Below are 119,142 nucleotides of genomic sequence, written 5' to 3' on the forward strand. Positions count from 1 at the left end.
CCCCAAGTATATGGAAACAAGTGAGAGAATACAAAACAGATTTAATGTTTGTGAAGACCTATTTTAATTTGCTTGTCCAATAGCTCAAGCTATTGGACCCTCATTCTAAAGATTAAATTAGAAATCTGGATTCTAATCATGCCGAAGAGGGTATTGGGTAGACTAATTAGTCCAAATGGGAAGTAGTTGGTTAATAGGAATACAACAAGATTGCAACACACTGGCATCCATGGAACTTTAATGAATACCTTCAACTGTCTCTTGCTCTATGATATTCCCGGAAGAATCCTTGTTCTAACTAAAGCTACTATGAATTCAACAATATATGGAAGCTTTAGACTTTCTCCATGATGAGCAGTCTATCTTTGTGTTTCATGTATTTAAAATTCATGCTGATTCACTGCCATACTGATTAAACGCCCATCACTGCCTCACACAGGAATGACTTGCTACAGGTAGCTACAAGTGAATGGAAGCCTGTACAGTGCTAAAATCATATTATGCTGATTGCATGCTAATGCAGTTCCTTGACATTTCATTTTTGTATAGCTTTTTGTTTTTTTCCTTCACAGCTAATGTGTCTAACTGTAGCTAATAATTAGCATTATTCAATTTGAGTAATGCTAACTCTATGCTATTTGTTTTCATTTAGTACAATCAGTATTCTGAATGGAGCAGTCCTTTAAGAAATTTGTCATCTACTTAGCATTCGCATAATTCAATCATATTTTGACCACAAATGCTAGATGGCAACATCCATCACTTCTTCATACAGATAGGCCAAATGAAAGAGCGTGCGAGGAGAGAGAGAGAGAGAGAGAGAGAGAGAGAGAGAGAGAGAGAGAGAGAGAGAGAGAGAGTGTGAGAGAGAGGAAAATCAATTCTGATGTTTCAGTGATTACATTCATCTTTTGAGTGAAAGGCAAAATTATATATATATATATAAGCTTAACACAGAGACCCTATTTAAAGGTCACATGTGGTTCCTTGTCATTCTCCACACATTGGGGATTATTTCCTTTAGAGTATGTTCCTCTCAAGAGTTCTCCTGTACTTGGGGGTTCATTTACAGTCTTTGAGACTTAGCTCTAATGTTTGTTCCAAGACACTGAACATTTTCTTCTCTTCAGTCTTGGTCCCCCTTAAGCTTGGTTTGCACAGCATTACTGGCATATAATATTATTAATATATTACAAGGCACAATGTAGGAAATTATCTTGATTCTGTGGCATGTCATATCATGTATTCTTTTGTGTTTTTTTTTAAAAAGCACAAATAAAAAGACAAAGGACTGTTTGGTATCATATTTGGTATTTCAAGGCCAACAATGATTGGCTGTAATGAAAAGAGAAAAAATCAAGTATATATATATATATATATTCCGATCAGCCATAACATGAACACTACATCCTTGTTTCTTCACGTCACCACCATGTAACCAGTCACCAGTGTCACTGCAGCACTGAGAAGAATCCATCACATGGATCAGACCTGCTCTCTGTTGTCATGTGGATGTCCTGACCATTGAAGTACAGCGTAAAAAGGGGCAAACAAAGTGGACAGAGCAATGGACTACAGTCTGTAATTGAAGAAATACAAACCGGATTCCAAAAAAGTTGGGACACTAAACAAATTGTGAATAAAAACTGAATGCAATGATGTGGAGATGGCAAATGTCAATATTTTATTCGTAATAGAACATAGATGACAGATCAAAAGTTTAATCTGAGTAAATGTAATATTTTAAAGGAAAAATATGTTGATTCAAAATCTCACAGTGTCAACAAATCCCAAAAAAGTTGGGACAAGTAGCAATAAGTGGCTGGAAAAAGGAAATTGAGCATATAATGAACAGCTGGAAGACCAATTAACACTAATTAGGTCAATTGACAACATGATTGGGTACAAAATGAGCTTCTCAGAGTGTCAGTGTCTCTCTGAAGCCAAGATGGTAAGAGGATCACCAATTCCACCATTGTTGTGCAGAAAGATAGTGCAGCAATACCAGAATGGTGTTACCCAGCGTAAAATAGCAAAGACTTATAAGTTATCATCATCAACCGTGCATAACGTCATCAAAAGATTCAGAGAATCTGGAACAATCAATGTGTGTAAGGGTCAAGGCCATAAAACTCTACTGGATGCTCATGATCTCCGGGCCCTTAAACGTCACTGCACCTCAAACAGGAACGCCACTGTCAAGGAAATAACAGAATGGGCTCAGGAATACTTCCAGAAAGCATCGTCAGTGAACACAATCCATCGTGCCATCCGCCGTTGCCAGCTGAAACAGTGCAAAGAGGAAGCCATTTCTAAGCAAGCTCCACAAGCTCAGATGTTTGCACTGGGCCAGGGGTCTTTTAAAATGGAGTGTGGCAAAATGGAAGACTGTTCTGTGGTCAGATGAGTCATGATTTAAAAATGTTACATTTACTCAGATTAAACTTTTGATTTGTCATCTATGTTCTATTACGAATAAAATATTGACATTTGTCATCTCCACATCATTGCATTCAGTTTTTATTCACAATTTGTTTAGTGTCCCAACCTTTTTGGAATCCGGTTTGTACATAGTGCTCCTGTCGTGTCAGTGGAGCTGAAAGAATGAACAGCTGATACAGTTCCCTGTGGTCTTGAATAGATGATGTGCTTGGTCAAAATAAAACAAATATCAAACACCATAACTGCGTTATCACTGTCTGTTCCTTTAAATGAGAATAAGTCACTGCTCAGTTCAGCATGAGAGCTGAGGAGTGAGGAGTAAGGAGCTGAAGCTCTGGTTTTTAGCCATTTTCACTTGGTTCTCTTTCTTCTCCGTTCATGTTTTCTCCATACATAGCCACCATTTGCTCCATTTAATCTTGTCTTTATGCTCATACATGAATGCAGGTGCAGTGCTGTGATTGTGCTCATTACTCCTAATTCCTAGGTCTTATCTGGAACCAGGTAACATGGAACGGGTCTACTTCCGCTCCATGCAGGCTCTCCACTGGTGTCCCTCAAGGTTCTGTGCTAGGTCCTCTTCTCTTTTTATTGTATACCCATTCTCTTGGTGATATAATTACTTCTCATGGTTTCTCTTACTACTGTTATGCTAATGACACTCAACTAATGCTTTCCTTCACACCTTCTGACACTCAGGTTCACATCTTATCATGTCTGACTGACATCTCTTCTAGGATGACAGCTCACCACCTGAAACTCCATCCTAGAAAGACTGAGCTGCTTTTCATCCCTGGAATGGCTGTCTCTCACCAAGGTCTTGCTATCTCATTTGATAACTTCTCAACTGTTCCATCTGGAGATACAAGGAGCCTTGGTGTGATTCTGGATGACCAGCTATTGTTCGCAACCCATATCGTGACTCTTTCATGCAGATTCCTACTGTACAACATCCGGTGGATCTGATCCTTTTTTTCTCAGGAGGCTGCCCAGGTGCTTGTTCACTCTAGTCATTTCAATGGTTGACTACTGCAACTCACTCCTGGCTGGTCTTCCTCTGCGGGTCATCAGGCCCCTCCAGCTGATCCAGAATGCAGCTGCACAGCTTGTCTTCAGTCTTTCAAAGTTCACCCACATCACTCCACTGCTGTGCTCTCTTCACTGGCTTCCAGTAGTTGCCCGCATTGGGTTTAAAACTTGCCTACAAAGCCAAAAACAGACCAGCCCCTTCCTACCTTATAGCAATGGTCAAGAGTCCATAGAGGCATAGAGTCGGATTGTACCTCAAGCTTCAAGTACAGCTCCACTTGACCTGCCATCCCCAAAGTCACATGGAGGACTAGCGTCAACTCTTCTCAGTCTTGGCACCCAGATGGTGGAACGAACCTCCACTCGCTGTCCAAACAGCAGAGTCTCTTGCGGTCTTCAAACACAGACTGAAGACCCATCTCTTTGTCACCCACGAACATGTTTTTGCACTTATCTGCACTTAACTCCTTTCTATGAGCACTGACTAGTTTGAGCACTGACTAGATTGTATTGTGTATTGCACTTAGTACATTTTGTTCTTTCTAGGTATCAGCACTGGCCTTGTTCTGACAAGCATCTAAGCTCAGAGGGAATTTGGACCCTAACCTATTTGCACTACATAGCATATACATTCTGTCTGAACATTAAGCACTTTTGTAAGTCTTTGTAAGCACTTTTGCTGTAAATGTAAATGAGTGGAGAAAATCAGACATGGAGCCAGGACAACTTTAATGTGTCTGAACCCTACATAAGATCCAGCACAAAATCAGAACATTTTATTCTATGTTTTCAGACAAGAATTAGGGGGTGATCTATATCCCCAAATTAATGTTATTTTTTTAAGTAACACATCCACTTTCTTTAAGTAGTTTTCCTTCTTCGTTCAACTCAATGATTCTTCTCTTTTTTTTAGGAATTGTTTCTGAAACACACCCCCACCCTTTGTTGATACACATTCAAGGGCTGAACCTTCATCTCTGGGCAAGCTGGTTTGGCAATATGTCTGTTGTCGGAAGCAGTATACAAATAAAACTGTAGAAATTGAAAATGAAATTGTGCAAGTGCAGACAATACCCATCACACATAAAAAAAAAAACCAACAGCCATCACACATACAAAAAAACCAACAACACATCACACACAAAAAAATGTCTTGAATACAAACAGAATCCTCTTTGTTATTCCAAACTATTATTATGCATTTCAGAAAGGCAAACTAGAGTATGCAACGGTATTCTGCCGAAATCTATCCAGGCAAATTGCACTGTGTTGTCTGGTATTACTTATGCCCTCCACTTGATAGCAGCTGCAATATCCAGTGGCAACAAAGCTTCCGTCTTAAAAATCGATATGTGGGACCCCACAACCAACCATCAACAGCAAGAAATCAGAAATTTCATTTCACACACCGGCCTGCAGCTTGGTCCCAATGCATTCTACTGGGAGGGAGGGAGTGAGGGATGAAGGAAGAAAGAAAAGAGGGAAGACAATACAATCAGAAGCACTAAAGGCTTTCAGGCAATAACTGAGATGAGCCTCACACTTTCCACCACCTGTGAAAAATCAATGCAAGGGAATGGATACCTTGCTATGTAAACATCAAAAAGGTGTTTCCAAAAAATAATAATAATAATAAAATGAAAAACCAGCACTACTGAGTATTCAGTTTTTTTATATTGATTCCTTAACACTTCAATACCATCCAGCATCATATCTGCCATTGACTAATTGGCCACTTATCAGAAACACTTCCCTCACAGTATGCCACATTTCTGACCACAGAGCTACTGCTGTCTGGATATACTTTTTAGAATTGTGGGATGTTTCCAGTGTAGTGGCCAGTAATACAAAGCATATGGTTGGCAGGGGGGTGTTCTAATAAAGTGGCATGCGTGTGGAAGTCGCAGGCAGATTTTTCTAATGAATTGGCCAAGAAGAAAATGGAATAAAATGCATAAAGGCAAAACAACCTGTGAAAGCTGTGGCTATTGGCATTTGGAACAAAAATCCTCTGCTCTTGTTCATTACTAATGGCCAGTAAGGAGTGTCCTTGTAATATGAGGACCTCAGATTAACCTCTTGCATGTTTATCATCAAATAGGTGACCTTTTGTGAAATAGCAGACGTCGCTGTATGTCTTTGCTCCCTTAATTTTTTCATCCATTTGTTTGACATTTTGAAAATAGCGTGTTATTAATTCAAGGTTGAAGAGTGTTACTTTAATGGTCTCATGCTGTAATTATTTCTTGTGTGATGATTTTTTTTCCATTTTCTATCCTCACGTAATTATTTTTGTATGTTTGAATAAGCTTAAAACACATATAGACACCTGCTTGGCCAAAATGTCACATACATATGTGTTTCAAGGCAGCCACAAGAGCATTAGTGAGGTCATATACTGATGTTAAATGATTAGTTATGGATCATAACTCATCCCAAAGTTATTGGATTGTGATCAGGGTGATTGAACGCCATCCAGAACCTCTGGGATCTGTTGGAGGAAGCACAGTTGTATTGATCTACAGCTCAGTGCTGGGGTTATTATATCCATCTAGCCGACACTTGACGTTGATCATGATCTTATTCAGCATTCCTTTTTGTTTCAAGCTTCTCTACAGCTTCTGAACATTTGTGTTGATAATGGGTGGAGCTTAATGGAAAAATAACAGTTTTTTTTTATTCATTTTTCTATGATATGACATCTTTCACACACATTCATATCAAGGAGAACAGTTAATCTCGTGAGTGGTTACATCTGACAAAAGCAATCACAGCAGATATACATGCGCATACTACTGTTCACTATGATGGGCCTTGAATAGAAAAATGAATTATTCATGAATGGTGTGGCATTAAATTATATTGTATTATATTTACTCACCTAGCCCTCACAGTCACACAGGCCATTGATTATCTTTCAGGAGGAGCTGCTGCTGGACTTACAATCACATTGTTCCAGAGTCTTTTTCTTTACTATTTCTTTAGAAGTGCAGCTATCGCCCTGAAACCTATTCTTTTTTGGATTACCTACTTTGTGTGTCAATTTGTGTCACCCTTCATACACATATGTTCATAAAGAATAAAATGTTACCATGAAGGTAGCCATCAGCACCAGTGCGTTCAATAAAAAGTAAACATTTGTGATGGAAAGTAAAATGTGGAAATCTCTCTATCCACCCATGATTTCTCACTTGTTTTCCTTCAGTAAGAAATAGCTGTTTTGTGTGAATTACTATATTTAACCCTCTATTGCATGATATATGAAATAATGGAGTAAAAAAATATTTGCAAACATTTTTTTACATTCCATAGAGCATAATGAACAATTATAATAATAAAGTAAAAAAAAAAAAATGGTAATAGGGGGTTGATTGTTACTTTGGCGCAACAACATGCAATAATGATAATAAATTGGAAACGTGCATTTTACTACATTTGCAATTTTATTTTAGAAAAATTGGTGACTCAAAAGTGTCCGTAGGTGTGAGTGTGAGTGTGTTGCCCTGTGAAGGACTCGTGTATTCCCGCCTTGCACCCAGTGATTCCGGGTAGGCTCTGGATCCACCGCGACCCTGAACTGGATAAGGGTTACAGACCACTACAGTTGACTGGATTCAGGCAACATCATAGTACAGAGACAGCTCTAGTCAAGATAACAAATGATCTTCTTCTTGCCTCTGATCAAGGCCACGTATCCCTGTTGGTGCTTCTTGACCTAAGCGCAGCCTTCGATACAATAGACCACAATATTCTCATAGAAAGGTTAGAAAACATGGTTGGAATCACAGGGACAGCCCTATTATGGTTCAAATCTTACTTAACGGAACGTTATCAATTCGTAAAAGTAAACAATCTAAATTCAAATTATTCTAAAGTAAGATTTGGAATTCCACAAGGCTCTATTTTAGGACCATTATTATTTACATTATACATGTTACCGCTAGGCACAGTTATAAGAAACCATGACATTAACTTTCACTGTTACGCAGACGACACACAATTGTATATTTCAGCCAAGCCCGATGACAAACACAGATTAAAGAAAATAGAGGACTGTGTAAAAGACGTGAAAGGCTGGATGTTGCGTAACTTCCTCCTTCTAAACAGCAACAAAACAGAGGTCCTGCTTTTGGGTCCAAAAGTGACAAGAAATAAATTATCAGATTTAATTTTAAATCTAGCTAACTTTCCAGTTAAACCTGGTTCAGCAGCAAAAAATCTTGGTGTCATAATTGACCCGGATTTATCATTTGATCAACACATAGGTAGTATCACTAGGACAGCTTTTTTGCATCTTCGCAATATTGCTAAGATAAAAATGCCTTATCCCTCCAGGACGCAGAAACATTAGTACATGCCTTTATTACTTCAAGGCTTGACTACTGTAACGCACTACTGTCAGGATGCACCAGCAGCAATTTAAGAAAACTTCAACTAGTTCAAAATGCTGCAGCTAGGGTCCTCACTAAAACTAGAAAATTTGAACATATCAGCCCAGTTTTATCATCACTTCATTGGCTGCCTGTTAAATTCCGCATTGACTACAAAATTTTGTTATTAACATATAAAGCTCTACATGGGCTTGCTCCTGAATATCTTCAAGATACAATTTCCTATTATGAGCCTCCACGTTCACTCAGATCACAGAATACTGGATTTTTAAATGTTCCCAGAATTCAGAAGGCCTCAGCTGGGGGAAGAGCCTTTTCTTATAAAGCCCCCCAACTCTGGAATGATCTTCCAAAAAATGTTCGGGACTCAGACACAGTCGCAATCTTCAAATGTAGGCTAAAAACTCATTTGTTTAGTTTATCATTTGGTAGCTAATGCTCCCCCATAGATAAAGGCGGCAGATCCGGGGGGTCCATGGACACAGGGAATTATAGTAAACTGAGACGCTGGTGCTGTCGTCCCGCCGCTTCTCGCGATCACTCAGGTTTGTTGACGGTGGAGCGGAGGGATGCCAGTGTTTCAGGATGCTCCCGTGTCTGTGTGTCCTCCTGGTTCTCTCCTTTTAGTTAATGCTGTCATAGTCAGATCTGCCGGAGTCATTAGCCACACTCTGGAAATTTTCATATTTTCTACTTTACAAACACAAAACAGTTCAAAACTAATTCCATCCCTTTACATCTTTCCGAGTAAACGACTGCCCACCTGTCTGTCTGGACACTGATGGATGACTGTCGAGATCCTCCTCCACGCTTCAGACCAGCTGCCCACGCTCCAGCAACCACCAAGTGCCTTGAAGCTGTCCCTACACTGAAGTTCTCATGGACTACTAACTATCATCACCAGTAGATTGACCAGAGGAGGATGGGTCACCCCTTGTGAGCCTTGGTTCCTCCCAAGGTTTCTTCCTCAGCTGGGGGAGTTTTTCCTTGCCACTGTCGCCCCTGGCTTGCTCACTTGAGGGTTTTACATTTGTCTTTACATTTCATGTCAAATCTTGTCTTACTGGAATTCTGTGAAGCTGCTTTGTGACAACATCAGTTGTGAAAAGCGCTATATAAATAAATTTGATTTGATTTGATTTGACTGGACGCGTCCAGCGGTGGCAATCTTTTGAGAGCTTCTGAACACAACCCAACCCATCATGCACTGCACTCACAATTGAAATGAAAAGAATCCATTGAGGCAAAGTAAGGGCAGTTGGACTTTGATTAAATTATTTTCACACATTTTGTTACCTTCCATAGAGCACAATGAACAATTATAATAGTAATGTAATAAAGAATAATGATAATAGGGGTGTCACACCCTGGCCCTGTCTTGTCTGTTGTTTCCAACATGTGCTCACGTAGCACATGGCTCTTTGCTGTTGCTGTCTCCGCCCTAGTCCCTCCTTAGTTCCTCCTCCTCATCAGTGTCTCATTTGTAAACCTGCCTCGGTCTCAGGTGTCCTTGTGTGTATTTAAATTCCTTTGTCTCACTTCCTGTTGTTGGACATTTGATTTGTCTCGTCTGTTCTTCGCTCCACTTTCACAGGACTGTTGGTTTTGTCTGTTCCTCATTCTCATCCCTTTCAAATCAGTTTGTCTCTTTTGTCTGTTTTCCCTTCAAGCTGGTACCTCTCTCGTCTGTTTCCCTTTCTGTGCCCTGTTTGCCCTGTTTAGCTCTCTAGTCTGCCTGTCCCGTTCGCCCTCTTTAGCTCTTTGTCTGTTTAGCTTCCTCTGTCTAGGTCTTCCTTTATCCAAGTCTGTCTATCTGTTTTGTTACCTTTTGTTTCAATAAAAGTATACTGTGTCATAGCGTGTGCATCCGCCTTCGTCAGTCCACCCGGTCCTGACAAGGGGGTCGATTTAAGTATGCTACTTTGGCACAACAACATGCAATAATTGTAATGAATTGAACATTTATTTGCTATTTATTTTATAGCAAATCACATTTTATGAAAGAATTGATTATACATTATACATTTTTATTATACATTATACATTTAAAAGGCCATTTTTACTGAGAAAATAATACAGTTAGTATCAGCTGTTAGTAGAGGTTTGTTACCTACAAGCAACAATGTGCAATCAAAGAATATCAATTGTATTCATTCATTGTCAGTCCAGTCTTTATGTATCTCTAAAAACATGTATCTCTATTTTTGTCAGATTTTAGTTTACTACATAATTTAAACACAGAAGTTGTCCCTCTCACTATGTGAAAATTTCATGATGAAGGGACCAATAGAAATGCTCCAAATTTACTTGGAATAAAATCTTTTTAAATTGACACATTCTTTACATTGAAATTTTTTTTCGTTCTCCTGTAAAGTTGCTATTTTGGAGACACGTGTTATTGATTGGACAGCAACGATATATAAGGACAATTTATGCCTCATCATTGATGACTGGTTGATGACTGGTATTCAATATTCGGTCCGAATATCAAGTCATACATTTCACACATTTTTAATTAGTAATATTTTAATACCTAGACTTTCAGTCAAATCATGTGACAGGGTCACCTTGTGCAGCATTAAGAGTGTTGTCTGAGTAGGGCATCAAGCCCCTGCTGATTTTCAAAATTTCCATTAATATTTCTTATAAGGAAAACCTGCTTAGACCTGGAATCTCTATAAGGGCATGCCACAAATTTTAATGATTTTAAAGATCTGTTTTTGGGCAAAATACAAAAAGATGCATAATCACAGATGTGCCCTCATCAGAATGTGGCCTAAATATGTTAGGCTTTCTAACATATTTCTTGGAGGTTTTATTATATGGCATCTCAGTGTACCTGTCATATGACAGACTGAACTGGTTAGAAATGATAAAATGATGATTGAGGTGTGCGAACCCACACACACACACACACACGAGAGAGAGAGAGAGAGAGAGAGAGAGAGAGAGTCCACATAAGAAAAAGTCTTGGAAATCCAATCAGTTTTTCCATCTACTGGATTTGATTAAAGTGGTCTTTAATAACAGAAAAGAAAATAGATCTTATACATATATAGAAAAAATATATACACTGTAACTTCCCATTTAATTTCTGAGTGGGACTATGTGCCGCATCTGGTCAGTGCTTCTGAAAAGATTTTTACAGGAGATGGAGAGGCTGGATGTCTACAAATACCAATTTACATTTTAATGCAAAAACATCTAGCCAAAACATCAGGCACCTGTTCACTTGCTTTGGTCCCAGCTGCAGCTGGCCAGTGGAATGAGAAGTAATTGAAAATTATTGCCATAAAAGGAGAAGACTGGGGTTGTAATCATTAATCTGATCCTTTTTAGTGCTGGCTGTATAGTGAAAGCAGTGTCACAAAAAGACCTGTGACCATTTTAGTCAAGTCTACAAACTATAAAATCTTTAGGGACAATTACAGATGAAAGACAGACTGAGAGTGCAATGGATTTTTATTCAAATTCATGAAGCTCACCATTGAGTAACATGAGTGTGTATGATTGAGTGTTGTACTAGAAGATCACATTAGCTAGCAGGCTAACAGTTTCACACACCGATATTGCATTTCCTTAATGTGGTCATTTTCTCTCTGTGCCTTAGTAAGAACCTTAGTGTTGCTGTGTTATCACTTATTTTTTATTTATTTTCCCTTCATTTGTTGTGTTCTCCCTTATTGTCGGTTGGTGCAGTGGGTGTAGCATAGTGGGTAACAACTTGGGTCCACCACCTATAAAAGTCCTTGGGTATCATAATGTATCACCCAACCCCAACTGTTATATGATTAGAATTATAATTTGCCATAAATAGGAATGTCATTAGTGGTTTGTTGCTTTTGACATTTATTTCTTAATAATCTCACTTATCGTCATATACCTTAGGAGTAAGACTTTCAAGTTATAATTAACCATAGTGTGTTTGTAATGCCCCCATACTTAGGACAGACTGTACTAACCAGCACTATTCACATCAGGACATATTTGCTGAGAACCTTGTTCTCTCCTACAATACTTTTTATTTTAAAAGAGGTTTTCTCTAAATGCAGTAAATCAGCAAATAAGCAAATTAGTGTCTGAGGATTTCCCCTTTGTTTTGCACTGGAGCGACATGGTAGATAAGAGTGGAAGCGATCCCCGAGAATTAGCATCATGCTAATTGCAAAGTGTAGAGGCACATTCGCTGTGTAGGCTGGCTCTTCAATGTCTAAAGCTCTGATTACTCTTTGACCCAGTCAGTAATAGGTTTTGTTCCAAGGCTTTAATTGTACATAATACCAAACCAATCCTAATTTGACCACTGATGCAACAAAGTGCAATTGTTTTTAAATAGTTCACTTATTGCTTTTAGGCCTCATCTGCAGTCTTCCTTCAGCTGGAGGCTAAAGACATGAATCTGACCTACTTTCTAGTGATATTTGACAGTCACGTTCAGACAGGGACTTCTGGTCTTTGTTTAGTTTAAGCACATTTAACTTGTTAAAGAAATAGTGCAGTGAATTTGGCCCCCAATGTAGACTGTCTAATAGAACTGCCAAGTATGAATATGGGTACCCCTTTAAAATAACTACATATATAAAGTTTATAAATGGTATAAAATTCTGTTTATTACATGGTTATTAATTAGGCTCTAAGCACCTTAACAGTCATTAATAATTATTTGTAACACTGAGATACCATTTGAAATAGAAATGAGATTCCGTCATTCACATTCACTATGGTTAGGAGTGCAGGACACCCACAAAAGTGGAAAAAAATAAATAAATTAATAAAATAAGTAAATAAAAAAAAACACAAAAATATGTAGGCCCCCATATAATAACTTTTAATACTTTTTTACCATATTTAACACGGTGAAATAGCTGACATTTTACTGTACTTTAAAGATGCAAAGAAATGTAAGATTCACACAGACATTCATTCATTCGTTTTCTGTAACCGCTTATTCAGTTCAAGATCACGGTGGGTCTGGAGCCTACCCGGAATCACAGGGTGCAAGGCGGGAACACACACTGGAGAGGGCACCAGTCCTTCACAGGGTGAGACACACACTCACACCTATGGAGTCACCAATCCACCTACCAATGTGTGTTTTTGTACCATGGGAGGAAACCGGAGCACCCGGAGGTAACTTATGCGGACATGGGGAGATCACACCAATCTCCTCAAAGACAGTCACCGGGAGCGGGACTTGAACACAAAACCTCCAGGTCTTCTTAAAACATATAAGACATTCTTCAGAAACACTCATTAACAGACAGTTGCTTTTATACCAAGCATTAAAGCTTGTTGGCTCATTGCATGAAATTAATCTAACAACAGGTACTGGCCCTTTAACGTGGAAAGTCGTGTACTGGCCCTTTAAGAGTTTTCCCCGGATAGCCGCATGTAGTTGTTATTGTTAGCAGGTAAAGTTTCAATTCATTCGTGCTGCCGACGCCTTTCTACAAAGATTACTGACAGATATAAAGACATAAACCCTTCAAGAATGTGTCCTGGATGCTTCCGAAGTCTTATTTTATTTTGTGTTTAAAGGATAAGCTAAGGATAACCTCGATTCTATGGTTTTTACTGGATGGGAAACAGCAGTAAAAACATGCCTTCGTACGAGGAATGGAAGAAGACTTTACCCTTTTATTACTTCGTTAAATTCACCCTCAACGTTTATTCCATGTTGTTTTCGGTGAGTAAACAGAAGCAGAAATGTTTGTTATCTGTTTTTTAAATAAAACAAATTAGCCTCGGATTCCACCCGCTCCCAAACAGAGCAGGCGACTGGGAGCCTAGAGACAGTAAATAAAGATATATTCTAAAAGACGTAAGGCTTTATTTTTATACTAAGCCTGTCGTATTGTCTGTTACACATCCTATCTTGAAGATTTTGGTCTAAACTATGAATTATGGGCGTTAAAAATGGATCTGAGACCATTTTATAGAGACAAAGCACTTTTGTTATTGCCGCTCCTCTCAGACTCAGAATGGGGCCAATGTCAATTACCCGGATGTATCTCAAGACTCTGGAATTGAAAAGACTCGGAATTCCCATTAATAATAGTCTTGTTATTTATTCAAATGTATAGGTTACAGCCCAAAGTGATTTAGTGTGAATTTTACATACACAGAGGAAAAATGAACTGAAAGAATGAAAAACTTACCCACATTTAAATTAAAATCACAAAAGCACAAAACGATGTTGCATTTATGGGGTCATTTTTGACTTTTTATTTAGTACTGAGTGAAGTAATAAAATTATGACAATTAAAATAACCCTAAATATAATAAAGAGGAATAATACAAAATAAATAATGCTGCTTTCAAGACAACATAAACTGCATTTGAACAGTTGATTTAACCAAAAAAATGATGATGTCATGCCATATAGAGTGTGTAAGTATAATTAATAATAATACCAGTTATAATATTGATGTATAAGTAATAGTAAATAGAACCACCATAATTAGAAATCCATTTAAAGTGATATTATGAAGGGAATATACACATATTAAATTCTCGTTTCTTGTTCTCATAACAAAGCATTTTGTAAAAATATGATAAATATTGCTGTTCTGATGTATATATTCTTGTCTTGTTAAATCAAATCACATTATTCAGAATAAGTTGTCAGGGTCCTTTACTGCCAGAATGGAATGTAAACATTTTTAATTGCTTATAAGTTACTCGAAAATAGCTTGTGAATCTTTAAACTAATGGGTTTGGTTCATGATATACAGTTTTTGTGAAACTACTTTGTTATATTATTAAAATATGAATGAATATATTAAAAATACGGTAATTACCATTGCTATGTTGTAAAAATGCTAATTTACATTTTACAGCAGGTCTACAGTTGTTCCTGTGTATAGGTTTCTGGTTTAAAGGCATTAAAACCTCCACATGATTTATGGTGTAGATCCAGGGACATTTTCAAAGTTTACAAACTTCAGGAATATTCATTGAGGTTAGATTATTATTTTTTATTATTGTGGGCTAGCTGGATTATTTGTTTAATAAAGACAGCAGAGTTTTTCTTTTATCCACATAGACAAGTATAGGCCAATATGATGGGATGCTCTAAAGCGGCCACTTGAGTGGTCACCATACTCAGTGGTGCAGTTAAAACTTCATTCATTACTTTTGGAGATGGGTTAGTGTGGTGCTTGTGATCCAGAACTAATCATCTTCCATCAGCACTTGCCCCTTAGTATTTACATTGTTGAATGCCATTAGATATTAGACAGCAATATCCCAAAAACCATTGGAAAGCCTTTCCAACAAGAGATTAGAAGCAAATGTCCAAATATTTTTGGTGATATTTTCAAACCATTTCATTAAATAACATAATTTGACCAGAGAGGGTGGCCCTGTGGCGCAGCAGGTAGTGTTGCAGTCATAAAACTCCAGGGACCTGGAGGTTGTGGGTTCAAGTACCGCCCCAGTGACTGTCTGTGAGGAGCTTGGTGTATTCTCCCTGTGTCGGCATGGGTTTCCTCCCACGATCCAAAAACACACATTGGAAGGTGGATTGGTGGCTGAAAATGTCCGTGGGTGTGAATGTGTGAGTGTGTGTTGCCCTGTGAAGGACTGGTGCCCCCTTCAGAGTGTGCTCCCGTCCTGTGCCCAGTGATTCCAGATGGACTCCGGACCCACTGCAACCCTGAACAGAATAAGTGGTTACAGACAAGGAATGAATTAATAATTTAATTTGGCCAGGTCTATTCAGACTTTTCCTTGTGACTGCATGTGTTGATTTATTTTCATGTGCAATGTGTTCCTCTTCCACAGACTGGCTGACCACAAATGTTATTACCCTGCAATAAAAAACACTGGGATTTTGAGTTTCTCTGTTCCATAATGTGGCATGATTACAGACCTTGCAGTAAAGGTACTGACCGGCGGGCAGAACTTTCCAAAGCTGATGATGCCAGCAGAAAAGCCTCCTGTGCTTGTTGGTGTTGTCTGATCCATTTAAATCCCCCTGTCCCCTTTTAACCCCGTTAACCTTACTTTAAGTTTCATTTTCTACTACTGACTTTTACTGAGTCTGCTTTGAGGCAGTCTGTATTTAAAAACATGAGCATGAATGTAAAAAAATTATAGGATCTCCCAAATTGCACAGTGTTCTAAGTTTTGTTTGTATCATGGGGCGAAGTGTGGTTTGGACCAAAGTGATGCCTGAGTCAACCAAGGTTGGGCGTGTAAGAGAGCATAATTTGCCTCATTTTCTCTGGATTGAAAGAAAAGCCCCCTCTACCTATCGTAAGCATAGCTGTCTATTAGTTGGCATAACTGATTTAGGCAGTTAGTGGCCTAGTATAAGCATGTTGAGGTGTCCATAAGTGTAGTGTTAGTAGAAGATCGTTTCACATATAAAAAGGCATCATGTACTCCTCACTCTCCCAGGCTGGTGTTATGTGTGATTGGGGAAGTCCTAGCTAATATGGCCTACTGGCAAGGAATAAACTGAGGGGTTAAACAAAACTAAATTAAAAGCAAAATTAAGATGATTGATAGAGGAAATTTAATGTATGAAGAAGTTGATTAGCAGCAGACAATTGCTTTGCATTACTCAGCCATGGAGGGCTGAGTGGTAAATTAAGGAATAAGTGGCTTAAATGAGCTCGATTTGTGGCACCGTGTTACTCTGTTCCAGCCGCTAATAGAAGCCAACCTTGCTGCCTCAACCTCATTTGTTATTAATGCAAGTGCCCATTTGTTCCTTTTAACCATTCACTCTGTGTTTTCCCAAAAGATTCGAGATAACAGGGCAGCTCTTAGGTTTTTTTTAAATGTGGATCTTAGAGTACCCCTTTCATTGAAACCATAAAATGATCTATGTTGAATAAAAAAAATAAAATAATAATAATATATATATATATATATATATTTCATATAATTTATGCCCAGGAAACTGTCATAAGAACAGACCTCTGTTTAATATGCATTAAGAATTCAAAGGTCTTTGAATATATATGATTAGGTTGTTTGTAAACAGTTTATTAAGCCTGCTCCTTTAAATGGGATTACAGACCTCTTTACAAACGAACATGAAGTAATACAAAGTAGCCAAAGCAGAAATTATCATCTGCTTGCATTTTAAAAACCAATCATACAGTTCCACTCCAGTTATGTTCTGTCTGCAATAGTTCAAAGAAGCTGTGGCTAAGTTCACATGTCTCAGGGTTAGCATGTGCTAATCTTCACCTTTCCTAGCTTGGCAGCATCATGTGATTGTGGGAGAAGTTGGGTTAAAAAAAAGGAATTCAATGCCATGGATGACTGTCAGGTCCATAGTGTGCAAATGTTTATTGATATATTTCATGTGACATGTCTTTTTTCAGTTTTGCTTTTGTTTTGGAATATTCACTGTCTTTCTGGTTTTTGTCCCTGTTTTGTTCCTTTAGTTCCTGGGCCTTTGTGTGCTCTGTATAGGACTGTACGCCGAGATTGAAAGGCAGAAAAACCGAACGTTAGAGGGTGTGTTTCTGGCCCCTGCCGTAGTGCTAATTCTGCTGGGCTTAGTAATGTTCACTGTGTCCGTGGTGGGGATGGTGGGCTCCCTCAGAGACAACAAGACCCTCCTGCACATGGTGAGAGAAAAGGACCATCACTTCAAAATTCACAGCTTTGTTTCTGTGACATGTACCAAACAGATTACATTCAGGAAAGTACGCATCCATCACATATGTACCAGAAACAAGTAAACTAATTACTGTCTGACCCTGGTCATACGGCTTCAAAAATCCAACCCCTTTACCTCAGATGCATTCAGTTAATAATGATGATAATGATGGACGCTCCCTATTTTCTGGGACCACATTAGTTTTAGGTTGGATAGTTTTAATTGATAGCATAAAATACCTTCACTGATCAGCCATGCGATTATTACCACCTGTTTGTCCCTACACTCACTGTCCATTCTCTCTGCTCCACTGGCCATAAATTAACGCTTTGTAATTCTATAATTACAGACTGTAGTCTAGATGTTGCTCTGAATATATTATTTGCCACTTTCACCCTGTTCTCCAAAGTGCTTTGCTCTACAAGTTTTTTTTTATTGTTTTGTTTTGTTTTTTGTTTGTTTGTTGTTGTTTTTTTTTTTAAATTAGCAGCAGTTAAAATATAAGCAGTGAAGCTTCAAGTGTCTCAGAGTGAGTTTGTGTTAAAATTCACCATTGGTAGCATTGTTTGAAGTCTATACTAACAGGTGCAATTAGCAATGATCATGCTGGGTAAATAAATCAAATATAATTAATCAGAATGTTCTACACTAATATTGAGGTCATTCTGAATATGTTTCTTGTGGCCTGTACTAACTGAACGTTGTGGTTTTTTTTTACAGTTTCTGTGTGTGCTGTGTGTTCTGCTTGCACTCCAGGCTTTGGGACTAATTATCGCTCTCCTCTTTGAGAAGACGGTAAGAGGTTTCACGTTCATACAGGGCTGTTCCAAATAACTTTACAAGCTTTGTGTAGTCTTGCGTGGTTCTGCATGAGTATTAAAATATTTGTTTTAGCAGTGTCAGAAGTTAATTTATTAAAAATGCTGTAATGCAAAAATATAAAGGGTTTGTTTCTTTTTGTTTTGTTTTTTTTCCTCCCTTGTTATTGTTTTTTTATTTAATAAATTTGTCTTTGTCTATTAAGACATATTTGCAATTTGTCCCTGTGGGCCATCCATAGCTTTAGGCCAGTGGTATTTATTAGGTGAACTCCAGTCTGGGTCCAGATTATGAAATATTAATTAACTTATTCATATTTCGTTTGACCTCTCTGGACCTTAAGTTCTGTTGAAGCATGGAATATTGATCTCTAAGGGTCATATTTGTGGACTCCGGTTAGACTCTAGGCTAATGGTACACATATACTTGCATTTCTTTCTTGTCATAGTAATTCTACCACATTGCATGACTCTCTGGTTCTGTGTTTTCATGGAAAAGACGTAAATATGGCGTGTACCCACAATCAGAACCAAACAAGGTGTGGTTGTCTCTCACTTTGTAATGCACTTTGTAGGACCTTTATATAACAGGTGTAGAAGTCTCATGACAAGTGCAGTGCAGTATAGGGGGAGCAGGGAGAGGTTGGGGATGAATAAAATGATTTGTCTGATTAAATATGTAACTCTGAAAATAATCAGGAGTCTGCAAGTTTGTCCTTTATAATTCAGGTGGGCGTTAACAAAAGATGAAGCTTCTGAATAGTAAATTATTAAATGAGTGCCAACTTAGCAAACAAACTTGCAAATATTTGGATGAACCAGGCCAGTCCTATATTTATAGCTTACAAATTTGTTTGTGTGATCTTCCATCATTATCTGCTTTGCTTTCCAGACATCTGAGTTGTTCCAGAAAAACATCCGTGAAGGAATCAAGCACTATTACGATGATTTGGACTTCAAGAACATTCTGGACTACGTGCAGCAGAAGGTTTGAAGCTTCACTGCTTGAGTTAAATCTTGTTATTTCCACATTCCTTAACAGCTATGTGTAATATGTGCCTCTGAAAGTACCGAACTAAAAGGTACTTATTACGCCTGACTGGTTGTGCGCCAGGAAATTCTTGAAGTCAAAAGTCCCGCTACCATGAATTTAGTTTATCTTATTATATATCAAGTGAAGACCTGAGACTGACAGGTGAGATCATAATCCATGGAGTAGTACACATGCAGTGGGGGGTAGATAAGGAAGAAAAACCCTAGAGTGACAGCTTTGACTGCTTCCTCTTGTCAGGTGCTTTGTCTTGGCACCGAGCAGAAACCTCTGATTCTCAAGCTTCTAAGACAGGGTCTTTTAATCAAGTCATGAATTCCTAGTGTGTGTGTGTGTGTGTGTGCGTGTGTGTGTGTGTGTGTGTGTGTGTGTGTGTGCGTGTGTGTGCGTGTGTGTGTGTGCGTGCGTGTGTGCGTGTGTCTCGCTCGCTCTCTGTCTCTCTCTCTCAGACAAGGGACTGATTTTATCTAGAGTCCCCTGGGTAAAAGGGTTATTCAGCTGCTTCCATCTCTGTTTCTCATTTCTCTCTCTCTCTCTCTCTCTCTCTCTCTCTCTCTCTCTCTCTATTAAAATAAATAAATAAATTATATATATATATATATATATATATATATATATATATATATTTTTTTTTTTTTTCTCTTTCTCAGTTCTCCTGCTGCGGAGGTGATGATTATAAAGACTGGGAGGTGAATCAGTATCACTTTTGTAATGGCACTGGGCCGCTGGCCTGTGGAGTTCCCTACACCTGCTGCATCCTCAGCAAAGAGGTGAGTCACACACAGATATACACACACGGGATGTCTACCAGAATTGTCTGCACATTGCCACAAAAGCTGCAAAATCAGCACAGTTAGGATTTTTATTAATTTATTTATTTTTATGCAGTGCCAGAAAATCCCAACACAACACCATCTACTGAGGTTGCAGCTGTTTAGCCCACCCATTACGAGTCATAAGAGGTGTTTCGGCCTACATGATTTTAATGTCTATGCCCATACACATGTCATAACTGGGACTGTAGAATACAGTGTTTTTGCTCTCTGACTATGCAGCTGTCAAAGGTTAGATTGTAGCCCTCATGTTCAAATACTGCTTTTTAATTGACAGTTAAATCACTTCAACACATTGGGCAGACTGCACATTCTTCAGTCTTGACAGAGAATTGTATAAATGAGAAGGAAAGTGACAAAAGCAACATTAAAGTGGCTTTGTGTTATAAAACGTAAAATACATTTACTATCAATTCTTTTTCATTATAAATGATATTTAATTATATGCCCTAGTTAAACTCAAAAAACAAACATCATACTCTCTCTCTTCCTCTGTGTGTTGTATGGAAGTGATTGTCACTGATGGCACATCATTAGTTTATTAACTGAACAGATTAAATTAGCTGCACTTTCCTCATAACAAAGTCTCTCTCACTCTCTTTAACCTCACTCTCCTTCATTTTCTTTCCTCTCTTTCTCTTTCTTTCTCTTACTTTCTCTTTATATCCTATTTTCTAATACACCTCTCTTTCTTCACCATTTCTTTCTTCCTCTCTTAGGCCTTGTTTGAATGGGTTGTGTTTTACTTATAGAAATGTAGTAATACAATTATGACTGCAGTATCTTAGTGAGTTTTTTTTTTTATTTCTTCCAAATAGACCATTTCAGTCATTTTTTCCAGAGTGTGGATTCCTACTTCAGGAAAGATCCCAGAGCATGTTATATTCTGTGAAAAGAGCAGTAAAAAAGAACTGCAGTTTATATAACTACAGGCGAAATAACATGTGGGTGAATATTCCACACTATCCCATCGTGAAGGCGCAGGTTGTCTCAAGAATGGAGACATGCAGGAGGAATCATATGAGCTGGTACAAGTACATGGCTAACCTTTTGAAAGATTGGCGTGTAAATCAGAATGGTTATGTCACCATTTGTTCAAACTCTTTTAGACAGTGAAATTTTCCCCAGAATGATATGAGACACAAGGTTTCAGCTGGAGTCCAGTTTTGCATTTTTTCCACTGGCTGCTGCCATGTTTTCTTCTTGGAAGGAGCGGAAATTACATATTACTTGTGTGTTTTAGTGCAATGGCAATTCCTAAATCTAGTTGCCACTCTCATGTCTGTTATTTACACTAAGATTTTATCCAATGTGAATCCATCATAAACATTTATATCTAATCCTGTCCAAATAGGGCTATACTCTTCTCTCTTCTCCACCTCTTTTATTTTTCTCTTGTTTTTCTTTCCTTCACTGCCCTTTTCTCTTTCTTTCTTCTTTCTCTTTTCTGTCTCCCTCCTCTGCCTCTCACATTTATTTCTTAATTTCTCTTTCCCCTGATCTCTCTCCATTTTTTTTATTTTCATTTCTCTCTCCGTTTTCATTTTCTCTCACCCTCTAAGAATCTCACTCAGGTTAATTGGAGGTTGACTGAGTGCTAGAACAGAATGAAACAATTAGAGAGCAAAAAAATGGATGACACATTTCATAAATGGAATCTCTCTCTCTCTCTCTCTCTCTCTCTCTCTCTCTCTCTCTCCTCTTTCTCATTCCCTTTAAACTCAATGTCCTTGTAGCCTATATGTGAGAAGTGTTCTGGTAATGGAGGCTTTTAATGCCAGGTGATATGGTCTGAGAATTATGCATAGTTTATAATTGGAATTGCTTTATATCCAGTGTATGGGCAGAAGTGTTCGGCCTGCTTAGCCAACATTTCTTCTGAAGAGTGTTAACAGGAATCTGTTCCCAATTTGCAGTAATTACAGCATGTACCTTTCAGGGTAGGCAGTATCCTCTTTTATTGCATTGTCACTGAATGACTGAGAGATGTTTGTTGTATCAGTGCTTACTGCTCAAAGAAACAGTTTGTAAAAATTTGTTTTAGATGCTTACAACTTTTGCACAGTAGTCTATATTGTCTATAAATTACACATGTCCAAAAACAAATGATAGCATTTTGGCAATAATAATCTATGGAACAGCCACACAAGCCGCACATCAAATGTTGGCTGGAAGTGTAAAAGGCAAAGCATTTAGCATTAATTTGAGTAGTAGTTCACTAAGGTGAAAGATATCTCACTCAGTGACAGGGGGATTTCCTTAAAGGTCATTAAAGTTGTTTCCTAATGCTGAATAAATAATACCTTATTGTTTTCAACAAATAAAGTTTGAATTTGAATTTTCCCTGGGGATCAATAAAGTATCTATCTACCTATCTATCTATCTATCTATCTATCTATCTATCTAAATTATTTTTGCACAGGTATTTTTGCAGAATAATATATATCTGTAATTTTAATCAAGGATTGTGATATTTGTGTTTTCCTTCTAGGTTGGAGAAGTCGTGAACACTCTCTGCGGCTACAAAACTCTCACCAAGCAGGTCAGTCACCATTGCCATTATTAATGCTGCATATTCACTGTGTTCAAATGTTTTTGTTTTGTATTTTTTAAATTTGGTCATTCAATGCTTCGTAGCCTAAAATAAAGGGTATTCATTGGTATTTTATTCCTCTTTACTGCAGTAACAATTTCAGCTCTTCTAGAAAATCTCCAGACTAGATGTTAGAACTCATGTTGTGGTAACATTCAGCCATGAGAATATTAGTTCTGGATCACAAATGCCACTCCAGCCAGTCCCCATCAGGCCAGTTCCGGAGTCCAATAAAGTTTGGTGGGCTTTATACCCCTCTGGCCCATGCTTGGCATTCAACATGGGGATATTAGGCTCATCTGCTTTATTGTGGAGATTATACAAACTGTGTGTGGACAGTCGGCACACCTTAAATTAGGCAAATTCAGTAGTCTATAATTTAGATGACTTGCTTTTAGAATAGAAAGCTTATAGTTGAGTGCCTGATTTGAGGTTAAAAGGAAAAAAAACTTCACTACACTGCTAATTATGAAATACATCTGTTTTTATTCAAGTATGGTAGATGTTCAAGTATGGTAGATCAGCTTGTTTTGACTGATTTTATAATGGTGAGAAGGTTGATGAGTCTTTTGTTTTCTGTTTACCTGCTGCATCTGTTCTTCATTGCCTTTTTTATTTTTGGCCTTAAATTTGGAGTAGGATTGTTTTCGGAGTGTTTGTTGTGTTTTTGTGACGTTTGTTGTGTTTTTGTGAAACGATCTGGCAGTTTAGAAATAGAAGGTGTGTCTTTATATTCAGGGCCATTTTTTGTGGAAACTGGATTTTGAATGATTATTTATTCAGTGAGAGGAAAGGTGAGAGAAATTGTGACATTATTACCCCTGCCACCTCAATTGTGCCATTATGTGGGCCCTATCTGGGCCACTGTGATTGCTGTGTCCTTTTGCTGAATCTCTGCTCTCTACCTGCAGCCCATCTGTTTCTGCCCTTTAAAGGGACCATATTGTGCAACTTTTTTTTTTTGATGTGTGTGAATGTGTGCACTGTCCATATTAGGGTTCCAACTAATTATGATATTCACCTATCGATATAGGTTAATAAATGTTAACCTTATAAAATAAAAAAGCATCATATCATTAAACTAATTTTAAAATAATATTTTATCTCCATAGCGTGAAGATCTGAATGACATCATCCATGTGCGAGGCTGCATTCATGCAGTGAATCTGTGGATGGGCGACAACATAGGTGCCACCATTGGAATCTGTTGTGCTGTAGGGCTACCTCAGGTACACCATGCCCTCATTTTTCTTTTTCTACTCTTCTTGCTGTTTCTTTCATCCACTTTTCTAGCATTTCTCACAGGACGAACACAACACTGTCACACAGATTACAGCCTGATAATTTGTTAGTAATTGTAAATTGTATAGATTTAAATTATGGAACAAAGATGTTAATTATTTAATATAATTATTTATTTATGAATGTGTTTTCAGTCCTGTACATTCATTCATTCATTCATTATCTGTAACCACTTATCCAGTACAGGGTCGCGGTGGGTCCAGAACTTACATGGAATCACTGGGCACAAGGCGGGAACACACCCTGGAGGGGGCCAAGTCCTGTACAAAAACCGTTTTTTTTTTTGCATCAGACCAGAATTATAGAAGTGGATAACACTCTTAAATAGATGCACTTTCATTCCCATTGGGAAACTTTGTTTTAGAGAGTGCCTTCACATCGGCCTTTGGATTTGGACACTTTAGAAGGAGTGACATTTATTAGAAATGGTCACTCTCTCCTCTAAAGCAGGAGGGATGAGTCTAGATCTCCAGCGCATTATTACTCTGGCCAATATTGCCACCGCACTAAAAACCTCTTCCAGGAAATGCATTTGTGCTGACCTTTACCGACACACCACGCTCTTTCTCTGTGCAAATTTTTTTTCCTACTGTTTTTTTTTACTGTGGCTCACACATTTGCTTCCGTACACACACAATTTTTCATTTTGATTAGACTACCCTTCATTAGTACTTTCTTGGCTTGAAAAATGAGCTCCAGAAATTGAGCATCTGTAAGCGTCCAGGTGCATGGTCCCTGAGAAAGAATGCAGTTTTCCGTTCTGTTCATTTATCCTTCTGTCTCTTTGTCTTTGTCTTAGAGGTTGCATTTATTAGATGAAGGATATATCCACTACTTGGTACCATAAGCAGCCATGCAAAAGTTGGTGACAGGTTGCCTGAATTTAATAATAAATTACAGTAACAAAACTATAATTATAAAAATTATTGTAAACAAGCCAGAAGGGGGTCCAGAATGTAGTTTAAAAAAAAACTTTGAATGAGGTTAACCTAGTTAAACTCATTAAAATAGAAATATAATATAGAGAATTTTGAGATCAAATCAAATGTATTTATATAGCACTTTTATCACAAAGCAGCTTTAAAGAATTGGTATTACAATACCAGATTACAAAGATCAGAAAGGTTTTCCAGAAGCAAATTGAGAAGGCACTGCAGATTATCTGAGGATATATTTTAAAATGCTAAATATTTAGAAAGTTTATTGCACAAAATCCATGCTAATAAGTATGTTTCTGAGTAGTACTGCTCTTTGTTGGCCTTTGATACAACATAGATACACTGTCTTCTCTTTCAGTACGATGCCTCACTCATTCAGCACAGTTCTTACTAATACTGTTCTCTCACAAATCATAATTGCCATTTACTTCACTATGGAGTGTCATAGCGTTAGTTGCAGATTGATGATAGCCATCATACCATAGTCCCACTGCTCCAGAGTCCATGGCTCAGAAGCTTTATACTCCATATATAGCATTGGGCATGTGCATAGACTCATGTTCAGTGATTTTCTGAGGAGCTAATATGTGTTTTTTGTGTGCAATATTAGTGCATTTCTTACTTGACTGACAGTGTTTAGGCTAAGGGGAACTGTGCAGTACTGCCTCTTTTTGACCGTGTCATTCTTGTCCTTCAGCTGCTGGGTATCTTGCTTAGCTGCATGTTCTGGAACTTGCTGGTGGAGATGAGCGAGTCATACGATATGGTGGACTTCAAGATCCTGAAGAAGTCTGGCTTGGTTTACAGTGATCTGGACCTGGCTGGCGCTGGCTGGTGCATGTGTTTGCCCCGAGAAGGAGGATACCTGCCCATTCCTGTAACAGAACCAGAGCAGGAACCAGAACTGGAGCAGGAACCAGACTCTGAGCCTTTAGACATGGATGAGGCTCAGTCCAAACCATCCCTCACTGAGTTTGAACCTCCAGACCAAGAACCCAAGGTGGGGATGGACGTAGTGGACAATCGACTGTAGGTCCAAAGTGCACCCAGTGTTTTTATTCTTTTTATTTATAGTTTTTAGGTTTGTAAAGGAGCAACCTTCCACTAATTGCACTGTTTTTAATCTTGCACTATGTCTTGGGTTCATAAACTTTCACAATATGTTATCAGTCAGACAGTCCGTGTTTTGTTACTAAGGACAATGTGTGCAAAGGTTTCAGTCTCGCTGGCCAGATTACATAAATTACACCTGATGTTCTCAAAGTGAATTGTCCTTCTACAGGAAAAACTTATTAATGTATGAAGTATACTGCATACCATCTGCACATTTTAATTCACAATTACTAATTTGTCTAGTTTAGCTTTAAAATGGAAAGATATTGAATAGGTGTGTGGGTGTGTGCATATTTGCACTGCAATAATCTGAAAAGTTCCAAAGCACAACCGATATTTTCAAATATTCTCCCACCCATTTCCAGCAGTTTTCACAAGTCCGCATAATCCCCAAAAATTATAAAGTGCAGCTTTAACATGTTGGAAAACACTTTTTTTAATGGTTTATTAAAATGTGCAGAAATGTGTTTTCTGTAGACAATATATTCAATATTATTTTCGTGTGGAAAATCACCAAAACGTGTAATTAGACCAATGGTGTCAAAACCTTTGCACACAACTGTAGATGCATTTTAAAGCTCCAGTTATGAACCTTTTTGCTTTTTTAGACACCATTAGATTTAGACAAAAGTAGATTTTTATGTTTTTTTTTTCATGACGTCATTTTAAAATTATTATTCTGAACTCATTTTGAAGGATTGACGTCAGTAATTGGCAAGGCTGTTTTTTGTTTTGTTCTATAACTTTACAGTTTAATATTCAGTGTTTTTACAAACAAAAAAAAGAGATGTTGGGATTTGTTGGGTTTGGCTATTTATGTTGTCTTATAAACTGTGATTTATTTGATGGAAAGGGAATACTTTGATGATTGGCAACCAATCTTTTTGTTATTTTTTCTTGTAGACATTTTTAAATAGGTGATGCAGAGCAAATGTTCAGGGAAATTTTGTTTATCTGTAGTTTAGTGTCATGCTATTTACATTAATAAAGGTGTATATAGATATGCATAGATATTAAGGATGCATGGAAATATTGGGAGTTGCATAAAATATGTAAAAACAGAAAAACCCCAAAACTCCATTGTTCACAACAATGAACAGTTTGTTGTCATAAGTCATACAGACAGATATAGTTCATTTAAAAGGTCATTGATATTTTTATGTAGATTATATCTGTTCAGTAATTTTCTAATTATATTTGACATATATCAGTTTCTACAGTACCTCATTCATGAAATTAATTATCAGTGAATCAGAATTTTAGGTCTAATGCAAGGTGGTGCAGATTATTTTAACTGTTTAAAATATATATAATTACTTTTATTTACACATTTAATACATTGTTTTGGCAAGGCTTCTTTCTTTTCTTATTGTTGAAAAATTCAACAATTGCATCACTTCTGTCTATTTCCCTGCAAATATTTTGCAGCACAACAAGCAACAAAGAACTTTTAGGCAAGGTATTTTTGTTGGTTGGGGCAGTGGAGACACTGGTTTACACTGGTGGCTTAAAAATAGTAATAATGAGTAGTTGTACCACTAGGCATTTTCAAATAAATTATCAAATTTATTTCATTTTTTCCAGTATTCATATAAATAATTGATTATTATTATACAAATTTCCATTATATCGGAATTTCATGGAAAGTTAGGTCAGTTGTCATGCTTTACCCATATTTTCTATTTGCATCCCTAATAGATGTGCATAGCCTTGGTTAATCATTAGCCGTCTTGCATTTCTGTCTTGAAAACCGTTATATTTGGGAACGTTAATGGAAATATAATAGACAAGCTTAGACTTAAAGAAAAAGGGATGGGCATAATTTCATGCTGCTGCTGTTGTTTACAATCATGAGTATGAACTGATAAACAAATCATAAAGAAAATTGTTGCCTTATTTGCGATAGAACTTTTGTCTGCAATACCTCTGGCTATTGGGCAAATGGCCTTGCCTCTTTGCAGGTAATTTTTGGATGATGTTTATTGAAATGAAGTCAGTTTTGATGTTGCATTCAGAGCAACCTTAAATGTAATCTACAGTAGACTAATGAGTCATTGTGTGCTAACAACTGTAACATAAACTGCATGTTTCTTTTTGAGGGATAAATATGTAAAGAACAGGAATAAAAGGGTTGTTATTCACTTTAAAATGGTGCTTTTAACAGCTGTACTTAATGGTCAAACACTACCTTAACACAAAATGGAGCTCTTCCACAGCTCTCAAGATGCTCTGGCCTATTTTTCAATAATAATTCACTACAGTCTTTTCCAATTAAATGGACTTCAATTAATTCATTCCTGTGTGACTGTTTATTTGTTGCATGTTGTAAAGAAATTTTACTTTAATGAGAAATCCACAGGACACAGTTCCCACCTCCAAAGTTCAGTACCAGTTGGTTTTATTTTCTGCTTCTCTTTCGAAACATTCAGTGACATGCCCTGAGTCAAGCTCTTTCAGTCTCTTCCAGATAAGGTTTAACAGCTCATTTGGTGGTTTAAAAAAGATGCTTGCACTTAATAATGTTTGTAGTCTGAGAGTGTTTTCAGTTCCTACCTCTGGTGGGAGTTTACTGTTTTTTAACCAACCTAAAAAGCAAATGCTGGGGCAGTTTTCTGAATGTAATTGGCTGTACAAAGGCATAATGGATGGCATTTCATTTATACCCCACTCAGCGTGATGTGGTATTCAGAGCAGCATTAAGCAATAAGATCGCATTTCGCCACCAGAATAAGGGACCACTTTCAGGTCACCATTAATTTTCAGCTCAAAATGTGGGGCCATTTTTTTTAGGAGTCCTCTCTCTCTCTCTATCTCTTTCTCTCTCTCTCTCTCTCTCTCATCCCATATCATTCCTTCCCGAAGCAGTAATGACAGTGATGGGGAGGCAGAGCATGGAATAATTACAGTGAAGCACCTTCAACAGCAGGAAATGAGCTGTGGAGCCAAAATAACACTTCACTCGCCATGCGCCGAAGAGCAGGACGCATCCCAACATGCCTCATTATCATAATCATCAACACAGATGCTGCCACCAGCAATTATCGAAGTGCCAAGTGGAGGATTTTGAGGGGCATATCTCTCCTCCACTTTCTGTGGGATGGATGCTCATAAAAATAGAGGCCTACTTTCATAAATCACCATGAGACTATAACAGATTATTAGTTTTCTGTTAAGTATGGGATTACATGACGGTTTTACATGAAGGAGATCACCTCTGTGATTATAGTCCGGTCTGAATATGTTCAGTTAGCTCTTTTTACAGTTGGCTTGCTACAATATCTTTTAAGATCACGGCACCTTTTACCCAATGAACTGCAGAAATAACCCCAAATTATTACAAACCGGATTCCAAAAAAGTTGGGACACTAAACAAATTGTGAATAAAAACTGAATGTAATGATGTGGAGGTGCCAACATCTAATATTTTATTCAGAATAGAACACAAATCACAGATCAAACGTTTAAACTGAGAGAATGTATAATTTTAAGGAAAAAATATGTTGTTTCAATGGGACAAGGCCATTTTTTACCACTGTGTGGAATCCCCCCTTCTTCTTACAACACTCAGCAGACGTCTGGGGACAGAGGAGACCAGTTTCTCAAGTTCAGAAATAGGAATGCTCTCCCATTCATGTCTAATACAGGCCTCTAACTGTTCAATCGTCTTGGGCCTTCTTTGTCGCACCTTCCTCTTTATGATGCGCCAAATGTTCTCTATAGGTGAAAGATCTGGACTGCAGGCTGGCCATTTCAGTCCCCGGATCCTTCTCCTACGTAGCCATGATGTTGTGATTGCTGCAGAATGTGGTCTGGCATTATCTTGTTGAAAAATGCAGGATCTTCCCTGAAAGAGATGACGTCTAGATGGGAGCATATGTTGTTCTAAAACCTGAACATAGTTTTCTGCATTAATGGTGCCTTTCCAGACATGCAAGCTGCCCATGCCACAAGCACTCATGCAACCCCGTACCATCAGTGATGCAGGCTTCTGAACGGAGCGTCGATAACAACTTGGGTTATCCTTGTCCTCTCTGGTCCGGATGACATGGCGTCCCAGTGTTCCATAAAGAACTTCAAATCGTGACTCATCTGACCACAGAACAGTCTTCCATTTTGCCACACTCCATTTTAAAAGACCCATGGCCCAGCGTAAACGTCTGAGCTTGTGGAGCTTACTTAGAAATGGCTTCCTATTTGCACTGTAGAGTTTCAGCTGGCAACGGCGGATGGCACGGTGGATTGTGTTCACTGACAATGCTTTCTGGAAGTATTCCTGAGCCCATTCTGTTATTTCCTTGACAGTGGCGTTCCTGTTTGAGGTGCAGTGACGTTTAAGGGCCCGGAGATCACGAGCATCCAGTAGAGTTTTTTACGGCCTTGACTCTTACGCACAGCAATTGTTCCAGATTCTCTGAATGTTTTAATGATGTTATGCACGGTTGATGATGATAACTTAATTCTCTTTGCTATTTTACGCTGGGTAACACCATTCAGGTATTGCTGCACTATCTTTCTGCGCAACAATGGTGGAATTGGTGATCCTCTTACCATCTTGGCTTCAGAGAGACACTGACACTCAGAGAAGCTCTTTTTATATCCAATCATGTTGTCAATCGACCTAATTAGTGTTAATTGGTCTTCCAGCTGTTCATTATATGCTCAATTTCCTTTTTCCAGCCACTTATTGGTACTTGTCCCAACTTTTTTGGGATTTGTTGACACTGTGAGATTTTGAATCAACATATTTTTCCTTTAAAATATTACATTTACTCAGATTAAACTTTTGATCTGTCATCTATGTTCTATTACGAATAAAATATTGACATTTGCCATCTCCACATCATTGCATTCAGTTTTTATTCACAATTTGTTTAGTGTCCCAACTTTTTTGGAATCCGGTTTGTATTAATCATGTGTAAACTGAAGTGTGCATGTATTCCATGATATCCTGTGGGAAACAAATTTTCATATTTTGTTCTTAAGGATGTGCTCTAGAAAGCATTTAGTGATATAATACATGGCACAGACCAGTGACTGCTGCAGTATTGTCATATTTGGCCCCTGTTTATGCCTAGGTCTGGTTTCCTTGTCTGGTCCTCTTTTCCTCCTCATTTTTCTTTTCCCCTTCCATGTGTTTTCTAGTGTTTGAGTATGTATTATTCAGTGTTGGACAGTAACGGAGTAAATATCATAAAGTAGTTTTTTCGTGTATCTGTACTTTACTGAAGTATCTCCATTTCGGGTGACTTTTTACTTTAACTTAATTACATTTCAGAGTTGAATATCTAACTTTTTACTCCACTACATTATGAAATTCTGTCATTCCTTTTGGTTTATTTGTGGGTAAAAGTGTAACATTTGTCTGTCTGAACAAATCTCCTGACTTGCCAGGAGACAGATGGATACAATCGGTGCGCTAAAACAAGCGGACCTCAAGTTTCTAAGCCTAAAACTAAGTAATAATAAAGGTAGACTTTTTTATTTGAACTGATGCGCTTGTTTGAGTTCTTAAAATGCTTATGAATGAACAAAATTGTTTATACCGTCTAGTTAAGAGTCAGCAGCGAATACTGTTAATTCATATTACATGGTTTATGGTTCTGTGGATGGCATTAATCAGTACAAACCAAGGGTGAGAATCCGTTGCAGGTTTATTTAAGAGTGTTGAACAATTTACAGTATAAATTAACACAATACTTGAAGTGAGGTCAAAACCAGAAATATTCCAAAACCTGAAAATCATTACAGCAAGATAACGCCAAAAGGCAAACCCAAAAAACAAACCAAGTATCAGGCAACAGGTCAGAAAAACTAAAATCGTATTTAAAAACAGGTGGCTGCATAAATAGCTCAATGAGCCTACTTTGCAACTATGAAAACAAATCAGCATGAAGAATGTATGTAATATGTTTTACCTTAAAATTAGCTATCTACAGCTTTAAAATTATTGTGATGCTTCACTGAACTTTAATAGGGAGAATAGAGCCTCTGTCAATGCCCTCGGCTCAGCACTTCAGAAACTGCACTTTTAGAGGAAGGTAGGTACATATTTTCTGTGTGTTGTGAGCTTTTTTTTTTTTTTTTTCCGAGACTTCCCTGAGAGTGTTCCTTTGTTAAACTTTTTATTCATACTGTGATGTCCAAGCAAATGTCTGAGGAAATTTCTGGTGGTGAACTGCTCTCTGCAGTCAATGAAATATGGAGGAGTTCATATTTTTGGATGTTCATATTTTATCACAGTTTGTCTGACTGAGGACCAAGCAGAGTGTCAATGTGACGCATAGTTATACTTCTGGAGAGGACAGTTGATATAACATTCATTGTAATTTATCTTTGGCCGTTTCTGTTGTGTTCATCAGTGTCAGACTAATTAATAACATTCTGTTAAAACCAAGAGTGACACTAGAGTCTTTTCATCTACAATGTTTTTGACTAAACATGAATGTTGTTACAAAGATGATAACAGGACATTAGAAATTAATAAATCATGGTACTTTTACTTTCAATACTTAAGTAAATTTGAAGGTTAATACTTTTGCACTTTTACTCAAGTAAATGGTTTGTGTCCACCACTGGCAGTATATAATATAGTTACAAGTGACAAAGTTGAGTATACTTAAATCCTGTGTTCATGGCAATGGTGGACAAGTTGCTGGAAAAATTTGTTTCTTTCCCAAATAGTGCCCTACTCCCTACTTAGTGCACTTTACAGATAATAAAACTAATCCTACTATACACAGTGCATTAAATGTTAGACAGACATGAAGCTTATACAGAATATAAATAATAAATAATAAAAAAGAATGTGTGTTGTCATACCAAAAATTCATCATGCCCTATTAGTAAGGAACTGTGTATGTTAATATTCTGTTTACTAACCACCAAACTCACACTTTTAATGTATGTGGTATATACTGTATAGTACTAGTGTGTAGTACACAGTTAAGATACAGCCTAGGATTCCTTCACACTTGTCTTTGTTGCTGTTTGTTCATTGTAGCCAAGCCCCCTTGTCCTCATTACTCTTCCAGGTGTACTCCCTTCTAATGTTGAAAGGCTCTTGCCTTGATCCAGTTTGCTTTTTGTTTTTGCTTCAATTGTATTCCTTGTGTTTGTCTTTTTTCCTGTTTCTAGCCCTGGCTTCTTTCTTTAGTTCTAATTGTATTGGTTTGTTACCTTGCTGCTTGTGTATCCCTATTATAGTTTGTAGCCTGTTTTCATTTAGTCTTATTGATTAAAAGCCTGTTTTACTCTAGTGTGTCTTTGATCAGTGGTTCATTTCTTTTTGATCAGTGGTTTTCATTGTTTGCTTTAGGTCATATGTAGTCCTTTTTATTCAGTATTTCATTACTCTGAGTATTGTTTTGGTCTCTGCACTGATCTCTCAACAATCTTCAACCTTGTAAGCCCTGACAAATGTTCAAGTTTTATAAATTGTACAATAATTAAATTCAGGAGATGATACTTGCAGCTTTCGGTATTTAAGTATCTTGCTGCCTATTATAATGAATATAAACAAGTTACTTGCAAGTACCAGCATGTGTGCCCATCCTTGTGTCTTTTAATAAGTTAGTTTCTGGGCAGAATATATTTTTGTTTGTGTGTGAGTTATATATGTGGCAGAACAACAAGTCTCCTGTAAAACAAATTCTAATTAAACAGGGCTTAAGTTGGGTCATTAACCTTAGTAAAACCTTAGTTAAAAAAAACTCTCTTTTTGGTCTCCTATCTCTGAGGTCTTGGGAATCATCCTAATCCACCCTGTCCTTTACAACACCCATGAGTAAGAATATAAAAAGCTGATTAGCACAAGCAAAAGGGCAATGATCAAATTAATATTACAGTAGCGTCTTCATTTCATGTATTCTGCAACATGACTGAATCTATTTCCTTCATTAACATTTTCATTGCCACATCTCTCCCTTGTCATTAATTTGGTGACCTGGTGTTTCTTCAGCAGGTTTTACTTCCACTGGCCAATAGAACCAAGAAACTGATGAGGTACATCAAGAGACTGTACATTATCTATTGGCATAGGTTTAGCCATTATCTAACCCTTCATGACAGAAATGCTCTGGATATTCTTGGTCAAAGTGTGGCAGACAACTTAGCAGAACCATTGTGTCTTATACACTTATACCAGCAATACATACATACTACCATATCAGTGTGCTTCGCATGAGAGATCACCCTGATATCTGGGTATCAGTGGATCCGAGGGGCTGGTGCACAGAAGCACAAGATGTGTCTCTATGTCTAGTGCCTGGACATACAAAATAAGTGTTTCTGATAAAGTTCACCCTGAGTATACTCAGCAGATGTCAGGCTCAACTCCAATCCAGGGGTCACTGCACAGCTGTAAGAATTCCCTTCTCTTAGGGATCTCAGTAATTAGCCTGTGGTGATGGAAACTCTGCAGGTGTGTCAGTCTGAGCCCTGCAGACCCTCCAATAATAATGACGTTGCTTATTTCACTTCAGATTTCTGCTCCTCATGACCTAATGTGTCCAGTCTCCACTTCATGACTGAAAAGCCAACTGATCAAAGCAGAGCCTAAACTTTTGGGAACAGAACCAATCTAATAACAGGTACAACAGCTTAACCAATATTTATTTTTATAGATAATGACAATTTGCCACATGATTTATTAAGATTAATATTTTAATTAAGATATTTGGCCATTGATTTCAATGACAAATGCCTAAACTCACTACACTGGCTAAGCTTGTTTACGAGCATTAAGCTCCTCTTCAAAGTCTACACTTTGGTTATGTCAGCATGCAGACATATGCCAAAAATGTCACATGTAGTGACTGGGACAGACTTGTGTGATGATGTAACTGTTTGCAGACAGGCAGGTAAGCCTTCACTATTCATTCAGTTATTTCATTCAGTCTGATTGAATTTTTTACAGCCCTTTTGCCTATAAAGAAAACAAATCATTTTATTTATTTTGTCTGAGTATTTATTTTACTGGTTGTTTTTGGGATTTAAAGAGTATTTCCAGAAATATTGCCAGAAAACTAATTTCCACCAACTTGATCACAGTCCCTGCCTTGGGTCACTGTCTGGCAGGAGTCCAAAAACATGTTTGTATATTGATTGGTTATGTGACATTCACCACAGATGTGTGTTTGTGTGATGACCTGTTCCACAAAGAATCAACTTTATTATAGATTTGTTGTGTCTGCAGAAAAATAAATTGTTTTACTGAAACTGACTCTTCAACAATTTAAAAGACTGCTATTAATTATTCCCATTAATTATTCCCATGAATTATTCATCTTACAAACATACGACCCCTGAAGGGTGTCACCCTCATCTTTGCAACTGAGGATTATTCTGAGTAAAATTTCTAAAGCCAAGTCTTTCTCCTAAAATCTTGGCCATAAAGGGAAGATTAGAAATAGGTCTATGACTTGACACCTTGTTTCAAGTTGATCAAGAAGCTTTGGCTTCTTGATCAAAGACAGAATCACTAATCATTCTAATATTTTAGGTACATAACAAAGTCTGAGGGAAAAGTTCATAATTATAAGATCATTTTTCATATGTCTTTGTGAGTAAACTAATGCATGTATAAAATTTTGAAATATAGAAGAAATGTATTAAACTAGCTCCATATTTAAACTAAATTAGCGGTCTGCTTCTGAGTTAATTTAGAAATTGTGCTAAATTTTTACTCTGGGCCTGATTTATTCTATAGGCAGACAACCAAGAGAGAGCAAACATCTCGAACTCTGGCTCCACCCTATTTAACCAGGCCATACAGTTCTGCTGGTGAATAGATAACAGATTCCTGGCCCTCAGGTACAGCCAGTAATTTTTGGTTAATAATGAAATGTTCACCTTTGTGGGTTTTAGATTAATTCAATTCTTTGCAAGGAGCACAGCACTGGGTTCCACTTATGCATTCCATCTCACTTGATATTAGTTGGTCTCTCATCAAAGGGGACCTGGGTTTTGTCCAAACTGGGGGTGAGTCATGTTAGAATTATAGACTTGGATTGTTCTTATTTTTAGTGAATGGAGTGAGATTGTGCTAAGGTTCTAAAGTTTATTTTATTTTATTATTTATTTTTATTTTTATTGTTTTTATTTAATTAATTGTTTCATTATATCACAGCAGTTGATTTGATGTCATTGCTTTAAAAAGTTAAAAGAGAGTCCCACCTCCTCCTCAATAGTAATCACATTATGGCAAATTACTAGAACACCTTTACTGAGGCATTACCTCTAAAAGTTGCAAAATGTATTGCAGCATTTAAGGTGGAATAGAAAATAAGGAACTGGACAACAGTAATCCTGTTTCAGCCTGGTAAAGCTCACTGTTGTTAAGTTTATATTGGTTTAACTTTGGTAATGCTTATCACTCCACTGTCCCATTGTGAATTCTTTGCCTCTGTTTACATTTTTCCAGTGCCTTTTCTTTGGTCTAATTGAAATTTCTAGTGAATCCAAACTTCAGTCAACCAAAAATGAAAAATCGTCTGTACACATTTGCAACCTATGATTATAGAACTTGTTGTATTGGGTTATATCACACATTTTCTTATATAACTGTCTTGTGTTGCAGGCATCAATTTCAAAATTTGTTAATATTTTGTTTCTTCAGAGAAACCACTGGAAATCCGTTCTTGGTGGTTATGTCAGTTAAATGTTCAAGTGAAGAAAAACATCACAGATTTTTATTTTATTGAATGTTATATAATGTGCCAACTATCTGGAAATGGGGATTGTACTAGGAATAGAACATAAAGCCACAAACCTATATAATTTGACCACTAAGGTGCCATTCCAAAAACTCCCCATAAGTAATCCTTCAATGTGTGTACTGTAAGAAGTGAATGGAGTGATTTTATGCCCCATATACCACATTAATGAAGAATAACCCTATTGTATTTGGACAAGGCTGATGTATTAATATTCACATATTCATCTCTATGACTAAATTCCAATCAGCAAATCATGTCAGAGCCATGATAAATCAGAGAAATGAATGTAGCGAGGGGGAGAAAGAGTGAAAAGGAAAAATATTCAGTGGGTAAGTCAAAGGAAATGAACTGTGAAATTAAACAGTCTCATGCAGTGCATATCTATCGTGAGGTGGACACCTGCTCCTCCTGCATTTCTTCTAGGGATTTTGTTCGCATTTACTACATGACTTTGCTTTTAGGAGTATACCCTATAGCTTACCTTACAGCATTGCTGTGAAGATTTAATAGCATGCAACAACCTAAACATTACTGAGGTTAGGTACACATATTGGATTAATATTACAGGGCCAGCTATGGCCTTGAGGTTAAAGAAGTGAGCTTGAGGTTGGAGGGTTGCCGCTTCAATTCCCAGGACCAACAAGGAAAAATGAATTAATGGCGGAAGTGCAAATGAGCAAGGCACCTAACCCCCAAACTGCTTCCCAGGCACCGAGGTGGTTGGCAGCCCCCTGCTCGGGTTGTGTGTGTGTTCTCTGCCCCTAGTTTTTGTGAAGAATTGTGGTGAATAACTAGTGTGGGTTCACTACTATGGATGGGTCAAATGCAGAGAAGTAATTTCAATAAAGGCGTTACTTCTTCTTCTTCTTCTTCTTCTTCTCCTTCTTTCTGGTATGTCAACTCATGGGAAGAATATTGGTGCTGCATGTAATGTTGCTGCAACATAACTACAGATTTCGGTGCTGAGCTTGGTGTGTTCTCCCTGCATCTGTGTAGGATCCCTTCAGGAGTTCTGGCTTCTTCACACAGTCCAAAAACACATTGGTAGATGTTTAAAATTGGGTAAAATAGTCCACAGGTGAAAGTGACTGGTTGCATGTGTGATGACCTTTGGTGGACTGGCACGCTGCACAGTGTGTGTTTCTGCCTTGCATCCAGCATAACCATAATCAGGATGAAGTGGTTACAGAAGGTGAATGAATGTCAACTCATTCATTCATTTTCTGTAACCAATTATCCAATTCAGGGTCGCGGTGAGTCCAGAGTCTACCCGGAATCACTGGGCGCAATGCGGGAACACACCCTGCAGGGGCGCCAGTCAGTCACAGGGCGACACATTCACACACACATTCACACCTATGGACAGTTTTGTAGACTGATGCCTATGGACTGATCCCACCACTGTCAATTCACTCTCACTAAGCTTTATTATTTAGTCTATTTTGTTACTATGCTTGAGGTTGTTCAGGTTTTACTTATTTACATTATTATTGTAAATGTTTTCATGAATTGAAATGTGTATGAGTAGTGTTTTTATATGTATTTTTGTGTTGTGTAACGTGTACCATGTATGTGTAATAAAAGCATGAGTGTTTCTCTGTATATTTCCCTGTGTGTTTGAGTTGTGATGAACTGGATTTTTGTTAGCACTCAATAGCAGTGAAAGTGCATGGTTCTCAGGACATTATCTCTATCGGGTCTGATGTGTTTATTTACAAGGGCCCTGAGGTTATTGAAACACAGCTGTCACTGGTCCATTTCCTATTCTGCAGTGAACCCAGCTTATCCCCTTATAGTCAATAACAGTATATATCATGCTATATAGATAACATAAAACATACATACCACATACACCGGAGTGGGGGAGCCTCTGGCCTCTGGGGTATTTGTGGCTATATTTCCAGCAATATTAAACCTGACAAATATTTCCTAGTTTTTAGTGGCTCTATGTTTTGGCTATATTCAATAACCACTGTTTTCATGCAAAGAAAATAAGTGCTTTTCAAATGATCCACTCCCCTGTGAGAAATTTAACTGCAGTTTCCACTGATAGCTGCATTTCTGGCAACTTTAGTTATAAACTGCAAAAACAGCTAAGCAATACTGAAAGACATTACACCACCAGACATGTAGATTATGGCACTCTACAAGGAAACATTCATTCATTCACAATTCCAGTGCCACCCAAACTCTCTACTCTGTCTGTGTCACTGCTATGAAGAGAATGTTCACCAACACCCGTGATATATATATATATATATATATATATATATATATATATATATATATATATATATATATGTCCACTGTTTCATATATATGGACTTTTTTAGAGGAAATCCAGTGACCCCAATCACACACACATGCACACTCCTACAATGGCCCATTTGCCTTGCCTGAATCCCAGTTATCCACTTATTGACTCACCAGTCCATAACATTGACTGCCCATACAGAGAGAGAGTGAAAGAGAGAAAGAGAGAGAGAGAGAGAGAGAGAGAGAGAGAGAGCGAGAGAGAGAGAGCGAGAGAGAGAGAGAGAGAGAGAGAGAGGGAGAGAGAGAGAGAGAGAGAGAGCACACCAATCAACCATACATTTGTTCTTCTTTGGACTTTCAGTTTCAGTGTCCTGCAATCACTTTGCATTAATGAATCCCTTTGATTAGCCACTCTTCAACCTCTCGTTTGGTTGCCATCAAATGACACCAGGTAAGAAAGTTTCATATATTTTTTTAGCCCAAAGCTGTGGTGTTCACTGTCTGTGAAAAGTTGGCATTGAGAAAACCCATTTAGATTGGCACTAAAAGCTTTGCACTTTAGCTGCTGGGTCTTGAAAAACTGGACAGTGGGAAGGTCAGTGTGGACGTTTTTAGCACTTTGTGGGGTTATTTTACAGCAATTGTACTGGATTTTTCTGTTACCTTTGTCCATTTTTAGGCCTTGGTTTTACTCTGTTCTTTTAGAATGACATTAAAATGTACATTCTACAGATTAAAAGGTATCATTCAGTGGCTGTGAAGTGAATAATGTCATTGAGTAATTTGTTATAAAATGGTTTATTGTAGAGAAATGATTTACTATGGTGATAGGAAGACACACGGAATGTTTTTTTAATAACCACAACCACCACAGAAAGTGCACATCATCCATTTTTTAAATAGAATGAAAATATAGTGTTACCTTATTACAATCTTAAAACAATGTGGTTTTAGGGGTTTTTGTGTAACTGAGCTAGAAAGGGTTAAATGCCCTGAAGCTTTTTGAATGTCCTTGCTAGGAGGATGAGAGCTGAGGTGACAAAACTATAGACCATATACACTCTGTACACACTGTACCCTTGTGACATTGGACTGAGGACTTGTGTTCCACTGACACAATCCACCAAATTCTAGGCAGAATGTATCATCCCAAACTTGTTAGCCGTGGGCAGAAGGAGACCCTGCTTGCTGCTAATAGGATTAAATGATGACAAGGCACTGGTGGTAATGTCAGGTGGCTGCAAAACATTACGTAAAACTCATTAATTCATTAACAATGTAATGTAGTCTGGATGCATTAATTTTATCACTGAGGAGTAAAATATTTTATTACAGGGACCCTCTGATAAACTTAGAAGTAAGTGGTGTTTTTTCTTGAGGTGACTGACGTAAACATATAGCAAACTTTTGTTTCTTCTTAGGGAGACCTGACGTAGTGTAAACTACATTCCGTTTTTTGCCCCAAAATCCAACAAAATACAAAATTTCAAAATTCATTCAAAAGACAAAACATCTCTTAAACTACTTCAGAGCACATTTATTATCAACCCCACAGATGATAAAAAAAGTGGCCTGTTGTATGCATGTACATTTATGTATTTACATTTCTTGACTCCACCGGATACAAGTTAATTTGTGTTTTATTTAGTTTTTACAAAATTAAGTGGCTACCGTTTAATTTGAATTATATTACATTTGTTTGCAGAGTTCATCTGGTTTGTACATTAAAAAACTCAGACATTAATTGTGTAGTTATGGTGTACCGGGAGAGGAAGCGTTTCCTGATGAGAAGGGCATTCAGAAATGCGTAACGTGCCTTATCGATGGCTCATTAACAACATTTTCATGAGACCGCATGTCCAATTCAGGGTTGGGACCAGAGCCTGCCCGGAATCATTGGGCAGAAGGAAAAAACACACTCTAGAGTGGGCGCCAGTCCTTCACAGGGTGACATACATTCATAAAAACAATAACACTGATATCCCATTCAGAATATTATTGCTATATTTAATGTGGAAGGAAAACTATGTAATATTCATTCATTCATTCATTGTGTGAAACCACTTATCCAATTTGGGGTTGCGATGGGTCCGTAGCTTACCTGGAATCACTGGGCGCAAGGCAGGAACACACCCTGGAGACACACATACTTTCATAAAATCAACAAAACTGATATTCCATTCAGAACATTATTGGCATATTTAATGTAGAAGGAACACTATGTAATATATTTGCCTTAAAATTACAGTTTCAAATTTGTGATGATTTAACGACATGTAACAGGGAGAAAGGAGCCTCTATCGTTGCTACTCCTCGCTCAGCACTACAGACACTGCTCTGTGTAACTTTTGGAGGAGGGTAGAAAACTACCCCACTACCAGTACCCTTGATTTTAGGACAGTAAACCTTCCTTTATAACTCTATAGTTCTTCCATAATTTTTCAGCAGACTCTCCTTGTATCTGAGTCGTTTCTCCTTAATATCGCTGTAGTTTCTGATTTATACATCTATATTTTCTCTAGGAGGCAGTTGTGGCACCTGGGGATGCCACTAGGGGTTTCTGATAAATTGTCTGATGAGTGTATCTTGCTAACAGCCATTCATTTCACAGACAATTCATTGGGTCATAGCTTAGAAATCAGTCATGACCTTTGATCACATGAGTCAGTTTAGGACAGATTATGGCATGTGTGGTGTGTGGCACGGGTCTCTCTTTCTACTTTTAATTATGCATGTTTCCATCGAGTTGTCTTTAATTATTTGGATATTGATGAGGGATGGGCAGAGAGCCAGGAGGCACATCAATGGCCAGTGCCTCGTGTCACTGCCCTGACCCTCTACCTTCTGGGCTAGTGGTTACCAGATCTAGAGCAGTGTCACACACATGTAGACTGTGATCCTGTTGGTTACATTATATTACTGTAAATAAATATAACTGTACTGCATCAAACCCAAGCCAGACCTTAGACTAACTTTTAGAATTACTAAAGGCTGTACTAGCATCCATCCTGAAAGACGAACTTTGTACATACTTCTTTCTAGGTTCCATAGGTAACAGCACTGAGAACTTAATTTAAGCTTTCTTAAGATCTAGAAGCAAGTGTGATGATTTAAACTCATATCTAGTACAAAGATAACCATGTGTTTCTGTATGATAATTGTTTTTACTGATAAGATTGTCACACAGTGTCAAACACTGTTTGCTGATGCTAATTAGATGGCTATAACCTTTCATTGACCTTGTAACTCTAGTGCAAATCTAAAGAAGGTAAAATATATGGCTCAACATCCTTTTTAAAGTCAGAAACCACATGGAATATGTATGATATTGTACCATTTAATGGCTGTTCTTCATTCTTTAGGGTTTGTGCAGCAGAAAAGTTATTTAATGGGTCTGATTTGCTGCTGATCTCTCTCTCTCTCTTTCTCTCTATCTCTCTCTCTCTCTCTCTCCCTTTCTTTCTCTCAGGATGGACCATGATAGAGGGATGGGTAGTAGTCGCTACCGCTATGAAGAAGAGGAAGGTGAGCTTCTCTCTCTCTCTTTCTCTCTCTCTCTCTCGCTCTCTTTCGCTCTCTCTCATGCTTACACACACACACTAGCAGATGCTTGAGCAATTAGCTTCATTTCTGAAGATGAAGACAGATGTTAGTACTATGTAATTAATGATTATAGCTGACTGTGGTGTGCTTGTGTAATCAGCAATAATCAAGCAGCCTCATCATTAGTCCCCATGAAAAGTAATGAAGACAATCATGTTGATGTTGATTTGATAGATTTGTATCTATTTGCATATTTTACGTAAGACACATCCTCACATCCTGCATCTCTCATGTCTTAATGTCCTGAAGTCCTGATGTTCTGACTTATAATTACAGTTATATTGTGATGAAAAAAACATGGCAATATGAAGTTCATATAATTCCTGATACCAATCTGATCATCCAACCTCAGTACCTGACCTCACTAATGTTCTGATGGCCATCAAATTCTTAGTTCATCAAATGTTCCAACATCTGCTATAAAACATCTGCCATTGTCTGATTTATCCACAGTCAGAAACATTCACTCTGAGGAAGATCAGAAACACACCCTATGTTGTTTCACATGTCAAATGCAAGTGCACATTTCAACCACAGTGTTCTCTAAATAAAGCGGTTTTAAGGTACTGCAATGTCATAGAAATCTGGACACTTGGTGGATGCAGGCTATATAATTAATCATAATAGCCTAAAGCTTAGCAATGACAAAAGAAAGCTCACTACAATGATTTCAGGTGACATGCCAAAAGTGATTTTCTGACCAGAGCTTTGATTAAAGGCCCAGTGGCTCAGAACATGAATGTGTTCTGTTCCATCGGAATTGCTTTTGGACATAAAAGCCATTCGGAAAGCTTTATGCCAGACAAAATGTGTTTCGCAGCAAATAACAAACAATATCCCAAATTCCTTGAAGCACACACAAATGTGTGCAGGGTTTCTTTGCTCTGTATAATACCTAACTCAACACAACTGAATGAACATTATTACAGTGCCCAATATATTTCTGTTACATTCATGACAACATAAGAGGTCCATAGGCTCCCAGGCTTTGAAGCATTCTTAAAATCTAAGCCCTGTCATCATCGATCCTTGGTGATGCCTCAGCCGGCTGAGGCCATGAGTCCAGCCAAGCTCTCAATCTATCATCACAATCACTATCTCATCACAAGTGAAATGATAGCCATTAGCTGACAGAACAGATCCAGGCAGTAAGTATTGTCCTCTAAGCATGTTGAGGTGGCATTCTGTCAGCAGCAGTTTGAAATCGGTAGTTGGCTTCAAACGTCTCAGAGGAAGAATGTACTCCACACTCTCCCAGGTCGGAGACATTATGTGTAAGTGGGACAAACTGCTTATTAGGGGTAGATGGAGACAACTAAATTGGAGAGAAAACTGTAACAAAAAAAAAGTTCCAAAATTATGGTGCATTTTTTTAGAGGTTCTACTATGAGTGTATATCTACATTATTTATGTTTGCCATGTTTTAATTAATGTGTGGCACAGTGACTGTGAGGAGTTGGTGTGTTCTCCCCGTGTCCGCGTGGGTTTCCTCCGGGTGCTCCAATTTCCACCCACAGTCCAAAAACACACGTTGGTAGGTGGATTGGCGACTCAAACGTGTCCGTAGGTGTGAGTGTGTGAGTGAATGTGTTAGTGTGTGTTGCCCTGTGTAGGACTGGCGCCCCCTCCAGGGTGTATTCCTGCCTTGCGCCCAGTGATTCCAGGTAGGCTCTGGACCCACCATGAACCCTGAACTAGATAAGCGGTTACAGATAATGAATGAATGAATGAATGAATGAATGTTTTAATTAATGTATTCATTACAAAGTTTACAAGAAAGGTGGTGTTAAAGTCCATGTTGAAAATTCTGGGGAACTGCTGTTCACTCTTTTTTGTTTATGTTCAGAAGCTCCTTTTAAAATAGAACAGTATATTTGAGGGCAGAAAAACAGACTGTTGTTTGTACATGACTGAAGTATAACTTTTCTATAAGTTTTTATTCACTGTTTGAATTCCCACAGCAACATATTTGTAATTCGAGTTATTTAGTTTTGTAGCATTTTCTATCCCTGTTTATTCATGCATTTAGCATTCTCCCAAATTTAGAATCAGGTCCACCTCCAATAATCTGAAACCACAAAAATGTACTAATAAGTTAGTATAAGTTAGTATTACCAACCTATGGAGCAGGAATAGAATAAAATTCTCAACTCAGGTTCATGCTTTTCAATGTTGCGAGGTCTCTCTGCCATCTGCAGTTTTCTGTCATGAGCAGAGTGAGAGAAATCCTAACATATTGGACCAAGACCCTTCATTTTTTACCCTTTTACTGACACTAGGGCTTGTAAACACATCAGAGCTGTTTCCATTGTGCAGACAGACTGAAGAGCAAATGGGAAGGAAATATCAAATTCGTATAAATTAAAATTGTGAAAGATACTTTTAATTGTATAGTATTTTTTTTGTCTTTGTTTAAATTGCTTATGATTCACATTCTATTTCAGCACAGTTTTGTAGATAATGTGGCACATATCAAATGTTTTAACTGTTGTAGTTAAAATATCGTTATTTAACTGTTGCAATTTAGCAATTACCACAGCTGATGGTAATGATAATGTGCCTAACGCTGATTGTATGCACTCTCTTTTAGACCTAGTCCACACATACAAAGGTGATTTTAAGACAAGTGATTTCCTCCTTCATTTTTAAAAACATCCCATCCACACATGAATGAATCCCTGTCTACATGAAAATGTGAATACACGCTTGTCTGCCCTTCTGTGTGCAGGTGAGACAGCTCACTCAACAACAAAATTGATGTCTTTGACAAAATAATATTCACTCGCCATTCTTCCTCAACTACGTTTTCAGAGTTGTCCAACCTGGTCTAGTTTAAAACTGCCGCTGTTGGTGGTAGGGTCAGTGGATGTAGCAGTGACCTCTGTTCATAGAGCAGGTGTAAATGCAAACATGTAAATATCTAACTTGTTAACAATGTTAAAACCAGCATTATTTAGTTGCATTCACCACTGCACAAAATCACCTTTTTACTTTTTTTTTATTTCTTTTTTTCCCTTTTTCCCTTTCATTCTTTATATCCTTCATTTCATTTTTATACTTAATTTTATTTCTGTATATATTCTAATATTTCTCTTTTTTCTCCAGTTTCCTTTTGTATGTCATGCATTTGTTCTTGCTTTTAGTTTAGTTTTAAACATTATTTCTGTCCTATTTGCCCTTGCTCTTTTTTTTTTTTTTTTACCAATCTTTCTTTTGTTGCAGTTTGTTTTCCTATATCACTGTCAGTAAATGTAACTGCTGTGGAACATTCTGAGAACATGAAGGCAGCAGTGCCCTGTTCATTTTCTGTCTGCAGTGGACAATGTCTGGCTGACGGATAGCTAAATTATTATGATTTGTTCTGATGAATAGAGCTGTTATTTATGATCTGTTATTAATGATAATTTAATGATGTGCACTTAACTCATTTAATTGAAAGTGTACAGAGGGACAGCGATTTGTGGTCATTTCTGTATATGCTTTATGCATTTTAAAAAGAGCAGACGCTCTTATCCAGAATGACTTACAGTTTGAAACATTTTCTGGAGTGTTCATCATGTGCTGTTATTAGCGCTGCTTCCTGGGCCCAGGTGGGATATTTTGTTGTGCAGACATGTTACACATTACACAATAAACCACTGTTTAGGTCTATTGTGTCTCAGCACTTCACTGTCTTAATGGTAAACATTATAGACAGTGTATAATAGCAGTTGTATTGCTATTATAACTTGTACTTGAGTTATAATAAATTGTAACTATTTACCAACATCTAGCTCTGGGATTATCTGTGTTATGTAATAATATATTGTTTGTGTAAAAATTGCAATAATGTGTTAAATCATCAATTGATAAACTAATACATCCGTGTGATATTTAAATAGTGTACACATTATATTTACCAATTTAATATATTTATATATATTATATATTATATATATAATATATTTATTCCCTTGTAAATGTGCTACTTTGGAGAAATTTGGAGGTTTTTTTCCCCTGTGTAAAAGCATATGAAATGTGCCTTTATTGCTGTTATGACCTTTTTCTAGGAACTGAAATGAATGCACTACTCTAGGGTTCTCTAATGTGAAATATACATATGCTTATTTAAACCTGCCATTGTTATTTTGGACACAAGCCTTTGCAGATGTTATTCCAGATCTGAGTTCTTTTCCTCTGAGTATGTATGTCCCTCTAAGTGCATGTGTGTGAATGTCTCACACGCCGTTACAAACCTCTCCGATTAATTTTTGTTGGGATTGTTAAGAAGCAATTTGAACACAGTCATTCTCATTCATTCACTGCTTGATGGAATGATTATGTCTCCATGGTTGCAATATGAATATGCACCTAGTTCAACATGCTCACCACCCTGCAGCTGTGGCATACAGGGGTAGTGGAAAGTTGTTGACTCTCAGTACATCAGGTCCCATAATAACTAATTAGCAGTAAAAATGCATAAACTGGGTCCACATACCATTATGTGACATCCTATATCTCTACAACAGGATTCATTTGTTTGGCATCAACACAGAATAGCAATACTAAGGAGTTATCTAGAGCATGAAATTTCCAGCTGCAATCAATGTCGACATTGTTTGACAAGGTCTCTCCATTGTAAGAAAATTCCAGAATACTGATCATGCCTGTAAGACCAGATCTTCATAAAGCCTCTGATTAAACTTAACAGCTGGTGTTATTTTGCATAACACTTAAACCATTCAGGACAACTGATTTAAGCATATGTATACAAAATATGTCAGTGAAAGTGTAATGTTTCTAGGTGAAGCTCAATGTGTTAATAATAAATTGAATGTAAATAGGTCATAACGGAGACTTTTTGGTGACTTTACTAAGGCTACATGACACCTACATAAGCCTTTCATGACAAATGACATAAACATGCACAAACCTCTGCAACAACTTATATCAATGAGTTTTAGTTGTCATAAATGCTACTTCAATCAGTTTCACCCAAGAAAGATTGATATCTGATGCATGTGTGAAAAAGTATTGATGTTTATGTAAGCTTCTGTCAGCTGTGAAGACTTATTCCAACAAGTGTCTGTTTCTAGGCTTAAAGTGTCTAAAGCACAATTTAAGCTACCCTTTATAGATGACACTCACATAAGCCATTTTCATGACAACTGACATGTCTGTATAAGCTAATTCCAAAATTAATCGGTTTTCATAAAATTTTCTAGTGTGAAAATAACTAAAATTGCTGAAATTTTATACACTTTTGTGAAAAGCAGAATGTATACTAATAAACTGTGATGATGTACTTGCATTGTTTTGGACCCATGAATTGATATTAAAACACAATGTCATTTAAATTATACTTAATTAAGTTACACTTATATACTGAATATATTAATCATATGCTATTTTTGCCACGTTTTTAATACAATTAAAATATATATTATATGCTTAGCGTAGTATAAGTATACACTTCTAATTTAGAAGTATTATAATTTGTAATGCTGTATAATTCATATATAACATCCATCCATTATCTGTAACCGCGTTTCCAATTTAGGGTCGCGGGGGGTCCAGAGCCTACCTGGAATCATCGGGCGCAAGGCGGGAATACACCCTGGAGGGGATGCCAGTCCTTCACAGGGCAACACATTCACTCACACCTACGGACACTTTCGAATCGCCAATCCACCTGCAACATGTGTTTTTGGACTGTGGGAGGAAACCGGAGCACCCGGAGGAAACCCACGCGGACACAGGGAGAACACACCAACTCCTCACAGACAGTCACCCGGAGCGGGAATCGAACCCACAACCTCCAGGCCCCTGGAGCTGTGTGACTGCGACACTACCTGCTGCGCCACCGTGCCGCCCTCATATATAACATACAGTACATAATTTTAGCAAAATGTGTAATTTTTACACAAAGGCATGTTTATGTAGATTAATATTAATTGTAATGAAAGACATAGGCAGGTATGGTTTAGCCTTATGTAGTATGACCTACAATAAAGTTAACAAAAAACCATCACTGTCACCTGTGTTAAAAATGCAGCAATGGTAATTAACATATTTGCCTACATTTATTAGAAATACTTAACTTACACTACATTACACAACTGCTTACACTAACTGGCCATGCGTTTAGAAACAGACCCATAGTTTGCTTACACTCACTGGGCACTTTATTAAAACATTACCCTTTCACATTCTCAGTCAATGTCCTTCTGTTTGTCTACAGATCGACAATCCATTTACATTGGCGTCCCAGTGCCAAGGGGCTACCGTCGCAAGCGCAGACGGAGGCACTCATCCATGTCGAGTCGAGATGCAACAGACATGGAACGCGGGTCCCGCCATGACCACCAGAGACACGAACACTATGAGTGTGACGAAAGAGACAGATATGACCTGGAGGCTGGAAGCCTTGACCAGCAGGACCACAGCCTTCCACCTGAGATGAACAGGAACAGTGAGTGACTTTTACCAGTACTGGCTATCAGTTAAAGCTTGTGATTACTACTCCAATTGATTGGATTGATTACTTAAAGAGCCAGTGGGGCAATTACCTAGGGCCCATTCCCTATCAGCATCCTTGAGAGGCCTCAGAAAACAAGGCTTCCCTTGTATAAAATGCCCCCCAATAAATACATTGATTATAAATGAGTAATATTATATATTCCTTCTGTAATTAATAGTAATAAAACTTGGCAAATTGTTATAAATTACAGGTAATAACATTGATAGTTCATTATTACTCATTTTATATCTTGCTTTAGCATCTAACCACACATGCATGTCATATTATTGCTGTCTACACTGTAGTATTATTGTATTACTGTATTTTTATTCAAATTAATTTAGGCCTTGAGCTCAGAGGTTCAGTTACAACCTAAAAATCTTGTTACACTTTATAGATGGTACATTCGTTTGGGATTTTTTCTGTTCCTGACAGCTTCAGATTTATATAAGATTCACTGATAAGCCACCTGTCTTCCTCTCTTTCTACGTGGCTGCAAATTGATCAAGGGTGATTTTCCTGATTCTGAAGACAAGAGTAAGATCTGTGGAAGAGATGTAGACCTCACTACTTCTAAAAATAAACTAGATAGTTTTTCAAGCTATCCAGAGGGGGTGACTGAGTGCGCAAGAAGTGTCTAAATTAGAAAGAACTCTTTTTCAAAAAGCTTTGTCATTTAGCATCCAATGTCCAATATCAGCATTGGACTAGAATCTCAAATATGGTGGCTTTTCAAGAAAAGGGAAAAAATGTTAATCTCAAAAACTTTAGATTCCATGCAATGTTGGAACATTTTTATTGATGCACTATATGGCCAAAGAACTGAGATGAAATACTTAGTAATTGTTCAGGTTCTTCAGTCATCATGCTACAGTTGTATAAATCAAGCACCTAGCCATTTTGTCTGCCAATATATATAAATTCATTAAAAAAACATACAAAGAATATACCTGGATACAAGATGAAATAATGTGGGGCAAGGAGTCATTCAGGTTCCATATGGCATTCTGTGGCACATCTGTCCACAGATGTTGCAGTTGGGCCTGTAGATCCTGCAAACTTGTAGGTTGTCAAAGCTGGTGTACCAACTTGTCCCATAAAATACTTGATTGGTGATAAATCTGGTGACCAAGAAGGCCAAGAAAATATTGCCATCTTTATTGCAACTGATATGGTCCCAGTCCCTACCTCTGTATGTGTGCCCTCACATAATCACTGTTCTGAACACCTCCTAACAGCTTGGTCACAATGGCCTAAATGGTAGGCAATTTGTTAAAATGACCAGCCTGCTTCTTAAAATCCAGTGATGCGCCCATTCGCAAAGTTTTTCACCTGGGCAAAATGTCTTCAAAGTGTGCGGTAGAGGCATGATTAGCACCCAACTATCTCTCATCAAGGGACATGCCAGGCAGGGAGGAAGCACTTCTATATACTCTTGTAGCACTACCCAGTGTCAAAGAAAAACCCTCCTGGAATCATTTACATTTCTGCCAGAGACATAACCACATGCTAAATTTTGCAGCAGTCTGAGTGTGTTATAATTTTTTTAATCTATGAGTGTATGACAGTTGATATAATTGAAAATTTACAGTATTTAGTAACTACAGCCACTCATATAAAGTGGCAGGCCATGTACAGTTACAGAGTGGGGTCACCAAGTGTTGAGGTGCACAGTGTATAAAAGCCGCTCTGTTGATTCTCTGCTGAATAACTGCAGAGTTCCAAAGCACTCTCTTCCTGTGCATATCACTACTAAAAATGGTTCTGGAGGCAGCACTGCGTTTCAGGCAGAAGGAACGTAACTTGTTACCAGCCAACAGGTGGTGATGAATGTGATTGGTTAAATTGGGCAGAGATTTTTAAACTGAGGATACAAAAATGTGCAATATACTGTACACTTAATAATAATCATACACAAGATAAGATGTAAAATATCCTATGCCAATCCATTAGAGCTTCACATAGGGCCCACCCCACTTTATGGTAACGTAACGTAAATCCACACTGGCCTCTCTGGTGACTGAGGCTGTACCAAGCCCCACTTGCACCGTTAATTCATGCTCAGTGCCGCCATTTCCATATGGCCTTACTAAATGATTTCCATGTATCACCTGACCCAAGGCCTGCTCTTCCACATTGCACTTGGCCAATCACATCCCTTAGCTCTAATGAGCTGCTGGCTACCAGCACTGCCACTCGTGGGTTCCAATTCCTTCCTGCTTTTGTAACTGGCGCTGCTGTTTTAACCGCAGCATTCTTCGATCCTGACAAAATCATCTCACAACTCACCTTTGCGCATTTAAATTCCTCAATTAAACTTGTGAGTGGTAGCTCCAGTACCCCTCTCCCATACCATGCCACGCTATTTAAACACTGTGGCACCCCTAGCCACTTCCTTATGACTTTGTTCATAACCCTTTCCATCCTCCTTACTTCTGTGATCGGAACATCATAAACTGTCAACGGCCATCTAATACGAGGCACACACCACAGTTTCAACTTCCCTGGCATACGTGATCTATATATGCTGTTAATAGCCTTCACCAAATCAGCCTTTATTCCCACAACTTGGTCGGTATCGTTTAGTGCTGCACTATACCATCTACCTAAACTCTTCACTGGTCTCTGCAGTACTGTAGGAATCATTTAACCTTCTATCACAAAATTTTCTTGTACAAGTTTCCCTTTGACAATCGACCGACTTCTAGACTTGCTCGGTTTAACCTTCAGCCTAGCCAACCTTAGATTATCATTTAACTTCCCCAGCAACCGCCGTGTGCAAGGCACAGTAGTCGTCAGGGTTGACATGTCGTCCATGTAAGCCCTGATTGGGGGAAGCCGAGTACCATCATGCACCCTCTCCCTGCCTTCAATCCACTTAAAGGCCCTGATTACTACCTCCATCACCATTGTAAATGCTAATGGTGAAATCGTACATCCAGCCATTATACCTATTTCTAACCGCTGCCATGATGTAACAAATTCCCCTGTACTAAAGGAAAATTGAACGTTCTTCAAAATATGCTTTAACAAGCCTAGTAACCTTATCTGGCCAAACATTTTTGTCCAACATCAGTGTTTGACCTCAGAAATGCTCTTTTGGATACTTGGGCAAAATATTTTAGAAATCCTTCACATTTAGAAAGAGATAAAGTCATAACATCTCCTGTCGTTGTAATGTGTAGGTGTCTCAATACCTTTGTCTGTATAGTGCATATTCATCAACATTTTCACAAATATAATCAAATCTAAATTTTGGACCTGAATTTTAAGTTAGCAAGGTGATTCTGCTTAATACATATGTATTCACTCCCATATATATATGCACCAGTGCACGCGTACAACAGTATACTAGACCTCCATGTTATTTTTTACATTTTATGTTGCCAATACTCTGCCTCTGTTTATGTGTGGCATACAACATTTTACATTTTGCAGCAGGAAGCAACTGTTCTTATTCACAAAGATTGTAGATCTCACAGTGGGCAGCTTGTAAACAGACAATAAACCATGTAGCCATTTTCCCCAGTGTCCATCGACACAGCAGTCAATGGCATTGATTGCCGCCAGCCTGCTCTGAGAACAGTGTGATTACAGTTCCCTCTGCAAGTGAACACCATTCTCCCAGAGACTGTAGACCTCGTATAAACTCTGGAGGACAGCTAACCATAAACACTCTGGCCTAAATTCATTTTTCCTCTATGTGTGGTCACTGAGTACTTAAATATTACTCTAATAACATTCTAATTTCAAAAATTGTACTTTTACCCTAAACCACAATACTACTGAACAAACATCAAAGACAATGTTAGAAATATTGATTATGTAGTTCTCTATCAATGAACCTAAAATGAACATAATTTTATGAATGATTGCTTGTTCCATCAAGAGCATTAAGAGGAAGCAGCAGCAATTGCACATTCTGCTCCTTGTATATCCAGTCAGGGCTAAAGATTTTGTTTTACAAGCAAACTGACTGATGTTTTGAGGGTTATCTTTGGGGATTGCATCATATCAACATGGAGAACACAAGCCACTGGATAACTATGGGTGTTTCAAAAGGCCAAACAAGGAAAACATGTTAATTTGTATAGTTTATTTATTTTTGCTTTAACCCAATATGTACTTGTCTGACATGGATCTATTTAAGGTGAGGTAATTTGTGTTTGGATGCAAGTACCTAATGGAACTAGTTTGTTAACTCATTTACTTACATGCATGCTCGTTCACATTTAGGTACTACTTCATAAGGGAGTGATACTGTGCTTCAAATCAAAGAAACCTTGTGTCCTTTCTCTAAATACAAAACATCTTCTTAAATCTAATTCTAATTATCAATCATAGTCTTGTTTACTCTTAAAATTCAAGTCACTAATCTCACTTCTGATTGCTAGACAGAAAATGTACTGTACCTTGCAGTTAGCCAAAGCTGTGAGGAGTATTCCTGGTAAAGGATAGTAATAAAAGAATCAATTTCTCTGGCTCTGTACCAGCTGGAATGAGCTGCATGTGATCATATTGGCTCTTTTGCATCAGTGAGCTGCATTCAGCTTTCAACTTCCTGGCAGCCACTGCAGCAGAAGTTTAGTGATTCTGTTTCCCAGAAGGTGACCTCCAGATTTGGCTTCTGCTGCTGTGTTTTGATGGCATTGGCTTCTCTCCTTGGATCTCTTTTCCAAAACAGCCTTCCACAACTCACCCCTCTACAATGAACTTGGCTTCAAACTCTCTGTGAGAACTAGATTTCCCCTTACTGGGACTTTTTCCCCTTACTGGGATTTTACCTGGGCTTTACAAGCAGGTACATCTGTTCTTTGTAAATGTGCCAGATCCACCAGATCCTTTAGACTACATAAAAAAAGTGATATATTTCATCTAGAATGAAACACTATATACTGCATGGTTCACTAATATCATAACATTGTAATCATAGCAACAGCTAATATAGGTTTTCACATTGTCATTTCACATTGAGTCAAAAATCTGCACACCTGTATATTCTACAAAGAAATGTATAACCAATAAAATTGGACAGTGCAGAGCAGTTGAACATGAGTCAAAGGTACTATGCCCAGTGTATACCCAGAGGAGTATAAAGCACCCCCAGCACTGGGCTGAAGATCTCCACCTAATTCCATCTATAATAAGTTGTGCCAGACCTATTCTACCAATATTAGTACCTGATCTTCATAATGCTTTTGTGGGTGAATGCAATCAAATGTTTATGATAGCAAATGTTCTGATAGCTACTGTAAAGACTTCTCAGAATATATAACAAAACTAAGTGGTAACAAATCAGTAGCAAAACAAGAAAATAATATTGCACACTTACCTCTTCCAAACTACTTGAGTTTTACCAGTTAATGGGGAGGTATATGAAAATCTCTGCCCAATGCATACTAACCAATCACATTCATCCCTGTCTATTGGCTAGTAACCAGTTACATTCCTTCTTCCTCAAAGACAGCACTGCCTTCAGAACCATTTTGATTAGTGATTATGCACGAGTGCCATTGCTGCAGCATAGAAGCTACCATCTCCCTTTTAATGTTCTTGATTTTTGAAGAAACACTGGAAGAGATGACAATATATTTTGCCCATATTGTGTAGGTAACTTAACAAATAGAAAATACATATTTTGTTTAATTAATCACCTGACAGTTATGTCTACCATGGAATATATGTATACTTCTACTTGACACTGTGTACAACTGTAAGTCACTTCACTTCTATGGTCTTGACCAGTGGACTATGAAAGAAAGCAAGTTTGAAGTTTTAGAAACACAGGCCTTTCTTTTCAGTTTCATGGACACAGCATGGGTCAGATGTGAAGGATTAACAGTGAATCCACTCAAGGTTTTTGGAAATGTTGTTATTTTAGTTTTATAGCCTGGCCGGATGCAATTTAGTCAGATAACACCTTCCCCTGTGTCAGAAGTTTGACGTGAACCTTGTATTTGGAAATGTAGCAAAAATAAACAGGGGAAAAATGTATCCTTGTCATTTATCACTTGTTTTTTCTGAGGTTCTGACATTAAGAATGTTTCACTTGCTGGAGAACGTCAAGCAGCTTAAAATAGCAACACACACACACACACACACACATGCATACAAAAAACACACACAATGCACACACTTCCCGGTCTGTCCTTTCTCAGGAACATTAATGGGTAGTGACTCAAAGAGTGCAGGTAGTCTTCACAGACACGGACAGCCTTCACAACTGTGCACTGAGCTGAGTGGTTTTATGCAGAATATCTGTCAAACTGTTCATTTGTTGCTCCCAAAGACTGAACTGGTTAAAGCACTTTGTAAACCATCATAGCTGCTGGTTAAAGCCTCCCTACACTTTTATTGTATTTGTATTTTTTGTCCTCTGAGGGCCACTTGCAGATTTATGTGCCCAGAACAGGCATCATTAATTTGTACCTGACTACAGCCCTACCCCGATCCATCCTTCAGAATGAAATGAAGGGTTGAGACAGTCCGTCCCCCTTTGATAGAGTAACAGCTTCTAGTCTTCTGTTAAGACTATATACTAGATTTTGGAACATTGTTGTGAGGATTTCATTACAAAGACATAACTGAGGACAGATGCCAGTGTTGAATGATTAGTTTGGGTACTTCATTTCATATTGAATAGAGATCTAGCACTGTAGAGAAGACAGTTTTACTGTTCCACAGCCCAATGCTAGTGGGGCTTTATACCCCTCTGGCTGACACCTGAAAATGCGCATGGCTGCCTTTATGAGATATGATGCCACAGTCTTAAAGGCACTGTAACAAAAACTGTTTCATTCTAAGTGATTAAAAAAAAGTTGGAAATAGTCCAAAAATGTTCATAATGTTAATAAAAATTGATTTGTTAATAAAATGCAAATGAAATGTGCACTTTGGCATTGTATAGTTGTGCAATAAAATTTGCACCCTACATTTAACCAATCTGTGGCAGTAATCAGACACACACAGACACATACACTAGTGAGAGGGTCAGTGAACACACACACATGCTGAGTAGCAGGCAGCCACCTTTGGTGCTTGGGGAGCATTTGAGGGTTAGGTGCCTTGCTCAAGGGCACCTCAGCCGTAGATGGAGGGATGAGACTGTGTTGTTCCTTCGCTCCCCTCAATCTCAATTTTACTGCCATTCAAGGTGTTGGAACCAGTGACCTTCCAGTCCTATGTCTGCTTCACAAAGCTTTCACTAAGCTTTATGCCATGGCTGTCCACAATAATTTAGCCCGAGTAACTGTGTGTGTGTGTGTGTGTGTGTGTGTGTGTGTGTGTGTGTGTGTGTGTGTGTGTGTGTGTGTGTGTGTGTGTGTGTGTTAGTGTCCCCTGCAGCAGAGCGCCTGCGCTATATTTTAGGTGACGATGAAGATGCCATTCCCACCCCTACCCTCTTTACTGAGATGGACACACTGCAACGCGAGGGGGAGGAGCTGGAGTGGAGAGAGTCAGCCAGGTATCAGTACACATACACATACACAAACCAACTAACAAACACACACATGCACAAACAGAGCTAGGGGCAGTATGGTGAGATGTAAGATGATTTAATTATTAAACTTCCATCATACATATATTTACATTTTTCTTGTTTGACAAAAAGTATTCAGAACTTCTGCATTCATTGCTTGATTTTCCTACTCTTTCTATTTATATGAATTGTTCACTTCACCTACAAAACAGGTGTGAACTGTACTTGGGTGTGGTGCACCAAGATTTGGGAGAGAAGAATTGTGCCGTATTCACAGGAGAAAGCTGTTTACCAAAAACACTAGTTACCCACAACAAAATTAAAGGGTAACATTTTTCACAAAGAAAGGTGGGAGTACTCTGTGAGTGGTGGAAAGGAACCTGTTAGTTTAGGCCAAGGACAAAAAGTCTAATAATTTTGGTCAGTATATTTTCAGTAGACCCACAACGTCACAGAAAAGTGTTCGCCATTAACTGCTCTTTCAGTAGGGCGGCACGGTGGAGCAGCAGGTAGTGTTGCAGTCACACAGCTCCAGGGACCTGGAGGGTGTGGGTTCAAGTCCTCTTATGGGTGACTGTCTGTAAGGAGTTTGGTGTGTTCTCCCTGTGACCATGTGGGTTTCCTCCCGGTGCTTTGGTCTCCTCCCATGTTCCAAAAACACACACTGGTAGGTGGATTAGAGCCTCAAAAAAGTTGTGTGTGTGTTGCTCTGTGAAGGACTGGCGCCCCCTACAGGGTGTGTCCTGCCTTTAACCCAGTGATTCCGGGTAGGCTCCGGTCGCACCACAACCCTGAACTGGATATAAGCGGTTACAGATAATGAATGAATGAATATCTTTCAGCAAACATTTAAAGCAGGAAACATTTTTAGCAGCTAATTGATAATAAATGTGTTTAGCAGGCAGCTTCATTCTCTGCAGCTCTGCCTACTCTTCCCTATTCTCAGCCGAAGCAGGTGGTGTGTTGCACACAGTAGAACAACTTGTCAGTTGACATAATTGCAGGAGCTCAGTGTGATTATTAGTGAGGGTTACATCTCTCCGTCTGGCATCTTTTCATGTGGCCCAAAATTCCTAGCATTGTCCCTGAATACAGCCCATTATTAACATAAATCCAGCCCCGTAACACTTTACACACATTTGGCAGTGGGCATTATGAATGTAGGCTCCTGAGCAGCTGCTTCAGAATATCTCACGCTAATTTTTGCTTGTCTACAGTGAGAATAGACACTGTGTGGACAGTGGAATGTATTTGTCCACAGTGGGTAAACTTTAAAATAGCATCATGGTCTACAAATTTATATAGAATTTTGTTTCCTAAATTCTATTTAATATTTGGAACTTGGAAAAAAAAGCCCTTCAATTTTTTTAAATAAAGGTATGTATGTGCACACACACACACACACAAACTCACGCCCACACACACACCCACATGTCTAATCCAGATGACTTTTGGACAGAGCTAAAAACAGACACGCTTTTAATAACACAGTCTTACTGCTGATAATTACAGTATGTGAAGACTTCCTCCTCCTCCTCCTCCTTGTGTCATGTCCCAGTGTTCATTTCTGTAGTCTGTTTCTCTCAGGTGGGTGAAGTTTGAGGAGAAGGTGGAGGAAGGTGGAGAGCGCTGGAGTAAACCTCATGTCTCCACGCTGTCGCTGCACAGTCTCTTTGAGCTCCGCACCTGCCTCCAGACCGGCGTAGTACTGCTGGACATGGAGGGATACTCACTCCCACAGATTGTAGGTGAGCAGGACTAAGTATGACCACACTGTGACCAGGATTTATACTGATAAACCTAGTCAATATGTTTAATATCGCCAGTGCCACAGCTGTCCATAACTGAGAATCCAAAAAATCGTAGCCCTCTATCTATTGTGACGTTAGTAAGCACTGGTGTCTGTTAACATAGAACTGGGCAATGGGTTCTCCAGTGTTCTCCTTTAAGTATGTTGAGTGCAGTGTCATTGTGTTACCAGCAGTTTCGAAAGGTGTGGTGTGGAACCTTAAATGTTTCAGAGGAAGCATGTACAGCCTTCATCCTCTGAGCTTTGAAGTATCTTTGAGGCATTTGGGGAGATAAATGCGGTGGACCTAAAATATTATTCCATCAATTTCTAGTTGTTGTTTGTTTACATGTGTCATGTCTTATTCTGTTGGCAGATCATTTAAATTGTTTTTTTAAAAAATGAAATGGATCATTCTGCTTTTTGTAAGAATTAATGCTTCAATTTACAAATAAAATCACTACTCTAGATAAAATCACTTATAACAAAGACAGGTGTGTTAAACTGGGTTCTCTAATCCTCTAATATTTTACTCATGACTTCGTAATGGGAAATGAACATTAAGTGTACAGCCAATATGCTTTTTACTTCACACCAAATATTGGACAAGTTTATCCCCAGATACCATCTCTGTCTGTGGACCCTCTTGTTCTACTTTGGTGCTGCCAATGGTCTATGCTAAAAGCTTACAACAATAACAATCGGTTTCCTGTTCTGACCTCCCTCAGATGATATCATCGAGCGTCAGATTGAGGAAGGGATGATTGGTCCAGAGCTGAGGGATAAGATCAGCTTCGTGTTGCTGAGGAAACACCGGCACCAGACCAAGAAACCTATCCACCGCTCGCTGGCCGACATGGGCAAGGGCAACTCGGGAGCTCGTGAGTAGCTCCTGCCTTTAACACAGAGTAGGGAGTTTGCCAGAAAGAGTGACTGTTTCCTGAGAGTTTTTTCACAAAATATTGCTGAAATACTACGTATAATAATGATGAAAATGAAAATAATTGTATCATACAAACCTCATAAAACTCTATAACTATAACTATTATACATTCTGTATTATGTTTTATTTGAAGTTCATTGCATGCTAGCAGCTGAGTTATAAAGCCTGTAATCTTAAAAATGCAAGTAATATTACATGATATGGTTTAATCTGATATAGCTCCCAAAGTAGATCTGATGAAAGTATGGATTGATTGATTGATTGTCTTCTGTCTCTTAAAGATGAATGATTTGATGAAAGTGCTTTTTAACTGATGTAGAACATTTTCGTGCAACACCAGGTCATGCATGTTTGTTATGAGTTCCACTTTCTTTTTATTTCTTTTTGCTATTATTAATGGCAGTGCCTCTCTCTATTGTCCAGCTCGAAGCCCAGCTCGGAGCCCTGCTGCTTCCTCTACCTTCAATCGCTCCACTGAGGACCTTCGTAATAAACAATCTGGAAGCTATGGACGACTGCGTGAGTCATTCCAAAAAATTTACAATATCTGATCAGTATTGGTGGTGTTGTGGCCAGTAACTGACCAGTGGTAGGCGAATTGAAGGGACTGATAACAGTCTGAAATGGTACACCTGTATTGTATTCATACTAAATGAACCTGTGTAGTAGTCAGAGAATGGAATTACAAGCTGGGGTTTCTAATAAAAGTGTCCAATAAGAGAAAATATAAATTAGGTGTTTCTAATAAATTGAGCAAAAGGGGGAAGTAAAAAAGTGTGTGTTTTAATAAAGTACAATAAAGAGTTTCTAATTTGTGCTTTTCTTGTATTGTAGGTCATGCACAAAGCAGAAGTATGAATGACATTGCGGACACTCCGAGCACTGATCAGGTGAGTTTTTCATCCTGAAAAGGATTTGAATGTATTTGCAGTTTTCAGAGGTGTTCCAAAGACAGTTATGGTCCAGCACTGACCACTGGACTGACATTTCCACACACTATGTTTGGACTGTCACACTGGGGTTACTTTGCAGTTGTTATGGTAACCAGGCTCTTTTTCTTCACACTAATGCATTTTGCCATACAGAGCAAGGGGGTTATGAAACATTCTCTCTTGCAAATAAGAGATTATTATTTTTTTATTATTAAAACACTCAATCTCTTTTCTAATTCACCAAATTGATGCATGTGATGAGTTTTACTTCACCCAGGACTCTGTGTTGGACATATCGACTTGTACAATGCCACAAGGTATCCAATCAGATTTTATGACTTTGTTCTTAAAAATATCTTAAATGAAAATTCAATAGAATTTTGCCACACTTGAAACAGTGCAAGTGACAGTTAAACAGTGCTGTGTTTTTTCTTGATGATATATTATTTAGGTTTATTGATTTGGGTGACACATCATACCCAGAGAATTAGTGCTGAAAGGAGTAAGGCTTAAAAAATGAAGAATGTCTGAATCACTGAGGCGTAAAGGGTAATCAAACCACTCAAAAACACATGAATCAGAACATTAAGACCACTCCCAGATTAAGAGAATAACACTGATTATTTTGTAACAACATTGCTTATCAAGGTATGGTATAAAACTCTGTTCCAGTAAAGTTGGGACAATAAGTAAAATGCTTATAAAACAGAAAGCAGGGGTAAACAAATTCAGTTGAAAAACACATCTGATGGTCTTCCTTGTGAGTTTTATTGGTTTATTGGGAAATTCTGAGTCAAGCTGTTGACATGGACCACTAAACTTCATGTTAGAGAGCTGGACTGATCTGTTTTATTTAGACTACTGACTATTGGGACAGTTACTTTTTTCTTTTGTTTCCCACAGTATTTTATTCTACAAATACTATGGTATTCAATTAATTAAAACACTGGCAAACACTTAGCAACCACTGAGATCCTATAGCCGCCACCAGCAACACCCCAGAAACCACCTGGAACTTATCTGCAATCACAATTGGACTTTTCAATTTTTTTGCTACGGACTCAAGTATGTAAATTGTGAATGGATTCTAGTCTGTTAGTTTTTAAATGCATTAAGAATATATATATTTAAAAATAATTCCAAATATTTTATTCTTGGTCTACTATTAGGAGCTGGTTTGTTTAGCGGCAGAATGTGCCCGTCCTCTCTTATGTGGCCTTGAGTCTGGGTCACTATTGATCGACCATCGAGGGGAATCATGTCTCCCTGTCCTGTCCTCGTGCCTTTCTCTCACATGCTCACAGCAACTCTCTATTCACACAGCAGTCATCTGTATTCTGATTTCCTAAATAAGGGTCATGCTTAAAGGCTCCCAAGCATTTATTCAGCATTGTCAAATGTTCTCTAATGCCTATATTAAAAGTCTCTGATTCTGGTTAGGGCTAATAATGCCCAGATGTTTTTTTACATGCCCATTTACACTCTTATAATTTGGCTTTAGAACAAAACAAACTGTTTATCCTTACATAGTGGGCTCAACAGTTTGATGAGCTATGCACTGATTGGCTGGTTAATTACAAGGGAACATAATGGCTCAACCAAAATCAAAATAAATCTTAGAGGGTACAGAGTGTGCAACTGTGTCCCAGTTTGAAAAAGCTCTTGCTGTAAATCAAAATATATTGTGGTATTTATGCTTGATTTTTGTGTGTATTTCTTCTCAAAAAGACTAGAGGGTGATCTGAACAACATCATTCCATAGATCCACACTCACAACCCATATGGCAGACTAAATAACAAAAATAATAATCAAGCTTAAACTGAGATTCATGATTGTTAAGGCTGAACTTGAAGGTTATACTTTGACAGCTATAATGCATATCATTGAAAGATGCCATAGCCATCACCACGTTAGCAATACTCATCATAAGTGACTGCGATAAAGTAAACTGTCAGGCAATGATGTACAGAAGGACCAAAATGGCCAACAGAAACTCATATGATTACTAAAATATTGTTAACATATCAATAAACATATATCTCCACTTTTGTAGACTTTTAGTTTATTAAAACAGCTATCCTTCACACTGTGTGTAAATTTAATTATAAATGGACCAATAGAGATCCTTCAAAATTACTTATAATTAAATATAATTTAATTTTTAAATTCAGTCTTTTTAAATTGACATCCATTGAAATTAAGAAGGTTTTTTCTGTCTTCTGTAAAGTTACTATTTTGTGAGATACATGTTTTTCATTGGACAGAGACGATATGATTACCATTTTCAGATGGTGGCTAAAGCCTAATGCACAATATACAATTTTAGGTCTTATTTTAACCCCAGTTTTGCTCTTGCTATAAACTTTCCAGTCAGAAACAATATTCTGGTCAGTAAGTAAGTCACAAGTGATTGTTGTGTCGATAATTTAGTAGCATTAGAGAGGCAACGAGTCAATACTAAACCTTACAATAGAGCTCCTGAGCTGATAAGTAGCCTGTCGATGTTTCCAATCATTTGGTTTTTATATTTTACTCCTCTAGTGTGAGATGACCTGCAACTTTGTTAATAATTGTGTGGGCACATAATGACCATTTTGTTTAATGTTATAACCCAACAAGCAAGCTTAATATGTGCTGACTTTATTGAAGTAAATTTAGTTTGCTTGAAAATGTTACATGCCTCCAATCTTCTGCATTCTGATGAAGTGCCTTGCAGCATTCTGTAATTGCTTCTATTTTAAGTTGATGGACAAACTTGATAATTGTTAAAAATTTTGTGTTTCACAAAAGACACTCAAGTATCTCTCTGCTTTTGTTCATTGAACTATATCTCTGCACTGATTAATGTCAAATTTATTTTAAATTCTTTTTGCTTATACACAAATTATTGTGCCATAGGAGGAGAGTTCTGGCAGATTATCTCCCTTGTTACCTCTTAAATTTCTGTAGCAAATGATGTCTTTATATTTTTTAACACTCCTTCTCATAGTATATGTAACTGTGCCAGCAGCCTAAATTGTGAATTTGTGTAAAGGTGGTTAGACATTAGACATAGTTAAAAATGATACATGGGCATGATAAATATAAATGAGTCAAGGCTGTTATAAGTTACAAGTTAATTGTTATGGAACTGGCCAGTTGTGCTGCTCTCTTTTGCTTTATATGGATTTACACTTGAAAGACAAGACAACTGTGTTTGAGATATAAGGTATGTCAGTTCCTGAAAGAGCAAACTCACAGTGTTCAGCTAGTTTTTCATTTTTGGCACCTTTAAAAAAGTAACTTTTTCACGTTATGAAAAGCATGCTTGTAATTTTTTAATGTTCAGTGATAACTTGCTAGCTTTGAAGCAGTGATCATTATTAGATCATTTGTTGTTGACAGAAGAGATGTGTCTTTCAGAAATCTGCCACGATATGCATTGTTTTCTGTGTAAAAAATAGCTTTTGAACCATTCTAACAGCTATTATAATGTTAAAAGTAGTGTCAAGAAACTCTTTGGCATATCTCCCCAGCCAACTAATTGGTTTCAGCCAAACATTTGTTTTACAAATGTTCAACCCCCCTGCACAGCATGAGCACAGCATTTTCTATTTATTTCATTAGTGTAATAAGAAAATATGTTTTGAACACATGTGAATTTAGGGTTGATTGCCACACATCATGGGGTTGATTGTCACAATGATATTTACTATATTAACATGTTACGAATAGCAATATCAGCAAAATTTGTCATCAAACTGAAATAATATTTTAAAATGTAACATGAATAGAAATCAGACCTAATGCAAAGATAATTTATCTCTTATATTACAGATTTAATAATAGTGTGAAGGACGTCATAGACTTGGTTTGCATCTCTCTTACTATGTTTAGCAGGCTTTGTGCTTTTGGTGTTTTGCATTATTCTTCTCTTCTTTTATCTTTAGATTTCTTATTTTCTTTCTTTCTTTGTTTTTCTCTATGAATGTTTTCTACTCTATCTTACAATCCCTGTTTCTCTATTTCTTTTCTTACACTCTTGATCAATTTTTGTATTCTGTCAAAATTTATTATGCCTTCTTGTTTCTTTTTCTTTTTCATAGCATGTTCTTTCGTATGGTGTTAAAGCTATTTCCTGCCTGGAGATGTGAATCTAGTTTATTATTGTCATATGTAAACTAAAGGACAGAGTTGATATTGATCAGGATCAGTTTTTGTCCTTTGTTGTTATCTGGGACTGTTTTATTTTGCGCCTATTCTGTTAAATTGGACATTTGAATTTCAGCAAAATTTAACCTTGCACACCTCTCAGATATGAATGTTTCTGAGGTTGACTCTTAAAAAGAAACAGCCAGAGATGATTGAGTGGCTGCTTTGTATTCAAACAGGGAAGAAATGATTATACCAAACAACAAAAAAAGCTTTGATTGATATTCTCATGCTCTTACATGCTTCCCAGCAACTTATGTTTTCCTATTGAAAACTTCAGCAAAATCAATTTGCCATCTCAAACTTTTAAATGGGTATAATCACCTTTAGAATATCTCAGTGAGCTCCTTAGAAAGATGGGATATTAAAAAATGAACCCTTTTTACAATCCACAGAAGCAGATAGAAACAATGTGCTTAAGCACTCTATAATTAGAAATATTTCAGCTTGCACTAAAGGAAAGTTCTGGCAGACTGTATGTGGAATACTTCTCTTGAAGTCTAATGATACGTTGCTAAAATATTATCTACACGCATAGATAGAACTTTCATAAAATGGCTTTAATTGGCATCTTGAGTTGTGCAATGGTTTAAGGCATTAACTACACTGCATTACTTTCAAAGTCTAATAAAAATAAGATTATAAAAAGGCTTTTCTTTTATAGTTACAGCTTTTGTAGATTTATGCAGCTTAAAAACTCTTGATAAATGCCCTCTGTGGTGGTGTTGTGTGATTGAGGGACTCGCAGTCAATGGAGAAAATTGGGTATAAAAAAGGAAAAGGTCTGACTTTGATGTTTCTGCATAATTAATAAGTGCTTCACTTGAGGAAAATAGAAACACCTCTCCTAACTTTGACCACAGCTGAAGAACAAGTTTATGAAGAAGATCCCAAGAGATGCTGAGGCTTCCAATGTGCTTGTGGGAGAGGTGGACTTCCTGGACAAACCCTTTGTGGCCTTTGTACGCTTGTCCCAGGCCACCACACTTGGAGGCCTGACTGAGGTGCCAGTGCCCACCAGGTACCCCATTATTAATAATAACTCTATGTTACATTATATTTCATCTTTCGCATACCCAAGAATGCTTTACATTTGAATATGGTAGGGGGGAAAAATAATCAGAGAGAGAGAAAACATTCTGAGAAGAAATTTTAGCAGGGCTTTGAAGAAGAAGAGCAGATAGGAAAGGATAAAGTGTTACAAAGTGTGGGGGCAGCAACACTAAAAGACTTGATGCCCATACAAGTAAACCTAAACATAGGAATGATCAGAAGACCAGAATCAGCAGACCTGAGTTGGCATAAAGGGGCATAGGGATGTAGAAGAGAGGACAAATAGGTGGGAGCAAGGCATGCAAGTCCTTAAATGCCAACAACAGGATGTTATATTTAATGTATTTCATAACTGGTAAAACAGTGTGGTAAACATAACTGGTAAACAGTAAAACAGATCCACAGCCGGATTATTGCACTAGACTATTCATTGTGGACACTGGTTTAAGATTCAATACATTTCATGAAACTGATTGCAGACAATGAATATATGACCAAAGAAATTATTTGCAACACATTCACATATCACAGTTAGCAAGGTGAAGATTTACACAATAGAGTGCAGTCAAATATTTTTTTGATACTTTATATAAGAGCAGTGTTCCTTGTTAGAAACTGTGTGCTATGTCTTCAAATTTATTTATAATAGAGTCATACCACCTTGCACCCAATAATTCCAGGTAAGATCTGGACCCACCATGACCCTGAACTGGATAAGCAGTTACAGATAATGAATGAACAAATAAATACAGTCATGGCTGAAGGTGTTGGCATCCCTGAAATTATTCATTCATTCATTCATTCATTTTCTTTTCCGCTTCTCATCCCTGAAATTATTTTGCAGAAAATTATTTCTCAGAACATTGTTGCTCATTGTTGTAATTACATGTTTTTTTTAAGCATGTGATGCTCTTTAAACTAACCTGTGGTAATTACAGGTGTGGGCAATATAAAAATCACACCTCAAACCAGATAAAAATGAAAGAAGTTGACTCACTCTTTGCATTGTGTGTCTGTGTGTGCCACACTAAGCATGGAGAACAGAAAGCAGAGAAAAGAGAACTGTTTGAGGACGTGATAACCAAAATTGTGGAAAAACCTCAAGGTCCTTTTGGTCCACAATGCGCAACAAAATTAAAACATTTATAAACCATGGGCACTGTAGTTTCCTGGACGTGGACCGAAGAGAAAAATTGATGAAAGTTTGCAATGCAGGACAGTCCGGATGGTGGATAAGAAGCCCCAATCAAGTTCCAAAGAAATTCAAGCTGTCCTTCAGAATCAGGGTGCATCAGTGTCAGGGCAAACTATCTGTCGATATTTGAATGAAATGAAACACTATGGCAGGAGACCCAGGAGGACCAGACTGCTGAAACAGAGACATAAAAAAGCTAGAAATGTACGTTAGTAATCCAAAATCCTTCTGGGAAAATTTCTTGTGGACAGATGAGACTTACTATTTACCCAAAACAGAAAGAGGCCTACACAGAAAAGAACACAGTACCTACAGTTAAATGTGGTGGAGGTTCAAAGATGTTTTGTGGTTGTTTTGCTGCCTCTGGTACTGGGTGCCTTGACTGTGTGTAGGGCATCATGAAATCCGAAGATTATTATTCATTCATTATCTGTAACCGCTTATCCAATTCAGGGTCGCGGTGGGTCCTACCTGGAATCATTGGGTGCAAGGCAAGAATACACCCTGGAGGGGGCGCCAGTCCTTCACAGGGCAACACACACACACACTTTTTGAGTTGCCAATCCACCTGCAACATGTGTTTTTGGACTGTGGGAGGAAACCCACATGGACATGGGGAGAACACACCAACTCCTCACAGACAGTCACCCAGAGCAGGAATCGAACCCACAACCTCCAGGCCCCTGGAGCTGTGTGACTGCGACACTAACCTGCTGCGCCACCATGCCGCCCTCCAAACGTATTTCAAAAAGCAAACAGAAATCGATGGAAACAAAGCACTGGAGAGTTCTGAAATGGCCAGCAATGAGTCCCGATCTAAATCCCATTGAACACCTGTGGAGAGATCTTAGAATTGCTGTTGAGAGAAGGCACCCTTCAAATATGAGAGACCTGGAGCAGTTTGCAAAAGAAGGGTGGTCCACAATTCCAGCTGAGAGGTGTAAGCAGCTTGTTGATGGTTATAAGAGGAGATTGACTTTAGTTAGTTTTTCCAAAGAGTGTGCAACCAAATATTAAGTTGAGGTTGCCAATAATTTTGTCAATTTATTTGTTTTCCCTTTTTTTGTGTTATTCTAATACAAACAAAGGAAATAAACACGTGTATAACAAAACATATGTAACTGCCAGTGGCGGATGCTGGTCGTTCAAGGAGGGGAAGCTCAATTTCGGCCTACATCATAAAATGTGTCGGTTTATTTATACATAAATTCTATCATCCGTTCCTTTTCAAGAAAATGATCTGTCGTACCAACAAAGCATCTTTTCCAGGGACTTGACTAGTGCCCTCTCAATGGCCAGCAGAGCTAGGCTGCTTAAACGGCCTTGGCCCATGTGAAGTGTGTCCGCCTGTGAGTGCTTGGTAATGGAGGAGGGGCTCAGCAGCACACGCTGGACAGAAACTGCGATAGAAGTCAGAAAGTGTAATAGAAGTCAGTCTCCAAACACAAGCAGCTACAAAAAACCCACCAGAAATAGAAGCTCGATTTGTCGCTAGTCGCTTTTAACAAAGAAAATGACGCTAAGAGGATTGAGAAAGTCTCTGGTTCAACTCAACACAGAATGAATATGTAATGCTCCCACGGATCTCTACACCAAAGGATCGCTGATTCGCTCATTTCGCTGTCAATCAAAAAGGCATTCAGCCACAGACAGATCATCCAATCATCATGCAGAAGCTGAGCGTCCGGGCCAGCCGAGGCCAGCTCACTGCCCCATAGACCCCCAGAGACGCTGAGCGTCCGATGGGCGGGACAAAGCCCAGCATTTATCCAATGACTGGTCTCGTTTCGCTGCACTTCGCTGCTTCGCTATTGAACTCTGTGGACGCTCGGCGTCCACACCATTCAAATCACTGTGAAGCTGCGGGAATGATTGAGAGGAAAGCTGCATTTTTACCAGTGATAAGAAGCTGATTCTGAATAAAAGTTGAGCGCGTTGTAGTGCATATTTATTCAATGACATGTACACACAACAGTATATATTTGATCACTTATTTTTTGACATTTTAGGGGAAGCTGAGCAGTCTTAGAGCAATCGCCTCTGGTAACTGCAATAATTTTCTGGGAGATCATTTTCAGGGGTGCCAACACTTTCTGCCATAGCCCTTTAAAAGAATTGTCTGACAGCTGGTGTGCCTTAAATTTGAGAACCTTAATTGTGGATTTTGAATTTAAAATGTATGTAAGGTAATCACAGTGTATTTTTAAAACTGCTTTTTCTCATGACAGATTCTTATTTGTGCTATTGGGGCCCCCTGGCAAAGCCAAGTCCTACAATGAGATTGGCCGTGCCATCGCAACACTAATGGTGGATGATGTAAGTATGCACCAACATGCTCTACTTATCTTAAGGAATGTATTTCCTGATCATTTGCTTGTTGAACAAAATGGGGATTATATCAACATAACATAATACATTCCATAGTCAGGTATCTCTTCTAGTTAGGTCTTGATACTGCAAATGCCAAGACTTTGAAAAAATAAATGTTTCATATACTTAAAATATATTTATTTTACATATGATATAACTTCATGACATATATAATGTCTGGGTGGGTCAGACCCTAACCCTAACCTTTTAGATATTTACAGAGTCTTTGTTTTTTCAGCTTTTTAGTGATGTAGCGTACAAGGCCAGGGACCGTGAAGACTTGATTGCAGGCATTGACGAGTTCCTGGATGAAGTGATTGTACTCCCACCTGGTGAATGGGACCCAAAAATCCGCATTGAGCCCCCTAAGAAAGTGCCCTCTGCAGACAAGAGGTAAACCATTTATTTGGTTAGCATTTCTGCAGATGCCAGTGAAAATAGTGTAAATAGTCTAAGAGTTCTGATTCTGTAGGTTTGAAACTTATTTGTACATGCTTCTTGTGTTATTTAAAGTTTTCCAAATTACATATAATGTTGGTTGGTAAGGGTAATGTATAACAAGATAGACATCCACACAATATAGAGTTTATTTATAAGCTAGTCATTGGGCCAGTAGTCCATCTACAAGTAAGTCCTTGGACAAGACCCCAAACTTGTCAGTCACTTGTATCTGTACAATTATTCAAATGTGTTACATGTTAATGTAAATGCCTGACCTAAAACATTTAACCTGAATTCCTAACTACAAACAGGAATTACAGAAATTTGCAAACATTTCACAACAAAAGGTATATATAGTGAAAAACTGTCCCAAATTTAGCTTTAAAAAACTACTTTTACATTAATGTACATTATATAGTTTTTTGCTTTTTTATCACAACATTAAATAAATAGGCTTTGTCACAACAGCAACGACATTTGATTTGTATTAAATGGTCATGACTACATTATGCGAATAAAATTTATTGATTTGAATTGAAAAAGTTATGCACATTTCCGTAGTCCAAAATAGAAAGACGCCACAATAGGTTGTGTTAACTAACTAGCTATCTATATTTACAACAATAACAATTTTGTATTTACGTTTTGCACAGACTATATGACAACACATGATTATAATTTTAGTTACTGGTTGCCATTGGTGTGGCAACCAATAATAAAAAATAAAACCAATAATATATTGACACTAATGGTGGTAGTTAGCAATTATCCATTTACTGCACCATTTATCATTGATTTATGCTGTTTTGCTGCTAATCTCTGACTTGTTCCTGGTTTCAGAAAGTCAGTGTTTTCTCTGAATGAGCTGGGTCAGATGAATGGTTCAGTGGGTGGAGGGGGTGGTGTGAGCGATGATGAAGAGATGCCAGTGCCCCATGAACTTGGAGAAGAGCTTTCCTACACTGGGAGGTAAGTTCCTTTGACACTTTTGACTAATTACACTTGCTAGTGGAAGACAATCCGAGCTGAGGCATAGTTTACATGAAAATAAATGCTGCAAATATTTTGCCATATCTAGCAATTTATGCATAAGTGAGGTTTTAAGTTCTTTGAGAACTAATGGCATGGACACCCTCAGATATATGTCAAAGAGACAATAATTATTCTCTTGCTCTCTGGGTGGGTAGAGTAGCCTTTCCTCTCCCTCGTCAGTCAGTATAATTCTAGCCAGTGACGTTTCTTTGCAACTGGTTTTCTTCTCATAGTATGCTAACCTGTCCTATTATGTAGCCTTAGTGCCAGTTTAAAAAAAAGTTTAAAAGTATGAACATACTAAACTTCACCTTCTCTATTTGATATAGGCATATGACAGAGACAACAAAATTGAGAAAGCTAAATATGTTAAAGCTCCATATTTAAAGCTAATAATGTAACACTGATTTGTCAAAGTAGAATTAATTAACCTTAGTGCCTATTCGAATTATATCTGTAGTTGTAACTCCATGAAAACCATCTTAATTTATAAGATGTATTCATGTATCCTAACTAGGCATTTTGAACAAGTTGCTGTCAGCTAGCTAGGCTAATCTTGCTAACAGCTTAAAACTCCTCTGCTTGAAAAGGTTAGGGTCTGGAATATACTGCTAATAGAACAAATAGCCTGGAGGGGTAGCTGCCTAAAAGTTTCCCTATTTTTCCCTCCCTCTCTTTTACTTTGTCATGTTTGTAATTTGTCACTGTCCACTTGACTTTTTAATGGAACCTTTGTAAAAGGACAGATCTGCATTTAATCATTTATTAAGAGCCTGTGTGGTTGGCTGCTGCAGGTTTTGTGGAGGCCTGTTTCTGGATATCAAGAGGAAGGTGCCCTGGTACCCCAGCGACTTTTATGAGGGCTTCCACATCCAGACTATCTCAGCTGTGCTCTTCATCTACCTGGGCTGCATCACGAATGCCATCACCTTCGGGGGTCTCTTAGGGGATGCCACAGACAACTACCAGGTACATCCTGCAACTCTCCACCAGGAAAGCCAGGAGCATGACATTTCCTTTAAAGTTGAATGCGACATTTAGAGATGCTTCTCCTTCAAAGCGGGCTCTCTTACCTTTATTGTTTTTCGTTCTGCAATTCTTTTGCAATATTTATTCCTCAGTTTCAAAGCTCTTGCTGATCTTTCTGCCTCAATGGTTCATTTGTTCATCCACATTCTTTCATCCACACATTTCACACATGAATTCCAATCTGACCATTCTCATCATAGACACACAGACATGTATCAGATATGCATCCTGTCCCTCAGGGCCTTCTAGGTCTTCAGAAAAGGTCAAATGATTTCTATGAAAAAGAATACCTGTCATTTTTCGTTTTATTGTATTTGTATTTGTAAAATGATAAGGTTTGATCAGAAACAAATGACTTAAAATCTTGAAACACCCAAAAGTAAAACTGTCCCAAGATTTCAATTTTCATGTTTTCTGCCATTTGAATTCTTGCCTTGGTAAGGCCTTCAAGAGAGGAACTAACTCTAACACTACCAATTATTAAACAAGTAGTTACAATAGAATCAACCTGTCTTACATAGGTTTCTAATGGTTGGACTTTTATATTGAACTGCCAATCACCTAAAATCATAGCAGATTTGAAGATGTTTTAACCCATTAATGACCAATAACAACATATATTTTTATGATGTAATAATATTACAGTACTTGTTATGGTTGGTCTAATGTAATAAAACATTTTTGTAATATCTAAATTAAAATTTGAACGGTTTTGTTTGCATGATTTATTTTTATTTTTATCTTGTATTTTGCATTGAATTTTATAAAATCAGTAACCCTATTTGACCAGAAGACTTATATAAATAATTGATATGTGGACTTTTTAGGCATAGGGTTTGATTAGTTTGAAAACTTTCTGCTCTGGCTCAGAAAATCTATGAGAATAAGGAAGTGTCATATTTCAGACATGGAGATTAATGGCTCACATGAGTCCATAATCTGACCCTTTTAACATCAAAGCAATAAAGACAGAGATTTTCACTCTGTTTGTATCCCCTCAAGGTGAGACTTCCAGGAGGAACACTAACCTTTTATAGATTATATCACTTGCTGGGAGATATAGAGCAGTTTAAGGATTCTCAGGAAAAAGCACCATCAACCATGTGTCTTCCTCAACAGCAAGAATCCTGGGTTGCAGCTGAGCTAAATGTCACAGACATTATTATGTCCTGAAATGAGGGACAGAAAAACAAGAAGAAACCGCATTCAAGCAGTGAGGGGTAGGCCAGACTAAGGCAGGTGTTACCAACATGACTTTTACTGGGTTGGCATAGAGTAGGGATTATGCTGCTTCCTTAACCATAGAAGACTAGTGATCAATTACTAGCAGACTTTCCTAACACAGCATAAGATTAAATATACAACATTTATATTAGTTATATTGTACATAACTCTGGAAAAGAGGATTTGCGAAATGCTAAAAATTTTACTTAGTCCAACTCTAGTCTGATGTATAAAGCTTACACTTGTAAGTGCAAGCATGAGCTATTCTGCACACTTATTTTGTAAGAAACTCGAGATGAGATAAAGTTCCATTACCATTTTTATTGTGTATGTTTCCTGAGTTTTAAAAAAGATTGAAGCCAGTCCTCCCTGTTTTTCTAAGGAATTTTACTGTTTGTTGCCTACATGCAAAAAGTGCTTGGTTTCTTTTGTTTTATTCTAATTTGCAGAGACGTGTATTTTTATTTCCACAGAGACGTGTATTTTTCCTATGTACTTTTCTAACCACTAGCCCAGTGCAAGAAGAGTTTTTCCAAGTTTGTGTTCAAAGTGAGTGACTGTTCCTCATTCTCTTTCCCTCTCCATTAGGGGGTGATGGAGAGTTTCCTAGGCACAGCCCTGGCAGGGACTGTCTTTTGCCTCTTTGGCGGTCAGCCCCTCATTATACTTAGCTCTACGGGACCCATCCTCATTTTTGAGAAGTTGCTCTACGATTTCTGCATGTGAGAACACCTCTGTATCGTTTCATTGGAATGTCTATCATCCAGACTACTATCTTTTCTCAGCCTGTTACCCACCTGAAGATGTAGTTCAGAAGCTAGGGCTGTGAGCCTGAGGTTTATCACATTTTTCTAATATTGTTGTTTCCACACATGTTCACATTGTTCAGCAGCTGTAAATGTTGCAGCTGAGTTTCACATGAGTTGCAAGCTGCTTTATAATGATCAACACTTATTTATTATCATGGAAGTTGCAAGTCAGTATTTGCATGTAAGTTTCCAGTAGATATTCTTATACTTCTAAGCTAATGCTAACGCATATTCTGACTGCTAAGTTGCTATCTTGCTAATATTAATATTAGCTGTTAAACCAATCTGGCCCATTTGTGAATGGAAGGTACAAAACAATGACATGTTCAGCCATTTTTGTTTGACACTTTTCCAAGCTGCACCACATACATTAACCATGCCCTACTTTCTATATCAGGAGCAACAGTATTGATTATATGGAGCTCCGTCTGTGGATTGGGATGCATTCCTGTGTCCAGTGCTTGTTCCTAGTGGCTACTGATGCCAGCTACATCATCAAATACATGACCCGATTCACAGAGGAAGGATTCTCCAGCTTAATCTCCTTCATTTTCATCTCTGATGCAATTAAGAAAATGGTGGGATCCTTCAAGTACTATCCCATCAACACAGACTTCAAACCAGACTATGTCACGGCCTACAAGTGCGAGTGTGTCGCCCCTGACCCAAGTGAGTACACTCTCGGACTGCAACAAACTGTCCCAGTATTTTTGCATTGTTCTGTTTTCAATTTAGGGTGGCACAGTGGCACAGCAGTTAGTGTTGCAGTCACACAGCTCCAGGGTCCTAGAGGTTGTGGGTTCGAATCTGGTTTCCTCCCATGGTCCAAAAACACACACTGGTAGGTGGATTGGCTACTGAAAAGTGTCCATAGGTGTGAATGTGTGTGTGTTGCCTTGTGAAGGACTTGCACCCCCTCCAGAATGTGTTCCTGTCTTTAAGCCAGTGATTCTGGGTAGGCTCAAGACCCATTGTGACTCTTACTGGATAAGCGGTTATAGACAATGAATGAATGAATGTTTTCAATTTCCTCACATATTGAGTTTGGAGCAGGTTTGTCATCTTTAGAGCTGGTAAGTTTTAAAGGATGAACCCTTGATCAATACTAATTTTTCAGTGTCAAATTCATAACTGGACCACCACATGCTACATTGACTGCTGTACATTTACTCGAGTAACATTTTAATTGTGCTGATTCTGATGCAGGTGGGAACACAGATATATCGCTCCAGGTTCTTGATGGTTGTTTACCAAGAACATAAGTAGCAGTAGTGGAACATGTAAAAGAAGAAAACCTAAATCAACATTGCAGTCTTCAATTATTTGCTCTAAACCACTGCTAGTGATGTCCTTAAGTTCATTACCCTCACTTATAGAGCCGGAAAATGGAAAAGTTTTGTTTGAAATCGATCCACTGTTCTTAGTGTAATGTAACCTTTGAATATAAAGCTGGCAAATCACTGAAGGTTTGGATCTTTTGCAGTACTGTTATCAAACAAAATAATTTTCATTAAAAATTCACAGAAGCATGTACTGTTCCAATAAAGTCTACAAGAAGAGTATAATCTGTTACAGCAGCAAAGACTAACTTGATTGAATGATTGGTTGCAGAACATTTGTGCTTTGCTTAGTAATTATTTTGCTTATAATTACAGCAATGCTTTAGCATTAAATATGTACATAGAATGAATTAGTGGAAAAATCTATAACTGTTGTAACTGATTTGTGCTGTGGTTGATTTTGTTGCAAACATCTGACATGGCCGCTTCATACGTGTGAGTAGAATTTTGCTGCTTTATAGTCAGTTAGCTGGTATTTACCTGCATGAGAGTAAAGTACCAAAGCTATTTTCCCTCAGAAAAAATGGTTTTGTGGTTCTCCAGGGATTTTCTATCCCACAATTAAGATTCCCAGATTGTAGCATTTAGCCAAAAGCCATCTGTTGCTATAGCAAAACAGATGTGCTGTGACCCTGCAACCAATTGCAATTTCAATTTCAGATTCCTCTGCTCATTCTGATCATGTTTTCTTCTGTTTCATCACACACACACCTGTCTTTAGTGGCTACAATGATCTTTGCTGTTGTAGTTCCAGTGCCGGATAACTCTTCTTCTTCCTTTGGTGTAAGTGCTTTTCTTTTTTTAATCATTGTTTTAGATGTTGTTGTTTTCATGACTGCTACCTTGGCCTCGTCAGATTCACATGGGGTTAGGCATTCTAGCTTCATCTCACTTTCTGATTCCTCTCCTTAAATCACTCTCATTTTTATTCAAATTGGAGTTCCGGCTTCAGCAATAGAGTCTTGAGAGGAATTGAAGGATGGTGTGATGCAAAGGGGATACAATCTTGTGTCTCTTCATTTTCTCCTCCCTCTCCACTGTTTTATCAGTTGTCTCTTACTCTATATCTCACATGAAAAACATCCAGTCATTTCACGGCTTGACTGATTTGACACTATAATTGCCTTTCCGCTTTGACCTCCATTGCTCACTAGCAGCTCAACACAAAGTCACATGGTTTCATACAAAGGATCTATACTGTCTACAGCTACAAGTGAGAAATAAAACAGTTTTAATATTATCAGTAAAAATCAACTTCAAATTCAATAATTTACTCAGATGTTGCAGGCTGAAGATTGTCTATAAGAAAGCACCTTTAGCAGAAAATAGTATTTGATGTTTTATTTGTGTCTTGTCTCTGTGTGTCTATTCGTACCCAAATGTGGCATGAATTATGAACTGTCTCCTCATAATTTACAACTTCTCTGCTATAGTATAAGCTCACAACATGACTTAAAAAATAGAGGTATTTATAGGTTAGAGGTTACACCAGCTTCTTTTATACTGTATATAGGTGTCTCTTTTTCAAATATCTAATATCTGTGAGAATTTTAAACATATCTGTTGTGTTTAAGCACCAGTATTGTCTCTAACTTGTACATTTCTCATATTTCCACTGTCTTCATGTCCTTTCTCTTTTATTTCTTGACCTCACATTCTTTATTGACCTCTTTCTCCCTCTTTCTCTCAGATGAACGTAACAGCTCTGGACTGGACTCAGCTTAGTAAGAAGGAATGTGTGAAATACGGTGGCTCTCTGGTGGGAAATTCCTGTAAATACATCCCTGATTTGGCACTCATGTCCTTCATCCTCTTCTTCGGGACCTACTCCATGACCATCTCGCTCAAGAAGTTCAAGTTCAGCCGCTACTTTCCAACCAAGGTACATAGTTAGGACAGATTGCAAATTAAATTTTCCATTTTACTTTTAAGTTAACACTACACTGAGAGGTACCCACTGATGTTCAGTTGTCCACATATAGCTTGTGCAATCTCTATAGAAACCCTTTGGCAGGAGCATTACAGTTTAGTCCCCATACTCAATGCCAAGTGTCAGCAGGTGAGATATATAGATCCCTCAGTGTTGAACATTAGATGAGTGAAACTCTTTTCTCTGACATGTTTGAGTTCCATCCAGTACATATGGCATTAATTGGAATGCTGTGTGTGGTCAAGAACTGCATTCAGATCCTCACAACAAGTTCCAACATTTAGTGTAAAGGCTTCCCAGGATAGCAGATGATTTTACTGTGTCTGGAATATTGAGTGAGGTGTCCAGAAATTTTTGGTTGTATAATCTGTATCCATGACAGGTTGTCAGAAATTATGCTGAATGGTCTTGGCTGGTCTCAGATATCTGCTAATTCATTTTTTGCCCAGCCGTAAATTCTGATCTGTATAGAATATTCATTATAAATAAATAGCTAAATGACGGTTTAGAAAATTTCATCTGTTTTATCTTTGTTTGTCAGGGTGCTCTTTTATTACACTGCTATAAGTATATAGCTGTTTTAATTAAAGCATTGCTCAGGGTCAAAAATTCCCATGAAATTTGGAACAAAAGTGGTGATAATAAATCTGTAATCACATAATGAAAAAGTCGTGACCTGGTAGACTATTAGTTCACTGGAGGATTACAGGATGATTTTTTTTTCTAAGCAAAAGCTCCTGAAGCATTATTATGCCTTACAAACTATTCATTCATTCATTCTTTATCTGTAACCGCTTATCCAATTCAGGGTCGTGGTCCTTCCAAACTATGGACATGTTATATCTATTATGATATATTACACAATAAACTACATGACCAAAAGTTTATGAAACCTGCTTATTAAGAATGTTTTAAAATGAAGTGGATTCATAAAGACTTTGTGTTCCTTTGCTGCAGAATCAGGTTATACTCTTTTCAGAATTTTAGACTAGATGTTTAGACATTGCTGTGAAGTTTTCATTGGATTCAGCAAAACTGCTTGTACAGATGCTTCATAATGTCTAATTCTGATGTTAAATTATTTCTATGGCTGTGCCAGAGATGGGTGTACCTTAAAATAAATCACACCTAGACTAGGTGTTTAGAAATTAGGAATTATCATGTGTGTTGTATCAAAAACCTTTGTACTTTGTCTAGCTCCGGAAACTCATCAGCGACTTCTCTATCTTCATATCTATCATGACGTTTGTGGGGCTGGACATGCTGATGGGCCTGCAGACCCCGAAACTCATTGTGCCCACCAAGTTTAAGGTGCAACAAGCAAATTCAAACTCTTGTTCCTTCATACGGTACACTCATAACATTTATAATTAGTGCTCTCCAAGTGTCCAAGCTGTCTTAATGAGGTTGCATTAGCAGCTGTTTCAAAGGAAGAGGTGGTGCATGATGTGATTTGGGTAAAAATCTGTGTAAAATATGGGTGTTACTAGTGATTATTTGACTTATCCAATAGGGTAAGACTGAACTATAGGTCATTGTTCATAAGACTATATAACACTTACAAAAGCCTGACAACACATAAACCTACATAACAGGCATCATAATTTCTGAAAGTGTCCAGTTGAATGTCCCCTGAATTATTCCTGTGTTGGACATCTGTTGTTTTTCTCCTAACCTTTAGCCCACGCGTATAGGCCGGGGCTGGCTGGTGATGCCGTTTGGTAAAAACCCATGGTGGGTTTATGTAGCCAGCTTTGTACCTGCTCTCCTGGTCACCATCCTCATCTTCATGGACCAGCAGATCAGCGCTGTCATCGTCAACAGAAAAGAGAACAAACTTAAGGTATATTTTAAGGAAAGTTAAGAAAGAATCACATTTATATTTAAGGGCACATTCATGAATTATTTCTAAAAAAAAATCTGCTTTGAGACTGTGTCTTTTTTTGTAAAATGTGCTACACAAATAACCCCGTACTGAACTAAAGTCCTCTGTCCTGAACAGAAAGGGTGTGGTTATCACCTGGATCTGTTCTGGGTGGGGATCCTGATGGCAGCCTGCTCTTTTATGGGGTTGCCATGGTACGTAGCAGCCACAGTCATTTCCATTGCCCACATTGACTCCCTGAAGATGGAGAGTGAATCCAGTGCCCCGGGAGAACAGCCACAGTTCCTGGGTGTCAGGTATGAAAGGAACAATGCTATTAAGAGTCTAGTATTATTTACCTTGAGCAATAAAACACTGTTGGTAGAAGATCTCTAAAGTTATGTCATCATCCTGTAGGCAGCTTATTGCACATATATAAAATTCAGAATCTAATACACTTTTCAATAACAGAAACATGTATGATTTTCCAGTATAATGCCCTGTGAATTAACATTTTCTAAATTGATATGCTTCACATATTTGAGAATAGGTGACCTGTGCCAAATTTAAAGCACCTTTTATATTATTGTTTTTCCAACAAAATTGTTCTGCACTGAAACCTGAAGAAAATGGTATGTTTTAATGACAAATATAATATATTCCTTTAGCATAAATTGCTATATTCACATAAACTAAGCAGTATTTTCTACTAAATACAATTACTTAGTTGAATTAAATGAACTAACTGGACAGTTTTCATTTTGGGCAGTAGTTTATCTCTATTCTGCTGTTCCTGAGGCTTTGTTTTTCTAACCACAGGGAGCAACGGTTGACCGGGATCCTGGTGTTTGTTCTGACCGGAGTCTCCATCTTTCTAGCCCCTATCCTCCAGGTGAGTTCAGAACATGTTATTAACTCTGGCCCAGAAGAGAACTTAACAGACTGCATTTATTAAAAAAAGACAGCTGTAAAAATACAGATAAATACATATATATATATATATATATATATATATAGATCTCCAACAGACATCTACAAAGCCTATTTTTACTGGCAGTGTCTGAGGTTAAATGGCATGGTTTATTAGTACAAATCAGTAAAATAATGGGAGGTGAGATCAGTCTGAACAACATTATCTAAGCACATTTCACTGATCATGGTAGAAATGGTTGAGATAAAACAATTTCTTCTGTTTGTTATGCCTTTATTCAGTACATCCCCATGCCTGTGTTGTACGGAGTGTTCCTCTACATGGGTGTGGCATCTCTCAGTGGGATCCAGGTGAGATTCATGTGGTCAGAGACTATATTGCATTGAGTTACATTAGCATTTGTACAGGTGCTGATGTCCGCATGGTTAGCAACAGTTCTATAAAAACTTTTGAAAATTTAACTGCACTAAATTCTAAAATCCTTGCATGACGTTTGTATTTGAGGTAATGTGGAAGAGGTGTAAACAGGGTTTTTCACCAAACTACACCTTTATCTTAACCTTGTATGTGTGACTGGGTCATTGCTGACTCATTCTTGAGACCATTCCTCCTCTCCACCAGTTGGAAGCTAAGTGTGAAGTGTCACATCTCTGCGTCAATCGCCCTGGGTAATGGGAACAAGATCAGCAGCGGTGGAGTTCGATAAAGATTACGTGCTTTCTGACAGCACATTTTGCACTTAAGTCACGAGGAAGTGGGCGATTTGTCCTCACCCTAGAGGCGAGGTGATGGAATACATGGCCCTCTGGAGGTGTTGTGGGGTGGAGGGGTTGTTTCTGAGTTAAGAGAGAATTGGTGGGCTTGATATTTTGTATTCTGGACACTTTTCCTCGGCTTCGTCCGGCAGCATTCTGATGAGGCGGCGCAGTGTGGAGGCAGGGTGGCAGCGGCCAGATGCTGCTTTGCTGCGTCTGGCAATCAAACCCTGACAGTTGGAGGCCGCCCTACATTCAGCAGCATGCAGAGTAGATTTAAAAAAAAAGTTAAAAAAAAAAGTAAAAATATATTACAGTTATTATGGTGTAGAATGCACTTAATATCTCTAATGTAAGCTGGTAACTAAACTTAAATCTGGTTACCTTACAACAGTGCTCCTGGATAAAACCCACAGAGACCCAGACAGAACTCTACAGATCACAAAAAATAAACTGAATAACAATATAATATCACATATGTGATGCTACATTTTTGTTCCCCAATAGTTCTGGGACAGGATCAAGCTCTTCCTGATGCCAGCGAAGCACCAGCCGGACTTCGCATACCTCCGCCACGTTCCTCTCAGGAGGGTCCATCTCTTTACTCTGCTGCAGATCATCTGCTTAGCCGTGCTCTGGATCCTCAAATCCACTTTCCTCGCCATCATCTTCCCTGTTATGGTACATTAGCCCCCTTAGCAACTACAGTGTTTATTTTTTGACCATATAGACATGTCAACTGTAAGCTTTAAATAACAGTAATGAACTAAAAAGTATACCAACTTTTTGACTTTTCCTATAGCAAATAACATTGTACATTGGAACTCCATTTTGCTGATATACACTTAAAGACTGATGCCTGATGCTCAGTCTGCATAATCACATTTACCAGTCCCAGAGGATTTTACACATTTATGAGTACTGGTCTATTAAATAAATCTCAGAACAAGTCTGGTATTTATCTCAGATTCTAGGACTGATGCTGGTGCGAAAGCTGTTGGACATGGTCTTTTCCCAGCATGACTTAGCCTGGCTGGATGACCTCCTGCCCGAGAAAGAGAAGAAGAAGAAGGATGATGAGAAAAAGAATGGCAGTAGCAAAAAGGAGAAGAAGAAGGGCAGAGCAGTAGACAACAGTGAAGACGATGTAAGTCCAGCTTTTTGAGTGACTAGTGCTGTTATCTATTCGGTCAGTGAAAAGAAAAGTGGCTTTGGAGAGACTCCGGCTTATTGCGTGTTCCCCAGAGGAGGTAACTGTCAGAGAAGATATCCGTCCACCCACACTCTCAGATACAGACACACACACACACACACACACACACACACTAAATCCATCAGTATCCAGTGCCCTGTTTAAAATCAAAACATCAGAGCTTAATAGATTTTAAACACTTATCCTACGTAATTCAGCTGTGTGCTGCTGCTTCCCCCTACTGGTCATCACTTCAGCACGCTCATGCCTAATTATATGATTGATTTGTTGCGTTGCTCATTGAAAATAAACTAACACATCCTCAGCAAAGTCAAATGTTTGTCAACAACTTATCTAGTGTTTTTAATTAATAATAGGGAGCGTTCTCCACTTTGGGGCAGTAACAGATATTGGATCATAGCTGTGTGGGTTTGGTGGCATTCATCCACCTCAACATAAAGGCGGTCAACCAATGATGGTGGGCAACTAGTTCTGCATCATAACTCATCATAAAAATAATGGACGAGCTCAATTCACTCCAGAGAATAGACTTGCCCTTTCTACACACACACACACACACACACACACACACACACACGCACACACACACTGTTACGTGGTTAAGTGTGCATCATAATTGATGTATTGTTATCACAATTATTTTTTTTATTCATGAGTATTTAAAACTTAATGTCTTGTGTCCTGTAGGAGAAGTATCATCCATACACCAACTGCTCGCTGGGCGAGGCCGAGCTGGACCGCAGGTACTGTGTCCTAAAACTCCACCTTCCTTACAGAGAGCTATTAGAACCCACCGATCACAACTCTGAATGGACTGCCCGCTGCCAGCCTGGAAACTACTATTACTGACCCAAATACGCACTGTCCAGCACTGTACACACCCGCACACCACATACACATACACACCTAAATACGTTCTTCAGAGAAAGAGGTGTTAGGGCCCCCAAATCACCATGCCAAATGAATGGCCTGCTGCCATCTCGGAAACTATTACTACTGACACACACACACAAACATACATATATACAGTCTAATCAAAAAAGACACACACAACGCATGAACAGAATAAATACACAAACCATATTAGCACACAATGTGGGCCAATAAAAAACAGCTACTGATATACACATACTCTTTGAAAACACTTGTCACTTGTACCTACAAATACAGTGGCCTCCAAAGGTATTTGGTCATGTGTTGAACACTTAAAATGGATAAAATTAACCAAAAATACATTTATAGAAATAAAAAAGTACAGGATTTATTTATTTATTTATTTATTTTTGAAACAGAAATGCTTTATGCTAAACATTCTACGAGGTAGCCTTAAAAACTATTAATATTACAGTGTCCCAATACTTTTTGATTAACCCATTCTCATCCTTATTGCTGTACATTTTACACTTCTTTATTTGTCACAAAGAATATAATGCATGCATTTTGTTCCTAATAGACATTAAACAGAACATAATAAAGTTTGTTTTGTTTTCACTGTTCAATAGGTGCATGTTATGGACTAAAATGGCGTTCTTGCTTATTGTCCTACCCATGCACTTTGAAGCAATGCAGATGGAGGTCGTATGTTAAAAATATTCTGTATTTTAATGAGTCTTTTTTCCTTTTTGTATACACCTATACATAACACACATAATTGTATAATAATAAAAATACTTTAATATTCAGTAAGTTTATATGCCAACTATACTACATTTTTGTAAATCTAATAAGAAACATAGCTGTTGCTCATCTGAGTTTGCAAATACACAAAGTTGGGTATTTTGGTTGTTTCTTTCTCCTCTGTTTATGTGTATTCCTTGTTATGTTGTACACTCTATGATCCTGTCCCTTATATTTTTTGTAAAAACTGCTTTTCTGGGTGGATATTAGACATATTTGGAGTAAAAATCTAATTTGCCTCCAAAATAGTTGATCAGCCAAAACTTGTTTGTTGTCTGGAGTTTGAGTCAGGTTTTTGACCTGGTGCTTTGAGGCTAATGCCCCACCAATTACCATCATGTAATATTTCTTGTATTTTTTCATGATTTTTAAAGAATTGAATAGGATGTTTTTTTTTAATATGCCTTTAAACACAACTCAGATGGCTAGATGATGCTTGTTTTATGATTCATTTAGATCCACACTTAAACACTTATTACATCTCCAGCTTGAAAGGACAGGTCTAATCTGCTAAAAACGGGTTTGGCTGACATTTACAAAAATGAGATAAAACAGACTTAGATTTTATAAAGGTTTAGTTTACATATATGGACTTTGTGGACTGAGTGTATGGTATGATTAAATCTACTTTATTTAAAGTAAAGTTAATAGAACTGAGGCCCACATTTCAGCATATAAGACTTTGATTAAACATATGTTGGCATGGATAAAAATAATAGTGGAAACCAACTTGTGACCTGATAACCAGATAATTTACTGAAAATAGGCCTTATTGTGTTGCCTATGACCATGTGACACAAGACCAAAATAACAGATTTCTGCCTCAGAAATTGTATTCACATATTGTGCACTAAATGCTGCTGGCTGTAATATCTGCATTGCTGTAAATGGTGCATGGTCTGGATGATGTTTTTTTTAGAGCAGATGTGATGTAAAGCCAGGCTGTAAACACAATCTTGGTTTAGAATGAAAGAAGCAATCAGCTTAAAGGTGAAACTGTTGTAATTTTCACAGAGCATGAGCTGAGGTGGGTACTAAATAGTTCCATTTATTCAGCTCCATGTACAGAATTTAGATGTAATTGTAGACAAAGTGTTGGTTGTCTAAGACACTGGGAAGATTGCCTCCCCCACTCTGTCTGGGTGTGTAAGATTGCCATTTCAATTTAGCTCTGTTAGTTGATGTAACAGAATTGCAGTTAGTGTTCTCATCCAAGCAGGTTTGGAAGAATCATTTGCCGTTTTAAAAGACCTTGTGTGTGTTAAAGGAATCATGCTGTATTCACTTTTCCCACTTGGTAGCATTGTGTGATTTGAAGAGTCCTAAATTGGCAATGACTAATATCTGATATTCACTCATTACATTTTCTGTTATAGCTTTGCCGAGTCTGTTCAGGGTCAAGGTTTAGTCATTAACTTTTTAAAAATTTTCTCATGTAAGATCTTAGACATTTGTAGGCCTTAGCTAAAGTAATATATTAATGTGCTTGAGCCTGTTATCAACCCTTATGTTAATGTAATGTTCCTGGCCTAGATTCTGGAGGTTTCTTGGTGGGGAAAATAGCCTGGCATGATATCTGTTTCCCACTTACATGTCTGAGCCCTGAATCTCCTTACGTTCTGTGCCGTTTCCTGCCCATAGTTTGGTGAAAAATCATACCCCAAATGTAAACAAATATCTACACAGTAGTCTATTACATCCCAGCTTTACCCACTATGTTACTTACACTTACAGATAAATGTACAGACAAACCACTTATGTACTAAAATACATTAAAAAATGCAGTTTTTAGCATTTTATTACACAAAGTCTGACACACATAGAAGACTATTTAGGCTTACTTAACAACTCAACACAGATGGAGACAAGTGGGCTACAAAGTTAACGCATAGGTATAAGCTTCCATTATTCATTAGCTTTTTTAGCTTTGTAGTTACAATGCAAACATGCCTTGTGTGATTTGTTATATTTGGGGATCATTAACTCTGATCCCAATCCTTTCCAAATACCCAAATTTGGACAGAGTTCCAGCAATTGACGCCTGCTCCTTTACTATTCCTTCTCCTCTTCCACTGCTCCCTTCCTCTACCTCACTCATGTAATGGGACCTTGCCACCCACAGCATCACCCTCCATCTGAAGATCTCATGCCCATCATCACCGGCGATGACCGTCACCCGCGGCATGTCCTGCCCAGTACCTCAGGTCAAGATTGAGATGGAGTCAGACTATGAGGACACAGACTTGGACCACAGGGACAGGCACCGGGACATGAGCAGCGAGACCACCCTCTGAGATCCTCAACAGAATCTGGGCACCTTTAAATGTCGCTAGCTTGCCTGTGAACCACAGGGACCCCAAAGAAGAAAACAAACAAACAACATAGAGAACTTCGTGACTTTTTACAAACCATATAACAAACCACACTTGACCTTCGAATTTTGTCTTTAAGGCCCAACCGTGACCTAAAATAAAATTAATTTTATAAAGACTAGGTAAAGAAAGTTTATACAGTGTGCTGGCTTCTGGTCTTTGTTTTGTTATAGAGATTGTGGTAAAACTGGGGCGACACAACAGAGAAATTTTCTTTTCATAGATAAGGGCCCAAGGAGGCACCGCCCACTTACCCTGTTTTATCTCGCTTCCTTTCCCACTTTGAGAATTTCACCTCGTCGACCAAACAGGGAGAAAAGAAACAACCAAAAACTCAGTACCTGAAATGTCACTCTATGGCCTGTTCAGTACTTGAAATTGTGTGCAAATGCCTGCAACGTTCACTTTGGAAGATAAAGACTTTTTGTATTGAACTTATTGCTGAGTATTGTGTGTAGATGCATATGAGGAACTGAGTACCAGAGGTTTGGACACACCTGACTGAATGTAAGTTTTTTTATAAAACATAATCTTAAGTGCTTACAATTTGTTGCCATGGAAAATATATATACTAAAGTCGAAACCTATGGTACTGTGCTATTTCGGGTCATAATGGCCATTAAGTACTATTTATTCACTTGTCAATTTAGGAAAAACAGCAAATCCTTAGGAACCCACTATAGTGTCATTTTCTTCAGTATATGTGTCAACACATGGTCTTTGTTCCAGATTTAGTTTCACAAGACTTTCTGTCAGTCCATCAGATAAACTAATCCAATATAAAAATTTAGACTCATCAGTCAATAAAACATTGATTCACATCTGATATATCCAAGTGTTCTCTCATCCCAGAGTCTAGACCACAACATCACGTCTTTGGAAAGTGTTTAAGGTAATCTGCAAAAGATTGATCAACCTCTGTATGCTGAGTGTTACAAATTGGATGTATTTTCTGCTTCTTTGATCTCTGGGGTTGCCATTCCATATTTTTTTGACAACACCAGCAGCTTCTCTACCTGGGCACTGTGACACCAACATGTGGAGAAAGGTTTTTTGGATAGATTACTCTAAACTTGGGACTGTAATTCCAAATTTGCTTCTAAGATGAAACTTCTGATTTGTGAGTTCTTTGAAAAACTAGAAGCAATTAATGAATAATAAATAACTAGTATTTGATGGCTGCTTTGGCAGGAAAATTATGTGCACAAAAAGTGTATAATAAAAAATATATATATTTTATGAATTTAAGAATTTTATGAACTTAAATTGAAACTTGTAGCTAATGTGTGACTCTAATTAATATGTTTGAGCCAATGTTGGAGGAAGGTCCCGGTTTCTGACTGGAGTAAAATATGTGGAGTTATGATGTACCATTATTGGACATGTGTATAATGTCAAAGAGATTTGGAGTAGGCGTGTCCAAACTATGACCTAATTTAATAGGATGCTTGAATGGGTTTGTTGACTTGTGTTATTGTTGTATATCTGTGCTCTTGTATATACAGTCATCTGTATTTTCTTCTTATGGACATGTTGTATAACAAATATGCTCATGACAATTAATTTATTACAGTGTATTTATTGTCCACTAACAGTGTCCAAAATAAATAGCAACTGAATTATGTAACATATAATCATATAACATTTATTTGATTAATACAGCTTTACAGAGTTGACCAAAGGCACAACTGTTCAATTGCACAAATACCCTTCAGTTGGACAAGATAACAGATATCACAGATACCTGCAAATCCTGCAAAAAAAAAAAAAAAAAAAAAAAAAGTGATCCAAGTGTTTCCACTGAAAATGCATCAAAAGCCCTACTTTTGTTGGATCATCCTTACATGGGGTCCAAGGGCAACATCTTCTTTTATAGGAGCTCCTCTGTGATTTATATCTAGCCAAACTGGTCATGTCTTGCTTTTCTTCTTCCTCCCTTGGCTGAAGTACTTACCATTTTTTTCTGAGTGCTTTCTGTACTCAGCAGCACTCTTGGATATTTTAGTTTGTTCTGGATATAAACCTCAATGTTTTCCCAGAGCTTTTTTGACTGCTGCTTTTCACCAAATATAATCATCCAGTCCATTAATGTAATCCTTGAATACTTTACACTCAATCCAGTCAGTTAGTGCACAGATGAAGGGACACAACTTATTCATTTCTGGGCAAATTACTCTCACATTTTTTTCTTGTTTGCCCCAAAACTGAAGTAATTGCCAGTGCCCTTTCTCTACTCCAGCATCTCTTGGCTACTTAGACACCGTAAAGAAAAAACAATGCAGAAAACACACTGATTAGAAACTCAGTCTTCGGTTATTTTATTACTTCCGGATGTGAGCTTCATCAAAAAAAAAAAAATGTTTACAGGTGTACTCCGATAAACCAATCCAATGTGAATAGGACTGCATTCCTGTTATAGTCCTGTTAAAGTCAAGTTAAAGTGCAGGTTCCGGCAGGTGGGTCATCTTCTGATGTGAAGCCATCTCCAAAACCCAGGCTGGGCTGCAGGCAGGGAGTCCGGCCACACATCGGGCAGAGACTTCTCCTCTGATGGGATGCTCTCATCCACACGATCAGGTTCCGGCGCTCACCAGAGGTTATGGGCAGAGCTCCATGCATCTGCTGCCCCCGGTGGAGGAGACCCTCCATCACACGATGCTCGACTTCCACACACTCCGTCTCACTCAGAGGAACCTGCAACCAACACAAACCAATAAACATACAAACAAGAGACTGTTCACAGGTTTGGACGAATCAGACATGTTAATAATATAAATATAATCATATATAGGATTTTAAAACATACGATGGAAACATATGATGCTACTTTTTGTAGTTAAAATGATTAAATTTTTTCCCTGCAGTGTGTTCCCTGTTGTGAATGTGTTAAGTAATTTTCACTTAGACATTTAAAATCATTAGTCATTTGACTAGGGGTCTTCAAACTTTGTAACAGGGTCTGCTTGCTCTACCAGAGTTCCAGCCCCTCAGACTCAGGAACTGTAGACGAAAACTCCAACCTTGAGGAAGGGGGCAGACTTGCCCTAAATCAGAACCCAAGGCAGCTCAAGTCATAACCATCTGCTAGGGCTGGTATGGAAAATGGGTTTTTGTTTGGCATCAGTAAACGAGGCTGCTCAGCTGGTGGAACATGAGTCCATAGCTGTTTCTCAATACGTATTCTTGTCTGTACTTGTGTCCTTGTTTTCTTGGGAAACGTCATCAGTCTCAGCCCAAGTACTGTACCATTAAAAAAGTCCACATCTAGCCTAGTACAGTTCAAATAACAATAATATTGAGGATGCACTGGGACATGACTTCTGTAGACTTGAGAGAGAGTCAGATATCCCACAATGCATTTCACACTAACCTTTTTCACGCCACAGAAACAGTGACTCATTGAGTACGCTAGCGTTCCAATTAAAAAATGTCCACCGCATCCTCGGGAGTTTGTACTACTAAGTACAGCAGTTCGAACTTGATGTACTTTGTATTGAGAAACAGCCTATGAGTTCTGTAGGGTTGTGCAAGTTTTACCCTTGTTTAGAGCAAGACAGCCCCATTCCCCCAGTTTCAGGTTCCACAGGGTGTAAGGCATCCTCTCACTTAACGACAAAGTCGCCATGCTCCTCTAGGTTGCAGTTTCTTCTCCCCTATCAGGGTTCAAAGTAGAGGTCTGTTTGGGACACATTTTTTTTTAAACCTGCACCAACCCACAAATAGTGTAGGACACTAAAAGTCCATTGTGAATGCAGACCTCTATTTCAGTGTTTCAGGATCTGGAACAGGATCTGGGTCTGTAGTAGTGCAAGCTGGTTCACTTGTGACACTTTCTGTGGTGCTTTAATATAGCAGGAGCTCATAAAATGGAAAATGCTTGCTATCTGTCCTTTTTCTGTACCTCTTTCATGTCTCCGAAGTACAGGTTTCCTTCGGTGAAATCTTCTCCCAGTGAGACATTTAGAGTGACCTCAGCATTGTCATAGTGATAGCTGAGATCCACGTCTTCATGCATGGCATACTTTACAACAAAAGCCTTATGACTGTCGAGCCACTGACCACCACAATCCGGATAGAGCAATGCACACAGGGGCCGAAGGTACAGCTCTCTCAAGGGGGTCACCAGACCCTCATCAAAGCCCAGCTCGTTCAGCAGGATCTGAATTAGAATCAGTTAGGACACGGAATGTTAACCACTTGACCGAGAACCACAAAGGACCTTCTGGTGGTCCACTGGCCAATTTTAACGATTATTTTTCAATAATAGCTCTGTGGGTCTAATTATATAACAAATTAATAACGGCCTAAGCACTCATTTACTATACCATAGTTTGTTTGCCGTAGAAGGGAACCAAACCTTAGTCTGCCACATGGAGAGCTGCATTGTTAACTTCTACTGTACATCAACCATTATTTTAAGATTATCAAACTAAATGAAATTAATGATTATATACAGCACTATAATGCTAGCCAGAACTTTAACTGATGTTTGATGTTTGAATTTTAAACAACATTTCTTCTAATTCCTTATACTGAATTGGCATTCTTAAAATATGCAGCTGTTAAATTCTGCTGGCTTATATACTGCCCCATTTAAGCTCACATACTGAGCTATCATAATTCATTACATAACTATGTAATTCTGCATGTTTATTAATTACTTTTAAACAAAATATATATAAAAAAAAAAAACATTCCAGTATGGATTAATACTCATTTAGTGTAATCTAGAGTGTATTATGAAACATTTTCATCAGAATGTTATACTATATTACATATTATCAAAGAAATATCACAAATAAAATATACATTTTTACCCCATAGTTGTTCATAGTGTTTGGTCTTCCTTTTGGAGCCTCTGACTTCTCAAAATGCTCCAATTCTTCTACAAAATCCCTGCAGAAATCCTTTGTAAAGACTGGGAAACGGTACACTCTAGGAGCTGTAAACAAAAATGATTTAACAAAAATCTAATTGTGTACTATGGCTGATTTTAATCTAATTCTAAGTTATATGATAAACCTTTAAAAACTCACCTGCTTCTGAGTGGATAAGGTCCATTAGTCCTTCTTTATTGGCCCCATCAGAGTGACAGTATTTTATTATTTGTAAAAACTTAGGGGCCAGGAAAGATTCCTGCACACACACACACAGTCCATAACTAGGGCTGGATGATAATTCAATATCAATATATATTGTAATATAAAATGTTTCAATAATACGGAGCCCCTAAAAGGACTGGGGGAAAAATAAAAAAGACTATTGATTAAGCGTTCCCCCGCAAACACAATTACGTTCCCTCGCAAATACATTGCGCTCCTTTGCAAATGTTTTATGATACACAATTGTCTTTGTGGCTCAGTCAACACATCAGGACACTGCAGTTTCCAGGGAAATTCAGCCACTTGAAACAGATATTATATATGTATTTATTTATCTCGACTAACACACAGTTTCGTTGCCAGTGCGAATCGTTCATACATCTGTAACGAACTGCCTAACATCAGAGGAAGTTGTGAACAAGTTTAGATACGTTCGGTAGCATCCTGAAAGTGCTAGTCAGAACGCCGTAGCTCCACGTATCTCCATAGTAACAGGCGTATGAGACGTAGGCGGCTTAGTGAAAGAAAGTAAAAGTGTGGACGGCTGGGTTTTTTTATTGTTATTGACTGGGGTAGGGGTCAAGCTAAGTATCTTAACGAAAAACCTTTACCAAGCAAAGTCTCTTGCAAAAATCCAGTCATTCAATAACAAGATGGAGGGTGTAAGGCAGTTGCTCAACACAGAGATCTCAGGGCATGTTGCAGACTGATTTTTACAGAGACGTGGCTCCAGACTCGGCTGTGGAGCTCGCCATGCATTTCGTTTTATCTGGGAAATTCTTTTTTTTTAAAGCTGCAGTAAAAACAGGATACCATTTTCTGTACACATACACACATTACTCCAATACACTACCAATAGCTACACATTATTTTAGGTGTTCACTCTTCTTTCTCTCCCACTGTTTGGAAACTGTGTTCACTGTCTGTGTCTCTGTACTGTTCACATAACCCTTGTCCATGCGCTTGCACTTTAAATTCTTTCATCCTCATTTCATAGCAGTTAACAACACAGCAACAAACGTTTCAGTTGGTGCTCCCCAATGACACATCCATGTTTTCTGCTGAGAAGAGATGCTATGTCTTTAAATTTCAGTCCAAGATCAAAGTAAAATTCAATGAGCTGCTCTATAGTTCACCTGACACGCACATCAAGCACATAATCAACAGCAAGCACAGTACTACAGAGCCCACACAGTATTTGCAAGGGAACGCAAAACTATTTGCGAGGGAACGCAAAATCAATAGTCTTTTTTTGTTTTTTCCCCCAGTCCCTTTAGGGGCTCAATAACAATTATATTATTTCAAAACACATTTTGAATATTTTAATATACAGGGTGGGCCATTTACAGTGCCTTGCGAAAGTATTCGGCCCCCTTGAACTTTTCAACCTTTTGCCACATTTCAGACTTCAAACATAAAGATATAAAATTTTAATTTTGCGTGAAGAACCAACAACAAGTGGGACACAATCGTGAAGTGGAATGAAATGTAATGGATGTGTCAAACTTTATCAAATAAAAAACTGAAAAGTGGGGTGTGCAATATTATTCAGCCCCCTTGCATTAATACTTTGTAGCGCCACTTTTGCTGCAATTACAGCTGCAAGTCACTTGGGGTATGTCTCTATCAGTTTTGCACATTGAGAGACTGAAATTCTTGCTCATTCTTCCTTGCAAAACAGCTTGAGCTCAGTGAGGTTGGATGGAGAGCGTTTGTGAACAGCAGTCTTCAGCTCTTTCCACAGATTCTCGATTCGATTCAGGCCTGGACTTTGACTTGGCCGTTCCAACACCTGGATACGTTCATTTGTGAACCATTCCATTGTAGATTTGGCTTTATGTTTTGGATCATTGTCTTGTTGGAAGACAACTCTCCGTCTCAGTCTCAGGTCTCTTGCAGACTCCAACAGCTTTTCTTCCAGAATGGTTCTGTATTTGGCCCCATCCATCTTCCCATCAATTTTGACCATCTTCCCTGTCCCTGCTGACGAAAAGCAGGCCCAAACCATGATGCTGCCACCACCATGTTTGACAGTGGGGTTGGTGTGTTCAGGGTGATGAGCAGTGTTGGTTTTGTGCTAGACATATCATTTTGCATTGTGGCCAAACAGTTCAATTTTGGTGTCATCTGAACAGAGCACCTTCTTCCACATGTTTGGTGTCTCACAGGTGGCTTGTGGCAAACTTTAAATGATACTTTTTTATGGATATCTTTCAGAAATGGCTTTCTTCTTGCCACTCTTCCATAAAGATCTCTGCAGTTCATCCAGAGTGATCATGGGCCTCTTGGCTGCATCTCTGATCAGTCTTCTCCTTGTTCGAGATCAAAGTTTAGAGGGACGGCCGGGTCTTGGTAGATTTGCAGAGGTCTGATACTCGATCCATTTCAATATGATTGCTCTCACAGTGCTCCTTGGGATGTTTAAAGCTTGGGAAATCTTTTTGTATCCAAATCCGGCTTTAAACTTCTCCACAACAGTATCTCAGACCTGCCTGGTGTGTTCCTTCGTCTTCATGATGCTCTCTGCACTTTGAACAGAACCCTGAGACTATCACAGGGCAGGTGCATTTATACGGAGACTTGATTACACACAGGTGGATTCTATTTATCATCATCAGTCATTTGGGACAACATTGGATCATTCAGAGATCCTCACTGAACTTCTGGAGTGAGTTTGCTGCACTGAAAGTAAAGGGGCCGAATAAAATTGTACGCCCCACTTTTCAGTTTTTTATTTGTTAAAAAAGTTTGACACATCCATTACATTTCATTCCACTTCACGATTGTGTCCCATTTGTTGTTGATTCTTCACAAAAAATTAAAATGTTATATCTTTATGTTTGAAGCCTGAAATGTGGCAAAAGTTTGAAAAGTTCAAGGGGGCCGAATACTTTCGCAAGGCACTGTATATATATAATAGTAGCGCATGAAACTACGAATACTGGAAGCTTGTGCTAGCATTTCTCCTGCGGTGTTGCTATCAGTGTGTGAAGAGTGGGAGAAGAAGGTTGCATTGACAGATAACAGTGACGTTCATTGCAGGGCACTGCCTAGTTCACTGCCCTCAATTTTAAATTTAGTTTAAACGTATTAAAATTAAGAAAGCCGGCGGGTTTATGTTTGATGGTGATGTCATGTTTCTTGTTTTTTCTGGCTTTTCTGTGGCTTTTATGTTTTTTTTATATCAATATCGGAATTATATCATATTGACTGCACATTCGTTCATTTTGCATTTCTTAACATTGTCAGTATAAAACGATTCTGAGCTCTTTCCAAATTGACATAATTTTATTAAGTGATATTTATTTTTCTTATTTGATTTTGCAGCGCCAATGTCAATATTTATTCATTCATTATCTGTAACCCTTACCCAGTTCAGGGTCGCGGTGGGTCCAGAGCCTACCTGGAATCATTGGGCGCAAGGCGGGAATACACCCTGGAGGGGGCGCCAGTCCTTCACAGGGCAACACACACACACACATTCACTCACACACTCACACCTACGGACACTTTTGAGTTGCCAATCCACCTACCAACGTGGTTTTTTTTTTTTTTTTGACTGTTGGAGGAAACCGGAGCACCCGGAGGAAACCAGGTCCCTGGAGCTGTGACTGCGACACTACCTGCTGCGCCACCGTGCTGCCCCAATGTCAATGTAAACAGTGAAAATACACATTAAACCATTTACATTTTCACATCACAAATTAGTTAGATGCAATAGTCATTGCATAAAAAATGGTTAAACATCATTTAAATTAGAAATGCATTAATATGAAATTGGAAAAGCCATTGCATTTTAAAAATGTATTTCCAATTAAACAGCTTTAGATATTTTTAAATATGAAATTTCACTGCAATATTAATACTGTAATACTTATCCCTTGAATTTGATTCTACAGATAAGTGCTTTAACCTGTAAGTTGTAAACATGCTGATGAAGGGGTTTGTATACTGCTTTAATGGCCTCTTTCCTCTCAGATGATTGAAGTTCGAGATTCTTCCGTCTTTCAACTTCTGCATAAATCTATGGAAATTAGATACAAAGTACAGCTTAAAACTTTTTGCTCCAAATACCCAGAAAATAATAATAATAAAATAATTTTGTACTCACTTTTTGAAAAATGTTGTTAAACTGGGCTTCAGTTATGCAACCCAAAGACCTAAGAGTCTAAAACATGAAGAGAACATCAATTTACAGAATATCACAAAGCATCTCTCTTCTGACCTTATTGAACATGACCCCTACCGAAGTCAGTCATGAAAACTGACATGAACCTATGTACACACTTATTCTCACAAGTCATAAATATTTTATTAATACCAGTTTACCCTTGAAAAAGTTATGAGAGCAGTTGCTTATTGTAATTAGACCTTATTTGTGTATAATTATATCCGTTTTAAGCTTATGAAGGTGTAATGTGGCATAAAATGTGTGGATATTATAGCGATAGATATTTAATTTAGACAACAGTGTCTGGAAAGGGAGAAAGACATTCTGTGAACATGAAGGGCACTTCTGAGGCGTTTCACTTGAGAGAGTTCAGCGACAGCACGTTAAATCCATTCGCTAGAGCTTACGTTTTGATAGTCTTTCCTAAACAGTTCTTCTGAAGTGAACCGAACATGAAGCTTATAGTCCTCCAGGAAAATATTATCGGTGTAATAACAAATGCAGCTGTAGAATTTTTGCATTATGTCTTCTGATATAAGCTTCTGGCAAATTTACATGATATAAGTCGGCCGATTATGTTTCTTTAGACGTGATAGACTCCAGAGAAAATATTGAAGAAACGTCTGTTTGAATGTGTATTTTCTGGTGTAGCTCGGCGACTCCAGGCAGCTGCAACCGTAACCGAAGAGTCCACCATAGGCTGTGTTCCAATCCCCTGTGCCCTTGTAGACTCTCTTGAAGTACAGGGAAGTTTCTGTAGACTGCAATCAGCAGTCTCTGTTTTGTAAACTATGTTTAATTGGTGAAAAACTTGAATTTGGTATATTTTATAAACACTTTAAAATTATAAACTTAAATTTAAATATAAACTGAAACTCTTTTCCTGTGAAATCCATGGTTAATTCAGCAAGACAATGCTAGGCTTCATTATCCGCGCGCTACAACATTGTGGCTTTGTACGTACAGCCTAAGAACGTCGTTTCTCCCTACTAAGGGTACTTCGTCCTGGCTTTTGTTTGGATTGGGATTGCGCCCTGACGTATATTTGTTTTGGAGCGACCGGTAATAGCGTCCGGCGGCAACGCTCAGCTGTGGTAAAGGTACGATTGTATCAGAATATTTAGCCATTTTCTGGAAAACAAAAACGAAGCCTTTAACCTATCCCATACGGAAATAACGGTTTTGAACCCAATACGATTAATACTATGTTTTTTTTTTCGTGTTCATGTTACGAAGCTAAAGTTAATTTAGCACCTTTAATTGAATAAGTTGTTCCACCTTAAATACCTTTGCCAGTAGGATTTTCTGTTATTCGCCGGCTTACTATTCTAATTTTCAACTGCACGTTCAGTGCGCAGTGCATCTGTAGTGTCCATTGTTATTAGACAAGTTCTTATTTCAGTTTTTCTGGTCCACCTTAATGGCTTAAGAGTTACATTCTGCCCAGTTTAAGGTGGAGCGCAATTCTCAAGCGGCATGTGAACTCTAAAATCTCTAAAGACTACTGCCGGATAACTTAAGCCGATAATTGTACATGGTCCAATGTCCGTCTTCTCTCTGTTCTGTGTGTATGGGTGAGAGAGAGAGAGAGAGAGAGAGAGAGAGAGAGAGAGAGAGAGAGAGATGCTGTGTAGTTGCTGTGTTTTGTCTGTTTTCTGAGACCGTGTTTGGTACTGATTACATTTTGGTATTAGATGTTAGAACGTGTAGTAATGTTCAGTTGCTAGTGTAGGTAGTGAGATGCTGAGTGTGTGGTGTGTTAGTTTTTAGGGGCTGGAGGTGTGTGTGTGTAATAACTGTGTTGTGTTTATATTTTCTGTATGATTTCTGTGTGGTCAGGTGTTGGTGTGTTGTGTGCAATGCTGAGTGTGGATGCTCTGCAGGTGCAGGAGGAGGTGGAGGTGATGGACTCGAGCTCCAGTCGACTAGGAGATATCTACACCCTTGTGTCTGAGGGCTGTTACCCACAGACCATGAACCCCATCAGGAAGAAGAACCTCAAGCGATATGCTCAGAAATTCATCGTTGAAGGTGAGTGACCTCAATAATTTTCTGGTCCAAGTGACTCATGAATCAACACAGAGTCCAGTGACTTGTAAATTGATTCATAATTCCTTTCTATTGACTGGTTAATTGACTCAGATCCAAATACCATTTGCTCAAAGCCTGCTCATCTTTTGGGATTTATCAGTGAAAAAAAAATGCATTGGTCAGACTAGTTTTCTATTTAATTGTTAGTGTGATTCTTTTTCTTTTTTCTGTCTTCAGATGGCCGGCTGTACTATGTGGGGCCGAAGAAAGAGGAGAAGCGTGAAGTGGTGATTGAGGCAGAGCGAAAGAGGCAAATATTTCTGGATTGTCATTTCAATGAGATCGGACATCATCTGGGCCAGAAGAAGACTGTTCACCGGATCCAGAGCAAGTATTATTGGCTTGGCATCATCAAGGATGTGGTGGACTGGGTTAGTGCTCTGATTTAAATGATTTCTCTGTACATGGGTCCCGTTTTTTTAATATTGTGTAGGGGTTTGTGATTTAGTAAGAAATGTAATCATCTAGAGTTTAAATAACATTAGAATATTAATTAGAATATTATCTGTTCTTGGAAATCAATACTTATGGTAAGTTTTCTTTGGTCTCTTAGTCTGGACTACAGCAGAAAATGATCAGTATGTTTCTGTTCCTCTAAGGGTTCATATTAACTTACTAGTTGTAGTGATCGACCGATATATCGTCCGGCTGATTAATCGGGCCGATTTTTGGCATTTTTTATATAATCAGTATCGGCCGATATATTCGCACAAGAGGCAGATATTTACATAATGCACAGAGGCAATGCTGTGAGCAGCTCCATCATTCTGGCTGTTAGAGCGCCCCTTGCGTCCATTTTGTCATCTTACAGGCAGACATGATTGAGCACGAGTACAAGCCTCCAACTTGTAGCTGCACGCCGTCTCATCTGAGAAAATGGTATGGATTATTTTCTCTTCTTGAGCTCTCACTATTAGTTACTGGCTGCTCTTTGTAACCTACACTCAATAATCTGCATCATAAACGACTGAGATGATAGTTGTAACCTAGAAACCCAGTGTTATTTAGCCTCTTATTTCGCTCCAATTAATTTACACAGTTAATGTGCCAAATTAAAGCTTAAAGTCACTGATTTTCATTGATTTAATCATTTTATATATAATCCCACTGATAAATAAGTATTTTTGCTGTTATTGGAAATTGTTATGAATAAATATTAGTGACAGTACAGATTTTTCAGATTTTTCACTGCGCCATATTTGAGTCAATGTGTACATATCATACACCAATCGAACAGTCAGACTCTCAGGATCATGAGGTTATACGCTAAAATGTAGGTCTAAGGAATTAAAGCTGAAAAAATAAGATATTCCAAACTTCAGGTTTCTTCCTCATCGATGACAAAACCGCTGCTTCTCGAAGCCTGAAGAGCCCACAAGCGGCTCACACACAAAGTTAGCAAAGCAGCGCTTACCTTAGATAGTCCCCTTCAAAACGAGACTAAATCCGAGTCTCTCTGTCAAACCGTTCGTGAGTAATCCTCATGTTTGCGTCAAGAGTACTGGCCGAAAAAATAGTACACATTTTCAAGAACTAATTAAAATATGATCCCCGTGGACCAGTGTCACACCTACAGCCGCGTAGCTTAGGCTCTCAAATTTCCAACGACATGTCAACCAAGTCTGTGGACCAGTCAGGGGCAGAGTTATGGTGATGTGCACCAAGGAGGAGGGACAAACACGCAGCATATGTTTTCAGCACCAGACACATCTCGTATCTTCACATCATAGACAATTGCCTTCAGATGACCCCAAAGATGAAAGTCTTTGTACCCCATATAATCACACCATACCATCAAGATGTGCAGCACCTGAAACTGATACTGGAAGCCTGTGTTAGCATTTCTCCTGCGGTGTTGCTATCAGTGTGTGAAGAGTGGGAGAAGAGAGTTGCTTTGACAATCCAACACAATGGGCAGCACTTTGAACACATTTTATAAGTGGTCAGAAACTTGTAAATAACTCATGAAAGAATAAAGTTACCAAGCACACTATTGTTTTTCTTGTGAAATTCCCAATAAGTTTGATGTGTTACATGACCCACTTCCCATTGAAAAAAAAACAAAGGTTGGATCCAAAATGGCTGACTTCAAAATGGCCGCCATGGTCACCACCCACCTTGAAAAGTTTCCCCTCTCCCATATACTAATGTGCCACAAACAGGAAGTTAATATCACCAACCATTCCCGTTTTATTAAGGTGTATCCATATAAATGGCCCACCATGTATAACAAAAAAATATTACCCACCTATGGAGCAGGAATAGAGCTATATCCTCATCTCAGTTCATGCTTTTCAATGCTTGGAGGTCTCTTTTGTTGCCTAAAAACTTCCATCTGCCATGAGCAGAGAGTGAAAGCCTAGCATACCGGACCGCAACCCTTTTTTTTTTTTTAAACCCGTTTACAGACACTGGCGCTTTATAAACAGATTAGACTGCTTTGGTTGCATGGTCAAAAGACACATTTTGGTAAATGGATCGACTTCTCAAAAGTGTCCACAGGTTTGAGCCTTGCGACCAGTGTCTCCGGGTAGACTCCAGACCCAGACAATAAATTCATTTTTTCAATGTCAGTAAACGCTTATCCAGTTCAGGGTTACAGTGTGTCCAGAACACCAGGAGGAAACCCTCACAGACACAGGGTCACACCACACGGACACACCAAATTCCACACAGACAGTTACCCGGAGCGGGGCTCAAACTCACAACCCCAACTTTTGGTTGAGTTTCATTGGATTGGACCATGAATCATTGTTTACTCATGTTTTTGTAAGTCCTGCTAATTGTGTGCACAATGATGTAGACAAAAGTCAATCTGTCCACCTGATTGGACAAAAATTTTGACAAATTTAGACACACTCGAGAGATGAGTTTGATCATAGAGATACACCAGTCAGTGAAAATTGGCTGCAACTCTGTTGAATATGAGATTGTTGTCTGAACCCCTAAAGTTTAAGAGACAGATGTTAAAATGATTACAAATATCCTGAATATACTCTCCTTATCAATAACAACATTTATATAATATATTCTTAATGGTGCAATAAGCCATTTTAGCCAACAAAGCATAGCAAACAATATTTATGACAGTGATTTGATTTTTATATTTATTCTGTGAAATGCCACTCATATAAGAAGAAAAATCTAATTGTTTTATTGTCTGTACATTTTTGTCCTCTGTAGAGTGTATGGCCAGGTTTATAAGACTGTAGAAGAGAATCCCTTATACATCCAAACCACTATGTGTCAGTATATTGACAATTTTATAATGTGAAGAAGAATCACTGCAAAAAAATAAAAGTGTTCTCTTTTTATGGCATTTTATACTAATAGTGCTTGTCTATCCCTATGTTTGTAGATAAAGTTGTGTGAAACGTGTCAGCATGCTGAGCGGAGTAAGATCATGGCTCGAACAGTGCGCCCGATTAAAGTTGATGGTCCCTGGGAGATTGTGGCTGTTGAATCAATAGGTGAGAGTGTTGACCTCTAAAAAAATCCTGTGTGATATCGAAAAACATCTGGAAAGTTGAATTTCCTACGCATTGCTCTTGAATTAAGAAAACTAGCTGAACATAAATGCAATAAAAGCACATAAGGTGATTAACAGTAATATTTATAGCAGTAATATTTACTTTGTTTTTACATAAATGTTAATTAATGTAAATTCCTAGGTAGGAATTAATTTTATTTGTAATACATTTTGGAATTTTTACAATGCTCTATCTTAATAGTAAATATGTATATTAAATATGAATGAATAGGGCGACATAACCACAGCAGGTAGTGTCACAGGGACCTGGAGGTTGTGGGTTCGATTCCCACTCCGGGGGACTGTCTGTGAGGAGTTGGTGTGTTCTCCCCATGTCCACGTGGGTTTCCTCCGGGTGCTCCGGTTTCCTCCCACAGTCCAAAAAAAGGTGGATTGGCGACTCAAAAATGTTCGTAGGTGTGAGTGAATGTGTGTGTGTGTGTGTGTGTGTGTCTGTGTTGCCCTGTGAATGACTGGCGCCCCCTCCAGGGTGTATTCCCGCCTTACGCCCAATGATTCCAGGTAGGCTCTGGACACACCGCGACCCTGAACTGGATAAGCGGTTACAGATAATGAATGAATGAATATAACAGAAAATAAACCATTAAAAGTTTACCATTTGTTTTACAGTAGTTAAATTGGTAAACTGGAAATCCAATATGAGACTAAATTTGAAACCATTCTGTTTTTATTTAAAAATGCAGGTCCATTCCCAAGCTCCAGTCCTGGAGGGAATACACACATTGTCATCATCATGGATTACTTCAGTAAATGGGTGGAGGCTTTTCCGGTCCAGAAAAACAATTCCCTCTGTGTAGCAAGATGTATTTCATCATCCATTTACAGGTAATGAGCACATTGAAGAAACCTTGTTTTTTCCTTCATCTGTTATTATTTGTAATTTGGAAATACCACCTGCCATGTTCACTGAATCAAATCCAGGACAAACAGAGAACAGGTAAATTCAATCATTCATTCGTTAACATATTTTGCAAGACAAGAAGGTCAATTTTTCACGCTGCAGATACTGAAGTTATCTTTTGACAGCAACAGTTTGTTCCAGTAATTTTGGGCTTCTGAGGCAATTCCTCATATTCATCCACATTTTAATATTTTATAGGTATGGACCAGCGAAGGCTATATTTTGCTCTCAGAATGCAGACTTCTGTGAAGAGGTAAGAATCAGTCATTTGTAATGCACTGGAATTTGTTAAATTCATTTAAAGTTTGTCTTTGTTGAAATAATAGTTAGACAGACAGACACACACACACACACACACACACACACAAACAGTTAGCTAATTCAATGCCATCCATTAAGTTTGGGTGGAACTGATCATTCAAAATCAGTACTTCTCATGCCTGTCATCAGCAATGTTCCAGCATTTAATGTAAAGCTATTGAGTCCAATTGCTAATCTCTGGGTAGTAGTTCTGGTGCAAAATAAAGAAGCAAAGGTTTTTGACACCAAACCTGTCTTAACTGATTAACAACATTTAAGAAATATATTGTGTGATTTTTCACTGAAATGCATCTCTTTTAGGTCACGAATCAGCTGTCTGAGAGGTGGAACATTAGTCAGAAAGTGACTACAGCAGACATGCCACAGCGCAATGCTCTATTTGACCGCAGCAGTGGTCTACTGAAGGATGCATTAGAGCAAGTGGTGGCAGAGAAGAAGTTGGAATGGGATGATTTCCTAGACCCAGTTTTATCCTCTTTCCGGACCTCTGTTAATCACATGACTAAGTTTACACCCTATTGCTTGATGTTCAACAGAAAAGTCAGCACACCTGACAAGGTATGTTTCTGTTATGTTTTCTATTGTAGGAGTTGTCAAAATATGGATTTATTCATTTTGATAATTCAGTATTGACTGGGTTCATAGGAACATGAAGATGAAAATCACATGATTTCAACAGGGTGAACAACAGCTTTCAGTTTTCATCATTGACATTCAGAGACAGCAGCAATAGCAGCATGTTCCATCCAGTTACTGTATATATTCTATATGTCCAAAGGTTTAGACACCTTTGAATAGGAGCAGCTGCACATGTTTAAGGTCACCATTATCAATGTCAGGCATGTGCTAGAAAGGTATAATATGCCGATGTTTCTTTCTGTTCTACCCCCCCCTCCCACATGAAGCTGGATCTGTTGAACTATGATCAGGAACTTGGCAGATTCTCTCTCAGTGATGAAACCGAGGGCACCTTTCTCTCTGCTCTCCAGGATCACCAAGACAAACTCAAACAAATGGTAAGTTACATGAGTAGGTTTTTTTTAATTAATATTTAATTATTTTGCTATGTTATTGAATAATTTCTGGATCACAAGCTTTCCTCCAAGGCATCCCAGATTTATTAGCTGGAGCTTCGTCATTCCAGAGAACACATTTCCACTGCTCCTAAGCAAACATGCTAAAAGATTGTTATCACTTTACATTTTGAACTTTTTCCTGAGACATTTATTTGCCTGATTTCAGGTGTTCTCCAATATGAACGCTGCTTACAAAGAAGAGAAGAAAAACTCTAAGCGACGAGGTAGAAACATGTCATCTATAACACTCACTGTCACGGAGCCCCTGTGCTCCTCAGATGAGCCTCCATCACCGAAAAAGCTGAAGGAGGGGCTGATCTTGACCTTCCCTATGGAGACAGTGCTCAGCAGCATCCAGACTTTGACAGATGACAAAAAAAATGGGCTGGAATACACATTGCCTGGGTCGGATGTACACTGAACCCTGTACCCGTGGAAGTGCACTTGAATTGCTGAGATCCAACTGTTTCTGAAAGAGAAAGAGCTTACAGTTATTGCTTCTACTCTTCTGGGAAGGTTTGACACTAGATATTGGAATATTACTGTGAGGATTTGGTTGTATTCAGCCATGAGAACATTCGTTAGGTCAGGTGCTGATAATGGATGTTTAGTTCTAGATAACAAATGCCACTCAGACTGAATGTAACAGATGGAGCTTCAACGCTTCAGAGAGCACAGTCTTACTATTCACAGCGCAGTGCTGGGCGTCTACTCCACAAGCTGATCCTAGGCATTGAGCATGGTGGGGTTAATTTTCAAATACGGTGAAAAATGTTATAATAATATACACCATTACCAATTGGAAAAGGTAACAGTATATTAGACAGTTTCCACTCTTGAGGTTTTTGGCAGATGATGTGGAGTCACAGTTAGTTAAGAAGAACTGGACCTAGCACTGTGCCCAGGAACAGTGTGAATGGAGCTGATCATGGTTTTATTATTCTGGTGCTAAGTTAGTCTTATTCAGAGTCTATCTAAATGTATTTATACCCTTCATGTTTCAAAATTCTTTCCACCTTCAGTATTATCACCAGAAAGTGGTTTCATATTCAAATCTCACTCTAGAGACATTACAGGACCAGCAGAGAAGGAAAAAAGGTTTGTTGACAATAGACAAAACAATTTTTTTTACTTTATAAATGAATGGAGAATATTCTAGAGGCCCAGATGCATAGGTTGGCCATTGAAAAATGGTCAGTACGTCATATGTCATGTTCAGAATTCAGAACTGTTGCCAGACTGTTATTATTTATTTATGACTAACATTTCATTAGTTCAGTTTTTTAATTTAATAATTTAAACCATATAGTGTGATTTGTGGATACCCTTCTGAAATGAAGGGTGTAAATAGGGGTTGTCCCCAATTTGCTGCCATGACATTACTTTGAAGACTTGATGGCAGCCACAAAAACATCAGTGAGGTCAGTTATTGCTAGTGATTTGTGGTTCTTGCACTTACTCTGGCACATATTGCACCTGATCACCTCAGAGAAGTTATACCCCTCTATAGAAGACACATGGCCTTGAAAATGGTAAACATGGTAAGCCTCATGAAAGTGTGTGTGTGTTCACTGCCACGGATGGATTAAATGTGGAGTGAAAATACGTTGTACAATGAGAGTAAAGCATGTTTATCACATTTATTCTATTAACAATGCTTTTCTTTGGGTATAATACAAGATGTACTTGGAATAGTAGCTTCAATAGTTTAAACTATCTGCAGTTTCTAATTTGAAAAACTGTCCATAAATATTTGGGCATAATGAATAACAGCTTTATAGACTGAATTAGTTATATTTTACTCAACGTTGCCTCATATAAGTTGACTAAAAACATATTGATCTGTGGTGTTAAGGTTAATACATTTTTAATAAAAACACCTCAGCTAAATGCTAACATAATGTTATAGTTTGTCTGTCTTTCTTTTTTTTTTTGTCTTTTTATTAAAATAACATTGTTTTTATACTTTTTTTTTTTTTTTTTTTTTAAGTTTGGCAGTTTATTTCCTTTTTGTTTGCCATTCTTTTTTCACAACTCAGCACTAATGGACGGTTAGTAGCTGCTAAAACTGATGCAATCTGAAGCTCTGCTGTGGAAACCTGAGTGAGATGTTCAGTTGCAACAAAAACCGCCCAAGTTGCCTAAGATAGTGTAAAGTAATTTAACTTAACTTTGATAAGCCTGTGAGTCACACAGTGGCCTGTTAATTATTTAGTGTATGAGTTCATGAACATGACTCATTCAAACTATGGTTTTATTGATAGAGTGTGTGTTGTTTTTATGTAAATCTATGACAAAGTGCATGTCTCTATAGCATTAAGCCGAATGAAAATATATCCCTTTTGGCTCACATTGCTGTCAATTGGACATAAAGGACACCAGATTATTCATAAAAATAGTGAGAAAAGCTACTCAAACTATTTTCTGAAAAGCAGGGGTGTGTTGTAAAATGCACTAAAACTAAAGATATATTAACTTCACTTGAATTTTATTTAAGTAAAAAAAAAAAGTACAACAAAAAAGATTTCCAATATTCTTATTGACCAATGTAATTATTCTTATTTAAAAAAAAATCAGATGGACATGCTTATAGAGAATGAAAGAATGAATTAATTCAAGATATGATTGTATTGTAGACTTTCAGCTTTGGCTAGGTATGGCCTTTTCCTCACATTATCTTATGACAAATTAAGGAGATGAAAACCTAGGGTGCTGATCTTGTATTTGGTAGCTGTTAGAGGTGTCAATGCAAGCGAAGGAGGCATTGGTTGTGTTAAAAAAAAAACTTCAAAGAGATACATGTAGTGTGTGTATATATATATATGGTAGTGTCGCAGTCACACAGCTCCAGGGGCCTGGAGGTTGTGGATTCGATTCCCGCTCTGGGTGACTGTTTGTGAGGAGTTTGGTGTGTTCTCCCCGTGTCCGCGTGGGTTTCCTCCGGTTGCTCCGGTTTCCTCCCACAGTCCAAAAACACACGTTGGTAGTTGGATTGGCGACTCAAAAGTGTCCGTAGGTGTTGGTGTGTGAGTGAATGTGTGTGTGTGTGTGTGTGTGTTGCCCTGTGAAGGACTGGCGCCCCCTCCAGGGTGTATTCCTGCCTTGCGCCCAATGATTCCAGGTAGACTCTGGACCCACTGCGACCCTAAACTGGATAAGCGGTTACAGATAATGAATGAATATGTATATATTTCAATACCTGAGTCAATTGACCTCAACTGAGATAAGCAGATTTTTACTCACTGAAACTGAAAACTAAAGGCACAAAATGGTGATCTTATTGTAAAATGATGACCATATAAAAACATTTTTTCCTTAACCCTTTCATGAGAAAAACAAATGTCTGTATTTGATATTATAGCATTGTTTCATGTAAAGAAACATTTAATTGCTGTAGGTAATACCTTTAGTGCCCCTAGTGACCACGAGCCCTCAATTCCACAAACAGACCAATAGCATTGAAGTTGGGCGTGAGGTCTCTTTTCTGATTGGACGCTATGTGAAAAGGGCGGGGCTGTTCGCGCTGTATTTTCCTCCGGGACTCTGTCAGAGTTCAGTCAACTGAGGGGTGAAGACTGACCTGGAATAACTCGTTTTCAGAAAATGGACCTTTTAAATATCTGCCCGTTTTAAAAGCGGTTTCTCTCAGGATTAGCCTAGAGCTTGTGAAACGTTCCGCTTGGCGCGTTTAAACTTTCATTTTGGAGGTACAGTAAACCCTGTCGGTTTGTTATGACGGTTATTAATGTGCGCATGTGCGCAGAGTTGCAGGCATGTTGTTAGAGCACAAAAACATCATCTTCTACGTGTTGTTTCATTTTCATAGTCAATGTGACATTAGGAAATCGTTTATTCTCAGCACTGGGTGATATTTAATAGGAAGAGTGGACACTGTATTATTTTAAATAGCTTTAGAAAAGCTACTGTACCTGCTTAATGGGACCAGTCCCTCAAATAGCATTAAAGGGCACGTATCCTAAACTTGAGACGTGTTTATCTTACATTTTGCCCCGGAACAATCCTAATTCATATTTACCTCACCAATCTCTCATTATTCGTTAGAACTTACAGTATAATATCGTATTGTTATTATTTAAACACTAGGCCTTTTTCCCTGTTAGGAATTCCAGTGCATCAAATTCTCACACATTTAAGGCAACATTTTTGTTAAAACATCAGCTCTTTAGATGTTTTGACATTTTTTTACTATTAATTAATCGTTCAGCCCTACATAAAACTACAAACCCCAGTTTTTTAAATTTACTTTTATACTGATTTCGTGGCCTTCTTCATAAAGCAATTGAAATACTGCTAAGAACTTCAGCGTGGGAAGGCGGGGCTAAACTGCTGAAGGCCAAATAGTAAGTCCATAATTTTTATGCTATCATAATAGAAAGTGAATAAAGTTATGATTATGAAAATTTTACATACGTTACATATTCAAACTCTTTCACTGTTGCCTAACCTCCTTCATTCATTTCAGTAGACAAGATGAGAGTTTGGATTGTTGTTGGCTGCAACTTGTCCTTCATTCTCGTGGACGTTGTGGTCAGCACTGTCCTTTACGTCCAGGGATCAAGCCTCGAAGCCTTTGCAGATGATGTCCTTGACTTTGACCTGCACCGTTCTGTCCTGGACCTTTGGGGAACTCTCCTCATCCGTATTTGCCTTCTGCTTGGTGGCTTGATGGGGGTGGTGTGGAACAGGAGCGATGGTCCAAAAAGGGCAGCTACCTTGGACACGCTAGTGGTTCTCGTAGTGCTCACGATTCTAACCTATGCTTTGGTCAAGCTGCTGATGTTCTCAGAGGTAGGCAATCTCATGTACGACCCCTGGTTTCTCAGTCTGTTCTCCTGGACTTGCGTAGCCGCTTTGGTCACGATGTTCCTCTGGAAGCTCCTGGCCAAAACACCTGACCATGGCATTGTGGATGGACAAGAAAGTGAAGAGAGACAACAGTTGGTAGATGAAGAAGAAGAACTGGAAGAGGAGGCAGGGACAACAAGTGGAAAGGCGAGGAAAGAGGCAAAAGTCCAGGTTAACTCAGGTGCCACAGTGGGCAGATTGCTGTCTTACTGCAAGAAAGACTCAGGACTGCTAGGTGTCGCCTTCTTCTTTCTTCTACTCTCTGCTGTATGTGAGTAGACCACTTTATTATTATTATTATTTTCCATGGCATTGATTGGTGAATTTAAACTTAAACATTGGTAGAAAATCTAGCATTTTCTCCATAACAACAAATGTATTCTGTAAGTAAAGATGTGTGTTGTCTGAAGTAGACCCATATGTTATAGTTAGCAGGTGATTAATTGCCATATAAACAGTTTCACTTAATTTTTTAGCTACATCAGAAAACACTTTTTAAATTCATGGGATGTTTCATCACCATTTGCTAGCTGTCTGGTCTGTTTGCACTTTGTAAAGCTCAGGTGCTTGTACTCATGCCTGGTTCGGAATATGGGGAAATAAACTAAGGGACTTTGCATGAAATAGCTCTGAAACTGGCTGAGCCACGGCAAAGAAATGCATCTGGTCACATTTGGATGACACAGAGACCTCAGAATAGTGAAAAACATGAAAAGAGATGACTTTGTGTTTCTGCTCCATAGGTAGAAAACATTCATTCATTTTTGTTGTTTATTTTGTTGTGTATTATACTGTCACTGTTGTAACAAAACCACTATGCATTCTGTTATTATTTTATAATGACAAGTTATGAAGAACTTTCTTTTCTTGTAAAACTTCTGTTTTAGATATACAAGAAATTTACTCAACAGTGACATATGTTGTGTTTTGAATAGTGCTGAGTTGGTGAATCAGGTTGACTTTCTGGGTAAACCAGACCGGCATATACCAGGTTTAGAATTCATGCAGATCTAAACGCTTTTAGCATGGTAGAGAATGACCAAACTAATCAAAGCAAGTGGCTTTAAATGAGCTTTAAACTGTTGAAATGACAAAAGCAAAGTCAATACTGAAGTAAATCTCAATCATCAGAATCTATAAGCTTTCTCGTTTACTGCTTTATGGCTTAAAACAGTCAAGTTGCATGTTGTCATGATATTGCAACCCTATTGCCCCAGATGTTTCTCTTCAACATTCACATACATGCTAAATGTATAGCTTGACCCTGTTACACATCCAGGACGGTAGTTTATGCAACTGCCACATTACTTAATTTAACAGTTCTTTGCACTGTGATGACATATAGATCACACTCACACAGAACTCTGGGATGTTAAAGTCATGGGATGTTGAAACATGAGATTCTGGCTATATGTTTAGGCATCCCAAGGAACATAGAGCCCTGGAAATGTATGAAGTTGTGAACATTGGACTCTGACACACAGTTTTCTGGAAACATAGAAGAATTTAACATAGATATTTGAGAGCTTAGGAATCTGATAACCAAGACACTAGAACACCAAGACATGGGAACAATGGGCTCTGGAAATATAGGGTCCTGAGGATATAGAAAACTTGGAACATAGGACTCTGATATTATAGGATTCATATTATAGGAACACAGGATTTGGGGTATTAATGACTTTGGGAGCTCACTTGTTTATGGAAACATCAAGCTATATAAATCATTCATTCATTCATTCATTATCTGTAACTGCTTATCCAGATCAGGGTCGCGGTGGGTCCAGAACCTACCTGGAATCATTGGGTGCAAGGCATTGTTAAATCAGTTGAGCAAATATATTTATTGTGACAATTAAATGTTATATACACCCTCCATATAATTTCTAGCACTGATTCAAATTAGATAATTTTTGCATTTTTCTGGACTTCTAGGTGAGGCCTTTCTTCCATATTACACTGGAAAATCCATAGATGGCATTGTGATCCATAAAAGTATGGAATACTTTGCTAAACCCATGATTACGCTGTCTGTTTTGGCTCTGATCAGGTGAGTCCAGTAGATTGCACCTATTCAAACTCATTGAATTATAATGCAATAATGGATTGCCTTCTGCTGCTTGCTCTTTAGGTTACATTTAAATTTGTAAATCAATAGGAAGCTTAAGATGTGTCAGTCTTCACACATTTACTGAAAACTCGTTGAGTAGTTAGTTAATGTCAAGCAGAAATACTTATATAGTCACTTACATTTCACCATCTATATTCACTGAAAATTCAGGCTTTGTGTCTCAATTTTTTATATTGTCATCACAAAAATACATAAGAAAAAGACAAAATTTGGATGACAAAGATCAACATGGGCAAGGCCAAGTGTAGGCTGGAAATATGCCACCTGAAGTGACGAACCAGTCTTCCACATCTAGTAGTACGGTAGATGAACATTTGTGAAGTTTGGTGGGGCAGGAATAATGGTCCAAGAGTATTATGTTAGGACACAGAAGGTAAACGGCAGCAGTCCTGAATCTAACAATCTTTCTGTTTCTCTCCTCAGTTCTATGGCCATTGGCTTTCGAGGAGGTGTGTTTAGCTTGACGTTTGCTAGGCTGAACATTCGTCTGCGTAACCTTTTGTTCAGGTCACTGATGCATCAGGATATAGGATTCTTTGATGCTAATCATACAGGTGTGGTCTTGAGTGTCATTATGGAATAATTATAAACATTCTGTTATCAATTTTTAAATTCAGCAGTTAAATATTATACAAATTAATTGATTTGAAATAAAAAAAAAATGCATTAATTTGTAATATCTCACATAAAAAAAATTAAATATATTTTTGGTCGGTGGACTATTCTCAGTCTAGCAGTGACATTGAGGTCTTTAAAAACTCCAGTAGCACTGCTATTACTTATCCACTCTTGTCAGTACAACACACAATAACACATCACCACCACATCATAGTGATCCAGTACCCAAATCATGCATTTTCTGCATGACCTTTGAAGAATAGGGTGAAAGAGGGCAAATAATGTGTAAAGAGCAACAAATGTATACATACACGTGTGTGTGTGTGTGGGGGGGTCTGTTTGTCTGTTTGTTTGTTTGTTTGTTTTTTCTCCATGGTTCTTTGAAATTGGCAGGAGGATTTTTAAATTTCATTGCTCAAAGAAAAAGCAACTTTTGCACACAACCCTTCATTTCTCTCCTGGCAGGTGACATCACCTCTCGTCTGACGTCAGACACCACACAAGTGAGCGATCTAATCTCTCAGAATGTGAACCTGTTCCTGCGTAGCTTTGTGAAAGGTGTGGGCTTCTTTGTCTTCATGTTCGGAATGTCCTGGAAACTCTCTCTAGTCACCATCATGGGCTTCCCCTATATTGCAGTCATCTCCAAGCTCTACGGACAGTACTACAAGGCAAGTCTGAGAGAGGAGGAAAACAAAGTTTACATCGTAACTAGACCTGTTAGAAGAAAATGTGCAAATGTTATCACTCTTTACAATAAACGAGCACTCAAGTGCATAACTTTGGGGCTGAGCATTTAAAATGTTGAAGTTACAAGACTGTATTAGTATTGATTTAATATAGCCTTTTCAAAGTTTTTCAGGGTAGCCACATTTTTGTATATATCATTATGCTTGACAATTTCACAATAACTTAAAAAGCATTATAATGTCATGAATGAAGAAAGGTCTATTAAAATTAAATTAAAGGATGATGTTTTCATAAATTAATATTTAGAGTTTATTTTAAACTTAGTATAATAAATATGTTGTAATTGAAGTAAACATTAATAAAATACAAAATTAATAAGTAAAATAATTTTTCTTGAATATAACAAAATGAATTATATTAGATAAAAAATACAATGCAGTTTATATGAAGTCTTTATAAATGAATGTGTGAATGAAGTGAAATTCAGAATGCTTCATAATATTTTTAAATGAATTTCAGGGCAACATTACTATAAAGAGATTAGTACAGTGTATTTTATTATTTAGAAAATACTATTAATTTCATCTCTGCAATGAAAGAGTACACACTAATAAAATAAATGAAAGTAAAACTTTGTTGATGTAAGTTTTTTTTTTCTTTTCTTTTTTTGTGTAGAAGTTAACTAAAGAAGTTCAGACATCTCTTGCTCATGCAAATAAACTAGCCGAGGAGACCGTCTCAGCCATGAGGACAGTGAGGAGCTTCGCTAACGAGGAGCAGGAGGCCGATTCTTATTACGAAAGACTGCTGCGAGTTTTTGAACTCAATAAAAAACAAGCTCTAGCTTACGCCTGCTTCATGTGGTCCAGCTGCGTGAGTATTTTGTGCTACTTTTAATTGTTATTGTTTTTATTATTATGTTATGGAGCTCCAGGTGTCATAAATCTTATTTAAATAAATAAATAACCCAGAGTGGTTCACTTAGTCATTGGGAGATCCCAATTTTCATTGCAAGGGATGCTACAGCTCTTTCTGGGTGTACAGGATGGCCCTCCCTTGTCACAATTACTCAGTGAAATGCTGTACAAGGAATGTCTCCTAGCTAACATAACAAAACAGGGCCATTATTATTCTTCTCCAAGCGTGTTGAGTCAAATGACTTTATGTTAACTGCAGTTTGAAAACGAGGTGGAGCTTCATATATCTGGATGATTTTTCAGTTATTATGTTCTACCATGATGTGTGGCTGACAAATATATAATCCTATTTAACTTGTATATCTGTTTTAGATTTCAGAACTGGCTTTACAGGTTGCTATCTTATTTTACGGAGGTCACCTTGTGGTCACTGATCAGATAACTGGAGGAACACTAATTTCATTTTTCATCTATGAACTGGAACTGGGTGAATGTCTTGAGGTCAGTGCAAATATTCTTTAGTGTTGATATCCCTATGTTCATAGGCGTCTTTCTGTATTAATACTGATAGGTTTTTCTTGTGGGTTTTCTTTGTAGAGCATAGCCTCGGTGTACACAGGGCTAATGCAGGGTGTAGGAGCAGCAGAGAAAGTGTTTGAGTACATTGACAGGAAGCCCAAACATGTTCTGAATGGATCTGAAGCTCCAGACGAGTTCAAAGGTCTAGTGGAGTTCAAGGGTGTGACATTCTCCTACCCCTCACGGCCAGAGACAGACATTTTGAAGGTAATGATTGTTACCTGATTTTCTCCCCATTTTTTCAGTCATCGCCAAAGTACAGCTAACACATTAGTGAAACTCAACACTTTATATGAGGACAATGACTACTACTATCCTTACATCAGTAGGAAATTGCTACCTACTAATTATATTACTGTCTAATCTGATACACTTGGCTTAAGGTGCCTTTGTTCATGGTTTTACTGCAAATGAATCAAACTTTTCACATTCTCAAATTGGCAGAACGTGTCCTTTAGCATTCGTCCAGGAGAGGTTACTGCACTGGTTGGACCATCTGGCAGTGGGAAGAGTTCCTGTGTGTGTCTTCTGGAGAATTTTTACTCTCCTCAGCATGGTCAGGTGCTGCTGGATGGGCGTCCAGTTCAAACCTATCAGCACCAATATCTACACTCCAAGGTACATCCAAGAGACCCGTTTCAGAGATTATTTCAGACTTTATCTCGGGTTTCTTTTACAATTAAGAATTATTTAGTTACCACTATGAATTATTCATTAACTGCTAGTTACTCTGCTAGTTACTACTGTGAATTATGCAATAACTGCTAGGAATTATTCAGTATCTATTAGAAATTATTCAGTCAACACTGTTAATTTTTATGAAGTGTTCACAATTCATAAATCTGATGTCATGGCTGTAATGATTGTGTGGTGATTAAAAATCTCCTGTTGATTCTGGATCAGGTGGCTTTGGTGGGTCAGGAGCCGGTCCTATTTGCTCGCTCAGTGCTGAAGAATGTCTCGTACGGACTTGGTGACATCCCAATGGAGACGGTCATCTCTGCATCCACTAAAGCCAACGCCCACGAATTCATCAGCAGACTCCCCAAAGGCTATAACACAAGTCAGTTACAGATTGGACACACACTAGAAATTCACATATATAGTCCTCTTTTAAATTAGTCTGTGTGAATCAAAGAACTGTACGTTCTCATGATTCCCATAAGGATCAGTTCCTATTTTAAAAAAACAACCTCCAAGTGAATTTTACAGATGAATTCCGTGCTAATTTGTATTCAGTATCCATCAGTGGGAACATAAATAGGTAGATCATACATGCCAGTTGAAAGGGACCATCATAAGTGAACTTCTTTACAGATCATTATCTACATAGTCGTGACACTCTTTGTTTGTTTGTGTGTGTGTGTGTGTGTGTGTGTGTGTGTGCATGAAATGTTTCTGACACTAGTGACAAACCAATAAGATACTGCTGTCTCATCTGTACAGCAGCCAACTATAGCCATCATGAAAGGCATTCTGACCACAGGTCCACTGTTGTCAAGATATTTGAGTAGAAACCCCACCCTTTTAGCTTAGCCTTGTTGCAATAAAGTTAGTGTATCTCTTCTGTTAACACATAGTTGGCTATCTTCTAGCTTTTCATCAGTTTGTGACCATAGAGCTAATCTTATCAGTATATTCTATGTTGGTGGACCACTCAAGCATGTGTAAAAACACTCAAGAAATAACACTGTGTCTGATACACCCACATATGTGATGTCACTCTCATATTATTTATATCTGGATATCTAGAAAGGATGTCTTGTGGTCAGAAACCTGTCTTATAATTGATTACAAATAATTGAACCTCAGGGGTACAAGCCAGGAATGTGTTATTAATTAACATATGAAGCATTTTTATTATTTTTGACTGAACATTTGCATTTCACATACATACATATATAAAGAAAACTCCATCTAATTCAAATTGTAATAAAATATTTCATATTCTACTTTCAAACATGATGCAGTGTATAATGTTTGTTAATAATCTACACTTTGTTCACAGCATACAACTTGTTTCAGTGATCGGTTGTTTTTGATTTCATATCAAACTAAACACATGGTCCAAACTACATTTGCACAAATAAACTATTAAAATAACTGTAATATCTCATTAGAAAGGTGCATTCCGTCAACATAAGGGTGAACTCAATCCAGATAATTGTGCACATATAGTGTATCCCTTTTAAAACTTTAGCTATCGTTAATTCTGCCATATTATTTTTGTGTACTGCCTCATTATATTCTCTCTGTTGTGTTGAAGATGTTGGAGAGAAGGGGACCCAACTATCTGGTGGTCAGAAACAGAGAGTGGCCATTGCTCGTGCCCTCATTCGGAACCCCCATGTTCTTATTCTGGATGAGGCCACCAGCGCACTGGATGCTGAGAGTGAGCATGTGGTACGTAGAGCAAAATTTTAATGCTCATAAAACTATTATTAAATAAACTAAATAAATCCAATAGATAATCCACTGTAATATTAAACTCAGGAGGCTCACAAACTAGAATTTAATACATTTTTAAAGATACAAGGACAATGAGACCCATAATATGCAAGAGCTAGTGTCATACTAAAACCATCCCTATCAGATAAACACCACCTAAAGCTTTCATCTTTGAGATAGAGGAGAAAAACAAGCTCCTCTCTCACTTTTGAAATAAGCTTTCCAGTGTCGGAAAAATAATAGAACAATGAGCTCCAGTGCAAAATGCAGACATCAGACACCATACCTAGCTCTTTGGGGTACCCAGAAAAGTGATTTTGGTGAAAATTGAATTTCAAATGCTGAAAAAGTTCCTTGGCTTCATTCTAGGTCCAGCAGGCACTGGACAGTGTGATGGAGAACCGCACAGTTTTGGTGATCGCCCACAGGTTGAGCACGGTGGAGCGAGCACACAGCATTATTGTTCTGGATGGAGGGATGGTGGTGGAGCATGGTAATCACACAGAGCTTATGGATCATAGGGGGCTCTACTACAGACTCGTCCAGAGACAGGTTCTGGGAGCGAATACTGTAGCACAAGAACTGACCTGGAAACAGGAGGAGAGTCCAGAAAATGATCTGGAGGAAAGTGAAGAAGAGGATGATCCTGAAACAAAATACTGAGGAACCTCAGGAATAATATAATGAATTAAACTTTTAACTCATATTTAATTTATTATATAACTCATAGGTGTTCTTCAGACAGGCAGCTCATATCCAACATCTTAGGAGATGGCTTCAAATCTGTTATAAATCTTATCTCTGAACATATGTTTGACAAGTCAGTTTGGATTTTATATGTATATTTGTCATTCAAGGTTGGAGCGTCTTGCATTGTTGCTCTCAACATACTCTGGTCTGAGTCACTACTGTAACAACCAATGCAGCTACACCATCAAACGTGACTACAATTGGATCATACAGGTCCAATTTAAAACATGGTAAGGTCACACTTTATGAATCCTGAAACTTGTAACTTGCACTTTTGATACACCAAAATCATAAACAAATTCAATTAGCCCTGAACAAAGATTTAAAGAGACATTCGTGTAGACACCTGCGCAACAATCCACATGCTAGTATCATAAATGACCTTGTGTAAATGGGGTTATGTGCCCCTGGTCAATCAGCATATTTTTGTTGATTTTCTAAATGAAAATAAGTGACCATGTCCTCTATAAATAACAGCCGCGCCAATTTTAATACAGTTACTGTGTATTGCTTTGTATTATTTGGTTTAAAATATAAAATGTGACTGTTGCAAAAGCTATTACACCTTTTATACTGAGCCAGCAGTAAGAAATTGTGGCCTGAAGTTTACTGAAAAAGGCCATAATTTGCTTTATGAGTTCATGCTAAATATGGACATTTTAGATCTAAAAAAAATGGTCACAAACAATGTTTAGGTCCAGTTTGTCACTATTAACAATGTAGAACATTTTGCAAACCTTTGACCTTTATTTTACTTTATTATAATAAATTATTTGCATGCCCAAAGTGGATCTTAAGACAGGGGAAGTGATCTCTAGGGGAGTTTCAGGCTTCGTACTTCACTCAAACCAAAGTTAATTCATAATTTACTTACATTAAACATTTTCACGTTATCTCTGATGAAACAATTATGGCGCCTTCTAAAATATTTTCTTCTTCTGTTGACATGCCAGATGCTCTTATTGATTTTTCATTCATCTACCTCCTACAAAACACCACAGCACAGAGCATCTACATATGTAAATATTAACACATATTTGCACGCAGGGCTTGGACAAGTAAATTGAATGTAATAGAACTGTACTGCAAATATAGTGTAAGACTATGAGACCATTCTGCAATTTATTTGAATGAATTTAAACATTCCATATAATAAATTTGATTATGCAAATATCATAGTTTGTAAAGAACACGTATGTGTAAAATGTGTGGGTGTTTTTTTGTTTGTTTTTTTTTTTTATTCTAAATCACAGTGTTTGAGATGTAAGTAACTTGATGGGAAATTATTCATTGTAGAGAAACCAACGTCTTTAGAGTGGTGTTCCTCCACTGTGAATAGTTTTTAAAAATGAAATGTGTATATGTTTCATCCTAAAATCTCTTCTCAACACGATAATAAAACTGGAATTACACATTGTATTCCTAACCATTTTAAGTAAGATCGCGTGAGGAGTTTTTAAAAGTATTTAGATGTCTAGTTCAGTTCACAACCACTGTGAACAATTCTGACTTGTTAAGCTTTCTGTTCCACCTGGAATGCATCAACCCACTCTAAACCACTTAATTTACATCTCAGCATCTGAACTTTGACGTTTTTACAAAATTGATGAAATAGCTCTGTTCAGACATAAAGAAATTATTAAAATTAATAACTGTAACTGTGTGCATTATTCAGGAACCTAAATATTGTATATACATTTGTACAAATATTTTGTATACATTTTCAGAAATTGTAACTGTTGAGATAAGCTGGTACATTTGTAATGGCTCTCAGTTATTTCAGGGAATGATATGCTCCATGAAGGAATGCCTTATATAGCCTCATGCCCTTCGCCATTGGACAGGTCGCAGTGTTTGCTTTACACTGTTGTGTTTGTCAAGGGCAAACAGTGGTGAATGCATGTGTCCTCAACTTAGTAAATAGAGCATCACGTCAATGCAAATACTCTTATGGATACACTGTTGTGAAGACACCCTGAAGAGGCAAAGAATTTTACGCACTTCAGAATGGACGAGCTTCTAGAAAGATGTTAGGTGAGTCCTGTTGCTGACATCACATTGGATTTTGATCAAACGGAGAAAGTGCATTCCTTTTGGAAAAGATCCTTCATATGTCTTACTCCCTGATTCCAATACTCAGCATGATACCATCCACACAGTGATTGGGAATCCATGTGGTGTCATACAACTTAGTCTAGCCACTGATCTACAGACTGATGAGTACAACCGAGCAATTGTTCATTTTGTCATATTGGCCTAAGTGTCCAACATCCTTAGAACAGATTTCTAGTCAGGTTAACTTAAAAGGTGCACCATGTGTGTCAATCAATATTACATTTATACAGATATGTCCCCAGTCAGAACAGAGGCAAGAAAAAAGGAGATTGTACTGTTCTATTGTAAATGTTATATGCTATATATATTGTCTTGTGTCTACACAATCTCTGTTTTAGTTTTATTCATTTATTTTACATGTTGCTAAACCGGTAAACCATTCATTCTCATTTTCTGTAACTGCTTCATCCTGATGTGCAGTATCCGAAATCTGTAACCATTGGATGCAAACACCCTTCAAAAGGCACTAGTCCATCACAGGGCATCACACATTTGCACTGTCACTCACAGCAGCATTAGAGGAATCCTGCACATACACAGGGAGAACACTCCTCAAAGACGGTGACCAGGGGAATATTTGAACTTTGTTGTAGCACTATATGCAAAACCATGCCACCAAATCAGTGCAAAGGATGTTTAGGGTTCAACCATTCTAGTGCGTAGAACCCTATTGCTTTTGTTCAGATTTTTCTTATTCTCCTAAACAAATGAATCTGCAGAAGAAATCATAACAGCTACAGACACCAAAATTGGTGGGTAGGTGTAGGTTGTGTGCGTCACAGTGGACAACAAGAACGACACTGATTGGTCAATGGGGGCACTATAATTAAGCTAAACACCTTTTGCCTCATAACTCCTAAACACTGATAGCTAGGTACAATATTCAAAATTTACCTGATTTCTTGTGTGCAGACAAACAACTTTGCTACTTGGATCATGTGTGTCTGCCTAATTTAAAATTTGCTAATTTTCATTCAATGTAAAACCTACTTTTGTGAACTAGTCCCTGGATTTTGACCCAAGATTCAAGGTCTTGGTGT

General features: G+C 38.0%; 5 protein-coding genes across 11 annotated transcripts; 4 read left to right on the plus strand and 1 right to left on the minus strand.

The window, feature by feature from the left end:
* The first annotated feature begins 13,265 nt into the window (after positions 1-13,265).
* On the plus strand, positions 13,266-28,399 carry zgc:110329 (uncharacterized protein LOC550500 homolog). The gene is made up of 8 exons (XM_066657065.1): positions 13,266-13,548; positions 17,267-17,452; positions 18,205-18,279; positions 19,195-19,290; positions 20,004-20,123; positions 22,678-22,728; positions 23,892-24,008; positions 25,717-28,399. Exons 1-8 carry the CDS (start codon positions 13,441-13,443, stop codon positions 26,050-26,052), a joined length of 1,089 nt encoding a protein of 362 aa, XP_066513162.1. The 5' UTR covers positions 13,266-13,440; the 3' UTR covers positions 26,053-28,399.
* Positions 28,400-42,573: 14,174 nt separating this feature from the next.
* Positions 42,574-85,698, plus strand: slc4a5a (solute carrier family 4 member 5a). Its single transcript, XM_066657500.1, has 25 exons — positions 42,574-42,628; positions 48,927-49,157; positions 56,538-56,670; positions 58,273-58,433; positions 59,203-59,355; positions 59,841-59,936; positions 60,252-60,307; positions 65,405-65,562; positions 69,018-69,105; positions 69,398-69,552; positions 70,441-70,569; positions 71,427-71,601; positions 73,474-73,607; positions 74,092-74,363; positions 75,783-75,817; positions 76,725-76,916; positions 78,162-78,275; positions 78,646-78,807; positions 78,967-79,145; positions 79,648-79,720; positions 80,041-80,109; positions 81,022-81,195; positions 81,482-81,661; positions 82,415-82,470; positions 85,527-85,698. The coding sequence occupies exons 1-25, from the start codon at positions 42,574-42,576 to the stop codon at positions 85,696-85,698; spliced, it is 3,402 nt and encodes a 1,133-aa protein (XP_066513597.1).
* Positions 85,699-87,441: 1,743 nt separating this feature from the next.
* Positions 87,442-96,389, minus strand: ogfod2 (2-oxoglutarate and iron-dependent oxygenase domain containing 2). Of its 4 annotated transcripts, none has more exons than XM_066657659.1 (7): positions 96,337-96,389; positions 94,990-95,046; positions 94,792-94,902; positions 90,813-90,912; positions 90,594-90,718; positions 89,678-89,935; positions 87,442-88,470 (listed from the first exon to the last, which is right to left on the minus strand). In XM_066657659.1, exons 4-7 carry the CDS (start codon positions 90,835-90,837, stop codon positions 88,207-88,209), a joined length of 672 nt encoding a protein of 223 aa, XP_066513756.1. In that variant the 5' UTR covers positions 90,838-90,912; positions 94,792-94,902; positions 94,990-95,046; positions 96,337-96,389; the 3' UTR covers positions 87,442-88,206. The 4 variants fall into 4 exon arrangements, with proteins under 4 accessions (XP_066513756.1, XP_066513754.1, XP_066513757.1 ...); XM_066657657.1 differs by lacking the exon at positions 96,337-96,389 and adding an exon at positions 95,457-95,765; XM_066657660.1 differs by lacking the exons at positions 94,792-94,902; positions 94,990-95,046; positions 96,337-96,389 and adding an exon at positions 91,258-91,275.
* On the plus strand, positions 96,033-104,841 carry zgc:113436 (uncharacterized protein LOC503528 homolog). Of its 3 annotated transcripts, none has more exons than XM_066657656.1 (9): positions 96,033-96,149; positions 96,933-97,080; positions 97,318-97,511; positions 100,499-100,610; positions 101,374-101,515; positions 101,790-101,844; positions 102,213-102,470; positions 102,818-102,928; positions 103,155-104,841. In XM_066657656.1, exons 2-9 carry the CDS (start codon positions 96,954-96,956, stop codon positions 103,407-103,409), a joined length of 1,254 nt encoding a protein of 417 aa, XP_066513753.1. In that variant the 5' UTR covers positions 96,033-96,149; positions 96,933-96,953; the 3' UTR covers positions 103,410-104,841. The 3 variants fall into 3 exon arrangements, with proteins under 3 accessions (XP_066513753.1, XP_066513752.1, XP_066513751.1); XM_066657655.1 differs by having other exon boundaries at positions 96,088-96,149; positions 96,889-97,080; XM_066657654.1 differs by lacking the exon at positions 96,033-96,149 and having other exon boundaries at positions 96,861-97,080.
* A 1,719-nt stretch (positions 104,842-106,560) lies between these two features.
* abcb9 (ATP-binding cassette, sub-family B (MDR/TAP), member 9) lies at positions 106,561-117,225 on the plus strand. Of its 2 annotated transcripts, none has more exons than XM_066655932.1 (12): positions 106,561-107,349; positions 107,472-108,125; positions 109,790-109,904; positions 110,409-110,539; positions 111,069-111,274; positions 111,969-112,166; positions 112,583-112,711; positions 112,808-112,996; positions 113,234-113,407; positions 113,693-113,852; positions 115,056-115,192; positions 115,607-117,225. In XM_066655932.1, the coding sequence occupies exons 2-12, from the start codon at positions 107,480-107,482 to the stop codon at positions 115,898-115,900; spliced, it is 2,379 nt and encodes a 792-aa protein (XP_066512029.1). In that variant the 5' UTR covers positions 106,561-107,349; positions 107,472-107,479; the 3' UTR covers positions 115,901-117,225. The 2 variants fall into 2 exon arrangements, with proteins under 2 accessions (XP_066512029.1, XP_066512030.1); XM_066655933.1 differs by having other exon boundaries at positions 107,475-108,125.
* The last annotated feature ends 1,917 nt before the right edge of the window (positions 117,226-119,142 follow it).

Source organism: Hoplias malabaricus, chromosome Y (assembly GCF_029633855.1).
Source record: "Hoplias malabaricus isolate fHopMal1 chromosome Y, fHopMal1.hap1, whole genome shotgun sequence".
In the NCBI taxonomy this organism is placed as follows: Eukaryota; Metazoa; Chordata; class Actinopteri; order Characiformes; family Erythrinidae; genus Hoplias; species Hoplias malabaricus.

Excerpts from the sequence above, each read along its gene's own strand:
- zgc:110329 (XM_066657065.1), top strand. The coding sequence starts at position 13,441 with ATGGGAAACAGCAGTAAAAACATGCCTTCGTACGAGGAATGGAAGAAG. Across the intron at positions 17,453-18,204 it reads ACAAGACCCTCCTGCACATG|TTTCTGTGTGTGCTGTGTGT; the intron begins GTGAGAGAAAAG and ends TTTTTTTTACAG. Across the intron at positions 19,291-20,003 it reads TGGACTACGTGCAGCAGAAG|TTCTCCTGCTGCGGAGGTGA; the intron begins GTTTGAAGCTTC and ends TCTCTTTCTCAG.
- slc4a5a (XM_066657500.1), top strand. The coding sequence starts at position 42,574 with ATGGACCATGATAGAGGGATGGGTAGTAGTCGCTACCGCTATGAAGAA. Across the intron at positions 60,308-65,404 it reads ACACTCCGAGCACTGATCAG|CTGAAGAACAAGTTTATGAA; the intron begins GTGAGTTTTTCA and ends CTTTGACCACAG. Across the intron at positions 82,471-85,526 it reads GAGGCCGAGCTGGACCGCAG|CATCACCCTCCATCTGAAGA; the intron begins GTACTGTGTCCT and ends TGCCACCCACAG.
- ogfod2 (XM_066657657.1), bottom strand. The coding sequence starts at position 95,570 with ATGCAAAAATTCTACAGCTGCATTTGTTATTACACCGATAATATTTTC. Across the intron at positions 90,719-90,812 it reads CCTTATCCACTCAGAAGCAG|CTCCTAGAGTGTACCGTTTC; the intron begins GTGAGTTTTTAA and ends TTTTGTTTACAG. Across the intron at positions 89,936-90,593 it reads ACACTATGAACAACTATGGG|ATCCTGCTGAACGAGCTGGG; the intron begins GTAAAAATGTAT and ends ATTCTAATTCAG.
- zgc:113436 (XM_066657654.1), top strand. The coding sequence starts at position 96,870 with ATGATTTCTGTGTGGTCAGGTGTTGGTGTGTTGTGTGCAATGCTGAGT. Across the intron at positions 97,512-100,498 it reads TCAAGGATGTGGTGGACTGG|ATAAAGTTGTGTGAAACGTG; the intron begins GTTAGTGCTCTG and ends CTATGTTTGTAG. Across the intron at positions 100,611-101,373 it reads TGTGGCTGTTGAATCAATAG|GTCCATTCCCAAGCTCCAGT; the intron begins GTGAGAGTGTTG and ends TTAAAAATGCAG.
- abcb9 (XM_066655932.1), top strand. The coding sequence starts at position 107,480 with ATGAGAGTTTGGATTGTTGTTGGCTGCAACTTGTCCTTCATTCTCGTG. Across the intron at positions 111,275-111,968 it reads TCTACGGACAGTACTACAAG|AAGTTAACTAAAGAAGTTCA; the intron begins GCAAGTCTGAGA and ends TTTTTTGTGTAG. Across the intron at positions 113,853-115,055 it reads CCCCAAAGGCTATAACACAA|ATGTTGGAGAGAAGGGGACC; the intron begins GTCAGTTACAGA and ends GTTGTGTTGAAG.